This window comes from Pogonomyrmex barbatus, unplaced genomic scaffold (assembly GCF_055798465.1).
Source record: "Pogonomyrmex barbatus isolate J1 unplaced genomic scaffold, ASM5579846v1 scaffold8, whole genome shotgun sequence".
In the NCBI taxonomy this organism is placed as follows: domain Eukaryota; kingdom Metazoa; phylum Arthropoda; class Insecta; order Hymenoptera; family Formicidae; genus Pogonomyrmex; species Pogonomyrmex barbatus.
The window spans coordinates 4,796,968-4,941,146 of NW_028297182.1; the positions used below are offsets into that span (position 1 = coordinate 4,796,968).

At 39.6% G+C, this 144,179-nt stretch overlaps 3 protein-coding genes and 1 long non-coding RNA gene across 4 annotated transcripts; 3 read left to right on the forward strand and 1 right to left on the reverse strand.

Moving 5' to 3' along the window:
• The first annotated feature begins 31,854 nt into the window (after nt 1-31,854).
• On the forward strand, nt 31,855-62,959 carry LOC105427730 (homeobox protein BarH2). Its single transcript, XM_011639604.2, has 3 exons — nt 31,855-33,346; nt 45,943-46,165; nt 58,808-62,959. Exons 1-3 carry the CDS (start codon nt 32,905-32,907, stop codon nt 59,691-59,693), a joined length of 1,551 nt encoding a protein of 516 aa, XP_011637906.1. The 5' UTR covers nt 31,855-32,904; the 3' UTR covers nt 59,694-62,959.
• An 11,593-nt stretch (nt 62,960-74,552) lies between these two features.
• Nucleotides 74,553-76,052, forward strand: LOC148934726 (uncharacterized). The gene is made up of 2 exons (XR_016141140.1): nt 74,553-74,759; nt 75,427-76,052. It is a non-coding gene; the product is annotated as an uncharacterized LOC148934726 (long non-coding RNA).
• A 38,821-nt stretch (nt 76,053-114,873) lies between these two features.
• LOC105427729 (ATP-dependent DNA helicase DDX31) lies at nt 114,874-129,687 on the reverse strand. Its single transcript, XM_011639602.3, has 9 exons — nt 129,479-129,687; nt 128,502-129,323; nt 128,161-128,427; nt 127,868-128,088; nt 127,135-127,717; nt 126,823-127,050; nt 122,640-122,982; nt 118,134-118,335; nt 114,874-115,233 (listed from the first exon to the last, which is right to left on the reverse strand). Exons 1-9 carry the CDS (start codon nt 129,542-129,544, stop codon nt 115,032-115,034), a joined length of 2,934 nt encoding a protein of 977 aa, XP_011637904.2. The 5' UTR covers nt 129,545-129,687; the 3' UTR covers nt 114,874-115,031.
• Nucleotides 129,688-130,568: 881 nt separating this feature from the next.
• LOC105427728 (uncharacterized) lies at nt 130,569-133,497 on the forward strand. The gene is made up of 5 exons (XM_011639600.3): nt 130,569-130,986; nt 131,600-131,747; nt 131,830-131,912; nt 132,437-132,581; nt 133,028-133,497. Exons 1-5 carry the CDS (start codon nt 130,918-130,920, stop codon nt 133,219-133,221), a joined length of 639 nt encoding a protein of 212 aa, XP_011637902.1. The 5' UTR covers nt 130,569-130,917; the 3' UTR covers nt 133,222-133,497.
• The last annotated feature ends 10,682 nt before the right edge of the window (nt 133,498-144,179 follow it).

Below are 144,179 nucleotides of genomic sequence, written 5' to 3' on the forward strand. Positions count from 1 at the left end.
CTCTCCGAAGTAAATGTTCACGAAATTAAGATATCTACAGCCAAGAACACACTAGGCTAAATCGTTTCCATTCATATAAAAAACTATTCTCGCGGGATTTGACAGCGATTTATATGGTGTTACATACTTCCAAAGGTCATCGCAAGACTCATATGTTTTAGAAGAAAAGGACTAGCAATACTACGAGTAATATTTCTATTACATTGTTCGTTATATTTTTTTATCGCTGTTATTATAATGCTATTAGAGTATATAATAATAATTTATTATTATTATTATTATTATTATTATTATTATTATTATTATTATTATTATTATTATGTCGTGACAATTCGAAAGTCAATGAGGAAACTTTGATTATTGAAAATAATAATAGATCGCTAGTTAGCAACCCCATTGCTATGTCGATTGATTTTCCCTCCAAACTCATGTCGCTTCAAGCTGAATTATTTCGCAGCCTAAACTCTGCGAAGTCATGCGGGACAATTGACGTGTGTTTGCGATTCCGTGAAATATGAAGTGTGCGTACAAAGCTTTACGTAAGTAAACGTACCGCGAGAAAACACGTTCTCCCACCACCCCCACGGCCGATAATCGAACATAACTGTCCTGTCTCTTTCTCTCATTATTGTTCATTATGTCGCCGCGCGTATGGCCGATCACGTAATCGTCGTGATTACCTTCGCACGCTTTGCCGATTGTCATCGAAGGCTCATCGCGATCGCGATGATCGCTTCGAGGACGATAGGAATTCCATTCGCGCACAGAGGATACGTGCACGTGCACGAGAGGTCTTTAATGAAATAATGGCGTGAGTATCTTTAATTATCCGTATTATCCGTGAGCTTGAGTTTCTACGTCTCATTTATAGGTGCGACTTAGCTGTTAAAAAAGCCGTTAAAAAATAATTCCTTCGTAATATAATTATTTCTATCCGTGCAATTTGCCATTAATTTCTTTGTATCGTAATATTTAACAAGCCTATAAATGTGAAACTTCATTAATTAATACATGTCAGTGAGAACAATATGATGATATTAAATATTTCAATATCTTGCAATATCACGTTAAAATAAGAAAAATCGTAACGATAATTTTATAAATCAGCAAATATAAGACGCTGTAAGATACGATCATCTTTTATGAAAAAGCTACGTGATCAGACCAACATAATTAATAGCATAAAGATTTGCTAAAAAAATTGTAGCGTCGTTAGTATAGAGTTGTTTTAAATAATTAATTATACTAACGTGATATAAATATTACAATTTTGTTTGACGCAATGAAAAGCATTTTAAAGATTCCTTTGTCATTGTGACTCGCTTAGGACTAATCTCTATTACGTTTAGTCACGATGACTAATGTCCTATTGGAGATCAAGCATCGCGTCGAGTATTTCTTTTTCCTGGTTGGAGACATGGAGACGAGGAACGTACGCGCGGTGTTTAATAAAAATAGCGATAATATGAGCATTTCGTGTCGTGGTAATGAGACCCATGGATCGACTATCTGCTGCAGTCCATGTCTCTGATAACCGAGCTGCATCAATCATCCCCCACCCCTTCCTCTTCTTCCCAACCTCCGCGCCGTCTTCGTTTAGTAATAAAGACGAAACTTTACCGGGTTCCCGTGGCGAGCTGTCCTACCGAGACCGAGAGGCTCGGTCTTCGTCCTGGTCGAAGAAGGGAGCTTGAACGAGTCGAGTCTGCGGAGTGACGGATTATCCTCGTTGGATTTTTATGGATGCAAATTTGAACACGGCCTACGCAGACCAGTAGCATGCTCGTACAGACGAAGCTTCGAGAGGCGACGTTCGTTGCAAATATCTTTTCTTTTTTCGGATATCGCGTGAAAGAGTATATGACCGTGGTGATAAAACCTCTACTAAAAATATAATATAATATCAAAATTGTCAAATGCATTTGATAAATGCAATTTAATCATGATGAAAAAGCTGTCTTGAGTTTTATAAAATATGACACATTACATTTATATATATATATATATATATATTAATATATATATATATATATATATATATTAATAATTTATTATTAAGTACTAAATTTATTATTATTTTTATTAAATATATTATATTAAAAAAATTAATGTAACGTAAGATTTATAGAACCGCGAAAAGCTTAATTTGCGAAAATGAAACTTCGATAATTTAGGAGGTTATACCGTTCGTACTACCTAGGAAAACATGCAAAAATTGTGATTTGACTTGCGCACTCGTGCAATTGTCATTCTTTCCTATCATTGCAATCGTGTATATAAAAAGGAACATTCTTTTGTGTTTAAAAATATGACATCCGTTACAGTCATTAACTAGTCGACGCGGCGCTCTCTTAATTCGCACAATCACTTTTCGCGTAGCATCGCGAAACGCACGAATAATATACAATGATTGCGAATAATGACCGTCGACCACAATGCTGCGGTCGCGGGCAATCATAATCGCGGATAAAAACTGCCGCTAACAGGTATTTACGTGCGCACAAGTCCCGGCCGGAATCAAAAAGCTGCGGATGGCTACGCTTGCTCGCCTCGCAATAATTGACTCGGCAATGCGTATAAACCGCAGTATGGCGGCCGGACGGATAATTAAGTAACAATTAGGCCTCAGGTGGGCGAACGTGTAGCCAAGTGCGGCCGAGAGGGAGAGGGCACCGTAACGCGCTATATTTCTGCCATATGGACGGTTGGGCACCATCGCCTGATGGACGCCTGCGTTCACGTTTCAGTGACAAGCCCGTGCCTTTAATGTTCAATTCGCATTATCAATATCGCGTTGAATTTGCCGTCGATTTAGCTAATAAAGGCACGTGTCTTTTTTAAACTAGCGAAAGAATAAATTGATTGATCGAAATTGATGTTGCTGGAGTGCCGGTTACTAGTGTTAGGGTTATTGTAAAATTATGATCCCACCCCTGATATTTTCCATCCATGATGATTCACTTTTTATCAACAAAATTATTTTAAGAATAATCTTTAATTATTTTAAGAATAATTTTAAGAATAATTATTTTAAGAATAATCTTTTGAAATTCTTAGCCCGATACCAGTGTAATCTTCAAACGAAGTATATCGTTAAATTATTGTGTCGTCTAACAATAAATGCACAGGCGAAAATCGGTGAATCATCCAGGATCCTTGACTCTTGCACCAACGTTCCCTCTATCTTGCTTTACCACCCGTGTTCCGGCTCCCATGTTGTCGCTCCACTTGCTTCCCTCTTGTTTTTTTTTCTTTTTTGATTGTTGTTATTACTATTTGTTAGCCACGTGAGCATTCGGCCGCGAAAATGCAACACCACACGCCATAACCGCAATTTCCTCTATTTCGACTTCTCTTTATCTAAGAACATTAACGTTTCATAATCGATGACAAAAGGTGATTCGTTCAATGGAATCGTGACGCGATAAGTAGATTATACATGTTATATTATTATACATGTTATATATTATTATTTAAAATAATATTTTCATAACAGAAATGAGTGAAAACTTTAGAGAGCAGATGAAGAATCAAGAAGGATGCCAAGTAGTCAGTTCTAGATCTTTAATTGTATTTTTCTAAACTGAATATCTGTCTAACATTTTATGTACATTGATATTATATTATAAAATATTTAAACAATTTTTATCTTTGCATAGCATTGGCTTTTATTTTTCTAACTGTGCATCTTACATTTTATGTATAAAAGTCTTGAAATATATTTTATACAGCATATTTTAATGTATATTTTAATATATTATTTTTATTCTGTTATTATTCCAATTTGACTTTGATTTTGAAGAAAAAAAAGTGAAAAAGTGAACTCAAAAAAGTGAAATGTTTACATTACTTTGTTACTTTTTAAAATAAATATTTTATTACGTATATACATGTGACATCGGCTCTGATTGACATTATTTTTAATTTTTGATAAAACTGAAAATTTTTCCTTTTAAAATCCTATATGAAACTTAATACTTAATAAATATAATGTACAATATATCTTTGCATAAATCCTATTTTTTTTGTTTCTGAAGACACAAAAAAATCATTGTCATTTTAGTTGGTAACTCGAGGATCAAACGTCAGGATTACCGTTTCCCGTGGCGAATTACACAAACGCCCGGACAGAGGAGGGGAGGGGGGGGGAGGCATAGATCGTCGCGCTCGGTAAATCGTGTAACGCGAATGAAATTTTGCAGATTTGCTTTCGGGAGGAATTTTCCGATAATTCAATATAATGGCGGCTCGCGCGTACGAGCGCATGGTAATTGGTGTTAACGAACACGCTCTGCTGTCATTCACGACGGCGAAAATGACTGCGGCCGAGTGGAGCGTTTCCGGCTCACCGCTGCACTTCCGCGATGGAACAATGGGAGCGCTTAACGCACCGGCGAAAGTCGTTAGTCGGTATTATATTTGGTGTCGCGCGCTATATGCGCGGCCGCAGGCGACGACATGCGTTAATCTAATTTTCTGGACATCGATTAACTGCAGCAGTCGGATGAAAATGGCAAAATCCCCCCGGTTTTATGGAACTGGAACCGAAACTGCCGCGCCAGTCGAGTTGCACTTTCTTTCTCGGTGAAATCATACCGCGAAATCATTCGCGTTTAACGCGGATCGGCCAACCGTGGAATATTATCGTGATGAAATTTGCTCTGTGCGTACAATTTGCAGTATTTTTGTGATAATATCGTGGCACATATAGGCGGGAAAATATTTATCCGCGGGCAAATAAATTTCTGTGGACGGTGTAAATTACAGCCTTTATTTACATGCATTAAAAATGAAAATATCTTTATGTTGAATATCTTGTTCTGGATATACGCGGTGTAATCGCGCGAGAGAAAACGAGAATGCGTAAAAAGATAATTCAATATCAAAGTAAAATTTTTTTGAACGCTAAAAACACTTCTATTTACATGATACGGCATATGTATCTAAAGAGATATCAATAAAATAAAAGACTTTTTGCGGGTGATATATTATCTTTCCTTTTTAGCTTAGCGCGATAGAAAATTATTTGATTGACATATCTACGCGTAGAAACGACTTCCATGTTTGACAGATTCATCTAATGTTTCCTCCGGGCATCATTAATCGAGAGAGTGGACTGTAAAAGGTGGCAGTTCATTGGACAAATGTTTTAGCCATCTGCCGTGTCAGTTTCGCTTCCTTGACGATACGGAGGTGTTATTTTCGGTGCTGAATAGCTGTAACGTTTGTGCGCTTTCGGTCGCCGCGGGGGTGCATTCTTCGCGTCATCTTTTTATATTTCGTCGATTCTCGAAATGAAAACGGACAGAGAGAAAGAGAGAGAAAAAGAGAACAAATGACCGCTACCGTAATGGCCACCAAGAAATGGTTCTGTTCGCGCGGGTGTGAGAGTGTGTCAATGGCCAAAAGCAAAGCGATTTCGAAATCCGCAGTTCAGGTTTGTGGCCAAAGATGCCGCGGGCACATCCGGACGAGGAAAGGAAAAAAAAAACAATGTCTCCGAAAATTGGATGAAATTAGTGAAAATTTTCGTGGTTGTATGGAAGCTGCTCGGACTAAGAGATCCAATTACAGACGGTTCCATTCACGTTATGCCTATTCAGGGGGGCCCTCCGGCCATAAAGTTTCAAAATCTCTTTTTAATGGTTACCGCGTCGTTTCTTGATTCCGTGTTTCTTTCTCGAAATTCACGTCACGTCCGGCATAGATTCCAAGTGAAATTGAATGAGCGCACGCTCTATTCGTATTGTATAGAATTAATTGCCCGTTACTTTTGAATATTATATACTTGTATGCCTAGATATTACTTACCTGTAATTTAAATTAATGACGGATAGATAAAAATTTTGTTATATACGTTAAATTGCAACAAATTATTTTATTTTGTTTCTTTCTCACACACACACACACACACACACACACACACACACACACACACACAAAATTAATAAATTAATAATTAATTATAAATTTAATTAAATAATTATTTAAATCTAATCTAATTCATTCATCAGATCTAATTATTTAATTAAATTTAAATATATTTATATAAACTTATTAGAAAAATTTATAAATCAACTTAGAGAAAACTTTTTGATTAGAAAATGTAATAATGGGTATATCACTTGACTGTTACAGCTGCTTATACATCAATAGCTGTAATTCTATGTTGTAGACTAATATTGCGCATACAAAAAGATAAGCAATGACAGCGTGTTCCGGGCATTGAAATTGATCATTTCGCGGTCTGACAATGTATACGTATATGCGAACGTATCGAATGGAAAACTCTCGGTGGCGAAACGGTGCATTTAAAAATCGATTTGCGGTCTCAAGAGCCTGTGATTTCGGTCGATAAATTAACGGCCCCCTGTCAGGCCCGGTTGGTGATTACCGCAGATTTCCGTGCGAGCTGTACTTTACCAATTTTCTCGATTACCGGCATGAAAAGCCCCTTAAGTGATCGTCTATCAGGCTAACCTCCGAGGGTTCCGGGTCGGCGCAGAAGGCGATGAATTATCCTGCCTCGCCGGTCTCGCGGTCAACCTCGAACGATTTTCCTCGCCTTTCCTGAAGAGATCCCGGAAACAATAGTAATTATAGTGACGAAATACCTGCGAACCCCCTTAAAAGAAATCCGCCGCCTATCAATCGTTGAATGAGTAACAGGTGCCATCCACCTGCCAGAAATTTTCAGAGCGTTAAACACAGGTTTTCAGATAGTCTTTCTAAAAGAAAGCACGATTATAGGGATTTTTCTATTTTCATTGATTGATTTGCAGGTTGATATTTAAAAAAAATTCTCGAATCTTTTTTGTTTCCGAGTTTTTAATTATTAGGACTACAATCTTTTTTGGATCCCACCACGTGAGAAATTAAAACAATGAAACATATAATTCTAATTGGAAATCAAATTAAAATATATTTTTATATATGAGAAGAAAATATGTCAATATTATAAATAAAATATTTAAAGATTCGATATAACTTGACAATTAATAAATAACGAAATAATGAAACACGGAAATATAAAAGCTATACTAAATTTTGTAAGCGAATATTTGTTCTATCAACATCCGTTCTAACTGGTTTACAGTAAATTGTACAAAATCCGATTAATCGTGGACAATTACGAGCAACAAATCCGTGCCGGGCGGGCGTTAATGAGCGTCGCCGGAAGTGTACGCCGCGAGTACACAGAGGTAGACGAGGGCGGCCTTCTCCCCCGCCGCAGCTTCCGGTTTGCTTGGGGGCTCGCTGCGAAGGGGACAGAATGCACCGGTGGCGTACCGCGATAAAATCGTCTAATTGTTTCACTAAGCGTATGTGAATGTCCAACACGCGTGCGTCCGCCGCACGCAGAGTGCCATTGCGTGCGTCACGTTCCGACCGTAGCAGTTGGTCTTCCAACGAAAAAGCAGTGCCGATTTAAAAACTATAGTCGATGTAATATTATGTAAATCGTATTTTATACTTTTTAATATTATTTAATAGCGGATACACTTAATTACGATTTCGACATTAACAAACGAATAATGTTTTAATATAAATGTGAATTTATAACGAGAGAACGAAGTTGTCTTTTATAAATAGAAACTTAAGCTAATTAATATTAAAAAGGAGACACCCGCTTGGCGTAACGATAATAACAACGATGATAATTATATTTAACAGAAGATTACGATAATAAAGAGAAAAATAACGACACGCGATATTATTACGAGATATTATTAAAGCAATAAATACTATTTATAAGAACGTTCCATTTGAAATTAAAAATATAAGATAAGTAGTGATTATATTACAATCTTATTATTTTATATATATAAATATATATATATATATATATATACACAGTTATATTTTTTTTTACTAACTTGTCTTTTACGCTTCTAAGGGAGAATCTATTTTAATTCGCAATAAATTTTCTTTCTTGAACAGATGAATTTAGATAAAACATATACCTATTATAAAAAATATTTAATAAGAACGTATACGTATACGTATTAGCAAAGTTCGTTGAAATAAGAGAGAGAGAGAGAGAGAGAGAGAGAGATCCTACATAAGTCTACGCCACTGTACCGAATTAGCTTGCTCCTTGGAGCGTGGAGTGTATAATAATTACCGCAACTAAGTAACGCAACTCGAGATAAGCTTCTCTCGAAGAAACACAGTGTAATGGCACTATCGTGCTGAATGTACGCATGCTTAATGAAGATAATTTGTTGAAATCATTTTATCCCACATTACGTATAGTGCTACGCTGAGAAGAGACGAAATTATACAGCGTTCCTCTCGTATTATGTCGCGCAAACAATTTTACGATCTGAAATGTTGATAGCAGAAGCTATATAATAATTACGATAAAAAGTGTATCGCACTAATGGGATAAAATAATATCTAGATATATTAGTTCTCTCTCGCATCACAAAAGCTTTATATCAATTAGCGTAATTTTGTAAGAGATATATTAATGCCCGACTAATTACGATAAGAATATTTTTACTTGGTAAAATATTATATCTTAAATATTATTTATCTTAGAATATTATTTATTTCCTTAGATTCGTGCAAAAATTAGTATTTAATTATATTTATATTATATGAACTTTCTTTTTTTTTTTTTAATAATGTAAAAAGAAAAAACAGTGAATTAAAGAAACTAGAATTAAAATGATTTGGCTAACGCATCGTAATAATTGCTTATAACAAAACTTTTATACACTTCGTGTTTGATATCATATAAATAACCGATACAAAAATTGATTTTGTTTACTTAAATAAACAAAATAACTTTATAAAACGTGATGCGAATGTTATTCTATTGTTAGGCTTTCTTTTTGCGTAAGAAGTCAAGATAAATCAAAGAAGCAAGAAGAACCTCAGGTCAGAGGAGAGTGAAAGGACTATGAATATAATTAGGAGTTGTATCTCTTCATGATAGCGATAAGACGCAGTCATTATTCCCGTGTTTAGATAACTGGTGGAGTGGTCATGGATCCGTGGGATCTTCGTGATTCACTAAGAGGACAGAATGTACACCCACGTTTATTCCACCAGGCACCGTCCAAAGTGCCTCTAAATACCGTTTTCTGGGACAAATTATATACTGCGACACATTGCAACGTGACAGCTGCACCTTACATCGCTTTTCTACGTATCGACAGAGTGAATAATATAGGACGCAATGAAAAAAAAAGGAATTATATAATTATGTGCTTATAATAAATAGTTACAAGCGACTTTTCTGTACATCGTATATGACAAACAATTTAATCTTTTTTCAACTCTCAAATTTAATCGAGCTTTTTTGTAATTTTTAAGATTTAATAAGTTTTAACATACGTAAAATAACGTAAAATATTTTAGTACCCGAGTCCCGAATTAAGATTTTATTTATTTACAAGTTGATATCTCAGAAATCTCAGAAATCTTTAGCGGAAAAGTGTGTATTAAATTACATTTATTAACGAATTTTACTTGGAAAATACCTTTCGTTAAATCGAGATAATTACGTGTGTAGACCTGATCTAAAAGAAATCATCTATATATCTGATATCTCAACAAATATACATGCATAACTTTTAGAATCTTGCCGGTTTGGCAAGAGAGATATACAAGAACAGTTTCTGTAACAGATTGTCTACCTATATATAGTACAGGCAGACTCACGAATTACACCAATCAAGACCGTAACGTCCACCTTTGCTCGTGGACTACGATGCAGCCCCTTTGTTCTGTATGGTGGACCGTTTTGTGTAGGAACTCCGACCGAGCTCGCGTTCCCATGCGAGATATAGAGGCGGCGTAGTCATTATAAAAATTAAACGACGTTCATGCGATTGATTATTGAAATTACATATCATTCGGGCGCGCTCGCCGTTTCTGCGGAACGTCTCTCCCCGACGACGACAGGGTGGCGATGGGGAGGAGGGGAAAAAAAGGGATGAGCGGGCGAAGGGAGAGAGGGGGGGGGGAGAGGGTGAAAAACAACTTATACGGGAATGGAGACGCAAGTATCTCGACGGCGATGATCGTGTGTATACGTATGCGGGCATGTCGATGTGTGAAGGCGGATCGGGTTTTATTCGTGCGCATCGTCGAGCCACAGACCTTAATAAGTCGTTTTCGAGAGATAATCCGCGGCGGGTGTGTCATTTCATTTCTTGTAATTTCGTGCTCGACGCGCCGCGGAATGCCACGTATACGTGTACCCGCGTGCGTGTGTAGTCGTGCAACCTGCGAAGGGTGCTTCCCCTTCAGGGCCGGCGACAGCTTCAGTGACAGCGATGCATCGAAATCGCACAAATCCTTTTACAAATCGCAAAGAAATATATATTTCCGCCACGTCAATCGATGAGAAATGGTATTAAACTTTTGAGAAAGGCAGGATGACAATTCGAGATAGGGAAGTTGGATTTTTTTTCTCTAAAAAAAATATAAATTTCGAAAAATAAGAATGATTTATATAGCATGAATTTAATAAATTCATTGGTAGATGCTTAAATCCTACGGATTATGATTATGAGATTTATCAGAACTGAAAACTTGTAATTAACCTTACGTCTCTTCCTTTTTATTTATTAGTGCTTTTTTTATAAAAAAAAAAGTTCATCGTAACATTACTTTATTAATTTTTACTATAGCAAAAGAAAATTGTGTTTAAATTTTATATCACGTCGTAATTTTTCAGGCCGATTCTGTTTCTCCCTCGTTTACCGACCGTCCTTGTTGTTCTTGCAGCTTCCTCCTCTTTCGCCTCAAGGCAGGAGATTACACTCATTCAGCGATTTCGGCCGGTCCTTTCAGTGGTAACCTTTCTTTTTCTCGTTCGACTCTTCATTGAGAAAAGGACCGCGTCGTCGTTCTCTGCTTGACGTATCTCTGTCTATCTTCAACTCGCTTGAAGCGTTTCTCCATCACTCCCGGGAAGTCTTTCATTCAGTCGTTCTGCAGAGAAGCGGCTCCAAAACATTGGGGAATGGGGACGGCGCGCCGACGATCAACGTCGAAATGGAAAAGAGACTAGAAGAAATGGATCTCGTGTTGCAGCTTGAAAATTAGCTCGATATAGTACCTGTTTTCGACGTCTGTCCGCATCCTTTGCGTGGGACGACGACAGATCTCAAAACCTGGCGCCAAGCGATTTCGTCTAGGACGCGGACCTTTATTTGGGGATCTCGATCGCGTGACGTAATGAAAATAACGAGTGGTCAAAGTATGTGAAGGATCGATAATCCGATCGGATTACATCAGTTAGGAGGCGGCCGGTCACGAAATTAAATCGACCGATCTTATCGGTAGTTCTGGTCAGCCTCTTTTAGCGCGTTCTTGCGTGCACGAACGTTTCGATTCGTAAGCCGCGAAAGCGAATAATAATTACGATAAATATATTTTTTGTCACGTTATTTATATAATAGAAACATATGTGGTATATATATATATATATATATATATATATATATATATATATGTGTGTGTATATATAATATACGCTTCGTGTGATGTTTATTTAATATATTTATGTAGGTCTATATGGAGCGAGTTTTCGATGAAATTCCAATGGGTGAGTTTCTGATAAAACTTGTTTTGCACACTTATATTTATATTAAACGTTTGATATCTCTCGCAATGTCTTTTTTTCTCTTTCTCTCTTTTTTTTATTTTTTGAGTGATTCGAAAAATATATACCTGACGCCAAGCGGGTACGAATTAGGGCCGAGTTAACAAATTGGTCTTCCAAGCTGGTACGTAAACGCGAGATCTCCGCGCCCACGCCCCGAGATAAAAACGAGCAAGGTGCGATCTTCGGCCATTCCCTATCCTGTCGAGCTCTTAAGATAAGAAAAATGGACGATAACGCTCGATTTAAGGTCTAATAAAAACATGAAATGCATTTTAGCAAAATTAGATTAAAAACGACCAAACCAGTTCAAGTGTTGATGAATATTAAAGTATTCGGGAACATGCTTATGCACTGCCATCACTGATCTCGTATCCGTATAAAAAATATAATCGTATTGATATTTGCATATATATATACATATATATATATATATATACATATATATATATATATGTATATATATATATATATATATATATATATATATATATATGAGCATATGATAAGTTTAAAAAAATTATGCATAATTAAGAGCAATTACAAATAAAACAATAAATTTCCACGATATATTAATAAAAATTCTGATATGAATTAATATGTGATGTATCACAGTTTATTTTTATAAGAGCAGATTAATGTGTAATAATAAATAACAAAATAATTTTCTCTATGCGTCAATATACAGAAAAAATATCGCAGAAAATTCGTTGTTTTAAGCAAGAGATCTCCGTTTGAAGTTGCGCTTTTATCCGTTTTCCGAATATTCATTATGCAAAGGCTATCGAAACAATGTTATCACGCGGGATGTTGTGAGAACAACATCCGACATCATTATTCCACGAAAAAACATTTAATGCGTATACCTGAGCGATAACGTGTCGATCATACACCGAATTACAATGAGTCAGCCGAATTAACCCTGCGCGATGAAGCTGACGCAGGAGGCGCGGATGAGAAGAAAGATCACGCGGAAAAGGGGAGGCAGCTGAAGGAGAAGGAGGAGGAGGAGGAGGAGGAGGAGGAGGAGGAGGAGGAGGAGGAGGAGGAGGAGGAGGGGATGGAGGAGAGATACGGAGGGGTATTCACGGAGAAAGGAGTAACCAGCCTGGCGGGGAAAGGAAGTCGGGGGAGCGACTCAAATTAAATGCCGCTGAAACAAAAAATGATCGGGTAATGACAGCGCCAGGGCTCACCGGACAGTGGCTGCGGGTACATGGACGATGGGAGAGAGGGGGGGAGGCGGCGAGGGGAACCGTGTGATTACCCATCGACCAATAGCCGTGCTCAGAGCGGCCATCATGGTCCAGTGGAGACGTGCAATCACGCGGTTCTTCAGCATCTCCGCCAAGAGGAGACTTGGCTATGGTTTCGTCCTCCCTTGCACGGCCACGTAGTTACACTCGACGGAGTCTGGCGCTCGTAGGAATCGATCCACGGCGGACGGAATCAATGTAGATATGTAGGAGCCGGGTTCCCCCATGGGGCAGTTGATGAACCGGCGTCAATCGCAAATGATTTCGCAGCAGGAATAATAAGTCCACGTTCACAATGAGTATGCTAAGGTATCGTGACGCGTGATTGAACATAGGCCACAGAGAAAAGGGGAGAAAAATGACCTCTTGATGACCTTTAATGACTTTTCCTCATTTTTTTGTAGTGACGTAAAAATAATGATCTATTTTTTTAGACTTACTAAAGCCCGCCTAATATTCTAACGAATTTAAAACGATCGGAAGATCAATAGACATTAATAAAAAAAAAGGGGTTTGATGTTTAAACAACGAGATTGATTGTGATTAAAACGAATTCAGATGAAATCACATAGTCAATTATTATTATATTGTCGAGATTAAAAGAAAATGAGAAACGTTAGTCTTGATAGTATGTATGACTGTTGATCGATAGCCCCGGGAATGTCACGTGAAAAATGGTATCGCCGCGAGTTGGAGGCAATTGATGCGGCATTTTGGCAAGGTGTAACGTGATGCGCAAAAGTAAAACTAGATAATGGCCGCTTTCACGTGCTGTAGCCTCGCATAGTAGCGTGCCGAACGTACGTAATGTAACAAGTCCGCCTTATCTGAGAGTCATCGCCGGTAAGCAGCGAGCTTCATAACGCTAATTACCAGCTTCGAGGTTCTCAACCTCGGAGCAACGTTGATTGAGCGTTTCCAGGCGGTTAAGAGGTTTCTAGCCTCGCTAGGAAGATCACACGTGTGATGTATGCGTTACAAAACTACATCATCAGCGTCTTTGTAATTACACAGAGGAGCACACGATTGTATTAAACGTAATTGCACAAGTCCGATAAGTTTAGATTCCTTGAAGGAAAACATGGCATTTCATATGAAGAAGTAATTTCATCGTATTAACTGCTAGAAATTCGTTCTTCTAAGCTCTTGAAACGGAGCACTGTGATTTTTAACATTCTATTCTTTATAATTAAAAGATGAAATTAAATACTACACAAAAAACGCTTAATAAAACTTCATTTCTTCTGTGTATTTTGTGTCATTTTACGTAGTTTACATAAAGCAAATTCTAAATTTTAAATTTACACAAAAATATTGTCGTCTGAATGTATTGATTTTTTTCGGAGAAAATATTATTAAAAATAAAAATTTTTCCGGAGCAGTTTTTCATCAAAAGCATTTAAAAATATCTTGATAGCATAATGTCTCATAACAATTTTGCGACAGTTTACCTCGATTGCGCAGTCGAGCGGATCAGTACGCGTGCAGACCTCTAATTTGAAAAGTAAAATGTCTTGAGGTAAGCTGACAATGAGAGCCGCAACTTATGAGAGGTGCATTTTTACTTTAACGATAACACTTAAGACTCTGTGTAATTGCATCCTGTCTTTAAGCCCCGTCCACACGTAGTCGCTCACACCTCAGAAGATCTCACGCACTCTTGAGCGCTACCTGACGCACTATTAAGTGCATTACGCGCAACTTACGCAGGAACGGATAATGACCTTATCCGGGGTCCGAAGCCAACAATATTTTTTTGTTCATATCAGCAAAGTAAACATCACTAAGCAGAGAAAGAAGAAGAGTGGATTTTTTTTTTTATATCCCACGCAAATACCAGATGGATTTTTAACAATTTAATTTTACGCGTTAAACAACTTGAGAATATCGACGAATATTTCTAAAAAGTTTATATATAGGATTTGTTTTGATAATTTTTAATGATATTAGTATAATCCGAAGTTTTCTTACTATTAACATAAATCCGCTCCTGCATTTATGGCATCACACACGTGCGTGTGCGTTGCGCATGAGCGTGTGCATGTGCGTGTGTACGTGCTCTCCTATCTTCGGTTTATCGCTGCAGATTTCACTCGGCGCTCGTGTGAAACGCGGATAATGACGAGTACCGTCGACGGTAGGATAGCCGGCGCTTAATAACTCGTTAATTATCGTTTTAGGAAATCCGCGCGCACATAGTGTAGGCGTCCAATTACTTTACGTAACTCCCGCGCGTTCATTTCTCCGGCGGTCGCGGTAATTGGTTTAATTGCATTTCGCAAAGGAGGAAGGACTCGAGACGGGAAGGTGGGCGACTCTCCTGACGAGAACGACAGAAGCGAGATCTCTTTTTAGCGCTTGTTCCATAGAGCAGATACTAACCTCTAAGAGAAAGAGAAAGAGAGAGGATTACGAAATGTTATTGTTTGCGAGTCCGCTTAATTATACGAATTTATCGCTGATGAAAAATCCGAATTTAATTTAAAGAAGAAGGAAATTTCTTTATCAACACGTGCGTTAAAGGAGTGTTGATTTTATAAATAAAATAACTTGCGTTTCAGAATTAAATATTTTTCTTTAAGTATTTTGATTTTTACACTTCTTAGTATTTGTAGTATCGAGAGGAAAATACGATTGTTTCATAATTTTATTCTCACTGTGGCAAAATATTTCAAAATATTTTAGTATCCTGTTTTCGTTGGGTCGCAATTTATTTTAAATGATCCGGATTTGTGTGTAATCATTTTTCCAAGAAACACTCCTATTTTCGATGGAAACCTCGCGATAGATCCTTGATTAGCGCGATTAAACGAGTCGCGCACGTATGAGGACACAGAAAATTCCTCCGACCAAGGACTCCCCTAATGATAACTCAGCGCGATATTATCTCGCAGGAAGTCGTGAGTGTGTTTCGCCGTCGACCGAAAGTAATAAAAAAAATGTTAAGGTACGCAACAAAGTATCGCGTGATACGAAAAAAAGGAAGGAGGTCGACGAATCGTGATTAAAACGACCGTCTTAATTACTTTACAAGGCTCCTTAATTCCCCGCTTGATATTTTGTCCCGAAGAATGAAGAGAGTTTCCGAGGATCAGCTTTCTTTTTTTCTCTTCTCCTTACTCCTAATTACTTTAGAATCTTTTATCTGATCTTAAAAGTTTTGTTAATCCCGTTATATACTTATTCATCTCGGAGATATTTATACGAGATATCAATTTTTTTTTTTCTTTTTTCAAATATTTTTACACTCTTTTGTGTTACGTTATATTGCAAACTGTTCTTGTTTTTATACATCTTCTATGTAATGTTGCACTTAAAGTTAGTTGATTCTTATTATTATTATTATTATTATTATTATTATTATTATTATTATTATTATTAATTCCCTGTAATTAAGCGTGCCCAAATTAATAATAAATATTATTGAAATTAAGAGCGGGACACTTCGGGATACAATTAGCGCGGAGAAAAGTCGGGAGCGATTTGTATTGAATACAGTCGTAATTACTTATGTGGCGGCCGGAACGCGTGTAAATAATACGAGCAGCGCGGAGCGTGGGTTTTAGGAAAAACTACGATCTAGCGATAAAATCAGTGTGGAACTGATACAGTGTAAATATCGCGTGAAAAGATAACAAAGAAACACGCGAGATGCGCTCCCGGTCTTTCTGTTGGCGTGTAGGATTTAATTCGCTCATTTTTTATTCCGTGCTTCCGTTTCATCTGGCATTATCCTGAATCGCGCGCTGCAACGGGAGCGCGAAATCCTAACAATCGCGCGATCGTCCGATTTCGGGTATTTATATCGTTGCCGTTATGTCGACGTTATGCGATTTACGGGCGCACGGGACTTTTGACAATCACGTGCGACCCAGTTGCGCGCATGAAAACTCGTCAAGATGTATATAACGGGTATATGCGCGCGTTATTAACATTAGTTACCATAATACCTTCCGTAATCTGCGTTAATGCGTACGACGAGGCGCACCAGAAAAATCAACAACAATGCGACGCCTCGTGTCGGGACTGACGCGTATGTTCCTATCAATGGTAATCATTTGTAAAATCCGCGTAATATTCCGAGAAAATAATTCCATAATAATAATAGCGGGAATAATGAAGTTTCACAAACGTAAAGTGGCTGCGTTTCGTGATTCATCACTCGGTCTCATCTTAATGCAAAAAGTCAGATTGAGAAAAACTGAGATGAAATCGTATAATATATTCAACAACTCTGGAAAATAACTAAAATACATAAAAATAATTTGACGATTTCAGATTAATCGAGGAGCTCGCGCGTAAGAGGAAGCGTTCCACTGCGCGCTCGATTCACTTCGAGCGTCGCAGAAGCGTCGTACGAAAGCGCGGGACGACGCAAAGTGTCCCGAGAGTGATCGTATAACTTTGAACTCGCGATTACAAAAATGCTCCGTTCACGCGCGCCGTGCTGCAATTTATTCGGTCGATCGTCCTCATTGCGAGCCCCCCCTCCCCCCCCCCCCCTCCCTCCGACCTTCGGGGTCGAGTAAAGCGTTTCTCGCGCGTCTCGGCGTCATCGGAGAATTTCGAGCTTCCACCGGGTACTGTGCCGTCGATTAACGCCAACCGGCGATAAATCACGACGGAGACCGCGGGCCTTTTTCCTCGCCCCTCCGATATTTTCGGCACACCCACCGCGTGCCGGCGACGCCGGCATTATGTCGGCTTTAACGGCGTATAACGTTCTTAACAAGAAGATCGCGTGTTACGCTCCCCAGGTACACCCCAGGGTCGCCGGCGATCAAGGCGACCAAAGGTGCGGTACGCGTGAGTATACAGGGTGTCCCGGAGACGGAGGCGACACGCGAATACCTTGCCAGTTTCTAGATTCTGGAGTTGATTCTTTTTTTTTTTTTTTTTTGTGCGAGCAGTGTCGTATCGTTCGATCTGATTCTCGATCTAGATGTAAAGCGCGTCATAATTTGCACACAGTTCTCATTTGCATACATTTATGATCTACAAAGGCGAAATAATTCTTGGGTAATTTTTACACGTTCATTTTGCCGAGCGATCAATGAGCAATTATGTCGTTATTCATTGAAATTATACATGGAAAAATCGAGATGATTATCGACGATTTTATAGAAAAAAATCGCAACAAAATCGTTTATCTTCATTTTCGTGTATTTTAATTGATGAAAATATTTTTGGATTGTTTTTTTCGTATTAAAATTTGTATAATTTAGATGGATATTAAGCAGAGAAGAATAGTCTTTTTGCTGCTGAAGTATGTGAAAATTATTATTAAAGAGGTTTTGTGATCTCATCTTTTTGTAACTACTAAGGATAATTAGATAATCTTAGATTTTTCTATTACAAGGTGCAACTTTTTTATGAGAAATTAATTGTGGAATTTTTTCGACGAAATGTATATTTGTATCTTTTCTTAAAGCTATTTGCATTGCTTATATCGATCATGTTTAATATTTAATATTCAAAAATTCTTACGCAAGCTTTTGATATTATTTTATATATACATATACTATGTTATACTGGTAAATTAACGAAAGCTATATATTGCGTGTTGAACTTTATGCGTGCAAGGGAATCGTTAGCGTACGACGAAAAGGCAGAAAAATCATTTCTGAACAATTACGTTCCGAGCAGTTTAGAACAATCAACCATCGAGATGACCGCCATTAGCGGTCGAAGGACCGTCTTCGTGCTTGTTAGCAAACTTTTGTTGCTTTCGTTTTAACTGCCGTGACAAGCGATGTTCATTTCCGCACTTTATAATCAATTCGATTTTGTCCTGAAAGAGAGAATTTCGCATTAAAGTTAAAAAAAAAAACATTTCTGACGTTTCGAACAGTAAAAGACCTTCGTGAAAATAAGAAACGAAATATAATCGAATTGCCAATTTCACTGGAGAAGATCGAGAATAAGCTTAAAAATAAAAAAAATTTCGTTGACAACGAATACGTATTGTCGACACGATCAGGAAAACGATTCAATGTTCGTTGATCTTGATTTACCTTGATCTTCTTCGCGGCAGAAAAAGATAATCAAAAGGGAACGATGCAACGGCGCACCGGAAACACGACGACGTTTCGCTCCTCGACGGACAATGGCGCGCCGGAGGAAGTAATTCGCCGGAGGACTTAGCCCGCGGCGCTGTTTAGACTTGGGGTGTTTGCCAGCGCGGTAGGAGCATTGTCTTGACAACTTAGCGGTTATTTTACACGCTGTTAGGTCGGTAAGCTAGCCGCGAGTTTACCGCTGTTTCTATGCTAATGAGCCCGAGGCCAGCCAGCCAGCGACGCAAAGACGGTGCCCAGAAGACGGAGAGATTCTACCGGGCGAAGAAGGAAAGCGGGGTCTTCCAGGGCCTCAAACGGCTCGACTGTAACAACTGAAACTTGGTCCTGTTTACGCGGAGAGCAACTCCCGGCAAAACGGACTCTTGCCAAATGCAGGCGCCTCGTACGGCATTTTGGCATTTGCCGGAATTTTCCAGCTCTACACTTAGCAGCTCGTTACTTCGTCCTTTTGCTTTATCCTTCGAATAAAGTCACACCGGGTTCTTATTTGTTAATAGTAACGCGTATTAATGAGTATACGTACTCGTGAGTTAACCTACAAGCACAATTTTAACAGCTTAGAATTATAAATATAGATGCGTCTAATAAACATGACTTGTTACCTTACATAATTACATAGTATACATAGCACAATTAGCATAACACTGATAACATGTTTTTACAACTTTTTACAGTGTAATTTCATGTGCAAAATGCATTAATTAATTGCTGCTTACACCGATCGGAAAAAACTTGGAACGTACATTTACATTTCCGGTTGTATTGTTTGAGTCGAAGATTATATATTCTCTCGTTTATTCTCGGAGAGGCGTCGCCAGAAGTTATATTGGGATGATGAGAGAGAAACTTGACTTGAAAGCGTCTTTACTCCACGTACCCCGTCGGGGATTAACGCACACGCGCGTGCACTTTATATTTGTATATACTCGCTCGTGCAGGAGCGAGGCAGAGACAATTTCGAATGACTAAAACTAATATGGAGGCGCACACGGTGGCTGCTTACCCGTTGTAACTAGTAGCAAAACGAGCGCTTGGGAAATGCGCGCACGTAACTGGCTTACACGTATATATCTAACTCGCTGCTCGTGCATACCGATATATGTGCCGCATAGGTGCGTGCAGTGATACGCCTATAAAGTAATCTAATACCTACGAGAGCGAGACAAGTAACGCCGGGTAACTAAAGCCAGCATCGAGACTTGGAGCGCTGCTTACGTGAGGTAACTCCTAGTAAGACAAGCCCTTGGGAAATATTCGCCACGGCTTCGGGACGAGGGGAGAGGTGTGGGAGAAGTGCGTAACACCAAAACTCACACCAACACATTTTGTCCCTGGGATGTGTGGGATTGAGCTGTCGCGCCTCGCGGTGATCCGTCAGTGCGCATACAGTCGCGCTTGGAAGCGCAATTGCGTGCACGAAAAGGTAATGACTCGCACTGGTATTTTCAGCGAAAATCTCTCTCTCTCTCTCTCTCTCTCTCCCCTTCTTCTACCTTCGGATTTGAATAACATCTCTAAACGTAAATATGGACGCGTGGTCGGCGCGAATGACCCCTCCCTCCCTTAAATAATGTCGCTAGATACTTCGCCACCTTTATCACTCTCGTTCGATCTCCTTGCCGAATGAGAATGCTATTTTCGTCACACATCGACGCGTCGTTATTATCGTGGGATTTTAATGCCTCGGGTGATAAAGTATCCCCAAAATACGCGGCACCGGTTCTGGTTTTTATCCGGATTTTTCTTCTTTTTTTCGGGAGGCAGAGGAGAGGGCGGGCCGTTCGATACCAGTTTTTTTCGTTTTTATCTAACTTAAACGCGGCACGATCGACCTCCGCTTTGTACATTCTAATTTCAGAAACCGAATCGAACTTTAAGATCGATCCCTCGGATGCAGATTCGTGTACGCCGATTTCTTGGCATTGACTCGCACGACCTCGAGCATTACAGTAATGGTCGTAACTGCCTTAAAAAGCGGTCTCGGGCGCCATCGGATGGTATAACATGCAAATTGCCGGTTGTTCGATCCGGGAGGGAAACCCGGGATTCCTCGATTGGCTATTCGAGCACAGCGCGCCGTTCCGTATATTTTGTCCGGTCGACGGGGATAGGGGTGGAAGGAATTACTCGGGCGATCCGTGAAACCACAGGAAATTGTACACGATCGTGCACCGGGAAATGATCGTCGAATTCAGGGAATCTACCGGTGCGTTCGGAGAGATCAAGGTTTTCAGAAGTATAACATCGTGCTCGCTTCGCCGGTTACCGCCACGTCTAGAACAACGTACCTCTCTATTTTCGTTTCTTCCAGTTGAACCGAGCTATTAAAGGTCAGTAGCGAATTATCGCGTAAAACGTGCACAAGATGCTCGTCTGAAATTTTGTTGGAATGTGAAAACTCTTGGAATGTTTAATAATTATTAGAAATAATTATTATTAATTAATTAATAATTATTATTAATTATCAAAATATAAAGTAAGAATATAATTTAATAATATTTGTTTAATATTTTCAAATAATATAATACGGGACAGATCAAAGCTTCAATGATGGAGCTTCGAGTAGTGAAATGTATAGTCGCTACTTTGACAAGCGTGCTCACAAATGCGACGGCACCGATATTAGACCGGATGTGCGTGTTTCACATCCTGCAGGATCAATGGATTTGCGGATGAAGAACAAAGGGCCGCGAATAAGACAGAGCGAAGCGAAGGCGGACGCGAGATAGAGAAAGAGAGAGAGAGAGAGAGAGAGAGAGAGAGAGAGAGAGAAAAACGGGAGTAGATCCGCCATGCTGATAACCGGACTGTGGGCTGTGGTCGGGGACCCATGAAAAATAACGAAAATTTAACCGGGGGCTGGGTGCAAAGCGATTAAGTCCATTATACAGTTTTATCAGCATGAGAAAGATCTAATAGCGGCACCTTCATCCCTACCACTTCGCCCACTTCCCTCGCTCGGCCTTTCGCCGGACTAATTCTCACCCCTCGGGAGAGCACCCTTCTCGTATACCTACATGCATAGGAACCCCCTCGATGTGTCATACGTGCCGCTTGTACTCGCATGTCTTTCTGTGTCGAACGTTCCGTAATGCACGATGAAACAGAAAGAGAGAGGAAGGCTGCATGTGTGAACATAATACATTGGCGTATAATCTGAAAATTTCAAGTGAAATCCTATATTTCGACTTTTTCTTTTAATCCAAATAAATCACAATATTTTATCTTACTGTTATAAATCTTCCAAATGCATACAATTTTTTTATCAAATTTTTCTTTTATTGATACTATACTATTTTATCTAAAACATTGTATAAAAATTATCATTTATACTTGTTTATAAACAAGTATAACTTGCTTATAAACAAGTATAACTTGTTTACATATATTATAAGAATATTTAAAAACATTTTAAGAATAAAATTAATGATATTAAAAATTTATATACATTATTTTTAATAATAAGGTATAATTCTTCTGAATTAATTCCTTGAGTTTCGAGATAGTTACTTCGAGATAGTTAATGATATTTTTACATAAAATTCATATAATACATAAATATGAATTTACAAAGATCAGAGGATGCTCGTTTGATCTACGCTTATGTAAGGCTTAACAATCAACACGAGAGAACACACTGGTATATGTAACGGACGGGACACATGCTATATCTAACGAGGCTTGCAACCCTCAGCAGCGATCGAAACACCTGCAGGAAATCACAACCCTCGAATGCAAATATTATCTTAATTGCTATAGAAAACTGCCGCCATTACGTGGAAACGCTTTTTTCTACCACCTACACGCCACGTATGTTCTAACGAATACATGGCACGTGATTGAAGCGGGGAGAAAGACCTTACCCTCGAGAAAGACCGGACACTGATGTTCGATGGCACCTTTGGCACAGAACCAACATACGAATTAATCAATAATAAATTCTGGTGTACAGACTTTGATTGCGCAAACGGCAATACTTGACTTAATAAACGGAGAAACAGAGAATCTTTGTTCCTTAAATTTCATTGTTCTATGCCTCTAATGATATAAAATATATTTGATAATTACCTTTTCTTATATTGTCTATATCTTTTTTTACATAATTATCTTAATTATTATCATAATTATCATAATTATCAATATTTTTTTTATTCTAGTAATATGATAGTTATAATTACATCGATTTGAAAGTTCATTGTATTTAGTTAAATTATTAGAATTACTTTACTCTAGTATAACTTATTTTACTTATGAAAAGAATTTAAAAGAATTATTATATTAATATATTAATTTTTATCTTCATACGTAGACATTTTGCTCGCGCGTACGTCAGAATTCTTTAAATGAGGTAAAGTTCTTGTCTGCAAAACTGAAAACGTAATATCGCAAAATGGCCTTTAGCTGGGTTTCAAGGCACTTGCTCGCTATCAATGCAAATTGCCCGTAATGGAGGCTTTTAGACGAAATCCGATCTCTTCGGGAATGGATAATTCGTGAGTGTCACCCCGCGGTAACCGTTGCAAATCGCGCCGCGACGAATTGAGAAAGGTACATAATCCTTGGTCTCTCCAAAATTGAAACTACACATTTGTATTGAAGATAAGAAAAAATTTGAATAAAGTGTTTTGATATAATTAAAATATTATTTAACTTAGAAAAAGTTTTAAATTGATTTAATTTAATCAATTATAAAATCTAAATCAATCTTTTTTCTATAGAAAAAAATTATTTCATGTTAGAATTTATTCTTGCATTTACATTTTCAGTATAATTAACATAAATATGGCGTATTCTAAATTTATAATTTTATTAAAATTTATATTCATTTTGATAATATTGATAACAGATTATATTGATTACAATTATTGTTGTTGTGTAGTATTATTGTAACAAAAAAGTTCAATAAAAATAAAAAATTTCAATAAACTGTAATGTATATATTATTTTATTGACAATTAACTTTTTTACAGCTATGTGTGTGGTACGCTAATGTACACATTTCGTAACCCAGCATAGAATAGATAGAGTAGATAGAACCTAACAAATCCGTTTCGTCAACTACGACGGTAAATTGTCGATTTAGAAATGTGCTTTGAGCAACGTCCGCTTTGGACGTTCTTCCTACCATCTATCCTTTTCATATAGGACTTAATTAATTTCTCATGCACGCCGCTTCATAGAAACTCGAATATCTTGCGCGAGCCTGTGCATAATGAGTTGACGCAAAAGATATTAACAAATCGACTAGCTATGCACTTCTTAATTGGTCGTTGACTTTCCATCCAATAACTCGTTACTTGCTGGATTGGTAATTACGAGGTCTTACATAATTACGAAGTTATAAAGTAGCACTTCAATCATCTATGATTTGAGCTTATTTACATTAATTTGCATCATAAATATAATATGATATCAAAAATTATTTTTAGTAATTGTTTTTCTCGTTAATATTGATTATTTATTTATTCTCTAATTATTTATCTCGTCAGTAATTATTATTATTTATTAAATAATGTAATGACTATTAATATTAATTTGTTTAATAACAACCACTTTTATAACTGTATAATTTAAATTATATCATAAAATAATAAAAGGAATTTTTTTAATTACGCATTGAGTTTCATAAATCTATTCGATTTTTTTAACAACAATTTTGTTTTAGAAAATATTACATATTAACAATATTATATACCAATTTATAATTATAGTTTTCTTCTCTTGAAATAATTTGTATTCGTTTTTTATTTAAATTCATAAAATTGTTGAGATTTGAAACTATAGAGTTGAGAGTGAAACGAATTCTTTTTTGACCATTATCGTATCTTCAAAGGGACAGAAACTGTTTAAAACATTTGTGCTGTACATGGAAAGGTTTTTGTGTTTTCTTGTTCTTCAAAGAATAATCAAAGAACGACTTACTCGATCAAAAAGAAATGTCCGAAACGATTGTTTTTCTTAGCACTCTAGTTCCAGTTTCTAAAAAAATTTTATAATTAATTTAAATAAACAATGGGCACACAAATTATTTGAAATAAAACAATTTGAATAAAACAAATCAAGAGTTATTGATATACCGTGTAATAAATATACAATTCTTTTTAAGACAAAATCATTGTTAAAAAACGATTGAATGAATTTATGATAATCCAATATGTACATTATGTAAGCATCATATTTTGAAAATTTCGACTATAAGCATAAATTATTTATATTTGCAAAGTAAACAGCATATTTGAAACTTTTTAGTCAAATAAAGAGACTGTGTCTCAAGAGAATTTTAATTTAGTGGAATTCTTGTTTTTTTTTTCCGGTCGTAACTAAAACTTCTCGGTTAACCTTGGACCAGAATATTACGGTTCCTCCCTCGTGTGCCAAATTTCCGGCGTCCTGGTCGTGAGAACACATTACGATCTTAATGAGCACTTAGCATAACAAACGCAAGATCGGATCGGGTTGCTAAGCGGAGCGCACGCATCGACGATGAGCAAGAATGTGCACGAAACGCATTCGGCGGCTTAAGGGAAACTTTGCTCGAAACTTTGTGCAGTGGTCTCGTGTAGCGGTTATATAAGTTTTTTGCACATATATGGCCCAAAGATTTTCCATTAAATAGACCGCGTGCATGCGAAACTTTTGATATGTGTAAGCTCAAAAATGTATTGGATACGCGCGCGTGATTGCGAGTTTTATAAGTACAAAGTATAAGTAAGTATAAGTATTAAGAATTATGAACGATTCATTGTTGTTTAAAAACGAAATATTATTAACGTGTATGATTGCATTTGATTATATAAAATGCAGAGCTTCAACAATTATGAGGTCGCCACGAATAACGATGTAAGGTATCATTATCTTCGTTATTATTATTACCTATCACGATACGTGCACGGAAAAAAATAGTTTGGTCGGCCGTACCATAATTCTGCTCCAAAATGAACGAATCAAAAGTTTCGACTAAAATGTTCAGATTTCTGTTTAAATTAATTAGAACTGAATTTTGATAACATCAACCAGAATTTCCGTTCATTCATTTTTGAAAGAGAATTTTTGCAGCCAACTAAACTATTTCTTTCGTATGATTATATTAACATGCGATCACATGTAACTAAAGGAATTTTAGGGATAAAAAATTCGGAGCGATATCCATATCTTCCGATTTTCTCTGCTAAGAAGCCGGGCGCTAAGGAGACGTCTCTCGGACGGCGGTTCGCGTATATCTTCATCGGCGGTCGCTAAGGAAATAGCCGACACGCGGGGCGACGCGACGGAGAAGAATGGAGGAAGCGATCGTTCGCGGAGGAAGGCGGCCTCGGGGGTACCGCGACGCGATGCGCATGCGAGCGGCTCCCGACTTATGGAAGTTTAGCCGTTAACTTAACCGGCGTTTACCTTAATCTAAGATCAGCCACGGCCCCCGAGCCGTGCACCGCGCGGTATAATGTATGGCCGTATGAATATGCATTGGACACGGTATGAGGTCTACCGCGTGCGTGTGCCGAGCGTGTACGCGAGGCTCGCGAGCGCGCCTCGTTGACGTGTTTGCCCACGCTCACTTTGCCGGTACACACGACTGACGATACGCTCTCCGCGGTACTCCCGCACTCGCCTCTGTGGTGTGTGTGGTGTGTGTGTGTGTGTGTGTGTGTGTGTGTGTGTGTGTGGTGTGTGTGTGTGTGTGTGTGTGTGTGTGTGTTGTGTGTGTGTATGTGTGGTGTGTGTGTGTGTGTGTGTGTGTGTGTGTATGTGGTGTGTGGGGGGGGCGTGTGTGTGGGGGGGTGGGGGGGATGTATGTGCGTGCGTGTGCACGCGTAGTAAGAATTCAATGGTGCCGTTGTTGAGCGCGTAAGAAGCACGCCGCATTTATTTACTTGAAATTCTGCGGCATAATTCTGAGAATAATTTAATAAGCGAGTAGTTTATAACGCAATGATGAAAAGATTATGAAAAACCTACAAGATTTACAAAAATAATTAGATACGAGATCTTACCAATATAATCTGAGAAGTCTTCTTTTTTTTATTCATATTGTATTATAATTTTGAAATTCTGGAAAATAGAAGAAAGAGATAGATCTTGCTACAAAGATAATTAATGTTATTTAAACAGTTTAGATGCAGAAATAGATAATAAAGACGTTTCTCGGTCAAGGCTGGATTTTAGTGCCTAAAATAATTTTTTTATTTATATAAATTCTTAATAGACGAAAAAATTTTTAATAGATGACTATTGTTATTTTATATATTCTTCATATCTTTTGCTTGTAGTATTTCGCGTTTGTTACCAGTTACTTTTACGGATTTGAAATGTAGCAACCAAAAATTATATTCTCTTCTTATAAATCATAATTAATTTAATATATGATCAAATATTATTTTAAAAAAATAGTATGGAGATGTTGAAAATTTTTTTATATCCATTTCCTTCGTTACGAGAAATATAAAATTAATATCTTACAAAAAAGAAAGAATAATTCAAATGCCAAAAACAAAAATTGCATTAATAGACTGGTGACTATTGTTATTTTATATATTCTTCATATCTTTTGCTTTAACCGTACAAGCGAAAAGTATAATACAATACGAAAAAAAATAGTGTGTGTCTCGTTCACTGGCGTCGGTTAATGAAAGAGAGCAGGTTGCGTTACTTTTGCGGTTGCGTGTGGGAGTAAATTTGTGTGTCGCGAGTGTATTTCGTACGTAGCGGACGATACGGTGCGGAGAGGCCGGACCAAGTGGAAGGTGGATTCTTATCTGGGCAAATTTTACGAGCGTTTTAAAGGATCGTTAATTTCAGGACTTTTATCGTGCGTATTCGTCTTAGGTCACGATCGTACGAATGTCCGCCTCTAACGTCAGCTGCTAAAAACGGATTGTAAAGTGAGTTGAGCATCGATGTTGAGCTGTCTTGTTGTATTAGCGACTTTTAATTCATCGAGGCGGACGTAAGGACTGGTCGGTTAAAGATAACCGATAAAAAAAATTTATTCGAGTTCTGTTCCACATACAACATCTGTTGGTTTCCAAAGTATTTAATTAACATGAAAACACTACTTCGCGAAACATTTTATCATTATAACGACGAGACGTATGTGTACAACTGCGTTATTTTTTTTTTTAAACATGTTTTAAAAAAAGTCGATAATGGAAACATTGATTTTACTAGCAAAACTAGCTTATTTACATTGTATGATTTTATTAGAAAACTGGTATTAATTAAAAAAAAAAATCAGTCTTAAAGATTTTATTTTAATTTTGAGAATATAAATTAATAATTACAAAAATAATTACAAAGTCTAGCGCATCATTATTTTTCACGAGGAAAAAAATTAAGATTTTCTATAAAAATTAAAAAACTCTGATGGGAGAAAGAGAGAGTGTAAGACAGTGTTCAGATTATAGAAAATTCTCCCTGAATATGTTGAGCTTAAGTTTATACATTGTTTCAAAGTGACTGAAAAATGTCATTAAGGTCCAGCCAGACGGTTTGGGATTTATGAGGCTTAATTGGCACGTTGATAGGAGTAGTTTTAACGCTCTTAACTTTTCACTTCGTGTTCCTAACCGGATCGCAAGGCTCAAGTCACATCCTCATGTAAATTTAATGACGGTGAATTTAATACACATGGATATTACTTGTCGAGGTATTAGCGCGATATATCCATATTAATATCTTCGGGTTGCTTTTCGCTTTTAAAAAAGTATCAAAAGAGTCTCGAGAAAATTTTCCTCGAGATTTCCGACGCCCACGCCGGAGTGGTGTACTTTAACGACATTAACCGCTCATTTCCATTAAACGGTACATCATTTTATACAAATTATCTTGTCACGCAATTATTTTATCTTAATTTTTTCATGTTTCACAATTACACACAAGCACTTTGCACAGAGAGAGGCCATTTAGCTTCTAATGTTTCTTTCATGTAATATAAAAAATACGATGTTGGAGACATTAGATAAATAAAAGAAATTAATTTTAACAACGTCCGGTGAAATTCGTTTACGCTTCAAGTTGGACTATTGATTTAAGGAAGATTAATGTTACGGCTCTTACGAAAGAATAAATGAATATGAACATAACAAAAATTTGAGTTGCAAGAGACCGCGAGTTACGACATATACATATATAATTTAGAATTGCATGCATTCGACACATTGATATTTACGTTGATTCCTCCAATCATCAAGATCGTCGTAATATTATCATAAATCGACCTTAGTTTACGCTACGTGTTCATAAATTTACATCGGAAATACTCCGTGTTTTTTTTTTTTACATATTTTTACATATTGTATCTTTCCAACTTTCCACGGAGATTTCAGTAAGCCAATTATCAAGCAATAAGTGTGCTCTTTAACGATGCTAACTTTTCACTACGTTGCTCCGCGAGTGCGACACTCGTATCTAATTCTCATGTTTAATTAATGAGACGTGTACGTACCGACGCATCACCTTTCAGGCGCGGCCCGTGCAACACGAGCACGCTCGTTCGTCGTATTCGCGAAGGGGGCAACGCGTGTAAAGGTGCGTGTAAAATAAAAGGTGAAAAAAATTAGTCGCGCACTTTCTTACGAGTCACCGGCTTTCATGTCGAGTCACGCTTTGACGATCGCATTACAGGCTCCGTTAATTTCTTCTACAGAAATGAGCTGTCCCGCGAGCCAATTGTACAGAAACGACTTTTTATTTGCGATGTCAAACCGATTGAATTAGGATCGTGCGTAAACAATAATTCTTAAAGCAAAAAGTTAAACGACTTTTAATGATGTTGACGCGTATCGTTGATTGTACATATTGCAGATGTAAAATTGAAAAATAATAGCTTATCATATAATTGCATATAATTAAATTGCCGCATTATTGTTATTGTACATTCTGTAATATATTATTTAATATCTATGCTATATCAGAAAAAAATTTAACTTGTATTATTTCGCCAATATTATATAATTTTATTTATACCTTTATAGTTTTTAATTAAAGATTAAAAAGTTAGAATATTAGAATTGAAACATTAGAATAGAATATTCGAGATATTTTTATAATAAAAAAATTTCTTAAATTTAGAAATACTACGATACGAGATTAAGAGTGTAGAAAAATTTCTAAGCATTTATAAGCATTGCTTAATTTCAAAAAAAAGTTTTGAGATATTTTAGACATATTTCTACCTGAGTAGCTTTCCCCGATATTTGAAGATCATATAGCAGATGATTGATATTTTTAGTTCCTTAGTGTTTAATTAATATATTTTTTAAATGGCAAAAAGGTAATTTTATATTAAAATGATTATTACAAATAATGTCACTTAATTTTCTTTTACATAGACTTATACTTACTCCTTTCCGCATATAAAACTGCGAATTTAAGAGATATAATCTCATTTAAAAAATTCAACGTCCCAACGTCTGCTTCTTTTTATAAAAAAAAATTAAATTTACTTATATGTGTCACGTGAATCCATTTAAACCTCGATTACAAATTATATTATTATTTGCAATGAGATATCAGTCAAGTATGAGTGAATCACTCTGAAAGATATTGTGATGCCTATTACACAAAAAAATAGCTATTAACTTATATCTTATCAGATCTTAATTTATTACTGAATTTACTATTATTTAGATATATACTGGTATCATTAGTCCCACTGATTATTTGTATTATTGCACAATTTAATGTTCAATGTCATTCTACGACGACGTCAGTAACACAGGTTAATCAACGTGCTTCTTTGATATGCTTAACGAGCCTTTTCTTGAGCCTCGACGACAGGGGGGAGGCAAAAAAATTCACATAGCAAAAAACGCCACGCTCGCTCGCTCGCTCGCTTGTCCGCTCGTCCTCGTGAATTCGTAAATTCGTGGAGTAAGTTCACGGAGCCTGGAGCCACCCTTCTCCGTTTCGATGGCACTTCACCCCTTCCAGCCGGGGTCTCGCTGGACCCTCTCTTTCTCTCTGCTTTCTCCCGCCGTTCTCGACGATCCGCTTCGCTGTTCCATCTCGAGGAGAGCGAGTTGGAAGTGGGAGACCAGTATCACCGCCCGCTCCACCCCCCATCATCCCCCCCCATGCAGCCCCCTGCCTCCGCTCCCATGTCTCCCACCATCGTCGTCTTCCGCGCGAGGAGCCTGGGCACCCCCCTTCTCTCCTCGTCCGGACTATAATGAAAGATATTAACTACAATTTTATATCGAATTACCGCTGAAACACATTTCAAATTACTTGGGCGTAGCCGTGGCACATAGCGGAGGCGCCGAGGTTGCTTCGATCGGGATTGGCGGGATGCTTAACGGCGACGAGCACGATTGGCCCAGTCGTGTTGGTGGTGGGGCGAACGGGAGGCGTGTCAGAATCCCGATATGGCCGCCCAGGAACGAACGGAAGAGTCCGTCGTTCTCAGTACTGGCAGACCAGTCGTGGCAACTCGATGCGCACGCACGTTTCGCGTGCACGACTACGTTCTCAATACCTGGACAGGCCGATTGAAACGATTCTTCATCCTCGGTGAGGATAATTCATAATTCCGCACCAGATCGACTTCTACGGAATCGTCCGATCCGTAAAGTGGAAGATGCTGCCGATCGAGGAATTTGTGCCGTAATGGATATTCAATCTGGGGCAAATTAACATTCACTCAAATTTGGCTTGGTCGAAGTGATCCGAATGATTATACAGCGTAACAAAACGTGAACGAGTCAGGTGACAGTGAAAAACTTAAAAGGGAACAGTGTATTGATAAACTGTGACAGTATCTTGCCAATTTGCGAAATCGGTAAGCACTGATGAAAGTCTCACTGTGGGAGTGATCAATCCTGAGCACGTGTGACAGGCGATCGCGATAAACTGGTCTACGCATAGACTCTCGGAACGAAATAGACCGAGATAGACCAATCGAGTGACGGTTACTGGACTGAAGGAAGTGAACGTTGACAGAAGTGATTATCCGTGATCATTCATCAGACACGTATGCTTGCGATCTGAAAGAAGTGCGCGGAAGAATGTGTCAATGTTAGGAATGTTTTGAATTTCTTCAGAGGAATCGTCTATTTCGTAAACAGTTAAATAGACAGTTGGTCGGAAAACGGTAGGAGGTTTAAAATTTATTTCTACCTGCGCAGACGACGTGCTGTTTCACGAACACATCAATAATCGTGCAAAAGTGAGAGGAGAGCGCGCCACGGGGGTCTTATATAAAAATAATTAATAATTGAACGAGTAAGGAAAAGGAGAAAAAGAAAAGCGGAAATGGCCGGCGGCTCCGCTCTTATGCGCGGCAATTATGTTAAGTGGCCAATTAGCAATTAACCAGGGAGCCGAGCCGAGCGGCCCCTTAATTGCGCCTGGGAAGAAGGTGGTGGCGGAGGTGGAGCGACCGAGTAAGCGGGAGGAAGTGCAAGGTACACACGCATCGTGACGCGAATATCTGTCTCACGCGCCATTTATTCCAGATTTTTCCTGGAAGATTTTCACGTCGCCGTCGATTACTCAAATCGCTTTCGGACTTCTGCGCGGTTTGCAAACCTCGGCGCCTCAGGTGCGAATCATTTCTGAAGTTATTGTTGGATCGTTTATCGATATCACCAACACGTTGCGAGCGAGTTTTCATGTCCTGATGACGTTCGTCGCGAAAGAGGTTTCTTGATCCTCTCGTCGGAAGATCAGTCCCTCGATCGTAACGAATCCGAGGCTCATCGTCAAATGATGCCGAATAATGCGGTAACTGTACATTCAAGAGGGAAGGAGAAGTGATCCGAATATCGGGTCTACCGAGGGATACAGTGAAGTGAAATTGAAATAGAGTGAGAGCGCGACTCTTCCTGGCGTAGGCTACGTCGTCACCGTCGGCAAGATTCTGTCTCCCAGGTATCGGGCGAGTCCTGGGGTGGCGACAGAGGCACCTGCAGGTGCCCGTAGCCCGAAGGAACCACCTGTGTCCACCGTGATGACGGTCCATCATCAGCAGAACCACCACGTGGCCGCTCTCAGTGGCGTCGCCGTGGCCAATAACGGTCTGAATCTCAGCAGGATGTCTGGTCTAGAGGCACATCGGTTGGAGAATATCGTCGATCGGAACGGCGTGGAACGTCTCTCGAACGGGCTGGACTCGCGAAGCAACAATTTGAACAATAATAATGGGCTTGAGAGGGGCGATGCCTCGACGACGATGCCGCAGAGATCGAGGTTCATGATCACTGATATTTTGGGCGGCGCGTCCAGTAAAATGCATCAGTCGGGGCTGTCTAGCCAGGAGCCACCCGGAAGTCCACCCTCGACGCCGCGGGACCTCAGTGTCAGGCATCAGTCCAGAACGTCCTTGAGCAACAGTAATCTAGACGAGGACAGCGACGCCAGCCACCACGACGGCGCTTCCGTTACATCCAATGGTAAATGATACTTTATTACACGCTTTCGAAACTACTGGTCGCTCGGTATAACGATGTGATGAAGCTGCGGTGATATGGGGGTACGTGGCTTTTTTTTTTAACGATATTTTCAATCTCGTCCAAGAGAAAGGAAGCGACGCGTTCACATCATAGTTCTGCTACTGAAACGAGTAACGGATTAGTTGCGATTGTGAAATGAATATGTTGAAAAGAAACTAGAATAAAAATGAAAATAGATTAATATACAAAGAATCTGTATATCTTATACTATTTCAAAAATAAAAAATTTGAAACATTTAAAACATTTAAAACATGTAGAAAACTTTAAATGTTCTAAAATTTTATTAAGCATTATCTTCATTTTATTTTCATTTTTATCGAATCTTTTTTTATCTCTTACGAAAATGAACGATATTCGATTTTGTTCCATTTTCCTTTATTATACATTTATAGCTAAATAGGATTAATTATCTGTAAGAAATTAATCCTATTTATGGATTAATGAAGTCGATCGGCTCGAACTCAGAATCTTTTATTTACTATTTGCAATATTTATTATTAAGTTTGTACGATCGTGACAACCCCTCGATAATTAATTGAATTCTCGATCTCTTAATATCTAATTGATTCCTTATACGATCTTCTATTTATCTTTCTATTTATCTTTTCTATATATTTTTATTAATAATTTACTATTTTATAATAAAGAATAGCTAGAGAAATAAAAAGTGTTTTTTAATCCGTCGATAGCTAAAATTTCCACTCTCTCGATCGAAAAATAATCAAACGATCGACAGTTCTTATTACAAAATGCGAGTATTGTGATTTCATTTGTTCACCTGATCGCTCGCGTGGACTTTCACAGAGGTGTCAAGGACATTTACGGGACATGGTCCCTTTCAACCGGATGTTCCAATCGGTAAGATCACGTCGACCGTCGCTAGTTGCGCGCATAGACGCCTCTTTTGAGAATCAGTATATCTCCGTGGAGATACACATCTCTCTCTTTCTTTCTCTCTGCTTTTTTTCTCTCTCTCTCTCTCTCTCTCTTTCTCTCTTTCTCTCTGTGGGTTGCTGCGCCCATCCGACCGACAACGTTTAGGAATTCTAATGGTTCTAAATTGGAACTCGGTATTCGAAAGCTTTAATTATGTTACCCTCATTTGTTTCATTCATCTTTTCTACCTGCGCCCCGCTGTCCTCCGGAGTTTAATCCCTCAGGCTGAACAAGTGCCAAGTTGTCGCAACTTCTTTGATCGGGCGATATCGAATTTCGTAAGATTTTCGAGCCACCAGTATTACGCAAAAGGCATCACACAACCGAGGGCGCGCACAAACGGAACGTTAGGGAATTGATTCTTAATTATGATGAAACTTTCACGTTAATTATCCCCAGAGTGTAGATTATTAATCTCGTGACGGACGCGCAAAAGCGCGTTAATACGTATGTATAATATAATACTTGTTTGAAAAGTGTTACTCGCTATTTGATTTCTACTACGGCGCTAATAAATGTTGCGTCGCTACAAACCGCACCAACCGGCGATCACAGGAAACCGCGGCGGCGGTTTTCTCTCTCTCTCTCTCTCTCTCTCTCTCTCTCTCTCTCTCTCTCTCTCTCTCTCGAACTCGTCGAAGGGGCTATTAAGGTGACCTGCGCCGAGCGCGCGATCGGCACAATTTCCGTTAATTCGCAGCTTCTTCTCCCGACCGACCGGATCGTCCTCCTTTCCTCTTCGGGCTGCTTGTTTTTAAACGCGACGCTCCAACGTCGCGAAGCCGCTCGCTACACGACTAAGCCGGCTGTTTATTCCGTAATCGGCTTATTTTCTCAAAGGAGCGCATTAGCAACAATTACGCGGACGACGGCGAGGTGATTAGAAGCGGCGGCGGGGCGAGGCGCGCGGCTCGTGGGTAACACTAATACCGCTTCCGCGGCGACTAAATCCGGCGCTTCTTCCTTGTGAAAACATCGGGCGGGCTATTAAGGCGCCGATTTTTCCACGACATTGACTCGCCGCGACGGTTCGCACCTTGCACCGCGCGCGCGCGCGCGCGCGCGCGTCACTATTTATAGCGCCACTTAAGTGTTTCACGGACAAGACCAATGACCAGCCCCGGCGCGGCATTTGGAAATCTCGAGAGTCACGTCATGGTAATCGATAATCGTCGTCCTTGCCTCGCTACGGTGACACGGGGGAATAGGGAAAAGTGCCCGCGCGATAAGAGATATATCGCCGGGATGGATCGTGCCGGGCTACGAATCGTGCGACACGATCGTACGTGTGCTCTCTATTGCTCTTACGTTTTTATTATACCTAAACTCTGGTACTGGATGTAACGATAACTCGCTCGTCGGAGAACGACGCTCGGAGGAAGATGTTATCTCTTCTGAGATCATTTCTAAAATCATTTTCATAAAAAATAAAAAACGTGAGACTCACGTACAAATCTTCTGTGTAATGCTGAAATAGCATTCTTCGATTACGCGATTTATTTTATAAATGAGTATTTTATAACTAATATTTTGCGACGATTAAAATACATATCTACTAGAGCGTATGACAAACATTGTCATTTGTTTTCGAGTAATTTAATTTCTTCTTATTTCTTTTACAAACATGCTTTTCGCGATTAATGATATTATATTAAAAATATGATTCTTCGAATAATAATAAGATAATATTATCGCGGTCATCGATCAGTTTTGATGCATTTATCATCATATTATTATCAGCACATTGTATTTATCTTTAATTAGATTTATTCTTTAATTAGATTTAACATGAAAAGCATATATTAGCAAATAATAGCTCGCTTTGTAAATCGATAAAAGAAAGTCATAACATGTCGTACGTAAGGCCCATTAGAAAGTTGTCTCGTTACATAATCAATTTTTACTACATCTTACGAGTTTGTATACTATCAACAAGTAGATCGCATTCATTAATAAATAAACGTGTCTGGCTTACCGCGAGTCAAGCCAGTTCCTTACGACGAACAGAGTCCTAATTCATATCGAGCCATTCGTTTCGAAACCCTAAAAAATTCTCTACTGTAGTAGTCGCGACATGTGAAGAGCCGCGATTATTAAAACGCGAGGCGCCTTTCTTTTCCGAGCTAATAAAACGCGCATTTGTTATTGGTGTTATCACCCCGCGCGCGCGCGACCATAATCGCCAATGCGTAAGTGTGATATCCACCTTCCGTAGTACGCCATTCGCGCCACACAGTCGCAGAATTATTAATGAAGGACAATTAGGAGGAGTAACGCCGATGTAATTGCCGCGCCGTACGCTTTCACGTAGATTGGCCCAGGCGATTTTTTACGGGGCAGTCCACCCCTCCCTCCCCTCCCCCGTCCCCCCTCGTCACCCAGTCCTCCAAGCGTCCCGCGCGTCCGTCCATTCCAATTTTCCATCTCGATTATTACATTCCGCCATCGCGCAACGGCGGGACCGAGCGACGCCGCGGCTCGTCACGGTACAAATACGATCGATCTTTCACGCGGCGTTGATTAGAAAATTATTAACGTCGGACTAACAGCCAGACGTAATTGCCGGCGGATTTACGCATCGATCATACGTCGCGCCGCTGATCGCTCGTTAGCTGTTTACTTCTCGCTGGAGGATCGCGAGCCCCTAATTATCGTTCTGGGTATGTCCTTACGCGACAATTACACGCGTTTCGTGTGCATCAGGCTGATGAGCGGGGAATTATTAGCGAGACGCAATTTGAGGCAGCGACGCCGGTCTAATCGCGAAGCGGAACGCATGCGAGGAAGTATATGCTGCATTTAATTTCATCTATTTTTTTTTTTTTTTACATCGCCATACATATCTTACAATGTCACGATGAAATTATCTTTTCGCTAACTTCGAAAGCGATGTGTTTTGCTCACTGCTCTTTCAGTCATTTGCAACATAATCGATTTCTTACACAACGAAGTTTCCATTTATATCATTTAAAGCAAGAATAGATAGAAATTAGAATCTCATATAAAAATTTAGTGATATACACTCAATAATTTAAAAGGTAAAAAATGAGATATAAAGAAATTTGAGACGCTAAAATTTCGAATTTTTTTTCTCTGAGAAGTAGAAATTCCAAGTTCGTAAATGTATAACGACGATTACGCCACTGCGACGTGCGTCGGATTCACACGAGTATAAACATAAATAGCTCGAAATAATTCAAAGCATAAATAAATATTTTTCTATCTTCTTTTATGCATTTCTTTTAATACAGATTTTAATATCGGATCAATGCGCTTCGTTCTAGCGTCTGAGTTGAGAAAGACGTGAAAAAAACCCGATCTTTCTCAACGCGGAATATCATTTCTTGGGCGCGTGTGCGAGTCGGCGCTGTAAGCTGCTTACGAAGCCAACACTCGTCCCCGGCATCACATTGTTGTCACCTCTGTGTCCCGGCCCGGAAGGTCCTGCCAGAAGGGCCGTTTCGCTTCCCTTACGGACAAGCGCGCTGACTTTTCGACGCGCGACTAATCCGAGAACCGGAAATGATTGGCAACCGTTTAGAAGCTGGCACGGATTAGCTAGCTCTATGCAGGGGACTTTCGCGAGACGAAAGCAATTTCAAATCTGAAGGCGCCTTTTTGCGAGCGTCCCGACGAGCCGGCTGTCGGACTTTTGACGACACAATCTACGCGCGGGATTAATCCGCCACGATCTGAATATCGAGCCGAGAGACGAAGAGAGAGAGAGAGAGAGAGAGAGAGATATTCAACGGTACGTCGAGAACTGGAATGCCGTTGGTAGTCCCTATAAATGTCAGCGAAGACTTTGAATGACGCATGGGAAAACGATTATCTGAGTGTCAAGAGATAAAGTGATACAGCAGAATTAAATACCGTGTAAGAAATATCATGGAAATATCGTAAGCAATGATTAAGTACCAAGTGTTGAATAAAGTATTTTGTAACATTAACACATGTAACAAAAATATTAGCGCGGGGAATTTGTTGAAGACTCAATTTCACGAAAGCTTGAGCTAAATGTGTGGGAGTTTAGGCCACAACGGATTTAACCGTTTCATCAGAATGTCCATCAGAATATTAGGTAATGCTCAGCGTTCCGTTTTAAGCATACTTGAGGTTTGGCAATCGTTACGATGATTTGGCGCTGCGTAGAATGTCATGATGAATGTAATCGTGGCGAACGATCGTACGGCGGGAGGGTATCGTGTTTACAAAGCGGGTGATCTTAGATTACGCGCGGATGATTAATTATTCCGCGTCGGAGGCGAACGTTTACGTAGGTAACAATGCGCAGAAGCGCATTGTCTAATCAGGAGAATCAGGCGGTGTCTCGTTTTACTCGAAAAAAATCTTTGTAAAATCGTTTCGAGTCTCATAATTCGATCGATCATTTTAATTAATCAAATTCGCTCTTGGTAATCTTGGATGATTATGCGAAACGGATTGTGATTTTGTGGTATCGAGATTTCGAGAAAGGCGAGGTCAAGTTTGTCAACGCGAGTGCCGCGAGGCGCTTAAGAGGATTTGAGAATCTTGTTAAGCTGGAAACCGACCGCGCGAATCCCGACAACGACAGGTAAACACCTGTCGGCAGCATACGCGAGGAAGTCTTTAGCGAAGTCCGGCCGTGTATAATGCGCGCATAAGCGACCAGAGCCGTGCTCGCTCAAAATAACGGAGTAATTATTACTAATGTATACCGCGGTACTTTGGAAACTTTCGAATTATGTTCCCGACGATGTATGATTGCGAACATCCTCTTGCTCGACACGTGCGTACGCAAACGCGTTTTATAAATATAAAAACAATTTTTAATATCTCAACATATATTTATATAATTTATACGTTTATATATTTTTATATAACTTTATATCATATTTTTAACTTTTCAAGAGTTTTTTTTTTTTTTTAGAGAACATTAAAACAGGCTTCGCAAATTTTCGCAATTATTCCGCGAATGGCTTTGATGCAATCGACGCATTTCTGTTCGCCGACTACGGCGGAATGCATTTCGCGAAATTCGAGAAACACGAGTGTTACGCACCCTGCGGAAATCTAAGGCTCATATAATATGATCTAACTCGATTGCACTTTTCCCTATAATGTTTCCTTGTGGCAATAGATCGCCGTGCAAACCGACACACGACACCTCCTTATTCTGCTATGATATCCTTAAATAAATTATGAAGCGATAGCTATCGAAAAGCTGTTACGATTGCGCAAAATACCGCAGGTCTTAATGCGATATTATGAGAGCCATTTTTATTCATACGTGTAACATAACGATATTAATTATATATCGTTGTTCGTCTGTAAATATCATGTAACATTTATCCATATTTATCACTAAAAAATTTCTTCTATACATATTTAATTTTTTATATTATTTTATTCATATTTTACTCGCGCTATTTTCACATATTTATCCTTTAAGATTATAAAAATTAAAAAAATACGAATTTAAATACAATAAAAGGTCTGCTTCTACACGATGTATACGATACTAATTTGACTCACAGCTTCATAGTTTGTTTTTGAAATTCTCGCTGACAGTTTTTGTCCCCCGTGGGATCGCTGCAAATAGAGTGGGCAGGCAATAAAACGTTGCCCCATAACATTATTCCCAGTGTTTTCTCCCCCAAAGGTGGCGACGCGGTAATACAATACAGAAGAGGGGTCAGATTCTGTCCCGTCGAGGGCCACCGCCTTTGTACACGATGCGAGGGGTTGTAGGTGGTGATGGTAAGAGAACACCCCGTGCGATATGAGGCCAAGCGAGGAGGTGTGACTCGAATTTGTAAGCAAAATTCCAAAGCAGCTTCTCTAAAAAAGGTGCTTCTATAAAGAAAAAATTACTCTTAAGATTTCATTTCATTGTTAATAATCTCGCTTAGAAAATTAAATCTACTATTAATTTGTGTAGAAAATTAACGATATGATGATATACATATCGTTTATGGAGATAATATTTTTATATTATCTGTAAAATATTTTATATTATATCTGTTGCGCTTTTGTTATTTAGTTAAATGTTGCCGTTATTGTACAAAATTGACGAAACATTTTTATTATATATTTATATAAGCTTATACTTGATTAGCTATTTCATAGATAAATTTACATTTACATTTATATTTTCAAAATGATGCCTTCGGAGAATTTCACGGTGAATACTCGATAAAAAAGCGCCGTTACAGTGCTCGCTTCTTGAGAGGAAGAAAATCCGTCGGAAATCACGTTTGTTCCCATCCGCAGCGATGATTGACCACAACTATTACCCTTTTCTTATCGTGGATGATTATCTAAACGATCTACATTTATATTTTTTTGTCTTTATAAAAGGATGGACATTTTATATATAAAAATATAGATTCACGCCCCCCCCCCCCTCTCTCCCTCCCTCCGTTTCTCTTTCTTTCGCGGATTACTTACGCGATGCACTCAGCGCGAAATAAAGCAATAAGCAAATAAAATCGCGGGTGCGCAGCACAATGGAAACTTTTCCTCCTCTCTTTCCCGCTCCTCGCCTTAGCAACCCTTCCACCCCACGTTCATCCGCCAAGATCATAAAGTGCGAGGCAACGCTTTGCGAAAGTTTTATTATTCCCATTTTTATGATCCGTCCGGCTGACTCCCTCGGTTGCAACCACTAGCGCTGCACTCTCTACATCCTGCGCATTCGTCACAGTGTCTGCAAGTTTTCGCATGCAGTCCTTGGCCCAGTAACGATGTCGAATTGCTCGATTACTCGGGAAGTTGTCTGTCGCTACACTTAATGTCGCTACAACATAATTCCTTTATAAAAAAAATTACATCTCTGTCTCCCTTTTTCTCTCTCTGTCTCTGCCTCTCTTTTGTGTCCGCTCTTTTATATGTAATAACTATTATTGATTATCATTCGAATATTTGCTTCAATATTTTCGATACAAATCGATAGTTAATAAAATTAATCATTCTGACGGAATATTTAGCACTGAAATTCTCTCTTGATTATCATTATCATTATTATGTCATTATCATTTCAAAATTTTTTATTACTTTTCAACGGTACATTAACTTTCCTTATATTTCACAATATTACATATAATACATATTAGTATATGGCATTATTTAATGTTACATTATCATTGCATAAGAAAAATTAAAATTTATTTTGAAATATATCCAGTAATTTTTGAATAACTTTATTTTACTTTCCATTATAATTTTATAGGGTACTATCATACTTGCCCTTATGAAATTCAATGTAATACTACGAAATATAAGGATTAAAAAATATTGTTGAAATTTTTTGAAGTATGTACTGAAAACTGCGTATATTGATGGAATAATAATGAAATGGAATCAATTAAGAGAAAATTTCAACAAAATATTTCCATCGAAATAGAGAAAAGTGATTTTAGGAAAAGGACGAGATTGTAAGATTATTCTAAAAATCTATATGTATACATAATATAAATGCAATGTAAATGCAGAGTATTTGGCGATCTTATTTTTTTTAACGTTTCACAATTTATACATATTATAGAAATTACTTAAATATGTAAACGAACAAATCGACAAATCAAGATTTTGAAAAATAATTTAGACTGTTTAATGGATTTTGCTTTGTTTTTAACGAGTCTGTTAAAAACTTGCGCGCTTCTCGCTTGTAAATTGCAATCACAATTGGCGCATAGACCTCCGTAATGACGACGTGAACGATTTGACCGCGACGTGGACGACGGCGGCAACATGCTGGCACTAATTGCAGCGGCGCATAATTGCTCGATAAACATCCTGTTAATCTCACTTTTATGCGCCATACATTGTACCCTGGCGATGCTTGTGGCACGCAAGTCCCCCTCATTTCCTCCATTCTTCCCTGTCTTTCTTCCCCGGTCTTTCTCTTTCACGTAATGCGACTTGAGAACACGTCATGATTTTCACTGGCGCGGTACATCCGTTCACGGGCGCCATGTTTGCGAGAACCTCTTTAAAATACATTTCGCCGCTTGACAGTGGAAATGACGTTTACCGTCGTGACTTATGGAACACGAATACCTCGCGAGCGTTAGCGTCAATTAACGCGGAGCTATTGTCGCACGTCACGCGGTAGTAACGCGTTGGGAAAACGCGCGTCTAAAATATTATTTCTCGCTCAATCTGAAATCTTGGGGGTCGTAATCATCATAATCTCGGTGAATTTGCTTTTCGATACTATCTTGTCTCAATAACGTTTCTACCATTATAAAAAATAAGATTAAAGATCATCTTTATGTAATTTACACTATCAAGATGTAATCTCTTTGGAAATTATTACTGATTCTAAAAGAGAAATATTAATAGCAGATCAAATATAAAAACTTAAACCCGATCGCTTCGCTTAACTTTATCCACAATTGAAAAGTTCGCGTAACTCGAAAATCCCTTTGCGAACAGTCGTTTGATTTCGCGGACTCAAAATAACATACGGAATAAAAAGTCGTCGTAACACATTTTATAACCATAGACAAACCTACGTAAAAGCCCGGTGACTACGTGTCGTGTCGGCGAAAGATGTGGGGAAGATAAAGGGAAACTGTTCTAGTTCCCAAAAGGAAAGAAGGTGCTCGAGTTACTTTAGCGGATAGACGAAGTTGCCGGTAATATCTTGAGAGTATTTTGAGAACTTCACTGAAATATTCTATGCGAGAGAGAAAAGTCCGTCGAGCGAATTCAGAGACCGCTGCCTTACGCGGAACAGATCCATTTTAACGCTAAAGTTTTGTTACGAGCGAGCGATTTGACGCGTGTGTTTCGTATATGATGAGTGATGCGTTCCATCAACTAGCAACGAGCCGCATTTTGTATTCGCAAAGAAAGTTCACACTGATGAGTTTATTTCAATGCCGTAATGTCGCCGCACAATTAGATTGATAGGACTGGGTAATATTGCAACTATCGGACGGATAATTGGATGGCTTTATGGCGTAATGAATAATGCGCGGAATTTGTAATGCCGCATTATTGTTATAAGAGACCAAAAAAATATCGATCATTTACCGCGTCGAAGTGAATTATTAGACTACAAAACTGAATAGAAGAGTAATGTTATGAATGTGTGAGCATCGTTAATCGAATAGGTTACAAAATTTTTTTTACATTTCCTGTACGATTTCCTGTTTTTGCCGTTAACAAAAAGTATATAATAGCCATTGTGTAATATTTCGGAGAAATATGTATTAATCGTCCATAACACGTTAAAGCAAAGACAATAGAAATATTGAATTTAATTATTGCCTTCATTGAAAAAACTCATTTTATGTTAGCGTAATTCACGTTTTAATTTTATCTTGACACTGGTATATAAAGATGATATAAAGATCGCCGGAAGCATATGATCGCAAATCGCGACTTCAATCCTGAAATGGAGCCCACTTTGCGCAAAGCCGATCGTGGGCGTCGCTATTTCGCATCAAAGTGAAAACGCGGGGGTAAAGAGTGGCGCATGAACACGCTCGTAAGGACGAGGCGGACATAGATAAGCCCTGAGCCCTGGACTACGTGCCTCGCAGACGAACGGCGAGCGGGCGGATGGCCGGGAAAAAAGAGGGATGGATGTTTCGCGATGGTTCTCGAGTTACCGTGCAAAGGATGGGCAGGAGGGGACTTGGGAGGGAAAAGTTCCGCCTAACGTCTTGGAAGTGTCTCAAAAGGAGAACTCCGACGTCGGTCGGGACCCGGGCTCTAAGTGTATCACATAGTAAATTTAGTTTTCCAACCTCCGTTTCCACCGTTCCACTCTTATATTTTCCCTCCCCCTCCCTCCACCCTTTTCCACCCGTTTTCGCGGACAAGTCTCCGGAGTCGAGCTCGAATCGACGAGCTGTGGTGCCGATGCAGTCAGGATGGAGTTCCTTGCTCCAAACCTTTTTTAGGAGGGGGTGTTGCGCGCGCGCGCGTGCCCGTCATGGTAGCCAACATGGCGCGGCAGATTCTGGACCCGTTCGAGCGAATCTGCCGATCAAACAGGGGCTAAGAGCCGCGCTTTCGTCCGGGTTAACTCAATCCACGAGCTTTCTATCTTCCCGATCTCCTCCTCTCTCCGCCACTTCCCTTCCGGTGCTGTGTTATTCCTAGCTGCATCCTCCCCTCTGGTCCCACCTTCTGCCAGGGTGCTTCTCCCGTGCCATCCACGACCGTTCCAATCGATGAGTTTGCGACAACGGGCCTTTAGATACTTTTAGAAGCCTGTGCGGGCTTTTATTCCCTTAGGAGGTTAAGTCTCGATGGTTTTCTGATCGGGCGGGACTTCTCGGAAGGTTGCTCGATTTACTTGCAACAAGACACGTCCCCCGTTATGGGGTAATTCGAGAAGGGTTGGATAATTTATCTGCCGAAGGGCAAAGAGTTTTTCTACGTCTAAAAATAAAATTGCTGCAAGAGTTTACATTGCAGTTTGGAAGTTATAACTTTTGAAGAAGCCAATCACAGGTAATATTTGTAAAAATCATGTTTCTTCTTTCCTTTTTCTTTAATAAGAAAAGCAAATTACAATATTTGATCTCTAATATTTTATAATTTTAAAGCAATAAATAAAAAGGCATGTTTGTTAATCCAATTATAAAGTTTAAAACTTTTTTTGGATAATCAAATTTACTTCTTCGTTTTTATTATTACATTATCGACACTATTTAGTCTTAATAATTTTTCTCAATAATTCGTTCCATTAAAAAAATGGAAAATTATCTATTTCCTATGACTGGGCTGTCCATCTACGACAGAAACAAGAACGATGGTGTAATGAATCGAGAGAGGGATGAAACGGACATGGACGTGCGATTGTATGCCGCGTGTGAGCGTGACTCGTATCGGGTGTAATCGGTTTCCTCGGGGAATCCCACCCTCTCTTTCTCTATCTCTCTCCGGATACGACGACGTATCGGGGGGATAATTTGCGGCGTCTCGACGCGGCTGCGTGGTCCAATCCGCGATACCAGCCAATCGGCTCTCGGCTGCGCGGAGAGTCGAACTGAGAACAAAAGGATTTTACTCTCTTTCTCTCTCTCTCTCTCTCTCTCTCTCTCTCTCTCTCTCCCCCCCTTTCTGTTTCGTCGATAGAGAGGCGGCTGCAATCGCCATGCGAGCAACGACAAAAACGAACATCGCGTATAATCCACGCGCGCGGCATCGATTCTACCCTCCGCGAAAACAAAAGCTTGGCACACGGCACTTCGCAATTTCTGATGGACCAATGATTCTTTATATGTAGAAATCTTTTTGGTAAAATATATTATATTATATTGTTACAACATCATTGTTATGTATGCATATCGTGAAACTTATATATATATATAGTATTTTAAAAATTATAAGCCTTATATAGATTTTTTTTAATTAAAATAAAGTTTGTTCAAAGATGAATACGTAATATCTTATTGTATAATTAAAAAAAATAATAATTAAATTATAAATTACTTATTAAGCGTAACAAAGTAATTATCATCGGCATACCCTCGATCCAAGATCGTTAAATCTTTTTTTTCCTCTTTGGAGATAATTTTATAGTTAAGTCGAGCACGACGAGAATGGAAGGAAAGTAAGAAGGTGTTCAATATCAACAGTTTTGCAATTTCAGGTGGCAAAGAGGATGATCCTAAAAGCTCGTCCTCGAGTTCCTTGGGTTCCGCGCAGAGTAAGAAGCAGCGTAAGGCGCGCACAGCTTTCACGGATCACCAGCTTCAGACTCTCGAGAAGAGTTTTGAGCGGCAAAAGTACCTTAGCGTGCAGGACAGGATGGAGCTGGCGGCGAAATTGCAGCTGACGGACACGCAAGTGAAAACGTGGTACCAAAACAGAAGGTGAGCGAAACGAAAGATGCGTTACTAATTTCTAAATGAGACACAATGCGACATATGCGGACGATAATTAATTTTGTGGTCGCCATCAGGACGCAAACAATCGTGATACGGTAGTTATAATTTTTTCATCCTTAAAATTTACTCGGAAATTGATCCATAATTAACCGTGTGTGCATGTGTGTGCGTGTGCGTGGAATGGAATATATAAAAAAATAACAATTTTAAATGTAATACTATTAATAGGCTCTCAAGCTTGAAATTCTTATAGCTAATATATATATATACCATATTTAATTGCAACCATTTATTGTAAAACTCGATATTCTCTCTTTTCTTCTTGTAAGTATTGAAAAGTTAAAAATAATTTTCATGAACATTATACATCGTTCGACACTTTTAATCGAGTTTCTTATGAAGATTCTGAAGAGACTTTTATTGAAAGATAATTACTAGGGAGGTATATCTTCCTTTTAGTAAGCGATTGACTACATGATGAGGCTGCACGTAAAAAACGTTGAATAGCCGTTAAAAGTTTGACTCTAAAGAGACAAAGGTGGAACCATGACGATCGATCGACCTTTCAATGCTCGCGTTATACATTGTTGAATATCGGATAGAAAGCTCCTCATCACGATCCCCCATCTCGGAAGTATGGCGGCGCGGTCCTTTGTGCCGGCGCGTGTCGAATCCGTAAATGGAAATCGCGGCGGCCAACAAAGGCGTTGTTTACGTGGTTAAACGCGAGGATCGTTGGCCAAAACCCGAGCAAATATCTCGAGAGTCATGCGCCTCCGTTACCGGTTTTGCGGCCTATCCCGATTTTAAGAATATCGTCCTGGTCGACACTTTAATAAGTTAAAAGAGTAATTTTGATCGTTACGCGACAGATGTTTTTTTTTTTCTGAAAATTCTAATTAAAAATTGTGCAATTGAATCCAAATATTTTCTGAAAAAATTCTGAAAATATGTGTATTTATTTATTTAGATCCGACTTTAGATTGCACTGTCAAAAAAAATTATTATCTTCATAGACTAAGATTTAAGATACGTAAAACATTTTTTCTAAACTTAATAAAATAGAAGAAAATATGTTAGAGAGAAAGGATTTATTTTGAAAATATTAAGACTGCTGTTTATTGATCCATTATAGATTGACTTTAGATTCGTCGGTTCCTTTACGAAAGTAAGACCAGGCAGCTGGAATCGGTTTCAAAATCCTCCGCGGCATCCTTTGTAAAACATAGTTTCGCGAAGTCATCCAGTGGCGCCTGTGGGTCCTTTCGTAGTTTTTCGTTGGCCGTCCCGCTCTTTCCAATCTAATCAGCTGGCTTGTTGGTTATCTCGCAAGTCCCGCACACCGAAAGTTTACCGAGCGAAATTAAAATCGCATGCCATGGATCGTTCCGCGGAATCACTTCGATACGCTTCGTCCCGAGTAAACGAGTGTAACATCGGCGGGGAAAGTTCTATACAATTCTTCTTTCTTGAAAAAACTACGGACAAATAGCGCCGGAATTACACAGTGCCGTCTCTCCTCTTGTTATATATGTCATATGCGTTATTCGAATCTTTTCAATCAATTAAAATTCCGGTTCGTCTCCATTAAAATCTCAATTTTATATCGATCGATATGCAAAAGCCCCCCCCCCCCATGCCGACTACATATTGATCTCATTACGCACTTAATTATCATTACTCTCTTGTTCTTCTCGTCGCGCTGAAACGTACGGTGATTAGCAGGGAACACCCACAAGTCATGACTTCGCGACTTCTACCGGCGGCCGTTTAGTTTAGACAAGCGGCCGATCGCGCACAAAGAAGGCGAATCGTTAATGAGGATCCCTCGTAGATCGTGATGTACGATGTACGAAAAGGTAGGGGCGAGGCGAGGTGAACGCCAGACTCTAGACTGTGTCATTAGACTGTCAATTACCGGTGGTGGAGCGAATGGCGTAATGACAGGCAGCGAGCGCTGCCAAGCGTTGCGCCGCTCCGATCGTGAAAGATCGTGCCTGCATTTCGGCGGCCGTTCAATTTTTCTTTTTCTTTTTCTTTCCCCCCCCCCCCCCCGCCCCGTGCGTAATTGCGTGCCGCCAAGTCCACGATTTTCAAAAGACCGCTGCTCGTTTCCCATATCACGTCCCTGACTTCTCGCACATTGCAACTGTACACGGCGTAATCGTTACGGCTATTTATTTTCTACAGTCGGCAGTTTGCTCGCTCATTACGTCGGATCGACGTAATGGACAACGGTGATTAAGGATCGCTTTTGATACAGAACTTGTGTAGCGCGCGAATTACTGTTATATCTGCGTCATATCTCGTTTGCGTTTCGCCTGCCGTCCCATACCGATCGAGAAATAAACTCGGGTTTTGTCCTGTTAGTTCATGCGTAACGAATTGAAAAACGTGAACGTTTCCGGCACGAGCGAGCTGCTGATGATCGATCGAATTTTGAATGCCTCTACAAAAGGAAAGCCGAAGCCCTTATCGCTGTGATTTTTTTTCGTTTTTAAAACGATCTCGTTACAGCTCGAAAAGCTTTATATGAAAGATATTTATTAGATTCGGAAAAATAAACGGAGACCGACTGGATTTGAACTCGGGAATCCTTCGTCTATTACTAAGACTTAAGTCTGCACGATCGTGACGACTCCTCTCTGTTAGTTGTTTATATTCCAAATCTCTTTCATGATCGCTTACGGTCATCTAATTCTTACAGCTCGGCCATTCTGACATTACGTTCGTCCCGAATGTACCGAGTCTTCATCTATCGAAATTTTACCCGAAATTTGAAGCTTCTGCTCCCCGAGTTCGTTCACCTAGAACGACACATATTAAATTGGAATAACTTTTACTCCCCAACTTTTCGTTTATCTCTGAACGATCGACACGACATTGGAATACCTTTACTTCGTTCATTCCGAACGACACACACAAACAACACACAAATCGACTGAATTCTCCCTGTCAGGTAACATAGACTGTATCCTTTTTGAGGTAACATGGGCTGTATCCCACTTCTGAGCTGAAAGATATTTATTAGATTCGAAAAAAATAAACGGAGACCAACTGAATTTGAACTCGGGAAATCCCTCGTCTACAAGACACTTAATCTGCACGACCGCAACGGTTCCTCTATAGCTGTTTATATTCCGAATCTCTTTCATGACCGCTTACCGGTAATCTAATTCTTACATACACACACACATATATATATATATATATATATATATATATATATATACATATATATAAAATAGATTTTTGATCGACGTAATTAGAAGGGACACTCGTATATACACACGCGCGAAATAAGCACAATCGTGTCAACGAAATCAAGCCTGGTATACATTGCGGAACTTATATTAATTGCTACACGTTTCATTAAATATCGTCAAAGTGTGAAGTACCGTATATCGCGCGCGGCATAAATTACAGATCAGCATGACGTGCGCTTTAATCTTTGTACTTGTCTCGCGCAATACTCGGAGCCGTGAAATTCCCGTCTCCTGTCCGCCCACCTCCCCACCCCCCTCCTCTTCCCCTCCCCTCCCATCCCTCGGCATTGCCGTGGCGTAACGGCGCGCGCTAATTAATTTTCGCCATGTTGACATTCAGCGTTTAATTAGGACGAAAATGAGGAAACCGAGCGAAGTCGGACGGGAGCACGTGTGCGCGTCGCGGCACGTCGCGCCCCGCGCGAGAGGACGCGCGGAAGGGGGTGTAGGCCGCGCGCTTGCCGCAAAAAGCCGGGAAAATTAGTGACGGTCCTGACTGACGGGCGGCTTCTTAAGTGCCCGCTTAAAGTTTTGTTGCTCGGTGCACGCCCCGATGCGGCGGTGTGACTCGGCGCTTCTTCCGCGGAGGCGCCGGCCACACCTCGGGCGCCACGGCGACGGACTCTGTCTCCCTTTTTCCTTCATCTCGCGGCTAAACGCCCGATGAAAACAAAGTCTTCGCTGCGAAACGGCTTTTGGAGAAGCCGCGCGACCATCACGCTACCTAAAACTGTATTTTGGAATCAATCACTCGGGAGAGATGCCGCCTCGACGAATAACTGGATCTCCAAAACTTGAAAAATTTCGTATTTTGTCGTTTATTAATTTTTAATTGCTTGATAAATTTCTATTATTCATATAATGCCGAGATAACGAGTTTTGAAGAATGTTAACTTTATACAATGCTCTTCGAGCATTCTTGTTGGATTTTGAAAAAATAAATTGCAGCAGAAGATAAACAAATGAGGATCTATTAACGACGGATAATGCGTAGTTGTCATAATTAACAATTACAGTCATTTCCTCGGAAACATATGGATCTATCTAACAACCGTTCTCTGTTTTTTTCCTATTCTTATAGACGTCTTATTTAATCGACGTCAATTGTACGCTAATTACGCTCAGACATTATGAAGTATCCACCAATCAACTACTTGACTCACGATCTTTCTTTTTCATTTTTTTTTCTCATGAATATTAGATAGGTCTTCAAGAAGCGAGATTTATTAAACCGAGTAGGAACCGATCTCCCAGCAGGAAACTCATTCGAAGACTATGCACGATGAATAATTCGAAAACGCTACTTCCACTTCCCCCAACAGACGTCTCATTCATCGGGTGATCAGCCAACATGCACGCACGTAAATTACGCTCGACAATGAGTCATCTGAACGATTGCACGACACACATACACGCGCGCGCGCGCGCGCATACACACATGCACGGGCGCACGATATAGTCACGATTGACCGCAATGCCTTTCCGCACGAAACTTTCCGTGAAATCGACGTCGAGAAACTAAACGCGCGGAGATTACGGTCCGCCTGTAAAGCGCTTTTCCAGCGCGATAAGCGATACGCTCCTCGCTTTTCCGCGGCACACTGCGTACACGGAGCCGCTCGGTCGTTTAGTTGTTTAGAAGTCATTAGGACTCGTTACGTTACTCACGGCAAATCGTCTCTACTTATCGGCTAATTACGTTGCCCGGCCATAAGCGAGCCACGCAAGTAGCGTGCCGTACGTATGTGCTAACGTTGACGAAGCGTGCGTCCCTCCGATCTTTAATAACGCCGCGCTGAGCTCGGCTCGAAAAGTGTATTTTAATGAAACGCCATTTGGAATTCACGTATATGTTTATGCCATTCGTAATGCACACATGGGATTTATATGTTTGAATTATTATTGCCTTGCGCGTCCGCGGAAGAGTAGTCGCGGGTATCATTGTCACTTTGTGTGATTAGTGCAAGAAGTGCGGCCCATTATCTCGCTACGTGTTGATTTTCTTTGGCTATATTTACTACTTTTTAATTGACATTTTTAATTTTCTAATATGTAGTTAGTAAAAATTATATATTTAACTGTTATTATAAAAAGGCTAACTACTATTTTTCTCGGAAAAATTATAATTTTGCGAACAAAAGGAAAAAAGGATAAAAGGAGCATATTTTCGTTTGGCGTACGCCAAACGCGATATTTCAAAATGTTAAATTGAAAACATGAAAGTATACGTTCAACTGTGAATCTTTCCGATCTGACGCGGTTTTAAAGGCGCAGCATACGATGAACTCGAGATAAAATGCAATTTTAACTGATATTTGCATTACGTTGCCATTCGCTTTGTTACGCTCACACATATGCACCTTTGGCTTTTATACACATTCTACTCTTTTGCACATCTTGCGCAAGAGAAAATTCTGCTCTCGGGACGTGACTCGTAATTCTAAACTATTATGTGACAGCTCAAATTTTTTTTCTTTTTTTTTTTTTTTCCCGACGAAAACATAACTGCGCGTCTATGTTGCTCGCTACGTTTTTCGCGCTATCACCTAACTCAATGTACACCCCTGCAATTAGCAGATACATCACGCCACACGGAAAAAAAAATATAAAGCACAGAGAGCGTAGGGAAGAGAAAAAGAGATGGAATAAATCCGGCCAACAAAAGTTTTCGCGTTTTAATATATTTATGTAGAATCGCGCCATCGCTTTCGAGCTGTAATAATGAGATATTCATCACTCGATGCTTTTTTCACCGTAATAATGAGCAAACGTGACTCCATTAAAGTCAAACGGGAGAAGCGGGAGAAAACTCATTCGAGCTTAAAATTACGCTGTATCGTACGAGATGTGACTGTAGCTTAAGCGTGATTTATTTGCCGGGCACGAGCGCAGACGCCGCGCTGATGCCCGCCGAACGTGTGAAAGAAATTAGGTTGGCGACGTGGCTCTTATCCCTCGGAGAGACTCGCGCGGCTCTGAAAATCGGCTCGGACAGCCAGCACGCAAAATGAGAACTACGCGAACTACGCCGAAGAAACTACTACACCGCGTGGATTCGATCACGGCGGTGAAGAGGGATGCGAAGGCTGAAATCCTTCACACGGTTTTGCGCTCGTTACATGCCATCAAGCATTACACCGTAAACGCGCGCGCGCGCAGCGCTATTTTGCTACGCGTCTGTCTCTGGAAATGATAACCCGCATTCGCCAAGAATGCAAATGCGAGATTATCTATAACGGCGCCGAAGAAGTGCACCGCGAAAAGAGAAATGACTAACGACCGTGGAGAGTATACGCGGACATTCCATCCCCCTTCTCTCTTCCTCCCCCCGCGTGATAACGTTCGCGAATTAAAATTCCGAAAGAAGAATTATTTTTGCGTTTTACACTCGAGTGACATTCACTCGAGTTTAATAAGATAGATATAGAGTAATAAATCTGACGTAGCAAACAGATGTATTTCTTTGACATATAAACAATCGAAGTATTGTAAACGAGCTTTGTCTAATCTAATTCTTAATATTTTTAAGTATATTTTCTTGTCAAATTTTATTTATTTTGAAAATATTTTTTGTTTATAAAGGACTTGAGAAAAGATAAAACGAAAGAAAATTTTTATGCAAAGTCGCAAAAGTCGTGTCCTTCTGACGGCCGAAGCCGTCAACTTTTCGGCGACCGCTACTTTCCGTGTCCGACGATGGCATTATGACAATGCGTCGTCACGATGTGACGACATCGCCGGCGCGTTACGTACGTCGCGATCGTGAGAATTCGCCTCTCTCGGGGGGCCCTCGTCTTCTGCCGTCGCCGTGGCGCGCCGGAAGAACAACGCGGGCTTCCCACGCCTCCGGTAAACCGCTTCATAACGGGTCGCCTTGATTTCGCAGGTACTTATGTCGAATGCGCTCGTTTCGATCGCGACTTGCGTCACGGCAGCTCCGCGATTTCGTGCGCGATTTCGTGCCCCTCGAGTCGCCGCGGAATTTCACGAAATAGCTAGAAAAACGGGGCTAATCGGATGGCGCGCGATAACAGTCCCGGGCATACTCGGTAACGATGTATTTGCATGCGCATTTGTCGGCCCTCCTTTTAGGCTTGGATATAATCGCCTGATTAACTCTTTTTACGTTGCGAGACGCTTAATCGCCGCCGTTAATTAACGCGCGGCGTCGTCGCCGCGAGTCCTCCTTTCGAAATCCAGGTCGCGTGTTTTTCAGTAATTCTATTGGAAATAGTAATTTGTGACGTTCTTATCATGCTTATGTGTGTCCGAGAAATATTTTCAAATTTGATGTAAAAAAATGTAAAATGTTCTAATGACTATTAAATCTAAAATTTATCAAGATCTTAAATTAAAAAAAAAAAATTGAACTTTGACTACAAACATTATGATTAAATCGTTCCAAAAGATTTAATTTTTATTATTTTTATAATTTATAAGGATGTCCTCGGCATTATGAGTGTCAAATATTTCATTTTTTTACAATATATTACAGATAATAAAAGGAGATTATGTTTACGTTATAATGAATTAAAAGAATTAAATTCTAAATTAGGTTTTGTATATTTTAACTTAATATGAGGAGTTAAATTAAAAGACAGTTTTCCGAGCGAAAACTGTAATAGAGTTTACGAAACTTATTACATATCTCAAAATTCAAAGGTTAGCCCGATTACATCGGTGACCATGTAATAATCGTAGCATGTGTGCCACGATCATTCTATCTTTCTGAATATCAATGCAATTTCAGACGAGCTGGTGAGCATTGTATTATGAAACATGTGTCTCGTAGTCATTGAGGCGAATAATAATTTGAAAATATGTTATCCTTTCTCTCCTTAACGTATCTCTTTCTCTCTCGCTCTTTTTCTCGGTTTCGCTGTCACCATTATTACCACAAAGCGCCCTAGCGACTCCAGAACATTAGTGTCGCACGGGCATGTAACCGCAAAAGTAGCGAACAGACCCAGCCACCATTATAAATGCATTAACTCTCCCCCTAGTTTCTCGCCCTCCTCTTCTTACCGATGTGCCATTTTTTGCTTCTGGCTGTTACAGCTGGACGTTTCTGATATTCGTCTTCGGCGAGTCGCGTTTATCGCTTTTCGACTCGCTAATCGTCGAATTTACCTCGTTGCGCGCTTGAAAAATGTTAGTAAACGAAATTCAATTTTGGGTTTAACTTCCAAAACATTTGTCTCACTAAAGAACAAAATTGAAATGACGATGTAAGTATAGTTTTTAATGTTTGTCACTTCATCATCATTGAATATCAAAATATCGCGATCAAATAAGGAGAAATGCGAAAAAGATTAATTTACGATTTTTAAACACCGCGATTGTAATTTGCGAGACCATTGACTCTCGGATTATCTGGATTTCTAAGCGATACGTCACTTTGATGCCCGGCGATGATGGTAGGAACGGCGTCATTTGGAAAGATGCGATCGATTCTCAGGAGTTTGTCGCCGTAAGGAAGAACGGGAATTCCTCCCAACGCGGCCACGATCTGGCGAGCTGCATGATCATTAGGCGCGATGGCAGCGATCGTTACACTTTCTTCACCACTCTTCAACCCTTCTTCCTCTTTTCTCGTTTCATCAGAGCGAGATCAAGCAGCCCCTCGAGCACCTCAGAAACGATAAATCAATGACTCTTCCCCTCTCTCCTTCTTTCTTCCCATCTCTCCCCTTGAGTCCTTCGTTACTTCCGGCCCCGTAGCTCCTAGCGGACGACTATAAAAAGCCAACAGGCAATTAAGGGTGTTTTAGAGTGGCTGCACTCGAAAATCGCCGGCCAACCCTAGCCGAAAGTGGGGGAATTAAAAAACATTACTCATCATATAATCGCACTAGCGGTTCTCGGCACTGTCTGTCACCGTCACTCTTTCTCTCCTTTTCTCTCTGATTCTCGCGCTCGGACACGCTCGTCCTTCTTGCGCCTCCGACGTGCCGGCAGAAAAATGAGAAATGATCGTGGCTCGATTCAGAGGTGCCTGTTTAAAATTCATGAACGATTTTACTGCAACCTCCCCTATCGCAACCCGTCACAAAAGGGCGAGCAGAGCCATATCGAGAGAGGGGGGAGAGAGAAAAAGAGAAACAGAGAGAGGCAAGGAGAGAGAGGGAGAGAGAGAGAGAGAGAGAGAGAGAGAGAGAGAGAAAGAGAGAGAGAGGTAGAGATTGTGTGGCCCACATTCGCGACTATACATCAGCACAGAATCACAAGAGAACAAGAGGGAAAGAGGGAGGAGAGAGGAGGGCTCGCACCCCACGAAATATATTAATTGTCGAATTTTCCGTGCGAGTTGCATATCCGTTAGAGCCGCTTTGTCCCTTGCCAGGCGCGGATCTCTTGATTATTAATTACTCCGACCACCAAGTGCACCCTACTCCGCTTTCCTCCCCTCGCGGCTATTACCCCATAACAGTCATTTGCATTTCGAAGGATCTTTTTTTATTGCGGCTGCAATTTTAAATAAAAAAAAAAAAAACTGTAACAAATGTACGCGTCGGCGGTACTCGTTAATTATCGTCTGAATTTCGTTAGAATTCATCGAATTTTTATCGAGGTACAGTCGGGAAAAAGAGTTAGATTTATCAGCGCGGATACGTAAAAACGATTCTCGAAGATCTCAAAAATAATATGCAATATCGCTGATAAAAATCTATAATATTTCCGCACAATTACTAGTAACCAATAATAAAATTATAATAATAATAGTAATTTATAGAAATTCGTAAACATTAATTTTTATTTGTAAGTTTTTCCTGAGAATATCATACATCTATTCTTTATCTATTATTTTTATTCAAATTTAAAAATAATTTTATTGGATTGTTAAAATAATTATATGTAAGATCAATTCGAATTGATTGTTAAAATATCAAAAGATTTTGCAACATTATCATGAAGTTTAAGCATGTGTATTTTGATGGCATAATAAATATTTTCAGATTTATATCCGGCCAAATTTTTAAATACTTTAGACGTTCTTTTCATATGTTATAATTCTAACTGAATTAATCATAACACTACGGGAAACAATAAAGAGAGCATATATATGTAGATATATATATTTTTTTTAAAGACTAACGGTAGCGGGAGTGACAAAAACTACTTGCACTTATCGAGCAAGAACGTCGGATGTAATTCACGCCTCGCTGCCACGAAAGGGTTGTAATTTTCTTGATATTATTCATGAACGTTATGGCAGGTTGGCTCATGTAATATAATAGCCCTTCACAGTCGTTTTCTCTTTACGTACATTTTTCTCTGTCTTATTCGCCTCATTTCGTATTAAGCCGCTCGATGCGGCACTTTAATATATTTCTCTTATGAAGGGCGAGTTCCCCTAATCGCGTGAGCACGCACTCTTATATCATGTTTATCAAACAAAAAAAAGTTCACAACGTTTTTGATATTATATGAATATATAATACATATGTTTACATGTTTGATAATTCGTGCAATCCAAAATGTTAGTTTTCATCCGTATTCTCCTTTCTCACTTTTGTCTTGTAATAAATCTTAAACGTTAGTAAGGCTGTCTAAATTTTACTTATAACATTTTGTTATAAAACCTATTTTTATTTTCAAGCATTTTTAAAATATATAGTGTGTAATATTATATTAAGAGTATGCAGAAAAAGAAAAAAAATTTGTCATCGTTAAATTGAGATACATGTAACAAGTAAAAGATGATGTATAAATATAGCTTAATATGATTAAGATATTTTCGATAAATAGAAATATTATTATTTTCCATTTCGGTTCCTATTTTTTATTCTTAGGAATTAACTAACTTTATAAATTTGCAGAATATTTGAATCCAAATCTAATTTCTTCAACAAACATTTTTCTTTTCGTATGCTTACGCATCACGTGTCTTTTTCTTTCTACCGATTTTCTAATGTGCATTACACCCTTATTTCCCTGTCAGTACTCAAACTATACATTCACGCGTCCCATGCCCACCATTTGAAGATTCCGTTGGGCATAATCTTTTTCACGGTATAACCGGATCGAGTAACTCGCGCCTTGATTCCGGGGAAAGTATCGTAATTTTCGCGGTATGATTTGCAGCATTACCGAGCAATAATGTCCGGTTAATACGACGGCCTTCGGTAGGGAATTTCACCTCGTGTCTCCCTTCGTGTTCCATAACGTTCGTTTCGTCCCCGTTACACGTATCAACTCCCCAGACTACGGCCTGTTGATATATCTCTGTCTCGCGCGCGTCTAAGGGCGCTTTTACGTTCGCAGGTGCGGTTCAGGTATATGTTTCTGTGACGTGCACATACATCTGTATATGTGTATATGTGTGCGTGCCATGATACGCGATGATTAGGCACTGAAACTCCACGGGCTATTTGTTAGTATAATAAGCTCCCGGTAGTGTGGCCAACGTAACCACTTGGCGGCACGCCACCTCGTTTTAGCGTAATTGTCCCAGATCGAGATTTACATACGTGAGGAGGGCGAAGAGGGGCACTGGCGAGGGAAGTGAGGAGGGGGAGGGGGGGAGTGAGAAAGTCCTAGGGAGAAATTGCAGAAAGCCCGTGATTGCTTCGGGTGCGCGGTGGCCTCGAAAGCCCAGTCGATCCTTATGCGGGCGAAACTTCGCGCTACAAACGAAAGAACGAAACAGCTGAATACTTGGAACGGATCTTATCGTTCGCCGTTAGAATCTGGAAAACTACCGTGGAACTACGCTATGCTCGCACGTGCTTCCGGCGATCAAGACCGTATCGCGATATCGCGGCTCGCGCGGGCTCGCCGTTTGACATTGGTAGGCCGAACTTAGATCCATTTTGCCGATATTACGTTATGAGAATAACGATCGCCCACGACTGATGTAAATATATCTTGAATAGCCGAGCTCTTTTTCATCGCTGGTCATTACCGATGTGCCGTCTTGATTAAAGTACTTGGAAAAAAGTCCTTGGATTTTGTGGCCGTTTTTTTTTTAGCGTTGACGATAATTCTTATGTGCACGGATGTATGTTCGATTAATTCAAAAATATCAATGTTCAGAAATTATTTAATATTTATTTATTTATTGTAATAATTAGCACTTTTACGTTATATGACTGATTATATTTCAATGATATGATATAAATCTTATCAAATTTATATTCAATGCGGAAATTCTGTGTCACATCAATATACATATTAGTCATCCCTTTTTTTAATAAAGAAAAACTCTCGAACTCTTAAAAGATGATTTTTAGAATTGCGAATAAACGAAAATTGTAATAAACGAAAACTGTATCGTTCGCGCGGAATTATTGTACTGACTCATGCTGTAACTTCGCGCGGAATTACTGTACTGACTTGCTCGCTTTCTTTGTACTTTCAGAACGAAATGGAAACGACAAACGATCGTGGGTTTCGAGATTATGGCCGAAAACAATTTCGCCGTAGCCGCCTTTCAGCAGCTTTACAGCAGCGGCGCCGCGACCATACCCGCGCATCCTGCCGCCGGACGCTACTGGCAGTATCCCAGCGCGCACGCGTTACCCACGAACGGATTTTTCTATCAGCAAACGTCAGCGGCGGCGGCGACTCTGCAGAAGCCGCTTCCCTATCGTATATATCCACCCATGATCCTGGCGGGGCCGAGCAATCCCCTCGGCTCCTTGACTGCGAGCTCCAGCCTGTCGACCCTCAGCAACTACTACAGAGACAGTCCGGAAATACCCGACGCCCCCCGTGAGTCCTCGAGGAAGAGGGACAGGAGCAAGAGCCCGGAATCGAGGGACAGGTCGCCGACCAGGAAGCCAACGAGACTGTATCCGTTGCCGATGATGCAGGCGGGTCCTAGCAATCCTCTCGGCACGCTAACGGCGACTTCCAATCTCTCCAACATGAACAGCTACTACAGAGGCAGTCCGGAGCTGATGGAAGGAAGGGAGAGCATGGACAGGTCGAGGAGGCAGGAGAGAAGCAAGAGCCCGGACTCCAGGGACAGGTCACCCCTGAGAAAGGACGTCAGAGCTTATCCCCCGACGATGATCCAGGCGGGCCCTAGCAACCCTCTCGGGTCCCACGCGGCCGGCTCGAATCTACCGAATCTGAATAACTATTACAGAGACAGTCCGGAGATAGTGGACGGGCGAGAAGGTATAAACCGGACGCGACAGCGTGACAGAAGCCAGAGTCAAGAGAGATCGCCCGTGCAAAGGGAGGACAGTCCTCGGAGCGTAAGGGCTGACAGCGATGAGGAGAGCATACACGATATCTAGGACATGGAGATTCCTGGTATCGCCGGCGGTACATCGGCCGGGACGTTGTATGGCCACGACGAGAAGGATGAATTGGAAAACGAAGTGCTGTGTGAAACGGAGTGATTTCCTTACGACGGTCACTCGGGAACAAGTGGACGAACGGTCGTCGAAACGGTGAACGAAGATTCGATTCTCGACAATGAAAAAATGACACAGAGTTAACCAAGGGAAACGCGATTTGAAAATGCCCTTGCGTGAGCATCCGGCAGCTACTGAAAAAACGTAACGGGCAAGCTTGAAGGGACTGACCGATGCGATAACTCATTACGAGAAACTGACGCGGATAATTAAAAGCAAATTCACTTAGCTAGCATTTATCAGTCAATTCCGAACGAGATAACGAAGTCGCTCAAATTTCAGCAGCTATTGCATTAACAGTTTCATAAATAAACAAGTCGGTTCCTGTATGGGGAATTTTTTTGTCGGGAGATCGATCGATAACATTTATGTAATCCTGGAGAAGGAACGAGCTGTATATATATCCTTGAGAACTTGCATCCGATCCATCCGACTCATGCAGCTACCGCGTGAACGCAGAAGAGGAAGTGAATGCGGCTGATATAACGAGACTGTTTAAAAAAAGCTATATATATATATATATATATATATCGGGGTGTATACTTGTGAGAGCATGGAGGAGGGACTACGTAGAGATTATTTGACGTTGTCGCAGTTAATTTAAAATCTAGAGAAAGCGAAGATATTTGGGATTCGCCAAGTCTGAAGCGAAGTCGTCGAAATGAGATGCGTATGGAACGGCGTACGGCGGCCGATTTCGTGAGGTAGAACAGGAAGTGACATAGCACGGGACGTCCGGGATTTTGTAGATAATGAGAGCGAACAGGAAATATCGTGCGGTTAACCGAACTTCGTGATTTGAGCGTTCAGTGAATGGCGGGTTACGGTGAAACAATATATTCTACGTTGATACGATCGGCGTGTGGAGAGCGGACGAAAGTAAAAATCCCGTGCTTCAACGGAACATTATCCTTCGGCCAAATGGGAACTCATTATTACTCATTCGTCGTTCATTCATTATTTCATTTTCCACTCTTTCGTACGAAGTACACAATCGGTCTATTATTTGTGAAAGGTACTTGTTTTCCGATACTTTTTTTTTTTTAATTTGCAAAGCAAAATTATTTATGTTTTTGTTTTGATACACAATTCGTTATCGTTAATTACACTGTGATAATTATTTAATTCGGATACATATATCGATTAATTTTGTTGCAAACTTGTTCTCTTCAATGTTTATGAAATTAAATTATATCTTTATCATAGTTACATGTTAGACGTACAAATCGACGATTTCTTTGCAGAATGTAATAATTTATACAGGCAAATAATATTATCACGACAATTTCCACTGTGCCACAAATTTATATTAAATTTTTTTAATCTTGCAATTTTAAATGAAATTCTATGCCGAAAGTATGAATTAATTCGTTCATCTAGAAAGAAAACGATCAATATTCATATGATCGCAGCGAAATTTAGCTTTTCACGAATTTATCACGTGCAATCAATTCATCGTGGCACAGATTAACATGACTCGTTCAGAACGGCGCACCGGCGAACGGGGAACCATGTTGGTTAGAAAATCCGTCTCGATTAGACGGTTTCGTGCGTCGAGGACGGTTACAGCCGCGCCAGGAAACGAGCCAATCGCGGACGAACGCGAATGTACAATTAATATGACATTAGAGGGGACCTGGCCGCGGGGGAAGAAATCTAAAATGACACGAAATTACACGCGGTCGCCACGAACGACAAAAAAGAGTCGGACAGGAGGGGGCGGCATTGGGGCATCGAACGCGAACAGGGAGGGGAGGAGGGAGGGGGGGGGGGGCTCGACTATTCAAATAACCGGCGTTCTCGTGTCGGCGAGACGAAACCGGCATTTTGCCCGCCCGTTCTTCCTCGGGAAGACGAACGAATTGGTCGGCTAATTAATATCGATGAGATATAAGTGACGGCGACGGTCCCGAAAATTGCACGACAACGCCGACCGGTAATTTGCGAACGATAACGGGGCAAGGGTGGTTGTATATTTTCTTCCTTCCGAGGGAAAAAAGATCGATAGTTAGTTGAGAACGAGTATCGGTCGTTATGAGTTAAGTATGAATTACGTACGTGGGACAGAGAATCCTCGTCATGAGTCCTTGTGATCGTTAAACGACAACACACAGTGATTCACACGATAAACGACAATGACGATGCGACGTTTGCGTCAAATGACGATTGCACGTTTCTTTACGAAACAATTGCGCGAAACGTTTCCATTCTCTTAGACCCAGAATTATATCGGATTTTACGCTGAAAATTGCTGAGATCTTTCTGAAATTATAATGTGACTGGACACGAAACTTATGATATAAGCAGATTGTATACTAACAAGCAGCAAACTCGATGTCTGAAAAAACACTACCTAACTAGATTGCGCTAATTTTCGCGTCGATCAAATCAACGGTGATTCTAAGAGATGAAAACCGAGACGTTAAACCTTCTTCGCGAACTTCGAGAAATTTTAGTTTCGTATACCGATCGAACGGTTTCCGCTTGCGGAATTCTAGTAGGGGGTCAGCTTGTTCGACGGCTGATTTCCTCAATTTCGGTCTCTCGGTAAAGGTGAGCTGCGCCATCTTTTCTGTAAATATGACGGATACACGTAGCTGAAGATGCGAATGCTGTAAATATACGATGAAGGGGGGGAAATCGGACGTGGACTTCGGGGTGAAGACACACGAAGACGGAACGAGTTCTTACGAACTCTTAAGCCAAGATACGAGATATTTCATAATATTTTTCAGATTTCAGTATACGTAGCGGAAACGCGAGACGCGTGTTCTCGAGAGATCGGACGTTGTGCATCGGAAAGATCGCGCGATCTTTTTCCCTTTTTCTCGCCGGTGAGAGCGCGGCGTTTTGATATTTCGACGGCACGACACGCGGCGCGTTCGATAAGGACATACCAGTATTATGAATGTATAAAATTAGGGGTTGTACAACGTGCGAGAGGGGTTTTCCCGTGCGGAAACGCGGACGCAACACGCCGCCGAGAATCCGCCGGGGCGGACGGACGTCGACCCGCATGACGTGTAGTTAGTAGTTAAGTAACGCAGCAAGATGTACTTAGCATATGAAATCATGCTTTGTAAAATAATGTCTGTATAGCGAGAATTATTATATTATATGGAAAATATATTATACACTGAATTTAACGTGTTCTGCGTTCTTCTTTTGCATCGAATACGTCTCCCTCGCGCCGTGATGGTAATCGACGAACTGATCGACTATAAGGAAATTTCTTTCTTTTTTTCTGTAATTATTTTTTGTCAATATTAAAGCTTTAAACAAATCAGAGATTTTATATTTTTTTCCGAAAAATTCGAGCTCGCATCTCGATGTCTCAAATTTCTCTTTCCTGATACTCTTTACCTGTTTTTAAATTTAATTGAAATAAGTGTATAAAGTGTATAAGTGTATAAAGCCTGTTCGTCAAATGATTTATTTATGAAAAAGTAATAAATAGCAATCGGATTGGTTCACGCGAGAAGATGTATAAAGTGCCTCGTTAGGAACGTTCCGACCATCGGAGCTAAGATTGCTGTCACGAAAGCGGCAAGTTTCCTCGTTTAACGTTCGACCTGCAATCTTGTGCATAATATAAAGCAACCAAATTGGCGTTCAGATCAACTGTCCGAAATTCTCGGGATATTTTCACGCAATGATGCAAATTGTAACATTCGCGAGTGGGTAAATGTACGCGTGTTGGTTACGCACTTACTTTGTGAATGTCAGAGTAAAATTGCGAACATCACTTTGTGCAATTCAATTTCATTCAAAAAGTTTAAATTCGAAAAAGTGAAAGTAAGTGTATTCTTGAAATTAGAGTTAAACGTCGTTCAAGGATAATTTTGAACTTAAACGGTAAGTGGCTTTACTAATCTATCCTCTTTTCTTGTAGATTCCCTCAAGCATAATAATTAAATAAAATATCAGGTCTTTTTTTTTTTTAATAAAACATCAAATAGCGTATATAAAACATTAAATAGCTCGTTGCAGAGTTTATCTTTTATATTCTTTCACATCTGTTCATCAATTAACATGATTAATTAGTCGAGTCAGTACCTTTTCACACACTTTTTCTGATCTTTTGAGTGATATCAAAACTCAAAACAATCATTACTCGAAATATTTCTTAATAACGGCTAATTTCATTAATGACATGATGATGATTTTGCGCCACGAAGTAGAAACTTCGAAGCAATTAAAGCTTTACTTTCTACTTCAGCATTACGTATATCTCTGCCAGGCCTCGGTGAGTTTCGCGTATCGTTTTGCTACATCGTTATCCTCGCTTTACAATTTCCGCTGGGCATAAATGTGCGGCAGAGTTTATATTCTATCAGAGAAGATAAACGAAATTCAGAGTATGTACAGATGCTGCGTGTTCAATATCAAAATTTAATTACTGAACATTATGAATGTAAAGTTAAAATTACATCCTAAATACGAAAAAATGTAGACAATAGGTTCCGGTTTCTTATTTATTTGAACATCGATGCTACGTGCTACATCGATGCTTAGCTTGTGTAAAAACACATTGTTGAGAATTTATTATCACAAATTATTTTTGAGTTATGCGCAAACTACACAACATACCGAACGAACTTTCTAAATGGCACGATCTCACCAAAAATTAATTACCAATTATAAAAAAAAGAAAGATAAAAAAAAAACGATATTCACGATATTTATTTCCGGAAATATGTCCCGGCGACAAATTTCACGGAAGAACGAAATTGCAATGTACGCGTCATTATCCGACGTACGTATTTTCCCCTCCACGCGTGTGCCATTAAGTCGGAAATTTCGGCGCGGTTCAGCGACGTGTAATTTGGCGAAACCCTTACATCGTCGTCGTCGTCGTCGTCGTCATCGTCGTCGAAGGCGAAACCTGGCGAGCGTGACAGTGTGCACGGGGCTTAATCGCGTTTGCTTATTTCCGCCGTTGGTCAGTGCAATTATGTTGCGGAGAACGCGCGCGCGCGCGCGCGCGCGCTCTCTCGCACTCTCATTTCCCCGCATAAGGGCTTATTTTATTCCTATTAGGGTAAAACGGGTAGCCGGACGGACGGGACGCGTACTACCGTGTACCCACAATTACGTGAAATTAATTTGGGCCCCATTAGCGGTCGGCCGCGCCGCTGCCGGGGCACTAACGATTTTCCCCAGCGGCGGACACGGTCGAACGAGATGGGGGGAGGAGGGGGAGAGGGGGAGAGGAAAGGGGAGGGTGCCTCTCGTGCCGCGAATACTATTGTACATATTTCGTGCACACGCACGCGTTGCGTATACGCCGCATTCTTTTTGCGTCACGACAATGTTTCCTTCCCGCGAGACGTGGGGCCCCGCGTCTAAGGGACTTATGGAAATTCTTATGTAGTCTTATATCAGTCGACATCGTCAGGTTGACGTGTCGACATCGTCAGGTTGACGATACGTACCCCGATACTACCACCGTTACCTACCGCTTACGCAGATGGTCGTCGCAATCACGAGCACACGAGGGTGTGCAATTAGTTTCTTTAAGAGATCATAAATTATAGTTAACCGAGTATAAACAGTACTTGTTGCTTTTTGATTAATGCAAATTTGCACCTGTGCGCCGCAAAAGTAAGTCCGTTCCTTCGCAGATTCTTTTCACTTTATAACACCGGGCTGCGCTATTGTGCGAAATAGAGCCTCGTGATAAATTAAGTCATAATTAAATCAAAAGCCAATTATAATTTGATTAATGTGCTTTTTTCAGATTTATTACGGGAAGAGTTAAGTGATTAACGTAAAAGTTAAAGGTTACGTTATATTGTGGGCAGGCACGCAGCGTATCGCTAAAATAGCTAACCTTCGCCACGCAAGGATCTTTAAACATTTTGATATAATCGCGCTTTTCCATTGCCGCTTTACATCGTGCAATAAACTCGTCGTAAACGAGATGTTCTTAAACGGCCGTCGTCGTTTTTCCGAAGAAAAGTGTGCGTGGTAATGAGAGTTATCGTATCATTTTATCTCGAGTTTCTTTTTACTCGAATTTTACTCTCGAGGCCGTACTTAGGTGGACGACAAGTGTAAAATTATAACAGTATTTGCCCGATATACACGTCACACACGAGGGTGACTCTCGTCGAAGCGACAGTCGGCGCACTTTGTATAATTGTGGGCTGCGGCGAGCGGACGTGCTTATTAGCTGAAAGCGGAAAGGAAATCACAGTTTTATTATTCTCCTCTTTTTCGCAACGTGTCCGTTAAGGTTTCACGCGGCTCGCTTCCCGAAGGTGGAGGACCGATGGAAACCGAAGAAGAAAGGAAGAAGGGCCCGGCGAGAGAGGATGTGGTTAACCCCACGGTCAAATCGAGCTTTTGCTGGGTTTCTATATCCTCAAACGCGGCGACAAAAGAAAGCTTTACTTGGTTCTACATTCTCAAACGCGGCGACAAAAGAGAATTGCCGGAAGCACGCGATGTCCTGTTCGAGTCATCGTCCCTCGTTCTTTTCCTTTTGGTTTTTCCCTAGCTTTGTGATTTTGTTTCTTGGACCGTTCGATGATCGTTTGTGAAAATACGAAAATATAAGCGAACGAAGACGACAGGTTTGATCGACAGTTTTGAATGCGCGTAGATCTTTATGTAATGTAAAAAGATTTTATTCTTTTCGTCAAGTATTTTAACAGAAAGATTTCATACACTTGAGAAAGCAATTTTATACGTTAATATATGTATTATTGAAAAACAAGAATAATATGAGAATAATATGAATAATATGAGAAAAAGAAAAGGATAGCGAGAGAGAAAGAATCGTTCAAAAAAGTTTAAAGTCTAAAATTTTTGGTAATAAATTTGACTGAAAGATATTTTTTTTTTTTTTTTTTTCATAATAGGAATCTTTTATAAAAGAAAAAAGATTATTATTAATTTGATTTATTAAGGGGATAAATATATTTCTGGCTTTGGAGTTATTATATTTCAAGTCCGTTAAAAATAATGGTATGTTAATAACAAGAGCAATTATTCTTGAATTTAAAAATAAAAGATCATTATAGGCGCCGAAGATCCTATCTTATCGAAACACAACGATATTTCATTACTGTTTTTCAACATACTTTTTATACGTTTATTGTTTATTTATGGCAATGAGTTTCCGCGAGAGTGAACAATCGTATGTTACATATTTACATATTTTACGAAACACATTTCAAACTCGATGGAGTCTTATTTTAACGCGAGAGAAAGTCCCGTGAAAATGACCATCATCGCTTTCATAATGAAGAAATTAACGATGTTAACAGCGTCGATAAACGATTATATCACATGCCTATAAATTACACCGGCGGACGGAATATTGTAACGCGCTAAATAATTCGTGCATGAATAAATATGATCGATCGGATCGAGTGTTCACGCGCATCGATCATCAGCAGCACGACCACACGCGATACCAATTACCGTGGACGCCTGCTTAATATTAAAAGCCGGCTGTTCGCTCGAAAAATGGCCGCGGGTCCTCTCCGGGGCATGATTATCGCGCTGTTTGATAAAATGCAAACGAGGGAAACAAGGGGTCGGGCGCGCGGCCGGTAAATAAAGTTATTTCGTAGATACGCGTAGGTCGCGCGCGCAGCAGAAAAGCGGCCGCGAAACGACGCGCGCAGCGGGATGCGCGAGACGAGCGGCGGGGGGAGGGGGGGGGAGGAGAAGACGGCGGGGGAAGGTAAGAGCGTGGAAGAAAAAGGAGGATCGGGATGAGCAAGAACGTATAATGTGTCGAAAAGGCACCTGCCTCCTTCGAGCTTGTTATCTTCCCATCGAGCGGTCGCAAGAAAAGCAGCTAGACTCGAGTTGGCCGATCTTATCTCGTGCCGAGACCAGCGAACCACTTATATCGTTAATTGCTCCCACTTCCGGTCTACCGCGCCTCGTCTCACTTCACCTCTCCACTCGCGCGTCTCCTCCTCTCCATCCATAAACCATCCGGTGAGTAACGTGTGCGTGTAAAGAGCACGCATTACGCGTCTCCGAGGCGACTTTCGCGCGCGGGCGCGCGGTTAGTAGTTTTATGCCCTTTTAAGCGATCTCGCCTAAGTGGACGCCCAGGAAGAGCAAACATCGCGTTTAAACGGCCGACGTCAGTCATTGTACTTCGTTTAAAGGCAAATGTGATGTTTTTAATTTAGCGAACACGCGGAAGCGCGAAAAATTATCTCCACCTCGATCGACGAGTGTCCTCCGCGGCCGCGCTTTCGCATTAATATATTTCCGTGTTGCCATGTCGAAGAACAAAAATTTATCTCGGCGTGTCGCATAGATAATTAGGCAGGTTCGATGAAACGTTATTTACGTTAACAATATAATCTTGCAGTATTATATTATTAATACTGTGTTATGCAGCGGATTACGCATAATAACGTAATTATGGCTAATTATGCAATATTGTGTCGATGACATAAATTTTGTAGGTGACATGTGACAGAATATAAAATGAATTTTATGAATGACAAGCGGCAATAACATGCATATCATACATCATAATTACGCGTATACTCTTTTAAACGTTAAATTATTATTCACCCAATCAACACGGCACGCAAAATCATTGGATAAAATAATAGCATCTCACGTTGCGCAGCAAGGAAATCGCTAATTTTATCGAGGCAATCTTAGATGTTGGAACGAGAAATGAAATCTATCCAATCATTTAACATTTTTTACTTAAATTTTCTATCCACATTTAATAGAGAGGTATAACGCAAGTGTAATTCTTTTATCAGGAATTATTTATAACATGAATCCGTTAAAATATACTATACTTGTACAAACAAATTTATAATTAAATTCTATTAAATCATTTTCTAAACATTCATGAGGATCACAGCGAGATATCTGTCACAAACTTAAATTGAAAGAGACCCCTAGAAGAGATAATAATGATATATCAAACGTACGAGAATTGAATTGTTTTGTGTATACCATTCGTGATATTACAGTATATTTTACTTTAGAATGTTTATAGCGTTATGGCAATTTCACGTGTGCTTCGCTATGCATAATAATCGCAGGTCGTGCATTAAAATTGCGTGGTAAAGGCATTCCTCGTGGTATCGCGTTCTTTTTTTTTTTTTTTTTTTTATTTATAGAAAGAAAGAGAACGAGAAAGATTTGTCGAAGAGGATTAAGATGAAACCAGTCTGTCGACTTGCGGAGCAAGAAAGTGAACGTGGAAAAGAAGAGAAGAGGGATAAAGGGTGATATCGGTTTCACGAGCATGATCGCGCTTTCGGTGAGAACACGCAAATGCGTGAGCGCGTGATCGTCGATCAAATGAAATTCACCTGCTGCGCCCATTTTCCTCGCGCTCTCTGCAGAAGCGCGGATTTTTATTTAATAAAGCAATTATATCGCGCGACAAACTCGCGGGGAGATTGGATAATATCGCAAACCGATTTTTCATTTTTCTCTTGCTCAATTATTTCTTTTTTCTTCCACGCCACGAAATTTCTCCGTACTACGTCGCCGAGAATTTTCGAGTAACAATTTGCGAGTAATCAAACGTAGTGCGCTCTTTCCTCTTCAGTTAATTGTTTAAAATTATCGCGACATCTCTCGCAGATAATTTCCCCTATATCGTTTCTCACGCAACGCTCGTCTCGTTAAGGGTACAGTTGTCGTGTGCGTGCACGCACACAGACACGGGCTGGCTGGCCGCAGGCGAGGAGTTTCATGGACAAGCATTAAAGTGACATCATTCGCAATTTGTTATTAATCGGCCATCTTACCTCGAGCATCAATTTCAGGGGAGGGACATTACGCAGGTGCGTTAACGAGGCCGATATAATCGGCGGTACTCCGTCATTATCGAGTATCGTATTATCGATGCTCGTCAATGTGCCACACGAGCGAGATTTGTCGCTCGCATGGTTGCCCTCGTGGCGACAAATCATCATCGACGTGGCCGGACCGTTTCAATACGACCGCGTTAATGGCGTCATTTTAACGGGCGCGCTTCTGGCCCGTAAAACTTACGTCGATCAATCACTCGATACACGCATCCGCTCGAGCGAGAGAATGTCCTTAAGAAAAATTTATAGAACCCACGTGTGAATCGATGTCGCTTTACGACTAATAATTTTAACGATCTCTGAATTAACTCTTTATTACGATTCGATCGATTCTTCCGTCTCGACTATTAATTTATCGCATCCAGAAACAACTTGCTCCAATTATGGGCGAAGTTTTAAATCATCGGCGCAATAAATTGATTCCCGGAATAATTAATAAAAAATTAATCTCGTTGTCTGACATACAAAGTGGCATACAAAAATATAATCGAGAATTTAATACATTAAATTACCAAACATTATTTAAAATCTTGTTTCTTCATTCTTGTATTTTTGTATGAACGATAAAATATCTAATTCACTTTATTCTTGCTTTGTAATATTTAAATATCGAAATAAAATCCAATAAATTCTTACATTTGAAAATCCAAATCCGTAAATTCAACGAAATACATATATTATTAATAAACAATACATTTTGAATTATCTCAATTACTTGATCTATCCACTTATATTTCACCTTTAATTGAAAAGTACGTTTAACTCAGCGACAAATTTGCGTGATGAGAGAGATATTTTTGAAAATAAATTCTGAAGAAATTATAGCGCCCGTATAACTACCGCAATAAATAATATATAATTTATCTACTATCGCTGCATGAATAAATAAATCATGCGAAAAACTTGCTCAGGTAAACGACTAATACATTTACGGCTGTTAATCGCAGGAATTAATTAACTACTTAAGCTAATCGTGATAATCATGAAGTGTGATAGGTTTGATAACTTTTAATACTCGATGCGATCACATCTCGATAGATAATATGACGATACAGAGCTAACCTGTCGCGTGAATGAGAACATAACGTGTGATCTTGTTTACTAAACAAACATTGTACGCCAGCGAGGTTCGGTATCACGAAATTTATTTAGTATTCCACAAAAATAAAATACTTAAAATATTCTTTCTTATATTTTAGATTGATTTCGATGCCGACTTTATTATAGCCTATTTTTCATTTTATAGATTGAGCAACATTGTCTAAGATAACTAATCCCGTTCGATTGAGAATGAATAAGATTGAAAGGGAAATATTAATTATTTAAATATTAATTGATGACAAAATTTGTCTAGTTATACACATGGATTATTTAATTCTTCCTTCCAATTACACAATTGGAATAATTGAATAATTATTCTATTTACAGAGAATTATTAAATATATTGTTTGTTTAAAGAATAAAAATACTTTTTTATACTATGGTAAATATATTATAAACGGACAAGTTTGTGTATGACACTTTTTGCCCTTATGTTGCACTTATTTTTGCACTTATGTTGCGTACAGTATAGCATTACGTGCGCACAGAATCATCGTGCTATCATTTGCGTCTCAAGATTGGAGGTCGATGGCAATGAGAACCACTCTGTGTCATTACGTTATTATTCCTCACACAGTAGTTTTTTTTTTTTACTAGGACAAAAAAGCATCATTTTGTTCTTGGTACGAGCACCTAAGTTTGAATTAATTTATTTATTATTAAAAAAGAATCATCTCGGATCTCTAATAACGTTTCTTGAACTCGCGCCGGCGATCGAGAAATGAACTCGGCATACCCCGGCACATTGTAACTCGCGCAACTGACGCGTATCTGATCCGGCCGAGTAATGAATTAACGGCCGATCGCGATAGACACCGTCGAATGTTTAGCCAACAGTCTCTTCCGCGAGGCTCGTAGCTCCTAGCTTTCGTGCGTAAACCACGCGCGCACGTTGCATTCACGCACACGCGCGCAAGCGAGCGTGTCGGCGGAGATAACACGCGGCTCATTCAGCGCGCTCGGGCCGAATTGGCCCGAGCACATGTCAGGCGGAATTTAAATATTGTAATTAGAACGAAAGCGCGCGCGTAATCGCGAGGCGATCGGGATGAGACGGGCCGAGGAGTTTTACCGCGGTGTTTCGGTAGGCGAGCCCGGGGCGAGCATATGGCCGGACAATTACCGGCGCGAAACTCCGAAAAACACCGGGGACACGGGCAAGCACGATTCTTATCTGCATTCACGATCCTGAGCCACTTTCGACCGCGCTACGTCCGTTGAAAAAGTCGTCGAGGGCCGAGAATATCGTGTTTGCTCTTCGTTACGTGTATAACGTACCCTCGAAAAAGAAAATCGAGTTCGCGACGTTGCTTGACATATTGTATCGCATTTTTATGATCATGCGCGAGCGAATATAAACGTCCTAAGAATAAAAAAAGCGAAATTAAATTATAAAATAAAGATAAATTACAGGAGTGTCCATTATGGACTAAGAATCACAAAGAAAGAAAGAAAAAAATAATTTTCTTGAAATATCTAATTATTTGATTTAAGCATGATGATAATACTGCAGAAATTTTTTATATTCCAGCAATTAATTTAAATTTCCTATTATTTTTACAGCCCAATAAAATTATTTTCAATTCTGTTTCAAGTTAAAGTTTTTAGATATTTCAACAAAATTATTCTTTCCGTACATTATTTATCGTGCTTGCCCATGTCCCCCGTGTTTTAAAGGGTTTTCCATAATCCCAGCGGCCGAATTTAATAACATAGTTTTGACGATAAATAAGTTCTTTTAAGATATAATTATACAAATGTCAACAATGCGGAATATGATACGCGCGATGAGGATAATAAAATAATTTCAAACGTAAAATGTCTTTACATTAAAAACAAGTAATAAGAAATTGCGCGCATTCGGTGTGACTGAATCGTTTTACGGTATATAAAAACAGATTTATTATTTAATTCGACACGCCACGTGGTAGGTATCGCTCGCTATCTATACGCACCTATACGTGATTTCCAGCGGCGGCAAATTGATAAAGTGAATGACAAGTCGTTAAATCACCTGCGGGAATGATCATCGAGATGCGATTGCATGTGCAGTCGCACTTTCGCGTGTGCGCGACAATCTGAGAGCGAGCGAATGAGAGAAGAATGAGCGAGGGGAATGAAAATGGAGAGATAAAACGGTAGATTTCGTCAGCCATTCAGAAAGATGAATACGGAATGAGAGCATTAAAAATATCACAATTAATTCTTACTCTGGTGCATGGAAACGATAATTAGAGAGGAACACACACGTTACCTGGAAAACTCCATTCTACTGTTATAATGATTTGCGATTTAGCCGAACGAAATTATGACGAGAAGAAACGAACTTGGATTCACGCATTGTTCCCGTGCAGAAAAGGGGCGTGGAGTGAAACGAATCGCGCCACGCGATCGGATTTAATTCTTTAATTTTTGTAAATTGCCCCTCTTCTGCTTCGCGGTGTGCGCGAATCACTTTATTTTTCGTGGCACATTTTCCGGGCCTGTTCTCTCCGATTCCATTCAAGGCGTGGAAAAAGAAAAGCGCGGAAGAATGAAATTTTACATTTACAAGGCTCGCGGTACCGCCACGTGTTCCCATGAAAACAGAAATTGTGAGGGCGTTGTGAGAAACCCGTTCGAAATTGAATTGGGTGAGAACCACTGAGAAACGAGGGATTGTTTTACTTGGCGGCCTTCCTGGCGCGGACGTCGCAATTGGCGGTAGTCTAAATAGTGTCTGCCATATTCCAGCCTCCCCCGACATTCACAACTTACGCTAATTCTGACATCAGCCGCGCGCGCACTTTCTCTTTCACCATACGGTCGTTCTCAACGAATTCAGATCCCAATCTCGATCATAAGAACGTAAGCAGCAGCGCGCGTAAAAGAAATGGAAGTTCCGGCAAGATCCGGGGAAACGATTGCGCGGATTAGGTGCGTGAATTTCACGACAGTGGCGGATTTAAAGTGCCAGGAATCAAAACATTACGTATGCGAATATGTGTATGTGTGTGTGTGTGTGTGCGCGCGCGCATGTGTGTGCGTGTGAGCTCTTCGGTGTGTATAATCGAAATTATTTTTCTCAATTAAAAAAAATCTATCATATCTCGTTATCAAAAAATCAAGTATAAAAAATTAATCATTATAATAATAACAATAATAATAATGAAAAGACAAACGTGTAATAAAAACATTTTTATATTTCTTGGTTTAGTCAAGAGAGTCGAATATTTGAAGATTTGTCATTAAGTTAAGTATAATGTATACGAAAATGATACGAAGGACAAAAGTCTTTTTGTTCGTTCGTGAAGAAAAAAAAGAAATCTTAAAGCAGGTGCGCGCTTCGAAACCGATTACGAGGGATCGTGATTCCATTTCCGCGTACTTTTGTGCGTGAGAGAAAGAAAGGCGCTGCTGCTACCATTCGAATTAACGAACAATTACCGTCACTTCGTGAGATGACTGCGCGATCCGAGTTCGAGGGCCTCGCGAGCGTATCATTCATCGAAACGGCTTTCGAATCGTCAGCGGTCGGCGGGTCTCAAAAGGAACGCGGCCGACGAAAAGTGAGAAGCAATCGGAACGAAAGTAGCGCTGCAAGGACAATTGAAATTTCGCCGGGACGAGAATTGACGCGGGAAAAATGATTCCTTCTGTTCCGGAACAATTGCTACCATTCTCCCAGGTGGATGATGATGACTCGACCGGTCGATCAAGGCTCGAGATCGCAACGACGTTACGTATCGCCAAGACGTTGGGAAGTGAATTCTGAGAAATCGAGAGCCGGAGAGAGAGAGAGAGAGAGAGAGAGAGAGAGGGGGGGGGGAGAGGAGGGGAGAGGGCCCCCGAAGACTTGGACTCATGATGATGGATGAAGAATCATTTAGGGAAGAAGAGTGGTAAGGACTCCGCGCGGGAAGGAACTATTAATTATGACAAAAGGGACCGCAGTTCGGCATCGAGCATATAAGCGGCCGGCCCGAAAAGAGGCGAGCGATTAGTTACTTTAACCAAATTATCTCGTGGACAATGGGCCCAACAGGTGAGAAGTCTTCTTTTACTTTGTATTTCCACTCCGGAAGAAGATCGTTGCCCTCGTGACGCGTCGTACTAGCGGAAAGAGGATGCAAATCAGCTTCGGAATCGAGCACCCTGCGAATCTTCCCCCCTGAACCGACCGATCTTCGTTCGTGTGGATTCGTGCCAAGTAAATTCGTCGAATTTCGATATTCATCTCGGTGTCGGTTGTCGCGATCATATTTTAGCCTCGCTAGCCTCTTTTAAATAGCAACAGATATAAAATCGTATAAATTGAAAATAAAATCGTATAAATCGAAAATTGTATACGTCTAAAGTTTTATCTTTATCTTTATCTTGTTTTATCTTTATCGCCGCTTTCTTTCGAACGAGTCGCATACTTCGTTCTGTTGCCTCTATCTAAAAAATTAATTTCTCAACATTAATTTCTCGTTTCTCTCCTTTGCTCCTTTAGCTTCCAAAAATCAATTACCGAGACCGCGTGTCTCTCGCGTCCAACGACCGTCCCGCCATTTTTTTCAAGAGGCGCACAATGCGCGCCGATGCGCAATTACGTCAATTACACCAAACTCGGTAGCTAAATTGGATGTACGCGCATACAGGCACGGAATGGAGTAACGGCCGGTTATCCAATATCCAGGACGCCGTGACGGCGGCCGCGATGGTTTCAGGTCGTCGTTTCCATTGTGCCCCGAGTGGACAAGATGATCGTCGCTCATTTGTTTCCTGGCGGGGCGCGTCTCGACGCGCGGCAACAACGGCAGCAGCAGCAGCAGCAGCAGCAGCAGCAGCAGCAACAACGCGACGGACGGACGGACAAACGGACGGTCTGCGTGCACCAGCGGCCGACAAGACTGCCTGTAATTTCGTACGTCAGCGCCGAATATTAATTCGAATTCTTGCCTCGGCCTCTGGTCTGCCGTGACTGGATCAGGTGAGTAAGAGAGACGCAGCGAAGGAGGGTGGCAGGAGAAGGGGGCAGTTTTTGTCCGGTAAATGAAATATCTTCGGTAGCTGGGCGTCCCGCGGCGATCGAGTTCGCTTCCACTGGCTTTTGTACCGGCGTCGGATTCTTCGGCGACTCCCCGTAGCGGATAAGTGGAATCATTTCAACGATAGTCTACGAAGATCGAGCTCGCTGGGTCCTGCGGACAGCGTCGCTAATACGGCGTTTCTCGACTCGACTTCTGAACGCAACGATCGTCACTTCCTCTCGCGAGCGCGCTCGAAATGAGTTCCTTTAGATTTTATTCGGATTTAAGAACAGCTTGTAAATTCCTCGCGGACGTTAACTCATGATATTAGTATTTCTCATTAATCTGGGAGGAAATTCAAAGAAAATTTAATTATTTAATTATGTATTGTAAAATATGATCGTTATATATAAATTTATATGGAAAAAAATTTCACATTCAGATGGAAAAATGCTTTTTGGAAGCATCTGTTATAAAAAAAAATGAATTAATAAATTAGGAGAATTTTACGAACTGGAGTGTATATTACATGAGAAGTTTTGTTGAAGTAAAATTAAAAATTTGGCCAGATTTAAATTCGAAAATAATTTTGTTGAACTATCAAAATAATTATGTAGAATGCTTAAGCATGATGATAACACTACGATTAATCAAATTGATATTCTAATAATCCGAGTCCTACATAATTATTTTGATCCAACAACATTATTTTCAGATCTGTATCTAGTCAACGCCTAGATTTCAAACAAAAGTTAGAGGTTGAACATCGGAGAGGTATTGAATATTACAATTTTTATTTATTCATTTCACATACATACACACACATGCATGTAAAATTACTCCTGTTCGATACTGATATTTTCTTCGTGTTGTAAAATTTAACGCACTCGACGATGATCTTAAATTAATTCGAGAATATCGATCAGCCGATGCAGCCGATGTCGTGGTAATCCGCCGCTAATTGACGGGACCATCTGCATTCTGTACGGGTCCATCTCCCTCGCTGAGAAATCGCGGAACCGTCGAATTCGTCGCGTTTATCGGCCGGAGTGCATTTGCTCGCCGATAAGATGCGCCAGCAGCTGCATCGCCTGCGTTCAACTCGTAACGCCACTTTAGAACCTGAGAATGAATGCCTTAATTTTATACGACGGCAGTACTGGCTTCTTTCAAGGTGTGATGAAAAACGAGCAATTTCTATTAAGAACAAATTTAGATTTTTCTTTTGTGATACAAAGATAAAATTTTAAATTTAATTGCAAAATTAAAATTGGCATTATATCTTTCGAGCGCAATAAAGTGCTATTTTAAGATTAAATCTACGAATATCGTCTGTATTGAAAGAATTGAAATTCTTAAAGAAGTTAAGTTATAAAATGCCAATTTATTCGGCATTTTTATAATAAATATGTTCTACCTGGGAGAAGTCACGAGTGAAAATTATGGCTTTAGATGGCAGAAATATCTCTCGAGAAGTCTCTCGCTTAGGGAGTCATTATGACTAAAGCCGGTGCTGCACGGCAGGTCCATGTCGTTAGAAGGGAACAAGTCGATCGCGGCAGATATCAGAAAAGCACGAGCGAACGAAGTCGTGCATCGGAGTAGTCGCGCCAAAAGGGAAGACGGTAGATAATTAAGGCGCTATGTAGTAAACGCTCGGTGTTTGTGTATGCGTGTGCATCGACGTGGCTGCGTGTATTGTGCGTATCGGGTCGAGTACATAACTCCGTGACACATATTGATGATGGTAGCACTGCCATCCTTTAACTGATACTCTCGCCTCTCCTTGTCTTTGTTTCCTATCGACGCGCACAGTGGCGGATAAGCATTGCCGCGTGCGAAAAACGCGTGCGAGATTCGACGAGATCGAGATTGATGCCCTCGTAAAAGTCATTTCTCGCTCGTTGGTACGTTCAGAGCGACGAAATTCTTTAATTGAGACATTTTGTGTAAACACGCGCGACGAAATAAAATGTAGAATAATTTAAGTCGTTTTAAAGTTTAAACAAAGAATACGAAGAATATTAAAATTTTTTCCACACGGTTAAAAAAAAAATAATTGAACACGTGTAACATGAGTGTAAGGGCACAATTAATTCTGTATATATATATATATATATATATATATATATATATATATATATATAAATATAACATTTGGAATTTTATCGGACACCATATATTTATCGTACGTGGTCCAATAGTTGTAAATATTACGAACATTGTGTAGAAGAAGATAAATGTTCGCTGTTAAGAAGTGCTAAAACGGCGAGAATCATTAAAAGCGGCGTTACAAGGAATTCTCATTAAGGTGATGTTTCGATATAACTATAATATCACGTGTCCGTTACATAATATAGAAATGAAGAGAAAGAAGCTCGTATATAAGTCGGCGACACATATTGATGATAGTAGCACTGCCGTCTTTTAACTACCGCTCGTTTCTTCTCGTTCTTTCTTCCTTGGCGGCGGCTGCGCTGCCAAGAGAGATCGGCGAAGACCGGATGACGCGCGGATGAAGCGGGAGGTGGGGTACATTAGGGGGCTAATTTGGCAGCGTGCCGGTTGTTAATTTTAATTGCAAAAATAATATGGCAAAAACTTTCGCGTCCGAACCAACGCTCGGGCTGTTACAAACGAGCCTGAGGATGGTACGCGGAATCGCAAATTTCTTTTTGGAACGGAACACGCGTACGATATCGTACGACGTGAGATGCCGAATATTGAAACCGAAAATATTAAGGCATTATCGCGGTGCATGTTAATGCATGCAACAAAAAGCTTGATATTACCTCTCTGATAAAATGCACTGATATTTGCATGCAATTCCCGATGATAATTTATTCAAATGATCCTGATGATTTTTTTATTCGAAACTAAAAAAGAGCGGACGATAATATGATTATATTTTCGTGATCCAATGTAGAAAAACGTGAGATTCGCAAGTATAATAGGAGCAAGTATAATACTCGCAAAGTATGCACAAATACTTTTCTGATTGTTGTTATCGTTGTTACGATTAAACGAATTAATATTTAAATTTATTATAAATAATTTAATTCTTGTCCACTAAATTACCACGAAATAGAGTTTACTTATTTTGAAATAACAAAACATAATTAAGTAATAAGTAAATATTATGTTTTATTCTTAGCTTACCGTCTTGTTTCCTAGAATATTTAATTTTTTGCAAAAAAATAGTTTGTATATACCGTACATATGTACGTTCGATCAATATTATCACGCGATAATTATGACGTGCCAATTTGCCTTCCGACGCGCGCTCCGCGTAAAACCAGCTTTCCACGACGACGCGGTGCTCATCCTCGCGTAATGTAAAAGTCTGATCCTGTCAAGGATCTTTCCGGCGCAGCCCTCCAAGCCGGCGCGAGGACGTCACAGGCTGCACACAAGCCCGCGACGGAATAATTTGTCAAACTTGTCAAGGAGACAGCGGCGCGACCGTGGCTTGGTCTAATGAAGCGTCACGAAATTCCTCTGCGAAACACGTTGACGATTTATCCGGCCCATTGCACCCCGACTAGCTCACCATGAGAACGGTCTTATTTCACGGGACGGTCTTATTTTACGACGCCTTCGGCGCGCTCACCTCCGGCGCGCTTTACGAGCGCGGAACTCCGCAAAAACCCCGTCCCGCGAACGAGGAAATCGCATCGCGGGGGAACGCAATCCGCGCGGCAAGGCGAATCGCAAAACATGCCAATCCTCGGTACGAGCGTCGACTAGCTCCGTGTGCTAGCGTGTGCCGTGCCGATCGCGGATCGTGACGGCTCTATCTCCGGTGGCGGGTAAACGCCGGGGGACGTGGTCCCGCTTATGGGCGATTACGGCATGATTGTACGATTGTTAACAGGCGCGACTGAGGACTATGAGATTTCTGCGGGACGTTAGCATTATTAGGCGTAACACACTTTATTTAACTTAACAACTTTGTTTTAAATTTAACTGTAATCTGTAACGTATATTTTTCCTAGAGATATATGATATCGCGCATACGTCTGTCGATAAGAAATCTTCGATTGAAGACTCGCTTCCTTCGTCTTTATCTTCTCGTTTTATTATGTAAAAGATATTAATATTCATATTAGCAAATGAAACGAAGAACATATATCGCGTAATTATACCGGACGTATTGAAGTACCGCGGCGCGCTTGAATTTAAGATTTAATCGCGCACAGACAGCCGTTCGGAATTTTTCAACCTTTCCTGTAATTGGTTTTTCACGCCTCGGGACTGCTCGCGAAACACACCCGGCGTCACGGTGCCGGCCGATGCGCGCCGAAGAATAGCGTTAATAAAAAAGTAGCTCGGGGTGGAGCAGCTGGCCAGCTAAGTGAAATTAATTGGCGCCGATAACTTAGCATACAGATAGCCGGGGACGGGCCGCGAAGACGATGGGGTCCACGCCCGTATCGCTTCGAATACGCGCGTGAGCTTTCGAAGCAACATCGTCGTCGTCGTCGTCGTCGTCGTCGTCGTCGTCGTCGTCGTCGTCGTCGTCGTCGTCGTCGTCATCGGCGTCGCGTGCATTGGTGTTACATTTCGCTCGTCGTAGGCGCTCGCGCGCGCTCGCGCGCGCGCGCGCGAATGTATCGTTGTATGCATATCTTCTCGTGCACACGGTCGTCTGCATAAAAGGCCGGGTCTGCACATCGCCTTTATGATGCAAAGAAGGCCTGCATTAGCCGGCAACAATGCATCGACCACGGCCACCACGGCCCTCTCCTCCTCTCTTCACGCCCCGACTATACCCCTTCTACCCTCGGCCCCTGTCCCCTTCTTCTCTCCTGCCCTCTTCCTCCTCCGACTCCCCGCGTGTGGTTCTTCTTTTTCTCTGGTAACAGGCTTGTTAAAGTAATAACTCTAATTATACACCGTTCCGATACACCTTCTCACCTTTTTCAATGAGCCGGTCGAGAGCGTCTCTCGTTTTCTTCCGCCGCGCGTTACTTTGTCCTACGCGTTCGCCAGCGTGATCTTCCCTCTCCCTCCCGTGCCGCGGAATCATCATCATCTTCTGCTTCTTCTTCGTCGCGCGCGAAGCATGAACCGAAAGTTCCGGTTAGGTTGCATCCGGTGCAAAATGGGGTTGAATGTAATGTGCGGCTATATGCATAATTTATACCATCGTGAAGGGAAACGAGGATAACCACTAGAGACCGAGCATGTTTGTGACGACTCTCACGCATCACTCAGATGGTCGGCGAATAATAGAGGTGTAAACGGCATTTTTTTAATTACATAAATACTTCGTAATATATATACATTACAAATGAGACCCAAGTAATAAAATGATTTGCAAATCTATTCTGATATTAACGATAAAAATATAGCAAAATGTTATGATAAAAATGCATGACAAATATAAAAAATTATAATACAATAAAATAATTTAATAATATATTAAGATCTTAGTGTCCATATTAACTGTAAAAATATTTTTTCGTATAAATGCTTTTAAAGTCATCAAAATTAACACTTCGCAGATATGATGATGAGAAATTCTTTATTCGTTAACTTTGAAAATTTTATTTTCTCAAAAAAAATTTTGTGAAGATAAATTTTACAATTTTGATTTTTATTTCATCTACTTAGTATATTATAAAACGTTATGGATTATATAAGATACCTAAATTTGCATAATTTCTAAATTATATTTTATAAAAAATTGTTATATATAAAAATTGTATAGTTTCGAGAAATATATAATATACATTTTTTTTATAGATGAAGATTTCAAGATTAACGGTTGAAGATTAATTTTAAATAAAATGTTACTTTTGTACCGAAATTCGAAAGAATAAATTCTAAAAAAAGTGATATAATTTGTATTTTATCATAACATTGTACTATATAATATATCCTTTAAAATGCAATTTTTGTATATAACATATCAATATTATATAACGTTTTATAAAATAATAAATGATTTAGAAGTTACCTTTGTATATTGCTTTAAAAAATGTAATACAAAATCATTTTACTGCGAAACAATGGAAACGTCTTTTAGCTCGTGTTTGTCCAGCGAAAGCGTTAATCCTAGTCAATCGAGGAATTCTTTCTCCAGGATGAAACAAGATTCGATAATCCGATGCAATCGCAATAGGAAACTTGCGCGAGCGGCGGAAGCTTATCAGGGAAGATTGCCCGGTAAACTCGGGGCTTCCCCTTTCGCAGCCCGGGTACGCAGCAGATAGTAAAGGGAGGCAAGCGTCGTCGTCCTCTCGAGAACGTGCCTCTGTAGGTACCTGAACAATTCGTCTTTAAATCCAATTAGCCTCGAGTCGGTCGGCGGTCGTAACAATAACACTTTGCCCTTTACAATGCGGTGGCGCGGTTGCTTAATACCGTGTTCGCCACGCCCCCGCGCGCAAGGCCCCCCTCTGGTCCCTCTACGCCACTGTCCCCACCATCGTGTAGGTACCCCTTCTCCGAGCTCTCATGTGCCGGTGCCCTTTTGTTTCGCGGTTCATTTGTCTTTCTTTCTATCTCTCCCTCTGTGCCGCCCTTTCGTTCTCGCCCTTTCTCGCTCGTTCTCTCTCCTCCTTCGTTACGTTTAGATCGGCTTCTCCTTCTCTCTTTGTCCTCCTTTGGCCTCTTTCTCCCCGATCGTTCCTTTTTCTCGCTCTTTCTGTTTGCACCACGGTTCGGCCCACCACCATCTCGATGGGGTCCTCTGACCGCACGATGGTCGTCCAGTATAGCCACAAAGCGATAAATTAAGCCGCACCGAGAGCACAATCGTAAAGGCATCGTTCACGGTGCGCCGCACATTATTGTCGATCGATGCGGATGTCACCCGCAGAGAGTGGCATCGTGAGCTAGGTGGTCACTTAGAACCTCTTTTAAGGGAATGTAGTTTACATTATATAGCAAATGAAACTTTTCATGCTTACAACAAAGTTGGACATAACAACTATGTAAAATAGTATTTTAGGAAACGTACTTTCTCCGCCTGTCGTAAAACATAAAGAACTTTCACTCATTTTCTAAATTTTATTTGTATTTATATATATATATACTTATACTTACTTATACATATTTACTTGCATTTGTATAGATCAAAATTCAGTCGATTTAAACGCATCATATTTTCCTGTGCCGCTAATCCATGCACTATGCACAAGTTATGCAATATCGATCGGTAATAAGAACATTCTTAAGCACTCGACTTTTTCTTCGTGATATTGTATCGAGTTTAATGACTTGATTATTAGTCTATTCAAATCAGGAAATTACATAGAAGCTTATTAATCATCGCGCTGTTTAGTCTAGGGCATTAGAGAGAAGCGTATTAATTGCCGCGCTATTTAATGCGAAGAATTACGAAGAAAATGATGGGAAAAAAGTTTTCCACGATCGATGAAAAGGAGAAACACAATACTTCTCAATAATAATAACGAGCGGCGACCGCTTTAATAATTTAAGAATAATAATAACAACATGACCTAATTTATTTTAATGAGAACCTTATTGTCTCTCTTAGATTACGTTTAAACATTATGACAAATTACACGGATATTGCTGTTGCAATCAATTGTTGGGATTTGTTATAATTCGCTTATTGCGGACGGTCATTTCGCAAATCGACCTCCAGTAGAAATAAAAAAAAAAAATCGTTCGTCCCGTAACAACGATTTCATGCGATTCTTTTCGGGTCTGTCAAGGATAGACAATTGATAAAAGACTAATATTTCGTCATAATGACTGCACGAAGTCGCGGGCATTTAATTCCCGACGATTCAACTCCCGCCCTCCCTCGTCGCAAACGATGTTTCGTCTGGACCGGATAATAAAGATTCGATATAATAAGGGCTGGGTTCCGCGATTGATCACGACCTATGGTCGACCTGCTGAACGCCGACGACATCGTCGCTCGCGGTTAGAAGGAGCTTTTTTTTCGCGATTCCGACCCCGATCGCCCGACGATTGTCCCTTACCCCCTTCATCCCGGATAATGACGAAACGATCTCGGGCATTTAATTTCCAGGTCTCTCCCCGCGTCCCGTCGCCTGCGCGAGGGAGGACCGAGTGGGGGCGAGTCCGTTCAAATGACAGTAATATCGTTGCCTTGCGGTTTTGTGCACCACCGTCTGATTATAGTCCATTTCCGCCACGTAAACAACGGTCTCTCGGACAAACCTCTCTTAATGGCCCTTACCCCTCTTACGGCGGGCAGATGTGGGGTGCGGATCGTCTCCACGCTGGGGCACCATCCATCTCCTCCCCTAATTTCGCAAGGGTAGTTATCGCGAATAAACGCGAAATTCATCGTTTGGTTCTGGCGATCTGTTATTTCTGTTATTTTTTTTTCGTGCAACCACCGTTAAAATTACCGAGCGAAGAGGGTATAAATAATAAAACTGCTGTCAAGTATCACGTAATCGCGACAGAAATCGCGGGGCAACGCGCGAAATACTCACGAGACATATGCATGTGCATTTTCTTTTACTATTTAACGGATTAGGTTTTCTCTCGGAACGTTACAGAGAAGTACGCCGAATTACGGTGGACGAGTTCACCGCTCGAGCTCGCTGCTTTGACATATATCTACGGCAGCTGCTGGCGCGCTGAAATTCTAAGGGCCAATTATACGTATTCCGACGGATGGAAGGTGGAGAGATAGTTGAGCGGGTCACGGGCGCATCCCGCGTGCAACGAGCTTTAAGGTACGGGACCGGGTAATGAATTGTGTTTCATTTCAGTTGCTCCGAAACGTGTAATTTCGCCTCTCTGAGTTCGCCTAATTAGGCAGGGACATCTGTGCCCAGAGGCTCTCATACGCCGAGCGCGGCACTTACGTTGCATTTGCGCTTCGCATTGTGCTGGAACAGCTTTACCACGCGGTGACAGCAAATTGCGGCGTGCAACATGGGATAAAAAGGGATATCCCAGAGGAAATAGAGAGGGCGAGACGCTGAAACGCGATCGAGATCGACGGATAGATTCCTGTCCGGGGACCATAACGGACCGGTTGTTTCATGCGCGTTTTGCCCCGAACGTACGATAATCAAATACTCCGGAAACCGATTTATTCCTTGCTCTTTACCTCCCCCCCCCCTTTTCTTTTCTTTTCGTTTATAAGCATTTATTGCGCGATAATGAGATGTTCGGTTGAATTATAAGTTACCCGTCAGCGCAAGGTCGGCAAAACGCTTTCGAGAACCGTTCGCAAAAGGCAACCCCCTCCTTTATTTCCAGGCACGTCTCTCTACTACGGTCTCTGTAATTTCGTGCTAATACCACTCGCCACGGAAAATATTATCCCGCGTGCCAATCTTCCTATCTATTATGGACGACCGGAGACTGGCGTACGCGCGTACATCTAGCGTAGCCGCGAACTTTTGATCTTATCAACGCGATATTACGGAATCACACACGGAAAACGCGCGCGGACGTATCTCTTATTGAAGAAATCGGAGATCCGTAAGTGTCTAATCTCAGATGCAATAAACCGCGAACGATCATTCTCACGGTAACGTAACAACAACCCTGTCGTAATTGCTCGTCAAATACTTCCAATTTCCGAGTACCGTTATTAGTAAACATCGATCTGTTTCGCAAATTTGTAAAGATGCTTTTAACTAACTAACTAAATCTATCCTTCCTCACCTCATCGGTGATGCTCGTTATAAAATGATATATTATTTGGCGTAACAATATAAATTTGTATTGTAAATTAAATTAAAGTGGGGAATATGACACGTTCAAGAAAATAATGGTTTTCGTGTTTATGAGAATAATCAATCAATCACATTCCGCACAAGCCATTAAGGTAATCGGTGACTCGCCGTTACCCGACGTATCCGTAAATGACGAAATGCTATTTTTGCAGCAATCGCGATTTTTCTATCCAACACAAACGATCCATCTGTTCGCCTCGCATTTCCGCAGATACGAATTTCCGATCGTATCTCGCTGTAATATTATGTCGCAATCGAAAACGTCCGGGCGCTATTATCGGTGAAACCGTACGTCCATTCACGATCTGTATCTAGATTTAAATTGCAAATTTTCAAATTCAACGATATCCAAGCCCTTGGATAAGTCCCGTCGGTGTTATCGCGCAATTTGTAAATTTGCTATCCACCGTGCCGATCGTAATGCAATCGTTCTGTCGATCGCCTGGCCTTTACAATCGTGGAATCGCGAAGGTGCACTTTCGATCTTATCACCGTTACATTGCAACGCGTACCGGTACAGGTGTCCATGGCTTGAAAAGCATTGTTCGTATCTCGTCCATCGATAATATCCAAAATATAAATACGTTTCTTATTCGATGCCAGCTGCAACCGCTTCTTCCTCCCTCTTCTCTTCTCTCTCTCTCTCTCTCTCTTTCTCTCTCTCTCTCTCTCTCTCTCTCTCTCTCTCTCTCTCTCTTATGAGAAAATAAAAGATAGGTTTGAGAACACAAAGAAACAACTCGTTATGATACTTCTTATTGACAAGAGAAGAGAATGACTCAAACTCCTAAGTGACCCAAACTCCTGTAAGTTCCTGACATTTACGTGCGTCACAGAACGTTAACTTCATTGGAACCGTTTTCTTTGGCAATCGCAAAATAATCGTTTTAGCCATTACCGGAGAATAATCGTGGTGTACTTATCCGCAACTAGTTATCTCTTCGTAATCACCGCGATTTTAGAATCGAAATTTTCAAGCGAGCACGCTCGCTCGTCGAGGAACTTTCTTTTCCTGACAACGGCGAAACCGATGTTGCCATGTTAATTATCTACCTGTTTATTCGTTCGAAGTAGTCTTTGAGTAGATGCCATGAATCCATATACTTCATAATTTTGGCATATTTTTAAGCAAATATAATTTTAAACAAATATGGAAATTATTTGATATTTAAAATTATTTAAAATTATTTAAAATTATTATTATTGTTTAGACTTACTGCACCTAGACTTATATCTAGGCGGATTTTCTTTTCTCTGTAGCACGTTTAGTAGAGATTAGTTTCTTTTATTCATACACAATGTGTGTCACAGTATCTCCATTTTAAATGCTTTTGTTATTTCATTCACGCCCTTTTTTGAAATCATTTAGCTGACCAAATTTAAATCAAAATAATGGAGAATGGGTAGGTTTTCAATAAAATGTTTTAGAAACTAGTCAATAAATTTGTAATGCCTCAGTCAAAGATCCAAAGATTCACTTTCTTTTCTTTCCTTTCCTAGTAGTGGAACCTTTTTGCTGACCTTTCTGTCTGTTCTTTAAAATTTAAGATTTATTATTATATAGATTTAAGATTTATTAATCCATTTAATTCGTTCAATCATTCAACATTTAAAATGTCAAAGGAAACGAATACAGGAAAAATTCCTTTCATTGATAAATTCTAAATTGTTTATCGACCCATTTCATCAATTCTTTCTTACTTTTACTAAACACCTTTGAAAATCAGCGCTTGGATCTTTCTTTCGTTTCATTTATCTCCATAGGACAAAACTGTTTTTTAATCAAAAAACATTGTTTGATTATTATGAATATAATTACTTATTGCTATATTACATATTATTTCTTATATATGTTTATAGTTTGTTAATATCTCATAACAAAATTAAAACAGATTTTATTTAAATTAAACAGATTTATTTAAAGAAAATTTATATTTTTATTAATTTTATATTTATATCAGATTTTCTTTTACTGATGGTGTAATGGTGTATTTCTAGTACAACAGCGGGTTACAAAAATGGTAGCTAAGGGATTACAAAAAAGGCAGATCTAGCAAATATCTAGCAGTATTTATATCTCGCATTTAGCGTTAAATGTAGGCCGTTTGATTTTCAGTCCTCGATAACGTTACATGCAATCTCCATATTAGACAAATATAAAGATAGTAATTTGTGTGGGTTTACTGAGTTATGAATATATGCATCGGTAGATCTAGCTGCCCCTATAAATTTATGAATCCGTCGATCTCCGATGATATAGCAACCTACGGCTCTATCTCACGCTAGATTACTATCTGTTATGTAGAGTATACTCCGTGTGATCGTAATTCTATGTAAATGTCCATTTCAACAGACATACAATATGTTGAGCAACGCTTTATACGTCTTCTCATCACGATCTACGTATCTTAAGCACAATTTTCTGCATTAGCGTCGCGATCTCTTTTTTTTTTTTTTTTTTTTTTTTTTTTTCCGAAGTGTCAGTTCGAGAGCGCATCGTCCCTCGTCGTTTCAATAATTACTATGTTCTTTCTGCGATATCGAATTACCGTACACATTCACGAGATGCTAAATCTAAGCGATAATTCTCGGATTCGGTGTCTCGCATTATGCTAATCGTTCGAGACAGTTCGACAGTTATCTCGTTCCAGGGGAGATGCAGGACGCGAGCGTGCCGGTTTCTCGAGACGACCTCGTGTCACGATTTCACGTGTATGTACGTGTATATACATGTATATACGTGTATATACGTGTGTATACGTGTGCCCGGATCACCAAAGTGATCGCGCTGCACCGATCGTGTTACGGTGTCCCCGTCCCTTCCAGTTCGTTCGGCCAGATTTCTCACATGATCGCACCTGAATTTGTCTTATCACCGATATGTAGACACTTTCCACATTGTCACAATAAGGAAAACATAATTGCTGGGAGCTTTTGCAGTATCGTAATTCTCAGATAAATTAGGTGTTAGCGGTATAGGTCGTTTACCAATGGCGACCAATAAATCCAAAATGGAAATTACAACGTCTAGCAATGTCCTCATCCCGATCGGAGGAAGAGCTTACTCTTTGTTGCATCTTGTAATATTTTTTCTGACATTAAATTTTATTAAATAAATTAAAACTACGGAGTATCTTATCTTGATGTATATTTTATATTAATTTTATTTGTGGTATAACAATTGGTGAAATTTAATTATTACTAAATATATTAATTGTTATAATATTTTTAATTAAATTACAACATATTTTCATTAATTTAATTCATGATATATTTAGTAAGTAATGTGCATAAATAATAATACAATATATTATTAACTTGAAAAAGCTCGCATATTATACATATTTTAATACTTGTATTTTTTTTTTAGTTTAAGTTTTAATTTCCATCCGAAATTTTGTAGCCATTGTATTTTTTATACGTCCTACCAGCGTTAAATTTGAGAATGTTTTCTTCGAATAAATTCCCTTGTGCAGAAAACAGCACATAATGGAAGCCTCTAATGAAATTTCACAAGTTCATCCTTTCGGAAAAGACATATCGGACCGCCCACGTTGGAAATATAATACATAAAGATCCAGGTGACGATCCCAATAGCTAATTGACCGTGTTGCCCGTTGTCGATGATCTTTAAGAACATCCGCCGGGTCATAATCTCCTGAGACATGACACGCTGTATCATTTAAAATGTAATGTTCCCTCTGCTAAAAATTATCAAAACTTTGATTACGATATTGACTACAATATTGACTACAATAACGCATTGTTGTGTCTTGAAGGTAATCATCCGATATTTTTCTAATGACATATTTTTTGACAATATTCGTTAAGATAATAACCTTTTTTTTCTTTTTTCAAAGCAAATATTTTCAATTGATTTCCTATGAAGTTGAGGAGAAATTTTTTTCGAACGATGAGAATTGATTTATTTAGTATTCCATTATTTTTTTTACAAATTTTTATACAAATTTAAATAGCTAGGCGTAAAGGCGCCTGCTGACCGATCGAGAGTAATCTTTTTGAACAAAAGGCACGAAATATTATGGAGAGGACAGAGAGAGAGAGAGTGGAATATGAGCAGCTCCTGTGGGCTTCGATAAACGGATGGGCGATTGTTTTCCGAAGCAATCACGTGACGGACAGCAGTACGGTAGCACAATCGTGCGGCGGCACGAATTCCGCGCAATCACGGCGAATTATCCGACTGATTGGATCGTTTATGCTGATCCTTTGATCTCGCGCTCTCCCACCCCCAAGCCCCGTCCCCTCCCCCCGCTTCTTACGCGCTTACGCGATGTGGCATCTTGGATCCGTTAGAGTTTATCCATCGGCCGAATAAGGACGGAATAAAATAAGAAACGCTACCGCACTCGTGGATCGAGCTGTGGTCAGGGACAATCAGCCGGCGAATTACCGATATGATTGCTACTGAAATATTCCCGCCGACAAAGGTCGAAATCCCCGAAGGGGATATCCCGCCCCGGCCACCCGCCAGCTTTGCGTTGACTTTTTGTTTACGCGCACCTAGATTGATATCTCCCCAAGATAGCGCGATATATAAACTTGTTGACACAGTCCTTGCACAGTTTGTTTGCACATTAAATGTGCAGAGCGATATGACGTAGGTGAAGAAAAATTTTAATTTATATCTGGATATACGCTGTCAATTTTAATATCGGATTTAATATTAAGTAAGTGAATATCGCGGAGAGGGAGAATGACAAATGTTTAATGAGATTATTTATAAAGAAACAGCGGGATCTGCGTTTGTTTAATGTTCAAATATTGTACGACAATTCTGTGAGCATGACAATGAGAACGCGCGTTTCGAAGATGACGATAAGAGTAATGGCGCAATGAAGCTCTCCTTCTTGCCGTCATTATAGACGCTGCTTTATTATCGCGTCGCTGGGTAGCCCGCTCGTTATTGCCCGCCGTTAAACGAGAGCAAAGGACTAATAACGAAGCGGGACCGAGCTCGCTGCCGTGAATTAACGCCAGCATAAATTCCCATAGACACCTCCTTAATCGACGTGTTCCTCCGCACACGTTTATACACACACACACACACACACGCGCGCGCGCGCGCGCGCGCACATATACACGCTCCCGTATACATGCTTACACACACACACACACACACACACACACACACACACACACACACACACACACACACACACACACACACACACACACACACACACACGCACACCTGTCCTCATTCAGATAATACCTTCGCGTTAGATTAGACACACACGTTCCTGCAAGAAACCGCGAGCCGGTCGACAATGCCGCATCGCTGCACAATACAGTAACCGATACAGTTACTCGTTCTTAATTGTTCCGAGCGTATGAATAAAGAAATCATTTAACGGCTGAAAATACGAGGCTAATGAAGGATGATCGCGATAACTGCACATTCAAGGATATCATGGAAACTATAATAATGTAATGGTATGTACGGAAATTAAAAAGATAATAGAATAGACATTTTTATGAATTGTGTATGAAATCGCAATTGTCTGTGTTTAAAGAGTAAAACAGATTTTTTTTTATCATTTTTTTTATCATTTATAGATCAACATGAACATAATCTTCTATATCGCGGTATAGTTTTTTATAAATTACAATTGATTGAAAATGGAGATTTTAGATAAGATAATTAAATGATAGTAAAAAAGCGAGACATATAAATAGTTTTAAAAGCAAGCATGGAAAAGGTGAGGATAACATTTGGTAGTTGGTACAGTTTTCCATAAATAATTTTTACAGCACTCGAGATGTGGGTATAACACGCGAATTAGTCACGACCGAATCCAGATGTATTTTCGAAGCGAGCGCGAGCCGCGAGCGAGAAATTAGTGCGGGCAGTCGCGGGTTTAAGCGCGGAAACCCCGCGGGCATACACGAGCGGATTTCTTCGGCGCAAGGTGGCGATACGATAATGGTGACGGTGGTGGTTGTGATGGTGTTAGTAATAGTGGTGATAGTAGTAGTAGTAGTAGTAGTAGTAGTAGTAGTAGTAGTAGTAGTAGTAGTAGTAGTAGTAGTAGTAGTAGTAGTAATAGTAATAGTAGTAATAGTAGTAGTGGTGATGGTGATGGTGGTAGATGGATTCGCGGCGAAGTCGGTGCGGAACGACGGCAATTAATAGCGGGTGCCTATAGAACGCCCGCGGAAGTAAAAATAAAGCGGCACGAAGCGCGCCCCTTTGGCGGCACCGTGGTCGAGTCATTAAGCAGTCCACGGGGGTGAGGTGAAAGAGAGAGAGAAAGAGAGAGAGAAAGAGAGAGAGAGAGAGAGAGAGAGAGAGAGAGAGAGAGAGAGAGAGAGAGAGAGAGAGAGAGAGGGAGGGGGAGGGGAGGGGTTCCGATGATGGCAAAAGGGGAGGGCACTGTATAATGTCCCGTGCGTTACCGCGGGAGAGCGAAACGCGATGCATGTTGCATGCACGCGCACGCCCGCGAAGTACAGTGGCACGGGTCGAACAATAAAATCTGTAATTGCCCGTAATTGCTGGTCCTACGTGTTTGTTTTCGATCGGCGGCAGGAGGGACAGAGGGACGGTCGGCAGCGACAGTACGGACTCAATACATTCGCTAATATTGCGAATTGTTTTGATGAATATTTATGACGTGCCGAGTTAACGCGAACCCCCCTCGTAATTATATTGGGATATTTTTTAATAGCTCCTTGCCGCACGTATAACGAAAGCGAAGCTTTGAATTATGAAAAATTCAATTCTTGAATGAGGTCAGATATAATAGTGTCATCCTTACGTTGCGAAATTTAACATTGGAAACGAATAAAAAGACGAATATTCTTGAAATAATTATAAAAATTTTATATACGCATGTATATTTCAATATTCCTTCCAATTATTTCAATTTCTCCAAATTGTTTTTGTCTAATTTTCGCGAATAGGCAATTTATGTAGATAAGATATAACAGATATGGTGCTGATCGGAATCATATCGGAAAGGATGAAATGTAATAAGACGTGAAAAAAATACCTGCAATTTGTTTGTAATTACTGTCCCGGTTCCATTAATGTCGTTTTGACGCTAGATAGCCGGGCTTTGGCTCGCTCGAAAGTAGTCAACGAGCGCATCCGCGGACGAAATGGACGATTGATCAGCCGCGATCAGACGCGCAGCCCTCGCTTAATGAAGGTAATTAAGTTTTTCTGCATCTCGAAGTCGCCACCACCATCACCACGTGCATGATGGATGTTTTGTCCGATCTGGTACGAAAGTGGTAGCACGCAGGGAAAGGGCGTGAGGGGGAGTGGGGGGACCAAATAGACCCAGAAGACGAATGAAAAATTAGTTCTTCGAGAGAGAGCGCGAGTTTTTGCGTCGTTCTCGCCAGCCTTTCGTCTCCTCGGGCAACGATCTGATTGCCGTCTCAGATGCGATGCATCGATGCGCCTGTTACGTTATTACGCGAATTAATTTGATTTATTACAGAAAACACAGGAGAGAACGATACGAAAATGTTCCCGGGTTCGACGTACTGCGGGAGATCGAGAAGGTCGAGGGACATCAGGGACGGACTCCGTGCTCCTTTATGATTGCGAGAGAGATCTGTGCAAAAAGGAATCCGCAGAAAATGATTCGCGTACTCGCTAATCGGTTTATAATGACGCGACGGATGTTTTGCTCCTTCTTACAACAATGTAAACTATAATATTCATGAGAGTTGCTAATAAAATTCTACTTTAGATAAAACGTTGATGCAAGATTTTAATATATTTTTTTGAAATTGCTGTATCGTAACGGTCCTTTTAAGTCCACTTTAGTTCTTGGCTCCACTCGAGCCTTAAGTCACATTAGTGTTAAAGTGCAAAGTCGTCCAGTACGATCCCACTTTCATCAAATAAGCGCAAAGATAGTAAGAGTAGTGGTCCGAGAGAATCAAAGGATCGCGAAAAAAGAAATAAGGAAGGAGAGGAAAAGAAAAAAAAAAAAAAGGAGAGGAAACAGCCGGACGAAGAAGCGCGACCGCGCGGCGCGGGCAATGAGTTCTCAATTTAGTCGGGAGGGCCTTCCAGGGAGGGATTAAAACGATTACCGAGATTGAGGGAGAGCAAGATGAACTCTCGGCGGACGCTGCGAGAGAACCGATCGTGCGGCTGGAATTCTCGTTCGAGACGATTACGTCATTAGCAGAAACGGTACGGTAACAAGAGAGGAGATATGCCCGTACGCGATACGCGTGTGTATTTACGCGTGTGTGTCCGCATCGCGTGCAACTCCATCCATTTCCTCTTCCACGTGTGTATACGAGCCTCGTGCGAGCGTACACACGACGTATCACACACGGGGCATTTGCGGCAAACAGGACATGGCTTGATGCCACACCATCCAGGATACGATACGATACGTACGTACGTTTCCTACGCGCGCAACTACCCGCGTGCTGGCATGCGGGATCGCTATCATTTTATCAATCACGCACGGGGATAAGAGTCAACCTGCGGCGGCGCCTCGCGGGGAACGCCGGGAATGCACATTAATCGAAATAATGACAATACGGACCCGCCGAGATGGCGGAGACCCGCTTCTCGCGGATGCTTCCGCGCTAAGCTGGAGTTATGTGAGTGGAATATTTCCGTGTGGAAAAGTGTGCAATTTTTGTTTTGCACACTTTGTCTGCGATTATCTTATTTTAATTTCAGCACGCGCTCGCAGCGTCAAATGAATGAACTGGTGTAGAATATTCGGAAAGTCTTCGGAAAAATATATCCAAAACCGAAATTTTTTCCTACTTTGGCCGATTTTAATTAGAGCTCTCTTTACTTTATTTGAGACTGTAAATAGTCAGATCGACTTTTTATGTTTTATTTAATTTTTATAGCTCTTATTTAGAACCATAGAATAAAATTAATTTAGAATAAAATTCTATTGAAGATAGCCAAAATTCCTCTTTTGAATATTAAAAGAGGAAAGTGCTTATTTCAAATGCAAAAAGTTCAATTTATCATAAAATGAATTTATCACAATTTTTCAAAACCTATAAATGTTGTGAAACTAAATTCAAAAGTAGAAGTAAAATTTCAAGTGATCTCTATATTCGAGCTTTTATAATATATTTCTGAAATGCGCATATAAAAGATACTTGTATTCAAATTATAAAATTACATGATTCATTTTTGTATTAGCGTGCTATTAAATGCTATTAAGAGACGAGGAGTCCTGAGTGCACGATACAATTTACTTGCATTGGTCACGTGCATCAACGTTGACCAACGCGAACATTCCGGAATAATCGGCACAATCGACGAAGCCCGAGCCGAGCGAAGGGATCGTAAAAATCGATGGGGATTTATCCGATCGGCGGATTCATCGATGAAATCGGGCAACCGAGCCCGATGCAGCAAGGGGATCGGTCAAAGGCGGAATGCGGTCTTGCCGCAAGAGAGACTTTGTAAGCGATCGGCCAATCGGCCAATCGGCCAATCGGCTTTCGCAAGTTTGCACAATGTAGATCAGCACGAGACACAGCGGCGTACTCATGCACGGTGGTACTCCCCCTTTCACGATCACTGTGCATTGCAAACATTTGAAATTTCGCGTAATGTAACGTTTGCAGGCATTATTTGTCCCTGCATGTGGAATCAGAATCGGACTGTTTCTGATCACGCGAGCGGCCGAAAGTGTAGAAAGCGGACTACGTGATATTTGGCTTTTCTTCCGTAACATTTAAAATTGCACTGTAACGTTGTAAATCACCCAGATCTAAGGAAATTCCAATAATTTTGCACTGTTATATCATGCAGACATTCACCAGTCATTCTGATGTGTAGATGAGAGAGAGAGAGAGAGAGAGAGAGAGAGAGAGAGAGAGGAGTAAGAATCGTCAAAAAATTTCTTACGTCTACATTTATTATTAGAAATGATCACATCTGATTATTTTATTAAAATATCACATAAACTTTCTTGTAACTTCCCCTTGCCGTTGTGCTATTAATACGTTTACGACGATATATTTGTTAATATAATGATAATTTATATCATAGTGTGATCGTTCATGTTTCGTTTCTTCCTTGTTTTCTGTTTCGTCAACATCGTCCGCGGCCACACGTTACGGGCTTCAAACCACAGAACCTAAGGTTCCCATATGTATCATATGTTGTTGATACGCACGCATACGCACGCGCGCAGATTCTCACGAAGGATGCACGCACGTCGTCCGCTTAAAAGTCGATCACGAAAATACTTCTCTGAGAATGCATAAGAGGCTGAGCGTGTAGATCTAACGGATTATGATTGATGAGGTATTAGAATTACATTCGGCTTTTTAATTATTATAGAAAAAAATATTTAGAAAACATAGAAATAAGACATGTTATTTATAAAAATAAATTGTCCAATTTAAAATAAATTATTATTATAATATGCATTTTATAATATGTTATTATGTAAATTGTTGTATATAATTTTAAAATGTTGCTGAAAGACTTAATCGTTGTTTATTCAGAATAACTTTTTTAGATTTAAATTTTCTTTGGTTCAAATAAGGTTGTTGTAATTATTTTTATTAATTTTTAGTTTTAATTTAAATTGGAGATTTTTTGATATTTACAAATGTAATTTTAGATACAAAACACTTTTAATAGCATACGAAGTGAATGAGAAGCTACTCAACGACTTTTATGAAATACTCATACAAGCTGAGTCATTCAGTAATCTATATTTAACTTGACAGCAAACACGATGTCTTCTGGCTTCTTTGTCAAAAAGAGATTGACATTTACTAACTTAACATACCTATTTCAAACACACATCATTATATCACATAAATTATTATTAATCATATTTCGTATAATTTATATAATCCAATATTTTTGTATATTGTAAAAACATGTTTATAAATAAATATTTAATAAATTCATTCATCAAATTTTATTTCTTAGGAATGATTTTAATACATTAAATAGAAAATATTCATTTTTCTTTTTCTTCTTCAGATGTCTTTTATTTAGTTTCTGACTGAAGTAAAACATGTTGATGCATTAATTAAGTATTCTGAGTTTTTAATAAACGCAAACATAATATAGTATTATTTTTTAACAATATCTTAGATTACATGGACTAATACTACATGATTTTCAATTCTACACGTTTTAAATAAAATAATAATTAATATATAATTTAGTATTATTGATAATGTATTTTGACATTTTTTGACATTTACTTAGGCCATCGAAATGTTTAAAAATTAAATTACAAATTTATATTATAAAAAGTTTCTAGATCAACAACAGAAATAATTGCGATATTGAAAATCAAATGAATCTAAACGTAATTCAATATTCTTTTTGTATTTTTTATAAGCAATAAATGAACCTTTCGCAACTATTCATAATGATATTGTGAACATAGATATGACAACATGATAAAGAGCAAATATACATATAAGTATACAGGAAACCATATCGTGATACTCGTTAACTGCTGTAGGATAGACTGCGGTCTCTGCGGCGTTATATTCATTTACCTTGCATTAATCATGGCGTTTTATGGTAATTCAATAGCGTCCTTCCCCCGTCATCTTGGTCGAGGTTCTTGCCGTCTTTCGCTCTGTAATCGATCCCATAACGTCGATATGATTCACAGTACGGCTGGGATTGTGCGCACACTGGTAACTTGATCGATCCGACCGATCGATCGAACGATCGATCGGTTGTCGTCATCGCTCTCGACCGATTTACCATACAATGTCGATGAAAGTGTTCTGTTATGAAGAAGGACCGGTGATTTATTTGTTAATAATTTCACATATAGATTGATCTAACGAATGCATTTCTGAATAAATTTATCGGAAAAATATAATCCTCCAATTTATCTTTTGTTAATGGCTTCGTCACAATCAATCTGATTTTTGAATACCTATTGTGTAATTATTTATGATTCTGATTGAAAATAATTTGCATTTTAAATGAAAAGTTTCATAGAGAGAACAGTTTTGCTGGTAAATCTGAAAATTTTTAAACCAAATACAGATCTAAAAATAATTTTGTTGGACCTTTTATAAAAATATTATGATATTCAAATTGGTTACTAAAAGATAAAAAATGTTTGCAATATTATTAGCTTAAGCATCTTATATAATTGATTTATTTTGATGCCAACAAAGTTACTTCAGATCTGTATCTAATTAAATTTTTAGATTTATTGACAAAACTATTCTCTCCATATTTCTATTTCAATTCACGATTTATTTGTTAGATAGATACATTTTTTATAATTTACAAAGAATAAATCCTAATTTCCTTTCTAGCACTAACTTTTTATTCAACTACTTCAATCATAAAAAAAATAAAAAATTTTTTAAATATAGATAATATGCAGCTAGATAATATTATTGAAACTCACCTGAAATGTAATACGTACCAAAAAATCTGTTTCGCGATAATCCTTCGCATTGCGAGTAGCTGCAAAATGATGATCCATTAAGAATGATGACTTCTGACAGTATCGCTGCGGACAAAAGTCATTGCTCCTTGAAGGACTACTAAGGAGAAGTTTTCTCGGATATTTTTCGATATATAATACTCTGGGCGGTTAGCTTCGTGTGCGCTCCATCGCCTCCGATCATATCCTACGAGTAGGATGTAGAGGAAGAAAGGACGCGATAATAAGCCTGAACGTCATATCCTTGAGTCGACGAAGAAGGGGAAACGTTCGTGGTTAAAGCGTGTTAAAATGGCTTCGACATAATTCTAGAAGACAATGCCTAACCTGTCAGATCTGCTGATAAAAATGAAGATATATCTCATTAGATAAAGTACTGCTAAGAATCTGTTTCACTGATTATGCTCAAACATATGTAAAAACAGTTCAGTATGAGAAATTTACTTTCTGAAGATATATGTATATATATATATATATATATATATATATATATATTTATATATGTATATATATATATATATATATATATTTACATATAAAAATATGTATATACATATTTATTTATTTATTACATATAAATTTCTTCAAAATACGATATATATATATATATATATATATATATATATATATATATATATATATATATACATATATCGAACGAATATTTATTACATATGTATATACATATTTTTTGTTTTACGATAAATGAAATGATAAAATATATAAGAGGTACTTATAATTGATGCAAATGACGTAAACCAACATGTTAACTATACAACGCGATTAAAGTGCCGATAAGTGAAGATGTGAAAAAAATTCTTTAGCGTATCTAGTCTCTCACGGGGCTACCGTAGAACGCACGCCGGCTTGTTCCCAAGCTGGAAGAAATCGAATAAGAAGGTGGTGCATCAGGAAGAAGGGGGCAAAGAAGAAGAAGATGAGGAAAGAGAAGCCAATGATATTTTTGCGGTGGCGCAAAGTTAAGGCCGTGGCCGCAGAGCAAACGTCGGTCGGCCGCAATCTTCGGTCAATTTCCGAGCAAGGGCCAAGCAATCTCACTGAGCAAACAAAAAGGTGGCCACCGTGGGTATCTTTCGTAAAAAAAAAAAAAAGGGAGGGGGGCCGAGCGAGGAAGGCGACGCGGAGTGAGATGGAGAGAATCGTTGATCGACCCTTTGTCGGTGGCCCCGTCGAACTGAGATGCTTCAGTGGCAATCGCATCGATAATTTCACTTCGTTTCTCGACTACCGTATGCGCGGCTCCTCGTAGATCTATCCAATCTCGCTGCCATCGCATCGCATCGCATCGCATCGCATCGCATCGCATCGCATCGCATCGCATCGTATCGCATCGTATCGCATCGCATCGCATCGGATCGGATCGGATCGGATCGGATCCTTCCATCGAGCGATTTTTCGAAAATCGTAAACAACATTCCGCAATTTCTCCCCATGAGAATCTTGCGTCCTCCTTCAACCTTCAAATATAGAAAATGCAAAATCAGATCTGGCGGCGCGGAGCTTCATTGTAATTGACGTAATTTTCATACATGATATTTCTCACCGTATCACTATTTTCAAGATAATCGAGATATGATTTATATTAGCTGATCGTCCTGATCCTGTTATTTATCGTAATTTTGTATATAATATTCTTCGTTACTATAATGTTTCGCCGCAAAGTACCTCGCGCCGATCTTAGTTAAGAGGAAAAAGCAGGTTAATCTGTGTTTAATGACTGCCTTATCTTCGACGCAACTTAATTGCCGTCCGCCAATCTTCAACGTGACAGCCATCGAGAATGAAGAGACGGGACTTCTACGCGACGCATCGAGCTTTCCGTCGCGACGAAGCAGTAAATTACAATCGCTCTGGAGGACTATCAGTTTTCCATCACGACTCAATTACCGGCCGTCCAATTAATGTCCCAGAATTTTTCTTATCGAAACCAGACGATTTCGTGGGAGTCTGAGGTTAAGACACCGGTCGATCGATCTTACCATGCGTCAGCCCCGCGCCGAGCGGAAACAAATGAGCTCTGGACAGCCGCGACTTCGAAGCGGTTCTTTTGAAGCCCTCCGATGCCCAGCAGGCCAGCAGCACTTTCCTTACGGTAGTCACGTTCAAATCTCAGACTCTGATATTTTTCTCTCGTTTTTTGTTCTATTTTTCTATTTATTTTTTTAACATTCCATAAGATCCGCTTGACTAAGCAAGTTTTTCTTTAGCAGCAAATGGCATCGCCACTATCAATTATCATGTCACCACTGTTTTGAACAATGAGCGTTTAAAGGTGAAAAACATGTTTTATATGCAATGCCATTCTTAAACATAATTTATTAATTTCATATAAAAGAAGGAAAAAAATAATAGTTTGTTTGCACTAAATACATTTGTGCTTTAAATACATACAATTTCACAATAAATATACAATAAATACAATTTCTGCTTTAAAATTTGTTCTTTTTCAACATCATTTTTCTTTTGATGTTATACATTAGCATTTTCCAGAATTTGTTTGTTGTGAGAATTTTCAAGGTAAAACTCATTTTAAAGCTTTTTATTATCTCCGTGAGCATTGAAAGATGATTTATTTATACTGTCTAAACAAATATCTTTTGATTGATTGATTTTTATTTTTTGACATGATTAATTTCTTTCAATTTTATATGTGCATCGTCATATATGCAGAGATAATTAATTTGTTCCATTTTATAATCTTTTTCCATAATTTTTTTTTTATTTTTCGTTTCTAATGCCACCAACTAAAAAAGAAAAAAAAATACATATAGAAAACCATATACAATGTGAAAGAATCTATATAGATATTGGTAGATATGGATAATTTCGTGTATAGGAATCAATAAAATAAAATATAAATTGTTAGCAGGAATCTTTAAATGTTCCACGGAATCTGACAGAGAAAGAACATTTGATAATTGGAATCTTAGGACACCTATATATGAGATTGAATTATAACAAAATGAATAATTTATTGTTTTAACTGTTAATAGAATAATTTATTGTTTAATTGTTAATAGAAGTTTATTGTACTGAGATTCAAACTTTTTTTTGATTTTATAACTAAAAGTACGATATAAAAAAAAGATAATCAACATCACATTATAGACAACATCTAGAAAGCAATGAGTTTATAACACCGGCAATTTTTATATAAAATGTATTCTTGTATAAAGAATATTATATAAATGAAATTAATTTCCAAGAAATAGAGGAATGGTTCGTGAGGAAAATTGTCGGCGGAATGAAAAGTGGATCGATAAAATCTATCTTTTATAAGCGTTATTCAAACTCCTTAGGCATCTGAAAAGGCATGCTCATTATAACATTGTAATTAAAACTGTAATCGTTACCGATATCATCAAATAGGGAAAGAGAAAGTGGTACTAAATGTTAACAATAGCTCGTGATATGATTAATTCCGGATGATAATCTTGATTAATTATAAACCAGGAAGTGGCGTTGTAGTAAAGATTATCGTCGAATTTCTCAGGAAGCTGAAAATGAACCGTACGTATTGTATATTTCTTTACAAATATATGTATATATTACAAAAGCTCTAGAAAGTACAATAAATATATTTGTTAATCCGCACATTTCCGAATAAAAAAAAAAAAATAGATAATTTCTGATTTCATGGAAAAGATTGAGGAACAACACTGAGAAAATTACAGTGTTTAGCAAATCCATATTACGAGACGAGAAGAGAAAGCCGAAAAAAAAAAAAAAAAATCGAATTCTACGGCGGACAACGCGCGATGCAGGGACTACTCTGTCCTAAATCCCTTTTAGAAGGATAATAGAAAAGTTATCGGCGGCGGGACAATGGTAGGAGGGGTTTGTAATTAATAGCCTTTCCACAGAGTGACGTTTCGCCGTAACTTATTGGCGTAGACGGAGGGGATCTCGATAATAAACCGAACGCTTTCAAAAGCGCCCGTCGATCGTCGAGAGTCGAGCGCGATAGACTCGTGTGTTGCTTTTTTGCCTATTTTTTTTTTTTTTCGCCGGGGCAACCAATCGCCTCCGAAAGCAGATCGCGAGAGAAAGAATAATTTATACTCACGGATTTTTCCACCGCGCGACGAGCGATCGATGAGCGAAAGCGTCGCAAATATCACGATTTATAAGACGAAAAGCCCCCTCCCGCCTCGTCACCTCTTTACCGTCATGAGTCCGGACGGTAATTAATTAAGTTTGACTTACCGCATGAATTACAGGGGTTCGAGTTAATTAATTAATTGTAACTTAGCCCACCCTCGAGAGCGGCGCGCTCTAAGGGGATTTTGTCACCTTTTAAAAGCCGCTGCAAAGGCACGACTTGCTGCGCGGGAAATAATGAATGTCCCTGAATAAGAGGCCCTTTTGGAACTTGCCATCGATTCATAAATCGTCGCGATGAAGCGCACTGTATTCATATATAATCGGGCGAGCGAAATGATGACAATACCTATTTTATGTCAGACTCGGCGCGGATAATCTTTTTATTATTAATAGCGATTACGTGTACGAGAGGAAGAAAAATTGTCTCTCTGGTAAGAGGGAAGATTGTTGTAACTGGTAGGAAATAATATTTCTTTGTAGAACAGATGCAGAACGGTACGGAACACACAGGTTTCCACGGTTGTCGAACGTGGCGACGTAATAGACGATATATTGAAAAGAACTTTAATGCCACGGAGACCTTCGCTTTATCGTCCTAAAGAGGAAGCTTTTGTTCTGGCTAAAATCTGATATAACCGTTGTAAAGAGCAGTAAGTTAAATTATAACGAACGAGCGTGGAGGGAGAGAGGAAAAAGGAGAGGTGGACAACGAAAGAGACAGTCGGGGGAATACGGGCGAATAAAAGAAATTCAGCAAGAGTAATGTCTGGGGAAGCAGTTAAATTCGTTGCATGTGTGCCCTCAAGAGATCTCTACTCGCCCCTGCACCCTTTGTTTCGGCGTTAGGCGGGCTTTTGTCTCAGTTATATGACCGAGGATGCCGGAGAAGGCGAGGCAAAGGGGCGAAGGGAAAAGGGGAAAGGGGGAGGAGGGGGGCGGGGAGGGAGAAGGGATCTCGGGGCCCGGGGTCCAATAAAACGAAAAACGGATCCCCATTTACAATGCCGCGGATTTACATAATTTCGCGTAATCTCCGCCATTTTCGCTCGTCGCGAACCGCTCCGTTCGCGCTCGCGCGCACGCGCACGGGCGGGGAAAATTAATTTACGAGAGGCAGCCGTTTTTCCTGGGCGCGTACAATGACCGAATCCTTCAAGGAGCCGCGTCTTTATGCGAGCGGAAAATTCGCGAGAGGAAGATTAATCGGCCCGATGCGCCTCGAGTATACGAGCCGTGCCCGAGCGGTTTGCTGTTAATTACAAATAAAAAATGGATATCGGAATTAATTGCCTTCCACGCGTCCTGTCTCGCGGAGGCCATCGCGCACGCGGAGGATAAGGCATCAGAAATTAATAAAACTTCGACGGAGTTCTCCTTAACGATTACGTATACGTACATATCAATTCAATTATTAATTCCGAAATCTAATTAAAGTTTATTTTGGTCGAAGCGATGGAGATTATAGGAGTCTACTCCACTCGAAAGAGTTGTTCGCGAGATGCGCGAATGGAATACTCGCGGAAACGCATCATTATTTCACGGAGCGTTGTTATGGTTATTGTACGATTCAGACTCATCGAAATTATATTCGCGTGTCAATGAGTTTCAATCCTCGTGCAGGATGTAAAGATCGGTTTCCGCAAGTCGGTGCGCGCGGTGGTCGGTGGTAATGGCTGCCGCGGTTCGCTAGGCGAGATGAATTTGAATGATTAAGAGCGATTGGATTGTAGGTGCTCGCCTCAATTATGAACGCGGCACGCCATTCCCTCGTTATATTGCGTCGTTCTCGACCGCAACGTCGGAGGACGCGCGGCCGCGCGCTCACTCGCGAGCAGCGGCGCGAGGTTTTAATACATGTGAACGCTCCTTTATTAGTAGCGTGACCAATGAGCGCTGACGCTATTAATCAAACGTCTAACGCTGCCACGTACCATGGTGTATACAGGGTGTCGTACTCCGCATTCAATTTTAATGGCGCATTCTTTGACGAATTTAGAGAGTAGAATCCGTCTCAATGAGAACTCTTCGAGAGAAACTTAATGGAAAGATATTTATTGCACGATTAAGAAGCGGCAACAATATTTAGATATAAAAAAATGCTGGGACGTATTAAAGATTTCTAACCGGAACAAAGAGGACTCTCGTTTATCGACTGGCCGAAAGGAAAAATATTACAAATATCACTCGATCGTCAAGAGTTTATTTCATGGAAAGAAACGTAATTTACTCTTGGCATATTTAGAGATACGAATCTTCATTACGAAATTAATTACGCGGTTCCGCAGTTCCGCGACGGTAGGTGAAAGCGGAAGCAGGAAACAATTTCAAGAAAGCCGCTTTTGTGTAACATGCGCCGTGAAGACGAGGGATTCTGTTAATTACAATGGCATATAATGTGTGTATTTCCCGCCAAGAAATCGGTATAACCTGAATTGGCTTTGCGGAGGATCGAAGCTACCCGCCTACGCGGGTTTGCCGAAAAATCATCTATCAATGTTTCAGACGTGATTTGGATTTTGCAGGTGCGCCATAATGAACGTCGGCGAGATGCGCTATGACCGGTAGCAAATATTTCGACTCGCCCCGCGATACTCCTCGTGCTTTAATCACGGCCGCGATCATCCACCTCGCATCGATCAATTAATCAAGTCGATTCGAGCGACGTATGAGTACTTAAGCTCCGCGCACCTCTGGTTGTCGCCGCTCTAATTAACGACTCGGGGGATCCATAACGTAGCCGTACATACACACATGTACACAAATTGCATACGTGAGTAAGAATCGACCGCTCGGCTCAATGCACAAGGATAATAAAATAATACAACGCATACAATGCAGAAATAAAAGCCTCGAATCTTTCTACGAGGGGTATTCCAAAAATAAGGGAGACTTATTTTCAGGATACCTCTTGTATGTGAAATCAATTTTTGAGGACAGATTAGGTATAATTCAAACCAATGCCATTGTCGGATTGTTACGTTTTTACGTCATCTTATGCCTCATGCGTGATCGTATGTAAAACTCGACGCAATCTGACGATCATGAGGTCTACAAATAACGGTTGCGAAACCCTAGGTGATACCGAAGGCGATCGAATTTCGATATGTACACCGGATAAACGCAATGTAACAGCGATGGCTGCACGCTCACAGGTCGCATACACGTTCTCGATTCTTTCTAAAAATATTTTCATCTTGATAAACACGAAGACATTGGCAAATAAAGTCTAAAAGTGAAGAAACTGGTATATCGTGTTTAACGCAATTTTTAAAAAATGATCGATTCTGCACGTAGAAATGATCCCAATTATCTTTGTTAAATGGTCTCCAGTTATCCTTATTAGGGATAGAAGATCTTCGAAAAAAGCTTTTGCGGTTTTCGGATTTTACTACTGTTCTTCGCGGCTCAAATTTGAAAAAGGTCATCACCAACATCCAGGCGCCACTTAGATACTTCGCAAGCTCGGAAACGAGCGAATTCCGCGCTAAAGGCATCGTAAACGAGTTTCGCGGCCGAATGAATGGCTCTCGTAATTCGTTTATCGCACGTTTCGGCGGTATCCTCGAAACGTGCCTTCGAGGTGTCGGCGACTTTGGCGTACGCGAATTAGCGGTTAATTTGGTAGTCGGACGCGTTCGCCCGCCTTGACGATAATGATGCCCCGCGTATACAAGGTGTTCCAGATATGTCGAGTTGTATCGTCCGGCGAATTTTTTGATCGTACGAAACTTAGATATTCCTTACTAATATAATCGAATCGAATTTAATAATTTCGGAAAGATTTAATATTACGGGTCAACAACAAGTTAATTTATTTTTTAAATTGAAAATAAATTTTACAAGCGCTGATAAGATTGATTTTGTAACTTGCTAGTCATTTTGTTCTATTTCATGATGTATGAAAAAAAAACTTGTTTGATCAGTCAACGTTGCAATCAGCATACAGCGTCACGCACGGACGATAAAATCGCGTGGACGGTATCTCGCGTTGTCAACACTGTGATGGAAGTAACAGTCGTAAAGTTACATAGTCTCGCAATATTGTACAAGATTAATACAAAAATAAATTTTAAATGAAAGATATGGAAAACTTGCTGCTTTCGACCGCAAATATTTACATTTTGTCAATAATATAAAGTGAATTTTTTTTTGTCATGAGATCTCTTAATGAATCTATGCAAAATAATTCAACAAGCTGAAACGTTTGTAATCGCAAGCTTCCTTTCGTCATACAATCTGTCTCGTGTTCCATCGATTTTTCAGGGCGCTACCAATGACCTCTCCCTTTCTCTTTCGAGTCGCGACACGGGGAAAAAGGAAAAGTAAAAATGTGGGAAAGGTCGCTTAAAAGAGGCTCAAAGCGGCGGTGGGACAAATTACGGGGAAGTTTACCAATCCCAAGCATTTCTGCCATCCCCCTTTTCGCACCCGTGCCTCTCCCCCCTTTCCTACGATCTGCGCCTACGTTCCAACCCCCTTGCTGACGCTTCTTCTTTTTGTATTTTAATTCCGCCGCAACGAGGCGCTGATAATCTTGGAAGGGGCTTTTTTAAATTGGCTCCTTTGACGCGATACGCCGCGCGATGAGTTTCATATCGGAATAATTTTCGAGCGCTCTGCTCTTCGAACCGTCGCGCGAGACCTTTTTCCTTTTTCCCATGATATCTTTTTTTTTTTCTACTTCACTCAGCCGCTTTTACAGCGAAGCTTATGGAACTTGCGTCGCTGACTCGTTAAACGTTTCTCGACTCAATTCGACCAGTAGCTCTTTTAAATTATAATAGCTATCACAAATATGATTATATTATATTTGTTATACATAATATATTTTTATAAAATATATAATTTGTTGTCATCAAAAATATATTTAAATAATTATTAAAATTATTGTAGATTTTTATTTTGTATCTATTAGGCATTTTTAAAGTAATTATATAGGTCACACGATAAGTTTATTTTTTAAGATTTATTTTGGAAAAGAGGATTTTTACAATAACAAAGTTGCGATAAGATTACGATAGATACGATTTTGCGACGCGCTTTTCGCAAGATATTAATCCGCAATAATTCACATAGTCTGCGGCGCGACGGCTTCGAAACAAAGAGAACGAGCAATCGCTGGAACGATAAACCGACCGACGGCCAATTAAGCTGCCGGGGCATCGTTAAACTACTACTAGTTAACGCTAAAATGTCGCTCGGCGAATAGGCAGGATAGTTTAAAACGAGGAAACGGACGTGAAAAACGACAATTAGCGCGCGATGCTCGGCATTATCGCGTCAGGAAACTGCCGTGAGCCGTGCAATAACGAAATTGTTACATAAAATCCTACAATTATATTTTGCTATTAACAATACGGATCCGGATTTATTAATTTGACGATAAACCGGAAACACGAAATACTCGAGTTCGATAAAATGATAAAATATTATAATTACTTGTTTTATATTATCTATAATGTCATATTTTATTGTATATTAGAATTTTATTTTTCTTATAGCATTTTGTTGTTAATATATATAATATAATTTCAAATTTATCAAACACGAAAGGTAGTAATTATCGCGACAAAAGGCTGCAAAGCAGGATACTGTCAGTTTCTGTATGACAAATTTGTCACATATAAAATTTCAATTACATTCTTCAACATATATTAATTATTTCAAATCGTTCACATACTCATTATTTTCATTACTATTATAATGTAATTTCACAAGTATGTGTTTTTTGGGGGAAATTGTAATTTTGTACATTTGTTTACAATACGGATAATTGATAAAGGCATACGTAAAACAATTATAAACTTTCTTTTCCAGCTTTATGAGAATTATTCCTGACTTTAACTACTTCCGCTATGTCACGTTATTTTTTTTTTCAATGCCCGACACAATCGTATTCGTGCGCGCGATGCGAGTTTCGAATTTCCCGTGGCATCTCCGCCTAGAGACACGGTTCGGGGAAAAACGAGCTCGCGACCGAACCGCGAATTGTTGCGCGGCAAATAACGGCGGAGATACCGCGGATAAGCGGGCGCACATTGTTTTCGGGATAATAATTTCCATCTATCTCGGGATATAATAAGAGATAAGGAGCTAAGTGCGCAGCCGCACGCTCTAACGCGCGCCTAAAAGAGGCGCGAGATAGGGGAGGAGGACGGGCGCGGTTCTCGGCGAGAAAAGAAAGTCGGCGAGGTGCGAGGTGGTTTCATCGCGGTAAAGGGGGATACTCGAGACTCGAGCCGGAGGAAACGGAATCAACGGCGGCGGCCACGCTCGCGTTTGGGAACCGGGAAGGTGGCAAAATAAAGTAATTGTCGCTATTACGGGCGCGACTTGGCCGCGTGTTGGTGCGTCGTCGGTGCGCGCGGATGTGCACGCACACGCGCGCGCGCGCACACACACACACACACACACACACACACACACACATACACGGTGTGCATCGTATTCTGGCCTGTTGTGAGAACCCGGGCAATTACGAGCCTCTATTCAGCCCGACTTCTTGTTTATAACGAATTAATTTAGATGTCTTAATTGCCATCGGTTAATTGTTCTGGAACGCGATGCGTTCGCGAGCAACACGGCGGCGCGGACGACCGCCATCAAAGACACCCGGGATCCGTCGGAGGAGATCGCTTTGCTTTCACCGCGTTTCGTTCGCCGCCGCCGCTGCCGCCGCCGCCGCCGCTGCCGCCGCTCGCTTCCGCTGCACACGGACGTTAAACCTCGTGTGCACGATGAATATTTAAGCGATGATATTTGGATAAGTGGAACGGGGCCACGCGAGGGGCATTTAAGCGACCTCGTCACGTTCCGGAAGTTCACTGTATGCGCCGCAAAATTTACACGAATTTTCACACGGCTTGCAAGAAAGAAAGACGTATCCATAATTGATCGTGACAGATTACTAATAAATCGTCTGAATATCTTAAGAAAGATGCACGTGACTTAGACTTTCACGTGGAGAAAATTTTTAGAGAGCGTTGGTAGCGAATTGGCGAAAATATTATTTTGAAAATAAAAGAATCGCGGGCGTGTCTTCAAAGATATCGACGAGGAAGAAATTTTATTTTCTCCGAACGAATTATAAGTTTTATTTTAATGGGAATCTCATTTGGTATATATTTAAATTGTATGTCGAAGAGGTTAAAAGAGCTCCTTTGACCGATTGTTCATAATTTTTTTCGTGACGGTTATAATACCACGAGGAAGCGATAAAACTAAATGCTACGAGCCGACGATTACAAGCTCGCATTATTCTCGCTTTCCTCCTGGGAAAGCTAACGCATCGAGCGTGTTAATTATAATGAACGTTAAGTAACCGCGCTATACGCGGACTATTATCGTATGTGCCGTCCAACAAAATCGCGCGCAGTCCCTGCGTCGCGTCGGGAAAAGTAGTTTACAGCTTGTTACTTATCGCGATCGAATGCAGTAACTCGCTAATGCACGAGAAATCCTATCGACCAGCAAATCTACACACGATTCGTGTATAATGATATCCGTGGCGATGCAACATCGTAGAATTGCATCACGTTGTTTGTCGACGGAATTTTCCGTTAAATTCATTAAATATTGTTTCTTGTTACGAAAAATATTAAAAAAGATGCAAAAAGATGAGATTTATCAAATAAGAGTACGATTGATTAAATTAAAGCGGTAGCTTGAAAACGGTAAATATTAAGTCTTAGTATACGGTCTATTTTAATTTTTATCAAACCGTGAGTTCCAAAATTTTAAAAGTGACATATTTTTGAGCCATCAAAATAATTACGTACAGCATTCAACTTGCTAAGTTGCTAAAATATAAAAAATATTTACAGTATTATCATCATCATGTTTATCATTTATTTTGATCCAACAGAATATTATTTTCAGATCTATATCCAGAAAAATTGGATACTTCAACAAAATCGCTTCCTTCCTCTAGAGGATGATTTGATCTAGTGCTAAGGCGTAAACCGTTCGGACTGTCGCTTAAACCTTTAAGTCGCAGCTTGCGACATAATCTCGAATTAATACGTCGATTGTTGCTAAGTACATTGGAACGTGTTAAGCGACACTCGCCGAAATGACGACGGAAAGCGACGGTAGAGCGGAGAGCGCGGAATCCGCGATGCGATATGCAGACTGTACACATGAGAAAATAACGAGGGAAGAGTGCAGGTTGCAGACAACCTGCAACCATCGCCGCTGCCGGCGGCGCGAGGCTATGGCTCCTTCGCACGACACGCCAATAAAACGTTTCCACGGGATATGCGCAGCCCGTAAAATGCTAATCGCACCGATTCTAACGCGTCCTCGAACGGATTTCACTCGTCGAGTTCGCGGAAACGGTTGCTCCTTGTCTTCCTGCCGCCACGACAGAAGTTTCTCTTTCTCTTCGGCGCCCTATTATGCCGATTGCGAAAAATCGAGAATGGAGAATTACGACACGGGCCGTATTAGGGAAATTTAATCCGCGCTTAGTGTAAGAGGAAGTTTAATGGTCGTCATAAAGTGCAAAAATATCGCTCGCGAGAACAAATTTTGTTCTTGGATTTTTAATTTAATGTATAATTATGGATTAATTTATGTATTAATTACGTCGACGCGGAGAAATATTTGGAAGCGAGACGTATCGGTTAGTTGCAAGGAATTATCGAAAAAAACGCTTTCACACGAGAAAAAGTGAGAGGCTCGACAAGCCGCGATGGGCAATTTTCGTAATAAATTGCCGTTAATTCTGAGCGTGAAATCGGAAAACGATGAAGACTTTACACCTTGGAATGCTCAAGAAGCAACATGGTCACGCAAGTTGTACGTTATTTTAACGTCCGTAACGTTTGCAATATCTTTTGTCTGAGTAAATAGCACGTCGTATGACACAAACGTTGACTTCATGTGGTGGAAAAGTGGTGGAATTAAAGCAAATGCAATTTTGCTTAGGCTTTCTTTCATCGCAAGTACGCTGCAAGATTTATATCTGTCATTTGTCTCAAAATTATATATTATAAGAAGACAAACGCAAAATTCGCCATCTGTCTAATTGCCTAATATTTTCCACCGTACCAAGCAGCGATTAACGAAGTCGAGAAACTTGATTGAAGTAAGAACTTCAAAATCAATGACGTACGGACTGGTTAATGAAACGTTGCGAAACGATTATGTGACGACGCGAGGATAAGAATGTCAAAGCATGTCGAAGATTCGTTACAGACCTCGTGCGTTTCGACCTCGATTTCGAACGAATACACGGGGCGAGGGATCGATGCCGATTCGAGGCGTGAAATCCAAAGGCAACAAGCGAGATACGCGCGGTAATGACTCGCGTAATAAGCGTCCGAGCGCGGCAGTGTAAGCGATTCGAAAAAGTCGTTAACTGGTCGGAAATCGGTAATCACGTGGAATAATCGACGCCTCTTATAAGTGCTTACGTTTTTGCGCTCTGTATTAGAAAGAGCCGGCCGCACGTCACCGCGGGTGTTTCACGCGTAAGAAGCGGTCGTCGAGAAGCGGGCGTAGGGTGGTTATAGTCGGTCCTCGCAGTGGGCCCTTTCTTGTCCCAGGTCCCTGCGGCCCTTCTTTTTTTCGTCATGTTAATCGGACTCAAGCTGCGCATATCTCGCGATAATGAGGATTATCCTCTTTCCTCGCAGGAGCGGATAACAACGAGGCTTGAAGCCGACCTTTAAAATTCGCGTATATGGTACACGAGTGAAGGGAGGATTATAAATAGCTTGATCTCATTGAAAAAAATTAGAATTTTTAAGATATGTTCATTATGTTCAATATTTTTTTATGTATTATATAATGATAAATAGTTTTCTGTAGCGTCAAAACGATTGTTATCTCAAATTATTTTATTCTGGTTCATATATGTATTTCTACTTTCTCTGCTTGTATAAGAAATATTTTATTTAGTTGCCATTCTTTTTTATTTCTATAAAAGAAGATTTCTTCAATTTTTTTATCTCTAAAAAATTTGATTATTAAGATAAAGTAAATTTTATTTTTTTTTTTTAATTTAACTCTAAAAAAATTAATAAATATTTTACAGTAGAATTATTATTTGGAGAAGTTTGTCGATGATTGGCGGTCTCTAAAAATGTGTACGTCTCATTGACTTACGTATAAATCCGCCCCTGTTTCCGTGAGGCATCTTTTTATTCGGTCTCCGTGAGTCGCGTTTACTCCCCTGGAACGCACTCGCCGAACGAACGAACGAACGAACGAACAAACGGGATATCCTAATCGTACGGTTCATTATGAGCGCGCGCACGCTCGCTCGCGATGACTATGACTGATGCCGCGGCACGACGAATTGCGATGCGCATTACGAATAAATATCGCACTCTTTGCTCCGCTCGCGCGTCTAATGCGGCCGCTCGCAGATGGCCACTTGGGTGGGTTTCGAAAATGTGTACACGCGGCGGTCGGCGCGAAATAACGCGCGCGATTAAATTAAATTGCGAACGCGGCTTTTCATCAGATCGCGCGATAAACATATGTCGGCGTGATGTTGCCCAAGACGATCGATTTATCACCGCGATCAATCACGCGTCCGCCTTAATTCGCGCGGCGTTTAAGCGCCAAACCGCGTAACAACGCGCGCTCTAGGCGGCGCTCGAAAACGTATCCGTCAACGCGGAAACCCGCGCGATTGAATTAAATCGCGTGCCGTTGCGTATGGCGAAACGCGGATCAGCCGCGCCAAAGTGCGCCGCGTGATCGTACCGTATTGCGCAATAAGAGCTAAGTAGCATTTCTTAACAAAGCGCGTTCCGAACTAAAGATGTATGCACTTTTTATTTGGGGGAAAAAAAAAAAGATAAATTGCGAACGATTGTGTGTCGATGGAAAGTTACTGTTTGGAAGTAATCAGGAATATTACATAAGTAAATAAGAAAATAAGAAATAATTTATTATCATTCGTTGATTATGCTTCCTTTGGAAGTAAACGTTTCTGAAAAATATCTTTTTTCAATCTGTGGAATTTGTGCGAAAAGAAAAGGAAAAGTCTGCGGACTTCGCTGTTAATTTAAGACTCGCGTAATTTGGATGGAGATCGAATTATGTCGCGGAAATCGCGGTTACGCTCGCACGGGGCGGCGCAACGTGCCGAGGCGAGACGTGCGAGATTCCGTGGCCGCCATCTATCTTCGGGCGCGTTGGTAGCGAAGAAAGAGGGCATAATTAAATTAAATTAAGCTCGGGACGAGCTCTCGGCCTCCTTCCGTGACTTCCTTTCCGTCGTTCCCGCCGCCACCGCCACCACCGCCGCCGTCGCCGCCGCCGCCGCCGCCGCCGCCGCCGCCGCCGTCGTCGTCGTCGTGCCGACCGTCCTACCGGCGGCGATAGTCACCCGACGCCGCCTTTATTTGCAAGCAATTTGCGCTCGCGGATCGCGCGGCAAAAAATCCGAAAATAATGCTCGCGTATTAATCATACCCTTCGCGTGCCCGCGCGTCCCTCTTCCATCGTCCCCGTGACGTCTCTTCACCGCTCTTCCTCCGCGAGGGATCCTTCCGCGAGGGGGGCCTCCTCGTCGACATGCCCCGTGTCCGATGCTACCCTCTTCTCCCCTCCCTTCTCTACAAAAATGCGTTCCCGTTCGTTGCCAGCACATAGCTGTGCAATCACGTGCCGAGATCCTTTGTGCGTATGCGTGATCCTCTCTCTCTCTCTCTCTCTCTCTCTTTTTCCCTCTTTCGCCCTTGCGCTATCTGAAATCGAGTCCGAGGAAGCCAGGAAAGAAGCACCGCAGGACGTGTTAGCTCTTTAGCATCCTTTGGCAAATTAGCCTCGGTGACGAAACTCCTAATTCTATCGCGATACACATGTAACTACATACGTAGGTGTTATACGGGGTGTATGCAGTCTAAGCTTTCTAACGTTACTGCCAGTCGTGTTTTATTCTGACCTCAAAGTGCACTAGGGCCAAATTGAATCGTTTAATATTTATACATCTATATTATAATATAACATAAGAGTACTATAAATACTATAATATAAGAGTAATATAAATACTATAATATAAGAGTAAGAGAGGCACTCGCGCAAATTCGTCCGCAAATTCATTGGAACATTAAAAAATGAAAAAATCTTGTAAATTATAATTATAGCAATAAATGAATGTTTCTGAAACACATCTAAAATGATTAAGATAACAAATAATATTCTTTTATACAATATAAACTTTAAAAACTAATAAAGCGATTTCTAATTAAAGTAAAAAAAAAAAAAGGTTCTTAATGGTCATTAAATTCGATCCTAACAATCGAGCAAGTTGCAATTTCGTGACTACGTAGGTGTGCTCGAGTGGAAACGAAAGCGCAATTAGCGTGATATCGTTATGACGCCGGCGAAATAGTGGTTTTGTAAGTACGTACTATCAAAAAGCGATTGCTAATTATCGTGAGGAGAATGAGATAAGCGGAGCCGGCTGCGAAAAGGGAGTTTAAACATTGAGCGATCTCGTGACCGCAAAAACGCATTCGACGTAGCTCGTACTGTGCGATTAGCGCGATATCATTACACTTAATTTCCCTAAACCCGGCATTTTCCGTCGTACTGCATTTTGCCGCAGCATATTTGCCACCAATTAGTAACCATTAAAGTAAAAAAAGTGAAGAACGTATTACAGGAATGATGTTAAGCGACATTAAAAACGCATTCGAAAAAAATAGAAAATATAATTAAATAAATATCTAATCGTTATTAATTTAACAAAATGAGCATATTACAAAATTATATTATGCTTATATTAGGATTCAACTCTAGGAATTTGTTACTTATTTGAAACAAATTGATTCCTTTGAAATATTCAAAATAATAAAATTTATAATAAATATCATTTCTATATTTAATTATAAGACATAACAGATGTAAAAAAAATTACGAAATGATGTATATTTTGGTGATTTTAATATTAAAAATTCCGAAAAGATAACTAGTATTTGAAAGGTTAATAAATAGGAACAAATTAGCCTATAATATTTAACATTTATAATAAAATGTCAATAAGATGTCAAGGTTAAAAACATGCGAGTGCGTATTTACAGGGAGCGAATCACAGACGTGAAATCGCTCCTTGTGAATACGTAATGTTTCTGTTTACAAGGTGTATAATCGAATACTTCTTTGGCTTCTTTAGGGGTTCGAGGCCGCTATCGTATTCGGAGGTGTTGAGCATTCTGACCTTCTTCAACAATCCCGTTCTTTGCCCGTCGCCAGCTTGAGACCTCTCCTTCTTTTGCGGCATTCCGTCAGATCTGAAAGCGAGAGTAACCGACGTGCACTTTAATTCTCACATTAGGGACTAACCCGCAATTTTCGGTAATTCGACGTAAACGACATGTGGTGAGGACAGAGCGCGGTAATCGGAAATTGAGGCAAAAAAAAAAAAAAGGAAAAAGAAAGAAAATAGGACGCGCGCGTACGCATCAAAACGCGACGATACACCCTGCCGACGAAACGGAGGTGGGCTTCCATCAACTGCCGTACCGAATTTCATGTTCGCCACTATTGTTTTTGTCCACCGCCTCGCGTCACGCATGAAGTGCGCGTTATTTGCCGACAATGGCTCTTATTATTTAACTGGTAATTCATATACAAGTTTTGCTACCAACTACTTTCCAGTAGTTACGATTTTTTAAACTAAGATGGAAGAAATTATATATAAAATAATATGCATAAAACGAAACGAAAATGGAAAAATATCGTTTAAAATTTGTATCCTTATTTATCTGGTAAAAGAATTTATCTTACATCTAAATAATTATATAAACGAAGTAATTTGGGCAAAATTTAGTTTCTATTTTACTAATTTAAATAAAACAGTTTCCGAAATTATAGTAATATTCAATCAAATCATTCTAAATTAGAAATACAAAAGATATATAAATATATAAAATTTGCTCTATTTTTTTTTCCAAGTTGCAGAATGATAGTTTCAGCGATAAAGTATTTGATATAGAAACGATGGCAATGAACATTTTCGCCAGTCTTACACGATTCTGCAGTAGAGTTCTGCAAGAAAAACGACGTGAAACCGCATCAAGCACACGCATGAATACATTCACAAACATACTTGGGCTAAGACACGCACACAAATGTATAGGTAATCGCACCCACAGAGGCGTACACCGTGGTCGTCTCTCGATCCATTGGACCGTCAGCTCAGTGCCCGCCTTTCACCCATTAAAACTGACTCGTTCTCTCCCCGTGCGGAGGGCACCAGTCGTGCTCACCCAAAGCACGCCCATTCAAATCGCATTAAACACGTTAATGCGTAATGCCGGTCTCGAGGAAAAAGATTCGCCGTGCGTAACGCGAAAAAAAGGGCAGATAGAAGAGACGGTGGTCGGTGGAGAGAGGGAGAGAGAGAGGGAGAGAGAGAGGGAGAGAGAGAGGGAGAGAGAGAGGGAGAGAGAGGGGGAGAGAGAGGGGGAGAGAGAGGGGGAGAGAGAGGGGGAGAGAGAGGGGGAGAGAGAGGGGGAGAGAGGGAGGGAGAGAGAGAGAGAGAGAGAAATTACAAGAATTATAAAGCTCGGTAAAAACGCGGGAAGTGTCATGTATCACGTCGTCTACATCACACTCGCGTGTGATGTAGACGACGTGATACATGAAGTAGAAGGGACGTTGGCGTAGAAATTACGAAGCGCCCGTGGTGGTTGGACTTGGCTCGTTTGTGGCCGTGAAAAGAAAGCGCGGCGGACGAAACGTGCGTGTGTGTATGTAAGTGGAAGATGTAGCAAAAGAGAGAAGAGAGAGAGAGAGAGAGAGAGAGAGAGAGAGAGAGAGAGAGAGAGAGAGAGCGCAACAAATATAAAATACTTTAACTATACCTATAATTAAAAAAAAAAAACTAGACATATAAAAACTGATGTAACTCTAGCAAAATCACATTTAAATATTATATAAACGATATAAGTAATATTTATTTAAAACAAAAATAGGAAACTTGTAGAAAGATATTTATGTTTCTACACAACGCCATTACGTTCACCGAAATTAAAAGCAGAATAATGCATGAATGAAGGGCGGGAAACATTCGTGTCAAAAAATCAGGGCACGCAAGAGGGCACACACGAGCGGGAAGAAGAAACATGCGAGCGGGTAGGTAGGTGACAGTTTCAGGATTTCGAGAACGCGAGCGAGACGGAATGACAGGGGCAAAGAGAGGAGGGAGACCCGTGCTCGTCCTGTGGTTTCCGTAAATGGCGCAGCCACGACCGGAAGTAGCGGTCGCATCAGTCTGTTTAATAGCCGTATTGTATAATTATGAACAATGGAGAGATAAAGATAGAGAGAGAGAGAGAGAGAGAGAGAGGGGGGGGAGACAGAGAGAAGCCTGGAGAAGGGCAGAAGCCAGCAGAGTGCCATGTGAAATGCACACCGCATGAAGGTAGAACACGCGCGCGCCCGCGAGAGAGGGAGAGAGGGAAAGAGAGAGAGAGAGAGAGAAGCAGAACAGCGAGAGAAGGAACGAGATACATTTGTCGCGAGCGAGCAAGATGACGCGATTTAGACGGAGCGAAATGGAGGGAACGCGGCCGGGGGAGAATGGGTACCACAACGAGGACGAGCACACGATGAGAGCCGTATGGCTTATGGCTGCCAGCCACCGTAGAACACGTCCGCTCGTTCGTCGTACATGACGGATGACACAGAGCGACAGTTTTGATGCATCCAACCTCTCCAGGAGCCGCACCGAGTTATCCCGCACGGCATGTGCGCGCCCTGCACGCGTGTGCACGCGCGTGCTCGCACGCGGAGGGGTGGGCGGCGAGGAGGTGGCCGCCAGGGATGTGCGCCGCGGTTAACACGCCAAGCCACGCGTGAATCCGTCATTAATACCGTCACTCCGGAGACGACGGGCTCCGCGATCGCGCGGCTGAAACGTCAGCTGAGCGGGTCAACAACCGGACCATTTGCGATGTCCTCTCCCAAAATGGGAACATATTGTTTATCGCAACTATGCGTGACTATGCGTGACTATGCGAGGTGTGCGCTTCCAAAGTTCTTCTCCGTACCGTGATGTCTCGACAGAAACAAATGGAATTTTGAAAACATGTCGATTGGGATTTTCGTATGTTGAACAACGAACAACGATTTCATTACATTCGCGAATTAAAGTAGAAAAAAAAAAAAAGAGAATTTTGATACTTACGTCTTGTTCGATAAACGGTTATTATGCTTAGGTGTCGAGATTTCTTTCTCGCGCAACTTCCTGCCGATTCCGCCAATTCGTTGCGGTGGATCCCTCAATGCGAAACTCTTGGCATAGTGACCTAAATGAAGTTCCTTTCGATTGAATATCTCACGCATGTCGCGCGGATAACTCGAATAGAAACGCACCCAGGAGACGTATGCTACAGAAAAAAAAATTACAATGTAAAAACAATAAAACAATTACCTTTCTATCTACCCGCTGTTCCCATTGCAGATAATATATATCAGATTATCTGCAGACATTAAATACAATAAGGAATGTACCAATGTAATTATTCTTGCGGTATGAGATAATTAAGTGATAATTGTGCTTAAAGGAATAAATATGTATCTTATTTTAAATTAATTACAACTTCTGTGCTACAAAATCGTTGCACAAGTGTGCGTTGCAATTAATACAGCGAAGCGCTAAATTCAAATATATATTATCTTGCAAGAAGAGCTACGTCTAAAATACGAATAAAATCAAGAGGTGCAACGTCAAGGACACTTATCTCGTCTACGTTTAAGAGGTCACGTGCATCTCTTGAATGTAATGATCAGTTACATGTAGTGCGCCCTTATTAATCGCAGTTCCATTAGGTGGTTCCACGGGGGTTGGGCCGCGCGATTTCGTGGGGTGTGTGCGCGCCCCGTGGCGGGCTATTAAGGAGCATTAACGGTGAGGAGAGGGTAGTCGAGTCAAGTGCTGGAGCTAATAGTCACCCTCGCGTCCCTTCTTAACGTCTCTTGCTTGTGCGCACGGGTGAGAAACTCGGGGGATCTCTGGTCCTAAGAGAACTCGACATGTGCACATCGTTGCCGTTTCGTGTGAAAAATCTCTCAACCCTAATAGAGTAGAATTTAGCCTTCGCCGTTCATAGTGAACGTCGAATCGTCCAAATTTTTGTATACTAGTGAAAATATTTCACGTAAGAAGATTATAATAATGGAATAAAATATTTCGTGCTTTTCAAAACATTAATCACTAATTTTTCAATAAATGCAGTTTGTGCATTATTGTTTTTATATCTAATTGCATCTATTTTGCTGAATATGATCGAACAGATTTAGTTGCACGTTCCCTTGTGACTAATTTCTAATTTTTATACTATAACTATTTATAATTTTCTCGCGATCGGACTTGTGTCTCAACATTTTCCATCCTGATTTCCGTCTGCTTCCAATCTCGACTCTTCCCTACATAAGAAACACTGCTGGAGTCTTTCTTGTGGCTTGGTGTCAGCGTTGAAAAGGGAGAAATGTTTTTCTCCATTTAGCACATAAATCACACGTGGGGGCGGTGTCTAGCTGAGAAGCCAGAGTGGCGGGAAGAAACGGGGGGGGGGGGGGTGTAAGAGTGGGGTAGTATTGTTCCTAAGTGATGTAACTGCGTCTTATTGTATTTGTATCCTGTATCGCATTGTTAAGAGTCTCTCGCCACAAAGCGTAAGTGGTTTTGGCGGAAGTCACATTCAGTGGTTGGATTGTGTCGGCCACCCCCTGTGAAAGGCGCGCGAACGATATACACTGAATTCGATCTAACTCGCGATGAGTGTGCGAGATTAGCTCAGCAGTGTCACAGTTCTCATAATAATAATTAACAAAATATGGTCCGTTTCAAACAAGCGCTGTCGCGAAAGCTCTAAACTATAAACATGTGGAATACAGGCGAATTTATTAGCCATCTTAGATTGCACGAATGCGACTCAATATGCCATGTGCAATATGCATTTCAATTTGTATTTATCATTATTTCAACAAATTTAATCAAATAAATTGCCTGATCGAATTAAATCGGATAGAAGAAGATGCGAAAGATGAAGTGATCCAAGTATTATATATTTGTGTTGGCAGAAAATTACGATGAACAGAATATAGCCGAGCGAGCGACATGAGGCTCAAATCGTATATATGGGATGGGAGTGGATGAATCCCTCAGGTTAGTGGCGAGGGTCGCAGCTCGGGGGTCGTTCTATAGAACTGTACTTGCTATTGAAGGCTGTTCGAGTCTATTGGGGTGATAATGTTACGAATTAGCGAGATTTCCACTTCTCCGCTCGTCGACCGGCCTCCGCATCGGTCGCGAATTAGATAAATTTCGGAATTGTTGTGAAGAACGCAGAACGTGTCCACGTGTCACGCTATTTTCCATTGTTGTGCGCCTGTTGTATGAACATTTTTACGATCTTAATTCCAACGCTATGGCTTGTATTATATACAATATATGGCGCTATTCACTGGTTTAAGTACGACTGATTTTTATTAATTATCACAAGGTAATAGCAGATGCGTGTTAAGTAAAATTAATAAAAATGGAAATAAAAAAAAAAAAAAATATTCAAAATCTTGACAAATAATTTTTGTTTAAAATCCTTAAATAATTCTATTTTGGAAAGTTGTCTAATATAAACCGGTAATTTACTTAAATCGCGTCTCATTGTTTTCATATTGTTAAACATAAATGACATAAAAATATAAAATAAATAAAGAATGAGAAATATAGATAAAAAATTGGTAAAATATATCTTATATTGCGCATATTACATACAAAAGTTTAAGTTTTTCGTTATCTCTTTCGGCTAAACGAAAAGTAATAATCTTAAATATCAAGTTAATATTTCTAGTATTAACTTGCGTTTACAAATTAATACCAAATAAGAGATACATCATCTTAAGCGATACTATTTTGACAACTTTTTCGTAATTTTAAAAAATGCAATGCACAATTCCTATAGTCATTGTCTTTAAAATAAATAGAAACGTTTCGCAACAAAAACATCTTTCTCTAAATATTTTTTCTTTGTCACGAGAAGTTTCCCCAAGTGTTTTTAAAGCAAATTATCGATATAAGCATGTATTTAGAACAGACGAATGATGGACAGTAAACGCAAATGATCACTATAGATATGTCGAGAGATGTTAACTAATTTGTTATCCACTTCCTGCTTGCCTCTCATTCGCTCTCTCGGTTTCCGATGCGAAAAGTGCAATACGGTCACGAATGGCGGCAGCAATTAATCTATCAATCACTCGGTACGTGCGGAGGAACGGTCAAGTGGTTAGCTGTGTAACGTCACTCAAATCTGGGGCGGCTAAGCGCTCAAAAACCGTGGCTAACCTTCGTGTAAAGCCCCGGCTGATGCGGGACAATTTCGAAGCTCGAAAACCTCTTAGAAAGATTAATGGTCCCGAATTTCCTTTTTGGAAACGCTCGTCGTTCGTGCGATTATAGCAATCGACATAATATCAGTCATTAATGTACTTTCGCAAAAGTAATCTTCGAAATTCGTTTGTGTTGTTATTATTAACGCGCCAGTGCAGCAGAGATTTCTCTAAAATTTCTCAAGTTTGATAACAAAAAAAAAAAAAAAAGTCAGTTCAGGACTGTGTGTATATTCATATTTATAACTTTAGCTTCAAATAAAGTAGCAGAGAAGTGGTTTAAGGAAGCAACAAGTTAACTGACGATATTTATATGAAAAGGCAAATAGATTCGCGGGAAAAAAGTCGTCGAATATGAAGAGGGCTAATGTCTTCACTTCACGAGTATTAGACCGGGTATAATGGATTTATTATTGCAGCAAATAAATTCTTCTCCGTAACGACCCTAATAGAGTAACCGTGGCATAGCAAACAGGATCATCCCTCCTCGTCCGTACACTATGTAAATATCCAAGTGGCGAACGAGGCAAATGTGAAGGGAGACGGAATAAGAGCCCCATAACGTGTACGCGTAGGGGTTGCTTTATATGCGAGTGGGGTGCTCGCTGGAATTGGCTTAGTCTACCCTGAAGTCAGCTCGCTTTCGTTACAATCCAACTGCGTCAAAGTAGATGTTCGCTCATCCTTCGCAACTCCTCATCAACACTTTGCCTCTCACGAAAGTAAAGATTTAAGCTTTTATTACACGCGTACCTCTTAAAATATACACGGGAATATATATGCTAACTAGAAAGGAATTACGTAACTATCTATGTAGCACAGCACGATTCGTTATATAATAGTCTGCCTCATTATCGTACCAATTAAATTTTAATCGATATCACAGTGTCAAATTCATAAAATTAGAAAAGACTGGAGCTCAAAAGTTAGTTAAGTATTACATCCCATTTATGTATTGTATTTATTGCGAAAGAGGCGATAAAAAATTACCGTTAAATATCTCTTTTCTAACATGGCTACTTTTTTATTTCAACTCACAAGTTCGGTAATAAAAAAAAGAGAATAAATTCGTTCTTGGCATAAAGAGCATATAGAGAAAGTTTCTTTATATTATTTTAGTCAATCAAGACAATTAATTATTCGAATAATTTTTAATGTCAAAATCATAACTGTGCAAAAAAGCCCCAGTCTTTCAGACATTCGATTTTCAAATCTTGATTATAATTTAAGTTTATAAAATCAAAAGAAAAGTACATGTGATTTATCACGTAGTGAGCGCATTATAAAATGTTGCATTTACCTTTACACGCTTTCGCGCCAAGTTGCTGATTTTCCAACACTAAATCTTCGAAATCGTTCTGGAGGGCGACAGCCGCTGCCTGCACGGAGTTGTGCTTGGAGAGGGGTCCCAGTAGCTTATCCAGAACATCGTTCATGTCCTGCTGCTTGATTCTGATACGCCTCGACTCGAGCATCCGCACGAACTCGATCTCCGAAGGTGTCAGGAAGATTGTCGCGGTGCCGGAGCATCCCGCGCGCGCGGTTCTACCGATTCGATGAACGTAATCTCTAGCCGAAATTGGACCCGTATACTGGATAACGTAATCCACCTTCGGCATATCTAAGCCACGAGCTGCGACATCCTAAATAATTGAGATGGAAAGATATATTTTACATACACCTTGGTCCTAATTGGCGGTTCGTTGTCCCCCCCCAAAAAAAAAAAAAACCTTTGTTTTACCGAGACAAGAATAAGATAGTTTAAATTCGCTATTTAACTAATAATAAATTACGATCATTTGCGACAATAAATGTCCATAAGAAAGACGTAACTCGAAGGTTTCTTTTTTTTTCTTTTTTTTTTTTTTCTTTTAGATCGAAATGGTAGTTCTCGAGGCAGTTCGAATTTGAAATTGAACAATTCAGATGAGAACCAGAACGTCGTCGTTCCGTCACAATTTGTCCGGAACAATGTCCTCGGTAGTTATCACGCTTCAAACCCCCCCCCCCCCCGGAGAAGTGCCTCGTTCCACGAACAAGAGCGGCAACGGCGAGTCTGCGACCTGCTGGTACAAATGTCTTACAAACCGCGGCGATTTCTCGTTTTGTGGCGACGTGAATGCGCGCGGCTGGCAGCAGGCGCCCGCTGCGAGACCCCAACGGCGAACGTTTGAGCACGGCCCTGATTTTCTACGTTCGGCTAGTCGATGATTTACCGCGGCGAGAGCCTCACCGAGTCTCTCCGCTTGACGGGCCCCGGGGACTAATCCCAGACCACCAGTGGGGGGCGTCGCGGCGGCATCCCGGAATTCTTTCGCGGCACGATACGGACGTGTATCCGTGTATTCTTATTACATCTTTTCCTGCTATTAATTCAACATACGTCGACGACGGCGCGATCCGGGCGCCAGCGTGAAGGAATACGAGAAAGAAGCCCCCTTTCGACCTTTCAGAATAAATCGAGACCGAATCTTTCTCGAGCTCACCCTGTGATATTCCGTTATATCTTATCGTTTGATGAATATCGATGAAGTAATTTCTGGCTGTTTATTCCGCGCGATTAAGAATATTAATGAGAGCAAAAACGATTAGGTGAAAAAGAAAAAAAAAAAACGCTGATGCTTATTGTTAACACGAAATGATTTATATAACTTTGAAAAATAGAAATGCCTATTAACGCCTATAAAAATGAGAAATAAAAAAAGTGGTTAAGCGTTTAACATTAACTAATTAATATTATCGCAATTTAAATTGCCACTCCCGAGAGTCAATTTTGTCAAGGGATATCCCTCTAAAGTTTAACACATCTCGTAATTGTAATCATTCGCATGGTGCTCGCAATCGGAGCAAGTACACTTGGCACATTAAAACGATACAAGCACCGATACCTGCCACCGGTTTCAACACACGTAAGGAGAGCGGCGAGCCGAGGAGCGATCGATGGCGGCGATTAAGACAAACGATCGTTTAAGAAAGGGACCGGGATCGCGGGATCGAGAACGGATCGCCCGTTCAAAACATCTCACTCGGGCCATAGATCACATCGTGGATCCGGATCCACTACCGCTGAGAGCCGCGGAACATTCCGGCCGCGGGTGCCCTCGTGGCTTTTCAACGTGGAAATTAATAACGCGGCCGTAAAACCTACGTGGTAGCGACGCCGTAAAACGTGGGCGGCTGCCATCGCACATTCCGTGGATCAACATTAAGGAGTTAAATATGCCGGACGTCTCTCTAAGTACACAGTAAGTAAATTATTCCGTTTCCTTCCTTCTCCCTCGTGCCTCTACAAACACTACATCAATACGTTCGCACGACTGGGATTCAGAAATCTTTCTGAAATGTAATAATAACTGAATGAACGTGTGACATGCCCTTAATATATAATTATACACGTGTTTTCATTATTTCGAATTTTCTGGATAATCTTGATAATCATGACAAATCTATTGCAGTAATTGTTTTTAGGCAGAAGAGAAATAATTTAAAATTGTGAAATCTCATATTCTTAATTAATTAAAATTAATTAAATTCGACTTTCTAAAAAAAAAAAAAAATTTCGGATAAAAAAGATATCGCATAACTAATGGGCAAACAATGAAATATAAAAATAAAATATATAAGTATTTCTTATAATGATAAAAATGCAACATTGTTTAATTTATATTTGCACGATGCTAAGCAAAGCCTAAAGATTTAAAATATTGCATAATAAAATAGATAATATTAAAATAATTCAAGAAAAATATAAATGTCCTTCGTTAAAATAGTAAGTATTGGAATATTTTAATCAACGTTTACATTACCATAAAACGTTGCAGATTTTTAAATATTATTCGCATGCTTCTTAAGAAGTGTTAAATATATTTGATCGTAATTTTAATCTTTCTATATTTTAATTGCGTCGCAGAATTATTATTATATACACGCTATAATTTCTTTATTCAAAATTTGTTTTGCCGCAGGCATATGCCATCCGAGTATGAAATCTGAGAATGAATAAAACTTAAGAAAAGAAAGCTATAAAGTCTGGTGAACGAAACGAAATATTCGAAATATTTATATTCAGAATCAGTTTTGTAGATTTTGATTTTGCTGTTCTCCTTTCCAGGGCGATTCGTGACACGGGTTTGAGGCGCGGATTCGAAAGAACGGGTCGCCAATTAATCGCAATGTATAGAGCTTAACGAGGGTAGTAGAGAGAATAACGAGAATCCGTGGTGAGATCTCGGAATTTTCGAGTCGATTTCTACGAGATCGCCTGATGGAAAAGAATTAATTTTCACGGTGCATAAGTTGTCACTCGTTCGCGTGACGCCGATCGTGAAGTTCACAATTCGCAAATCCTACCGCGATTTAATATTTCCCTTTTTATTTTTATTTTATTTTTTTTTCTTTCTTTTGCATGCGTTCTTCCGATATTCGCAATACTTTCAAACACGTGAAAGTACCATAACAGTATTTCACACTAAAATCTAAATTGGTCGATGAAGAAATGAGATCATCGTTTTATTTTTGACAGTCCTCACGTCTAACGACGAAATCGATCGCTTTCACCGATAATTACGGCAGTTAAGGCAGTCACCGAGAGTTCAATGCGAATCAGAAAATTGCGTTGTTATTCGACGTCAGATTAATTCGACCGATGTAATACGAATGTAATTAGCGCCGGGGAGAAAGAAAGTTATCCGTTACCTCGCAAACATTATCGCGTCATGATTAATTATGCCGTTCACGGAATGTAATTAGCAAAACAGGCACTTCTATGGGTATATATCGCAAATAAGTAAATATTTCGACTGTATTTATTATTTGAATAAGAAATATCTTCCGATTAAAGATTTTATTGAAAAGTGATGCAATTTTTGTTTTGTAGAGAATTAGTAATCACTAAAAAAAAAAAATAATATTATTGCAATTCGGTCTCTTAAACAATCGCTTCATGAAGTAAGCGCGGATACAGGGAACAGACAAATGATCGTAATTATACTCATTACGAAGGCTTCATGTGGCTGCATAATTTTTAACCTCCGAACACACAGCGTGGGTCCAGAGGTATTAAATTCCCTCTCGAAAGAATAAGCCACGAAGTAATTTACAGCTCAGGGAGTGCCGACAGATATCCCTGAGTTTTCTTTCGTTGTATTCTCTCTCTCTTAATTTTTCAACGCTTTCATTTTATGCTTATTTTTAATCTATATATACATTAACATTTAATTTTTTAAAGTATACTCTGATGGATATATTTTTTGTACTGAAATTCTCTCTCAAGTAAAATCTTAATTCCATTTCATCATTTCAAAATTTTTTTATATTGCTTTTCAATAACATATTATAACAATACTTTCTCCTCAATCATTTCATATTATCATATTTCATAAGGAAAATTATGATTCACTTTGAAATATATTCAGTAATTTTCCAATAGTTTTAAAACTATTTTATACTATTTAAAATTATTTTTAATAAAATATACGACTTACCGTGCACAGTAGTACACCACTTTTTGCTTGATTAAAAGTTTTGAAGACCTCCGTTCGTTCCTTTTGCGTCATATTACCATAAAGTTTAAAGAATTCTACATCAACTAACGGGTCAGAATCTTCGTCGTCATCTGTTGGTTTCGTAAGAACGGAAGATAAAATTTCGGTATGATAGTCTACCATGTCTTGCGTGGCCATAAAAATTATTATCTTATGTTGCCCAGGAGTCTAAAGTAGAAAATAAAGAATGCTCGTTGTATGCGCAAGTTGGAATAATGTTGAATAGTTTCTAAAATGGAAAATTTTCCATACCTGACATCTCCCGGCAATGTAAGCGCTTAGAGTGACCATTCTTAATTTTGGTGGGGTGACTATGTAAGTCTGAATTACACTTTGTGGAACTATTAGATCTTCGTTAATTTCACTAGCATCTCCTCCACTCATTTCTACATTCTCTTTAGCCGCGTCAACGAAGATCGGATCATCCATTGTGAGACCCGCCAATTTTTCAACGGCTTGTGTCAGAGTCGCGGATAATAAAATTGTCTGTCTTCTCAATTGATTTTCACAATCTCGCTCAGTGTTACGAACACTTTCCGTTTTCGAATCAGATTTTTGATTCACAGTAGAATGTTTTGTATCTCTTTTCCTTTTTTTCGTTTGAATGATATTAACGACTTGATCACTATCGTTGTCATCACTTGAATGATACACTTGTTTCTTTCTATTTTCCTCGGTTTTATTTTCTTCTATTTTAGATTTTATAGTATCTTCCTTTAACATTTCTTCACATTCTTCATCTGTAAATTTCTTCTTATTATGTTCCTTCAATATTTTCATAGCATCGTATCCTGACTGGTCATTAGAGCATGATACCTTTAAAGCACTTACTATTCTAAATTACACAAGTATTAATATTAATATTAATTTTTTAATCGGTATAATTTTATTTATATTTTTATACTTTTATAATATTAATGCGGTAAATAATAATACTTTAATTTATAAAATTTGTCATAGTTTTGCAAAAACATAAGAAACTTACTCAGAAATGTTTCTTTCATATCCCATGTCGAGCATTCTATCAGCTTCATCTAACACGAAATATTTAACATTATTTAACCTCAATGCTTTTGTATTCTTTATATGATCCAATAATCTACCAGGAGTGGATATCAGTATATTATGTCCTTTTCGTAATCGAGCTTTTTCCGCTTTCCTTTTTTCTCCACCAATTATATAGCCTGGTACAATCCATGTAAAAGGCTAAAATTATTTAAAACATAATTTCGATGTTTAATAAATGATACGATATTTAAAATATATTAACTAACTCACTTTGGTCAATTTTACAAAACATTCGTATGTCTGTAAAACCAATTCTCTTGTTGGTACTACAACAAGAGCTGATAAACCATTACTTCTATTTAATTTTGGTCTAATTTTGTGTAATAGTTCAACAATGGGTAAAGCATATGCTAATGTCTTCCCAGATCCAGTCTGAGATCTTATTAACACGTCCTTAGCTAAGAATATTTGAGGGATCGCTTTTTGTTGAACTGTTGTTATTTTAGTTATACCCATATTCTGTTCTAAGTTTGATATCTATGAGAAGAAGTATATTATTTTGTTATAAATATTTTTGTCCTAAATATCAATGATATATATAAAATACAAACCATATATGGATGTATATTAAGATCTGCAAATGTGATCTCTGTAAAAACTGGTTCATTTACAGGTTTTACAAATCGCTGGCCTATAGTTGGTACATCAGGATTATTACCAAACAAAGAAGAAATTTTCCCACTGCCTCTATGTGTTAATTTTGGAGTTTTATCAGATTCTTTGTCATTACTCACAATTTCCTCTTTATATTTTCTTTTCTTCCTTTTGTCTAAGATATTTATCTTTTGGGGGGTTTTTAAAATTGATTCTTTTTTATTTACTGCTTTGGGTTCTTTGTTTAATTTAAAATTATCTTTAGACATTTCATGTTCTTGAGTCAAGTTTAATATAGTTGATTTATTTTGATCTTTTATTGAACTTGAAAATATATTAGAAAGTGATTTCTTTGGTTCATGTTTTAAAGTGTCTCTTTTTTTCGCCAATAGTACTTTACCAATATGTCCTTTCGTTTTTGTAAAGGATATAGTTGGTTCATTTACGAAATCAGAGTTTGCAATAGAAGGAAATCTTTCAGATTTTACATCTTTCTTATTTGTTTCAGATTGTTCAATTTTCTCTACATTTTTCACTGTTGCATCTTTATCTTGCAATAAAACTTTAGACTGCTGTACATTTCGAACGACAGCATTTGCTTCTTTCAATTTCTTTGCAAAGATAGTTGCTAATAACTTTTGTTTAATTCTTTTTTTGTGCCCTATCTCTTGTGTATTCGCAGCTTTCTTTGATTCTTTGCTACCTACTATTGCAGCTTTATGAAAAGATTGATTCTTTAATCTTTTAATTTTGGACAACTCAGTTCTCCTCAGCTTGTTCTGAACATAAATATTAATTTTACATTAATTGATCAATTTCTCTTTTATTTTTTTATTCAGTTACTATACACAACTGCATGAAATTTGTGCAAATTCTTTGCGTACACGTGTTTACAAATTTCTCCTAACCTAAATTAATCTAACCAAGTACTTACCTTTTTCGTTGCGACAACTGGATCTGTCGTTACATTTAAACAGATATCCATATCTTGAATTGTCATTGGAGGAGTTTGTTTATCACAAAATCACTTTTCCTTATGCACAATGTGCAAAAAAAGAATACGAACTATAAAGGAATGTTATAAACACACGAAGTGATACGAAGCACGTTGCAGAACATGTGGCGAACTGCGCCAGTGCTGGCGCATGCGCATACTTCGGAATGAATAATTTCCCAGATTTGTATCTATAATTTTTGTATGAGAATATATATTTTTTAATTATGTTAAAAATATAATATTAAAATAGTTTATTATATTAATTACACGATTGTACTAATATAAAACCAACATACTGTTATAACATGTGGACTCATCATAATATATAATATATGATCACGCTTAATGTAAAATATATATTATTATCATACGATTATACTTTTATTATCATACGATTATAATTTTATTTCTATTATAAATGTTATGTTATTATTATTTTTCGTGTATGTATGTGTTTATAATTACATGTTTATAATTACATATAAATCTGTATGTGTATATATGGAGGAATATATTTCTTACATGAATATAGAAAATAATAAAATAATATTTCGAAATTTCGGAGATTTTTTAACAAATGTTTTTAACAAATTTCAAATTAAGTTAATAAATTTTTTATTAATTTACATTTAAAAAGATAAACTTTATTGCTTTATCTAGTTATATAAAAATCAATCACTTATTTAACATGGAGTTTGTTTTTATCTTGAAAATAAAACTTTGAAAATAAATTTAGAGAAAATATTTTTTATATTTATTTAATATAATTAAAGTTAATAATTGTAAGATTTAATTTTGATAGTCAAAAAATAGACTGCACGCGTATACATACACATATTACAAAATTAAGTTTTGCATTTCGACAAAATGTTTAATAAATGTGTTCTAGAAGTTTTTATAAAAAATTAAACGACCCCCTGTTGAGAAACACAATAAAACGGTAACATGCTGACGTATTTAATTATCATAATTACAAGAGTGAATCATTAATGCGTCTTTTCGAACTTTGAAGCAGTCAAGGCAATATTATCGTTCCAACAATCATACGGGCAGAACGGTTCTATTCACATGGCGCCTGTTAAAGCCAGGCTTCTGTCTAACAATTGTCACATTCGACAGACGGAACGGCGTTAATTATTCGCTAACAGGTTCAGCAATTAATACCAAGGCGCCGCTCGCGCGATACGACGGTGTGCGAGATTAATTTTGGAGATTGTCACTCTAAACGTGTATTTACCTCCGGCCATGTGTGTTTACACTTTTTACAACGTATCATGCAAGTATTGTCTGGCAAGGTAACACGAAAAGTGACACCGGTGAGATCAGGCATTTTGTGTCCGGGAGGCAACGCGATCAGACGAAAAGTTTAATTCATCATGGAGACTCGTAAGTTATGTTGCATCAGTGTGTCGTTCGCGGCAAGAATAATCGGGGCATATACAATGGTAAGTTGAAAATTTTACGTGTTCTACTCTGTTCTATTCTTTTCATATATTTAGAATTGAGTATAAGTACTGTTTGATTTATATGTATTATATTAATATTGAACGCATTTGTGCGGAAGAAATAAGATGAAATCACCGAACATGCCGAAACATGATGCTGAAAAATATGAAATCTATATTTGTGTTATAATTACAATTAAATATACTTATAAGATAAAGTATAAAATTTGTTTCGCAATCTCCTTTGATATGAGCATGCATACAATATTGTTGAAAATGTCAATAATGAGTGATATATATTGGTGAATTTAGAATAAAAAGTCAAATAAATCAATTGTGAATAGTTTTATTTTAAACTTGATATTTACATATAATAAAATTATTATTTTAAAATTATTATTAAAATTTTTGTTGTGTTTCTGGGTTGGATGGGTTAATTCATATTATCAATATTCCATTAAGATAAAAAAGAGCATTATGACACAAGAATAATTTATGAATAATAGTTAAAATATTTTTGAACAAAAATATGTCGTTCTAAAATTCGAAAATTTATATCAATTACTATGATTTATATTTGTTTAGAAATCACTCTGCTTTATTCCTTTTTCAGTCCACTTCGATTCTACTGATAAACGTGTTGGTGAGCAACTTTTTCTCACGAGAGGGAGATGAAGATTTTTTCGAATCCGTTAAAACTTGGACCATGCTGGGATTGAATTGGGTGCAGGCAGTGAGATATACGCAACTACAGAAAAAAGGTAAAACCCGATCAGACTTATTGTTAGACGCGTGAATTGCTTCTGCAAACGAATGTATGTAACGTAACGTTGCGCGTTTCAGCGCAAACTGCGATGATATGTTTTCTTATATACGTTGTCTCGTTTCTCTTGGCCAGTGCTTATCTCGCTTTAGGATCGATATCGGTAAGTGATTTATCATGAAATTATTATTAGTCAATTGTTTACTTCCATATTGCAATTATTTAAATTAATATAGAGCTACCCAGCTTATGACCTAGCCACGTGTAAATAAACAAACAGTCGAATAAAAAAAAGTTGATCTACAATCAAACAATTTTGCTATATATTTTATTTTATATTTCATATTTCATTTTATTTTACATTTTTTACATATTATATTTATATTATATTTATGTAAATTATTAATTTCCCTTCTATATAAGTATCTCGCGATCAGTTTTGTAAGCCTCTCAATTTCTTTTTCTTTTTTCAAAATATTTAGCAACAAGATGGAAAATTTTTAAACAATATTTTACTCGCAGGCAAAGTGCGCGATTTTTATTATTTCTTACGATAAAGGTCGTAGCGGCACTACCGACCGAATACAAATTCATCAAACATTCTTTATCCGCGAGATGTATTTCGAGCACGTAACAGCCTTGTCTTAACTCGCTAACGACCACGTTAACTTCCGCGTATGTTTACAGAGGAGACATAAATGCGCCGTGCCTTGGATGTATTTGCAAATGATTAGCATAATAGATCAGACCGTGGCGCTATCTGATCACATAATACATGAGCGACAAGCTGCTATATACATGTGGTACACTATGATATGCAGCATCTATTTGAGTAAATACATTTCTAATCTTTTTTACGATTGTACAAAAAAATTGGATGCATTCTAATAATCAATCAATTTTGACTAATCAGTGATATAATCTTAAATTATCTCTGCCAAGCTTATATTTGTAATTAAAGGTGAACTAATCGTTGTCTAATTTGTCCTTAAACGAAAGTTTGATGGAAAATTATTTGATGACGTAAATAAATTAAGAAGATTTGTTTTTTTTTTTTTTTTTTTTTTTTTTTAATTAATATCGAAGCGAATTTTATCTTAAGAGAAATCTTATTGCAAACGTTCTATAAAAAAATATTTAATGTTATTAATTTAAAAGTTATAATAATAAGGTATAATGATCTGTTGCTAATTTTTTTTGTGAACATAAGTCAATTTTATGACACTATAAAAAAATACGGTGTACAAAAGCAATTGTAAACTTAACAAACAATTACAGTTTTGAACGTGTATTTCTGGATGATCGTGCAAACAGCCCGAAAACAATGGTACGACGAGCAGCAGAACTGTGAATCGACAGTGTTAGATCCCATACCAATATCCACGAATAACGGCCTGAAGTCACCATCTTTTCTTTCGCAAAATTTTTCCATGTTTGAATCACCACGACCGCCAACGATTCTACCTAAATAGCAGAAAGTCCATGAAGAATCATGGATAATTTCGAAATGAATCTCATTTCTGGATTTGCCGCGTGAAGCGAGCTGTTGCCAGAACTTATAGGATTGAGAGGGTTGTTTAAAGAACAATGAGAGATACAAAGGAGGAGACTGAGAAGGCTTATTTTTCTTAATATTCTACGGCCGTTATAACTTAAGACTCACGCGCTTATATATGATATATTTATTTAATAAATATAAATCATTGGTTTTTTTTGTAATATAAATAAATATCTATATTATAAAATAATTAACTTTTCTGTTTGAATTGCATGATGTAAACTTTTCTATAAAAGATTTATAAATATTTACAAAAAAATATATATTTTATTATAAAATATTTATAATAAAATATTTATATTATTTTATTAATTTGATTCTTACCCATTTAATGGGCAATTTATCTAATATTAATATATGACATATATAGTATAATACAAAGTTTGTTGCAATACATGCGCGCACGAAAAATATGGAAAATTACAATTTGTATTAAAGACACGTTGAATTTAAATTTAATTAAGTGAAAAAGGAAACAATAAAAGAAACTTCAAGTAAAATATATGAAAATTTTTGTTGAAGATATGTTATAAATATCGGATTAAGTTGATTGATTTTAATATATTCGTACACCGTGGTATTTTTGAGGTTTTAGATGTTAAATCTCGGCGAGAGAAGATACTTATTGATCTTCTTTGCCTAATGGAATATGCGCGAGCCACTAAACCTCGCTGCGGTAAATCCCAGTTTCGAAATGGGGAAAATGTATAATAATGCGGAGAGTAACTTCATAAATCAGTCGAGAGATGCGACTAATAGAGTGTATCAAATGCGCTCTCGGCGGAGCGTGCTTGCATAGAAAATATGAGAAATGGTCGCGTTTTACGTCAAAATACTTTTAAACTTCCTGGATTCGAATCGCATGCAAGCATATTCGCTATACAGCATGGATCGTCTCTGCGGATAGAGGTCGATTTGTCCAAGAATGGCTACAACTTTTCGCAATACTTTTGAGAATAGTGATCAAACGCATAACAGATGATATAGAAAAGCTCTTGATACGATTTATTGGAAATATTTGTCATATCGATTCCGTGTAATATATTTGTGTTGTAGGGAGGTACAACCTAATAGCACATATTATTATATATATTAATTTGTTGCTTTAGTAAACATTGTGTTTATTTCAAAAGTAAAAGAAATGTAGAAGAAATGTAGATTTAAGATTTTTTTGATTAGTTTCTTTTTTTTTCATTTTTATCTCTAAACATACGTAAATATTTAAATAAATCTTCATTGATTTCAAATAAAATGTTTATATATATTTATAAAGAAAGAAAGTTAATATTGTTAATATTTATCGATAGTTATGTAATATTGATAAAGAAAATGTCTGTTTTCAAGCAATCTGCCATTTTTAGAAATTTGTTAGAAACAAATCTTTTATCAATTTATCAAGCAAAACTTGTCGAAGACATTATACAAATTTTCTGTTGTTAAAAAGAGTGAAGTAAAAGTCTTGATCTATTCGATAAATTAAGAAAAGAGAAAAAAAAAGTGTTTTTTGTTAAACTGTTCGATATTTTTCGAACAGTTCGATTTTTGTTAAATTATCTGTCCCTGGTGACGAGGAGTAATACTTCTGGATTTTTCAGTCGTCGACACGGTCCTGGCGCCGGGAACAGACAGAAAGCGGGTTGCGCGACGTGGTTGGTTGCCGCTGCTTTTAAAAAGAACTGAGCGAGTCAATTTGTAGGCTGTCGCAAACTTTTAAAACACTAGTTGACAGCCGTTCCACCCCCCCGTCGCAACGCCCGTCCAACCATCCTGAAGGACTCCTTCATCTCTTTTTCTCTATTTCCCTCTTCTCTCCCTCTTTCGATCTCTCTTTCCCTCTTGGCCCTCTACCAAGCGCGCTACCGATGAAGGACCGGGGCCCATCCCTACGTGTCGCGGGAGCCGATGGATTGTAAAATAAAACTAACTTGGCTCTTTCGTGGCTTGGGAACGGGAGTACTGACGAAATCTCATTCTCGCGGATCCCTTTTATTTTCATGTACCCCTTTTTTTATTCATCCCCCGCAAGGAAGAGAGCTGGACAGCACAGCGTTGGGTACAGCGGGTCACGTCTGTTTGAAGAAATGTTTGCCTCCAGAAGGAAGCTTAATGACCTTCGTCTTACGGGATTCATGCTTAGTTGCTAAAAGCATCGCAACCCTTTATCATTCTGTTTTGCATTATAATTACCCAGCATCTTCCCATTCAGAAAAATATATAGCATTGTAATTGTTAATATAAATGACAACTCTTTTTTAGACGACTATTATTTCAATAGGAGATTATTTAAAAATATCTATCTACAACTCAATAGATTGAGTAAATAGATTGAACTAAAAAAATAATTTAATTTACAAGTATAAAGTATTTGTTAAGTATTTTATAAACTAATAATAATTACATTATTATTCGTAATTTATATAAATTCTAGTCTGAGATAACTGCTCCAGAATCTTTTTGACTAATTTCTATACTTCAAAGCTTTATCGTCCTTCTGGGTGATTTTCTTCAAAATAGATTTTACGTGACCTCGCCTACTTCGAGTTGTATCGAGCGGCCGAAGAAGAGAGTACCCGCTTGTATGACACACATAAAACGTAGCCGCGACGTAATTAATCTTCTCGCATGACACTTTAGCTGGTTACGGGGCAGAGCTTGCCAAGAACCAGAACACAACATACCACTTAAGCCCGCCGCCCAGAAAACAATTAATACGGAAATTGATTAATAATTACCGCGCCCCAATTTCCACCCTCTCGGACTCTCGCTAGTCACCACAACGAGAGAGAGAGAGAGAGAGAGAGAGAGAGGAGGGAGGAAAAGAGAAAGAAAGGGAGGAATAAAGAGAAAAAAAAAACATCAATAATCCTGCAAAAACGCACGCATCTATACCTAGTAAGGATTGCAGGATTTCGCAATATTTATCTCGATGGTCATTTATTTTCCGTCATTTAAGCATATTTAATGTTTCTATATTGTTTTTAGTTAATTATATATTTAAATGTTATAGTGCACTTTTTTAATTGTTTACGGATATTTTTGTCTCGCAATATGTATTCAATTTCTTTCTTTTTCCTCCTTTCTCGATAATACTCCTTCAAATGAGGTAATCATTTTCAAAACTCTCATGTGCGACAAAAATTCCACGATGAAATCGACGACTTATCGACGAAGTTTAAACCATCGCTCGTTGTTCCGCTCCTTTTGTGGCATTTATACGTACTGAGAGAGCGGAGGGCCGATTTGGCATTACTTTTCTAGACAGACAGATTTTATTGATCTGTGCACCATGGCAGTTCTCTCTCTCTTTCTTCCTTTCTCCATCTCGCTCTCGTGAACGAGAGTGAGGGCCACGGAGTAAGAACGGAGAGAGAGAGAGAGAGAGAGAGGGGGGAGAGGAAGAGAGAGAAAAGGAGAGAGAGAGAGAGAGAGAGAGAGAGACAGAATGGCGGAACTGAACGCCCCATAAAGCTAACCAATGCTAATACTTCTCGTCTCAGCAGTGGCGTCGGTGCCGGGCGTCGTGACGTTCGATCGTCGATTCGCCTCGACGTCGGCAGGGAAGAGAGCAGCGACGCCGCTGGCCCGGACCGGAATCGGCAATAAACGCGTAACCGAGCCTAATTCGTAATGTTGGCCCAGTCATTGTGGACCATTGTGAATCCCTCCCGTCCCGTTTGCCAGGGACGACGAGTATAATGCTGGGGTTATCGCAGGAAACTGCCAGTAACGGTGGCAAGAGGCATGCATTCTCCTCGATGCGCTATCGCGGATCGTCCGGCTCCCTTATTTCAGTTTTATCGCGCGTCGCTCGCCACTAAATTGATATTCGCAACGCTGAGCTGAGATTACTAATTTATAGACGAACGGGGATACCGCGTGTTCGCGTCTTGAATCGATAACGCAATTCTTGACGTAAAACGAAGACCGTCGACCGTACGCGCATTTTTGCAATTGCTCACGAAAAAGATGTCTAAATCAATAAATAAAAAGGAACAAGTAATTCTATCTAATAAAAAGTTGAATGAGAACAATTTTAATATCGACTTTAATGTTGACAAATAGTTACTAATTGGAAAATTAATATTAATATCTAATATTAATATATAATTAATAACATAGTAGAAAGTTTATGTAAATTTATTATAAAGTTATTATAATAATATAACATGTTTGTCGAATAAACTTCCGTGTACGAATTTTTATTTCTTTTAGCAATTTTAGTTCATCTCTTCTCGCACATGAAAGTCGATTCATCATCGACTCGGTAATTGCGGCATTTGTGATGCTACATTAGCGTTCTTCGCTTTATCTCTGTTCAACGATTGTTCACTGAACGACTCCGAGAAATTTGCAAGATTCAATAACTTATAGCGAAATAAAAATTACGATACCACATTGAATTTTTACCTAGTTGTTATATTGCAGGTTAATAAGCACGTAAACATAAGATTTATGAATACAAAATATTTAACAGTACAATCCTTCTTTTTAGTGTACAAAAAAATCTAAAAATATGTATATTAAAAAATAACAATTAATTTTAATGTAACTTAGTTATTAATTTAGATATTTTTATCTTAAATAATTTAATTATTTTGTATATAATTATTCTCATAATATTAATTTGTTCGACATTGTTCGAAAAGTACACATTAGAAAAGTGTAGAAAACACACAAGAACAATAAATATATTAAGAATACAAGTATGTAAAATCGATGTTTGGTATAAAGATAAGAATGGCTCATAAATAAGCTTTGTAAAAGGAATGCAGACTTGAGTTTACAGAAAATGAAATGAAATTGGGTGAATCCCGTGCTGAAAAGTTTATTCTCCAAGAAAGATTGTCCAGGAATTTCGGCCAAACGTTTTAGCATATGAATACCATCTCTGTTCCGCGAGATATATGATTTCTTCCCCATTCTCCTGTGAATAGAAATTGAAAAACGCATATCGATGACCGGGGTTTCGGTGAACACGGAGGGCGGGAGAAAGCTTGGTATATCTCTTTCGTCGGAATAAGGGTGACACGTGTTCTTCTCTGTCATTCTTCATCCTTCATCAAGGTCGTAACGATGGTCCTACAGGATAAACGGGGGTGCGGCGGAAATAAATTTGTGAACGCGATGGACGGCCGCCGACACAATGGCTGCGTTTAATAGTACATTAAGCACATCGTGGGACGACCTCGGTTGTGACCGCCGTGACGAACTTTTCCTCGGACAGCGGGGTACGACGATCACATCCGGATCACATCCTTCGTATGTTGGGGATGTTACAGGCGGTTACAACGATAGAAAAATACTGTGAAAACATTATTTATTTATTGATATTATACTCGATGCTGAATAAGCTGAATTTATTTTTGCAAATATGCATCTGTATATAAATTATAATTTAATTTAATAATTAAATGGTATTAAGTACTATAATCTTTCCTTTAGCTTTACGTATTTTTAAAATAATATTGAGAAATTACTTACTCAGCAAATATATATATTAGAAATAAATATATGATAAAAATTATTTACTATGTAAAAAAAGCGAATAACTATATATAAAATGTGTTACTGAATGTGTTATTCAATTTTAATAAAACTTCAATAAAAATGTAAATATTATAAAAAATATGATAATAATAAGAGTAATAAAAAAATATGGAGTAATAAAAATAGAGTTAATAAAAATAAATTATTATTGATCAAATATTGACTAGAGCAGATACTATTTTTAAATTGAGTTTTATTCTAAAGTAGCAGATTCGTTATATGTTAGAAGATTTCCAAGTATCAACAATAGTAAGCATTGATAACAACCAAGATGGAAAAATTCGCAATGGTTTGATATCAAAGGCTCAATTGGATCATCAAAGTAATCAGTAATCTTAATCTTCAGATAACGCAGTCAACATACTGTCAATGATAATAAAGACATAATAACAGTCATTAAGAGTGCTCGGTAAAATTATCAAGCATCTACATGAATGAAATTAAATGTCTGCATCGCGACGAGATAAAAATTGTCGATTACAATGAGAAGAATTAACAAACATCTCGAATTCTACCGTATACAGAATCGCGGGTGTAAATCTAGAAAACGCAAATATTTGGCTTCAGCTCGCCGTAATCACTTCGGAATAATACGCTACGCTATTCCGTAAAGGAGAAACGACTTCTTTCTTTTGTGTTCAATTACGAGGAAATACCGTATCTTGATCTACGAAGTATCGGCGTGTAATACGCGTACTCGATGTATCAGTTTAGATTGCGTTGCAACGTCGGACTAAATTGCCGCAATCGTTATCCTCCGCCAGGAAAGAACTGTTCGAAATGAGTTTCCTTCGATCGACTTCCGGCCTCGAGGAGCAAGGAGGCATCGACGTTCTCGCACGTACGTCGGTTTGCGGCGGTTTGAGCAATTGCACGCGCTCCGCCTCGTTACCGCGCTACGTAATTGGTAATTGGTAATTGTTGGCAATTGGCCGCGCAATATCGCGCGCCAATGACGCACTTATATGGATGTAAATTATGGGGCGGCGTACCGTGTCCGACAGCAAATTCACCTTTAAAGCGGTCGCTCTGAATATTCAGCGGCAATTTTAATTACCACTCAATGGCGCATTGCCATTACGCGCGATGCTATGCTGGAAATTAGCGTAAAAATCGCTACCAGGCTTTCACGCGATCGCCCGAGTGCGCGTGCGCGCGAATTGAATCGCAATGAGCGTCAGCCATCAAAAATATTTGGCATCGATTTGATGAGAAGACTGTTATTGGCGCATGACTGCGCAACGGCATCTCGTTTATTTCGATTGATGCGGGAATCAACTTAATTGTTCGCAAGACGTAATAGCACGTTCTCCATCTCGCATCGTAATAACTGACAATTCAAAAGATAATTAGCAATAGTAATGTCTGTTGGTAACTAGTAATCTTCAACTTTGTTAGTTTTCGATTAGCAAAGCGACTATTTACAAGAAATTTATTTATAAGAAAAAAAAAAAGATTCGATGCAGTCGTCAATTAAAGTTGAGTTATCTTCTTTTCGACATTTCTCGTCGAGACCTAAGAATCTCGATGTTAAATAAGCAGACAGTCGTTTAACGAGTTTTCGCCTCGCGGAGAGGCGCGTATCGATCATACCGTTGAAAGGTAGAAAGACACTCGCGTTATCTCGCCCGACGATTCAAAGGGACGGAAGTGAGCTGGGGGCGGAGGCGGAAGGAGCCGGTTTTTCGGGAACGGCTGCCGCTGTAGGTGTCGAAGGGACACGAGGCTCGAACGAGCCCGCAATTAGGCGGTCCCGGGGTCGACGACGGGCGCAGCGACGGGGTCGGGCATTATGCAAAGCAGATTTTAAATTTAGATGCGGCCCACTGTGGCCCACACACACACACACACACACACACACACACACACACACACACACACACACGCATACACATACATAGCGGCGCTGCCGCGCGCATGCACGCGCGAACTCATACGGACCACACGTAAGAGCCAGTAAGCGTGGGTCGTGTCCTGCTCGACAAATTAGCGCGTTTTAAATCCAATCCGTGCTGAAAGAGGGAGTCGTTGTGGATGGCTATGCCGGGGGTGGGAACGACAACGCGAGGGGAAAGGGAAATAGAAGGGTGGCTGCCGGGCTGTTTTGCATTTCTCGCGCGCGCGCGCCGAACATTTGAGGTGTAAAATATTAAATCCAGGCGCCTCCGCCATATCGCCTACGTCCTCGACAGGGAGGAGGATAGTGGAAGAGCGAGAGAGAGAGAGAGAGAGAGAGAGAGAGAGAGAGAGAGGGAGGAAAAGAGAGAAAGTGGAGGAAGGGACGATAGGAGAGAGTGGAAAGCTACCCCCAGAAGGGGAAGGAGGCTACGGCGAGGCGGCTCTGCGGCGCGCACTCAGCAAGTTTACATTTAAATGTAAAAGTGCCGAGTGCCGCTAGGCGAAAGCTGCTGTTTTGCATTCGAAAGCTCATGATTGCCTCTGAGCTTTGCTTTTGATGCCGAGGCATTTCGCGCTGTCGACGGGCGGAGAGGCGCGTCACTAAAGTCTGGTCGACTTCGACTTTGGTTAGAGATAGAGTGCGCTACAAAGAGCATTATCTGGCTTCGTTCCATGTCTTTTCACATGCGGATGCTTTCATCAATTTAGATTCGATCTTTTTTGTAGCAAAAAAAAAAAAAAAACTAAGACTCAAGATACATTGTTTTTGAATCTGAAATTTGAAAATCCAGGAATTTGTGGATACACCAAATTTCAGAAATATGCAACTTTCTCATTTCTCATCTAATTTCAGATAAATCTCGCTTTAGCAGAATATTGTATTCAGATTCTAACGACGACGACTTATCTGTTGTCACCGCGTGCGTCAACGATATCATTGCATTTTTGCACAGATATTACATTTCCCGCGAAACGTCGTTCTTTCGGACCCCCCCCCCACACACACCACACACACACACACACACACACACACACACACACACACACACACACACACACACACACACACACACACACACACACACACATGCGCGTGCAAGAGTGCACCCACACACGTTTGTCCGTTTGATTTCCGGGATCTAATCAATTCTCGGAAGGCGAAACGACAGACGAGCGAGTTACGAGCGAGCGAGGCGAGCGAGCCGGCCGTTATTCCTCTAATATGTATGTTTCTTATGAGCGCCGGTAAAAGGGCTCCGTGCAATTTCCTATGATAGATCGAGTCCCGCGGACAAGTTCCATTACGGCCGGGCTCTGAATTATTGAGCTGGCAATTCCCCGGCGACACGCGGTACGCCCTGCATCAAAGTGTCAACGGGCTCATTAAGCCTCCAAATCAGGTGAACTAACGCGGTAACCGTTCGACCGTTCCGTTCGTTCGGGTTCGCCGATAAACACCCTAGTGGTTTAATTTGAATTTGTTCACGCCATTATGTGCGTATTAGGGGTGCCGACACCTTTTCATCCAATGGCTGGTCAAGCTTCGGTTCCAGCTTCTCTTTTGTCAACATAGAAGAGGCGTATATAAAATAGATAATCAAACTCCATAAATTAAAGCAACATTTTCATTAATAAAATAATAAAATTTGAAATGGAGACAATATAACAAGAGGTTTTTATTTAAAATTTTTTTCGGAATAAAATTACATTACAGGCTATCTAAAGAAAAATTTTTAATTTATAATACAAATAAATATAATACAAATATATTTATCTTACGAAGATAACTCTTTAATGATTTTTTTCTTATTCTATCTTTTATAGTAGAAATAAGAGCTATTATCGGTTATAAGGTTACATGATTCATCTAAAATATGACGCGCTAGTTTTCACAAGTGACAAGAGTTTCGTATTGCTCGATGACGTTATGAAATATCATGTATGTTTTATCGTCGCGATCGACATATTTCGAAATATATGAAATGATACACCACAGGGGATGAAGTGTAATGTTACTTTCGTCGCGGTTTTGTTCCACTTTTTTTTCCTTCGTCCCTTGCGGTCGGAAAGGAGCGTGCATTTGCATCTCTCTCGATGGATCGGAAAGCGGAAGATGGCCGATGCTGATTACGATTATCTGTAATCCCTTGAAATAGGACCTGTTACTGTAAACTGCTGCTTGTAAATCTGCGATCGCTAGGAGGGCTGAACTGGCGTGATCGCTATCTGAAGTCGCCCTTCTGGTCCATATGCTGGGCTAATAAGAACCCTAATAACGTGTGTATCGCACCCCTTCGGTATGTGGGGACTGTCACTAAATATTTTTCTTCCTCAACGGTTGCTTTGGGAGCTCGTCCGTGATGCCGTGACGCATATGTCCTTAACTGACGGCTTATTTCGACAAGACAAAGATCGATTTTTATGTTCTCGATGTTTGATGAACAAGACTTGAATTAGATTTTGCCTAGTAATTCTATCAAAAAATGCATTGAAATCAGATATCCTTTATACTACAAAGATAAGCGTTGTTTTCACATTAAATTTGCATAATGATATATTTTAACTTATAAATACATAATTATACAATTTGTTTCTCTTTACAGTGTTTCCGATATAAAATGTTTCCGATGTAAAAATTAATTAATAATCTCTTCTGTATTTTAGACAACACACGATAAATGGGGATATTTCTATATTAATTTATCAAATGCTAAAAGCAGTTCAAAGCTTGATATAAACGTGTCTACATTTTTCAAATATACATTTTTTTTTTTACTAACTTTGTTTTCGCTTCGAATGCAAATGGCTCAATCACGCGTTCGGGGGACTGCAGCGGTTGGTGCTTACCCGCGTAATTTATTCGTAAGGGCGTTAAAGTTTCATAAGTCGTGCACATAAAATGCACTCGAGAATGGAGAGTAAGAGTGTCCACCCCCTTGCCACCTCTCTATCCCGTCGCGCCGTTCTCGCTTCCTCCCGTCCACCCACCCCCTTCTCGCCGTCCCCAGCGCGGCAGAAAATTATGCAGATGGCGGAGAAAAGCTTTGATAAACACGACAGTCTCTGATCGTTATGCAGATCCGCGCCACTGTAAAATGGCGGCAATCTCTCCCTCTCACTCGTGCCGCCGTCAACCATCCCCCGTGTCCTCATCCTCTCTTTTCCCGCACCCACCTCCTGCAGTCCACTGGACCTCGGAGGGTGTTTCAGTCTCTCACTCATCGTTGATATTCCCCGCCACCCTCATCCGCCACGCTCCTCCGTAGCTCGCGCTCCTGATTTTCACACCCCGGCCGCGGCGGCGACGGCGACGGCACCGCCACACCAAGTCGAAAGGGTGGAAGTACGCACCCTCCCGTCGGATTCGACTCGTCTAACGCGTCTGCGCCGGGTCGTACCACCCGGTATATATATGCGCTGCGATTT

Coding starts and splice junctions, on each gene's coding strand:
- LOC105427728 (XM_011639600.3), top strand. CDS start 130,918: ATGGAGACTCGTAAGTTATGTTGCATCAGTGTGTCGTTCGCGGCAAGA. Junction 130,987..131,599: donor TAATCGGGGCATATACAATG/GTAAGTTGAAAA, acceptor TTCCTTTTTCAG/TCCACTTCGATTCTACTGAT. Junction 131,913..132,436: donor TCGCTTTAGGATCGATATCG/GTAAGTGATTTA, acceptor GTATGTTTACAG/AGGAGACATAAATGCGCCGT.
- LOC105427729 (XM_011639602.3), bottom strand. CDS start 129,544: ATGACAATTCAAGATATGGATATCTGTTTAAATGTAACGACAGATCCA. Junction 128,428..128,501: donor TTAATATACATCCATATATG/GTTTGTATTTTA, acceptor TTCTTCTCATAG/ATATCAAACTTAGAACAGAA. Junction 127,051..127,134: donor ACATTGCCGGGAGATGTCAG/GTATGGAAAATT, acceptor TTTCTACTTTAG/ACTCCTGGGCAACATAAGAT.
- LOC105427730 (XM_011639604.2), top strand. CDS start 32,905: ATGACGGTCCATCATCAGCAGAACCACCACGTGGCCGCTCTCAGTGGC. Junction 33,347..45,942: donor CGCTTCCGTTACATCCAATG/GTAAATGATACT, acceptor TTGCAATTTCAG/GTGGCAAAGAGGATGATCCT. Junction 46,166..58,807: donor ACGTGGTACCAAAACAGAAG/GTGAGCGAAACG, acceptor TTGTACTTTCAG/AACGAAATGGAAACGACAAA.